Source organism: Nelumbo lutea, chromosome 3 (assembly GCF_056320005.1).
Source record: "Nelumbo lutea isolate HS-2025 chromosome 3, American lotus-T2T, whole genome shotgun sequence".
Classification (NCBI taxonomy): Eukaryota; Viridiplantae; Streptophyta; class Magnoliopsida; order Proteales; family Nelumbonaceae; genus Nelumbo; species Nelumbo lutea.
The window spans coordinates 80,952,241-81,081,716 of NC_142686.1; the positions used below are offsets into that span (position 1 = coordinate 80,952,241).

The following is a 129,476-nucleotide window of genomic DNA, read 5'->3' on the forward strand; positions in this document are numbered from 1 at the left end:
CGGATTTTGTTCAAAGTCAAATTGTTTAACCATAGATTCAAAACAGATGTTCTAACTTCTAGAACTTGCTTCAACCCATAAATGGTTCAATTTACACACCATATGTTCCTAACTCGAGGCAACAAAGCCTTGTAGCTATTGCATATAGATATATTTAGTAAGATCTCCATTCAAGAACGTAGTTTTGACACCCATCTTCCAAATCTAATAATCATAGTATGCTGTTGTAGTTAACAGAATCCTAATTGTTTTGAACATGGCCATAGGCAAAAAGGTTTCCTCCTAATTGACTCCCTTCTAAGTGTACCCTTTCGCTACAAGATGAGGTTTATAGGTCTCAACCTTTCCATCAAGGCCCTTCTTCCTCTTATAAAATTATTTGCAATCAATTGCTTTCACCCTAGGGGCGGGTTTACGAAAGTCTAGACTCTGTTGTTTTCATTTAGTTCATCTTGACTTTCATGGCATCTACCCACTTCAAAGAATCTATATCCAACATAGCTTCCATATAAGTCACGAGATCTTTCTCATTTTTCGTGGTTTTCATCAAGTAAATTTCTTGATCATATCCGTAACGAACTAGAAGTCTAGACACCCGTGTAGATATTCTAAGTTGGGTATTATCTAGAATCAGTGGGACATCTCTCATTATTCTTGAGGTTTCTTCATCAAAAACAAATTCCTGAGATGATCGTTCAAGATGTATTTTTCTTCCAAGAAGTAGGCATTTTAACTAACAAACATATTTTGTTCTCTCAGATTATAGAAAAGGTACCCTACAAAGCCCTTGAAGTAGCCTATAAATAGGCAACGACTGGTCTTGGATTCCAATTTGTTTACACTTGTTCTTTTAACATGTGATAGACAACTCCAAATATTCAAATGTCTCACACTTGGTTTCTTGCCAGTTCATAGCTCATAAGGAGTCTTAGGAACCGATTTGGTTGGAACCCGGTTCAACATGTAAATTGTAGTTTCCAATGCATGCCCCCAAAAGGATATGGGTAGTTCTAAATGGACAATGAGTGATCTAGCCATATCCAATAGAATTTGGTTTCTTCTCTCTGACACGTTATTTAGCTACGGTGTAGCAAGAGGAGATAATTGTGATATAATCCCATTGCCATTTAAGTAGTATCTGAATTCGTCGGAGAGATATTTGCCTCATCGATTTGATCAAAAGGTTTTTATGTGTTTCTCTAACTGTTTCTCGACTTATTGTCTAAACTCCTTGAACTTTTCAAATGATTCAGACTTATGTCTCATTAAATACATGTAACCATACAGAGAATAATCGTTGGTGAAAGTTATGAAATAACAATGTTGGTTGTGTCCAAACATTCATGGGACCACATACATCAGTATGTATCAGGTCAAGTGTGTTTGTAGATCATTCAAGCTTACTTGTAAATGGCCATTTTGTCATCTTACCATTGAGGCAAGGCTCACAAGTTGATAGATCTTCTACAATTAGAAAATATAGAAGACCATCCTTCACCAATTTTGTGATACACTCTAGCCTCTATAAAACCCAGTACCAACTACGCCATAGGCTCTTACAACCTTGTCTACTCATTAACATCTCCCATAACCTATTGTCAAGTAGCCTTTTGGCTCTACCAAAGACATTGACCCATCAATATGTCTTATAATCTCGATTCACCCACTCTGTCACCTCACTCTCGATTCTCTATCTCTCTTTTTTCTCTACTCTTTCACCCACTCTTTCATCTTTTTGTGTTCCAATCATGCTTCTGTTCAAATGTTTATCATCATTACTATTGCTTTATGGATCGAGAAATGTAGGGTGTTAGTTGGAATGGTAGACTATTTATCATGTTATTAATGGCAATTTGGGTTTGTGGGAGTTTCTAGTTATAGGGGAATCATACATGGCCTTCTTGTATTCTTGTTCCTATTCCAGGTGAATGGTAAACTTTGTTCATATAATTTTATCCTTCCTAATTCTTCTTCTTTTGTAGGTGTTGAGTATTGTTCATTTGTTTCTCTACGCAATTCTACAAGTCCTTGTATTCTTGATATTGCCATACAAGACAAGTTGTAGTCTTTGGTAAGTCTGCTTGATTTTGTTTGGTGGTTTGACAAGAATTAATTAAATTGGCACTTTGGGGGTTTTGAAAGTTAAATATAATAAATGGACTGCAAACTCTTAATTATCTTTGATGAGTAAGTATGCAAAATATCTGCATACGATGCTCTCATGTAGATCTCTGCTTCAATAATCCTGTTGCGTATTAAATGAAGTATTACATGCTAATCCATTTACGGTAACTGTTATCCTCTTGCATAGCGCTCTGTCATTTTTCTTTGTCTTTTTAGCAATAACCTATGGGTGAAGAATTTTGGAGGTGAGAATCTTACTGTTGTGTCATCATAGTACTAATGATGAATGTTTATTTTATTGGAAAAAATACACAATTATAGTGGTGAATTCGATTAAGTGACTACCAAAGATAATGATTTTGTCTAATAGTATCTTGTTTTTTACACACTTTACACTTGTTCTGTTATAAATAGATTCGTTTAGCATTAACTTCTTTCTCCTTACTTCGATTGTGCATTCGTCTATTGTGTTAGACAGTATATGCCCTTAACTCCAATCAGATTAATGTATAGATACATTTATTGTAAATGAATAAAAGTACATTATTATTTCATGTTGATATTGGTATGTTTGTATGAAATTACCCTTTCAACTGGACACTTATGAGACTTGTATTAGTTTAGAATGTTCTTAACTGTTTGATAGATTTGGGGAGTTTATCCTATAAAGGCTAACACTGATGTGCTATCAAAGAAGTTGTGGCAACTTTTCTCAACTGTTAAGATTAGACCCAAAGTACATGCAGTGTGTGTTTGGTTGAAACACTAAACCCATATCATTTTCAAGTTATGCCCTAGACCTTAGAGATTGATGGGCAAAACTAGAAAGTTACACATAACCCTATATTTGATTATGGTACTACACTAGGTGTTGGATTGTGTTATCTTTGATATGCCAATCAGTGAGTTCCATTAAGGGTCAAAACTTAGATAAGTTGGGGCAGCTTGAGAAATTCACTTGAATGGGTGATCATAGTAATAGGATCAACCCCTTTGTCGGACAAAGTGAATGATAGGGCTTACACTCTTTCTGATTGAAACCTAAACTAGCAATAGTGGATTTAAACTATGTTTGAGATTTGGTTTTGCAAAATATATTTATATGATATATATTATGTTGTATGAAAAATATTTGCAAAATGTTTTAATTCCCAAGATCCATCCAGGAAAAGAGCATAACAATGCACCTTGCAGCCAGGGGAGAGATCTTTTCTTGTTGGGCAGTGTTTGATCATTATGGGCTAAGAGGTTAAGTATAAGAGACCATTATATGGCTGATTATCTGATGGACTTTATTTTACTTAAGTCCATTATCCTTGGGTCTTCATAGGATGGTTGAATTCAAGAATCATTTAAGTGTAAATATTGGGCCCATTTTGATCCCATAGTGATGTGCTCAGGAATTCATAGTTATGTGCTCAGGAGTTCATTGCGTTTAGCAATGAGTTAAGCCAAACTTTTTCACAAAGGTTGGGCCAAACCTATGTAGACTTATGTGAGGTCATTGTGGGGTCCCACACCATACAAATTAGACCTAAGTTGGCCATGCAACATCATTGGGTTGTGAACCTTATAGCTAATGGCCTAAGGTCCATAATTAATATGATTAATTAATTTGTCACATGACAGTTTAAGTTGTAATGTGACATTGGGCAAATCTGGGTTTGGAAAATGGATATGGAGCATCCATCCTATCAAGAGGATAAGGCTTATCACTTAATAGAGTCCATATCAAAATTAGATTTGAATAATCTCCTAATTTGATTAGGAGAAGTGCTTTATTAAGAGATAAAAGAAAAAGATGTCGAACTAGACTAGAACACCTCTCTATTTTGTTATCTCTTTTTCTTTTTGTCTCCCAAGAAACCCTAATTTGACCACAACTATTTTGAGACTGATAGAGATCGGTTTTATTCTGATTTTTGCAAGAAAAATCTAGAGGAATTTTGTGTTCACCTTCCCCAATTCGATCAAAGCAGCTAAATTGCAGTTTTGCTAAAAACTATGTTGCTGAACCGATTCCAGAAATACATTACGACATTTTCGGTGGAGGTTGATTTTATGATTGATTTGGGCGTGAGCTTCTACCTTACGATCTGTGTTTTTGGTATCCGTATCAAATATACATTTCCCTCTTTGGTATCCTGAAAAATTGCGATTTTTAAAATTTAGGGAATTCAATTCTCAAAAGGATTAGAAAATTTTTGAAATTTCGCTTACCCGTTTAACATGGTTTTGGAACGCTTTCTTTTTCCCTTTACCTGTTTTTTTTTAATTGGATTATTCTATGCTGACTTCTTTATCATGTTCTTATTTCTTGCATAGATTTGGCATTTGAGTGTTGTGGCACTTAATGTTGAGTCCTTGTCTTTAGGTACATTGCATACCTTTGGCGTTCTGATTTATCTTTTAAGGGCATTACTTAAGTAATGTTTCTCTTAATTTATGGCTTTGGACTCGTGTGTCGAACCTTTGTATTGACTTTCAATTCTTTTCTTCCTTCGGTTGTCTTTTTCTCTTCATACTTTTTCCTTATTTCTTGCATTGGTTAGTTATTTGAGTGTTTTGGTACATAGTTGATATTTCTACCATGTTAAAGTTGTTTGTGTCAGTGCTCGGTTTTACAAGAATTAGATTAAATGCCTTGGGGATTGGTCACTGTTTAGTTGTACAAGAATTAAATTAAATGCCTTGGGGAGAAATGTTCACAGTAATAAAGAAAATTGTAGGTAACCTGTCAGCTAACTGTATTCGAAGCAATGTTGGGCAATGAAAGTGGACTTATCTTCTCTATTTTCTTTCAAGCGGTTTCTCTACTGCATTGTACTTTGTGGTTTTGTGACAGGACTGGGCTTCGGTAGCCTTGACTTAAGTTCTTTTATGTTCAAATAGAACATGAAAGTGGACTGTTGCTTCGTTGGCCCCAAGCAACAGTCTAGCTGAGCTCCTTCTTGTTTTGCAATCGAAGTTTGCCTTCCTTTTGGGCTTTCGCACTGGTGCAAGTTGTCCCATTTGCAGAATCCACCCCACATACAGGTGCTTATCCCTTCAATTTTTCTCTACCAGATGCATCATATTGGCTTCTTCTCATACGTTCCAACAATATCTAATCATACGGGTACACGTCCTTTGTACGTGAAAGCAGCAAAGCTTCAAAGTGAGGGAAATTGTCGGATTGTCAAACATTTAGGGGGCGTTCTTTTTCCGGATTTTGAGAGGGGAAAAGTTGGTCAATGGGATTTTGGTTCCCATTGACCAAGAATCTCATATTTTTTTTTCAAATTTATGTAGAGATCAGGGAAAATTTATTTTCTTGGGTATCACTTACCTGAGATCAGCTTCGGTCAGGGCAAGCCCGTGCTCACACCAACCCAACAGCCTCTTGCAATTTTGCATTGGGAATATCTCCTCATGAAATAAAGAACATGAATGGGAGATATTCCTAATGCAAGGCTGTAAAGATTGTTTGAACGGGCGTTGCCCTGACAGAAGTCGAACTTCACTTACTCGGGTAAGTGATATCCATCTCCTAGGTGGGTAAATAATTTTCTTACCTAGGGGGAAAGTTGCCAACACTTAAATGAGATAAAAATGCCCTTTTTAATAATGGATTTTTATGACTAAAATAGTCATTACCTTATTTACATGAGAAATAAAAGAACATGGATAAATACACTTACCCATTGCATTTACGTGAATATGTAACTTATAAAAAACGAACGGAGCCTTAATTTGCCAAAGTTTCTTATGTTAACTCCCTATGTTTTTCTTTTCCTATTTGCTTTGACCAATTGTCCCATATCGTTTAACTATATAACTCACTTTTAACGCACCCTATCAATCACCATGGCACTTACTTTCTATGATAATGCTTAAACTTTTACCAACAGTGCTATTAACTTCTATGTTTCTACTTTGTGGATTTTGTATACACTTTACGTCTCTTGCTTTTATGTTAGCCCCTAATTTAAAGTAATAAATACAGATAAAATAAAATAATAAACTAATAAAAATAATAAAATAATAAATTATTAATAATATATAGTAATGAAATATTTTTAATGTAATAATAAAATAAATCAAAATAATTTATTTCATAAATTAATGATAAATACTAAGATATTAATTATTAAATAATAACATAGCACTAATAAAATAATAATTATATATTCATAAAAAAATAATAAAGTAATAATAAAATAATAAATAGATTAATATGAAATTAAAAATTTTTAATTGATTCCAATTCCAGCTCGCCAAATAGAAACAATCGGAATCTGATTCCGATTTCTGATTAAACCAAGTAGGCATTAGGAATAGATGATTTGATGTATGACTTGGGATAACTCACCCCTAAAACCTAAAAGCTAGCTGTTAGAGGGTGGGAACCCAAGCCCATATATATCACATAGCAGCATCCCATACTACCGAGACATCTCACGTAAGCCTCCCATACTACTAATGCGGGACAAAGGGATCATAACTTGATTCTGTTCCAATTCTAGGGGATTTTGACTCTGATCTTGTCTGCAAATCAAATTGACCCACATTTGAGTGAAGCTACTCAGACTAGCTTATCCTGAACAGGCTTAGATCTGCTACTTACGAGTAGTTTCCACAGAATTTACATCTGCCCCCACACAAAAAAGCACCCCAAAAACGTCCCATAGAACATCTCAACCATGTATTGGGAATATCTCCCAATGACAAATGGGGGAGATGCCCTCAATGCACGTTGAGATATGCATGTGGGGCGTTTTTTGGGGGTGCATTTTGTGGGGGCAGATGCAAACTAATTCCCATATGGCCACATCTCTACCTATGAGAAATTACAAATGTGCATTGAGACTATTGTCATTCATGGGGAGACGTTCCTAATATAGGATAATAGTGCTTAGGGGTGGATTCGAGTCGAGCCAAGCCAAATAGTTCCAGGCTTGAGCTCGGTTCGAGACTATTCTACATGGCTTGAGCTTGACCTCGAGCTCGGCTCGACCCAAAACCTTGAGCTCGAGTTTGGCTCAAATCAAGAGTTCAAAAGCTCGAGCTCAGCTCGTTTTATATTTTATAAGAATAAAAATTATATATAATTTTTTATTTTATATTTAAAAAAATTAAGAATTATAATATTTTTATTATATATATATATTCAAGCTCGGCTGAAACCGAGTCCAGTCGAACTTTTCACAAATCAAATTCGAATAGCTCGTGAAAAGGCCAGCTCGTTGCCACCGGAACAACTTGTGGGGTAGTAGATCGCAAGTAGAGGTGTCAATGGACCGGTTTCGGGTTGGATTCCGTCGATATCGAAAGTATTATGGACGGATTTGGATCCTAAAATTGATATGAACTCGGACCGTCCGAACACAAATCGTCCATTCATAAAATGGATCGAAAATGGACAAACCCCAAAAGTTCGAACAGCCCACTGGTCCGTTAATTTTCGTTTGAAGTTTGAACGGACGTTTCACTTTCTCAAAGTCTAGGGTTCGGCGCTCCATCTCAAAGTCTCGCCGGCGGTATATCCCTCTCTCCGGCGATCTTCCTCTCGCCCTCTCACTTTCTCCAATGACAGCACTCCTTCTCTCAGCGCCTCTCACTTTCTCTACCGAGCAGTGCAACACTCTCTCTTCTCTCAGCGCCCTCTCACTTTCCTCAGCAGCGACAGCAGTCACAGCACTCCCTCTTCAGCGGCGACAGCCTCTCCTCTGACCTCTGCGATTTGTTCATTTAGGTATTTCATCTATCCTCCGTCGTTAGAACCTAGCACAGAAGTCACCATTCTCTCTTTCTTTGCTTGGATTTCAGGATGTTTCCAAAGGAAACGTTATGTGTTAGTTTGTGTTGAACAGATGACTTGTTATTTTATGTTTTAGAAATATAGCTTGGATTTTATCTTCTACATTTGAAATAATTTATTTTTTCTCTTTTTTTGTGTAATTGAGTGATTAAACATTATGATTTGAATATGTTTAAGTTTGAAATCATACTATCATTTTGTTTTTCAAAGTAAAACTATAGAGGGAATGTTTTTTAAATTCTATTTATCAAATTAGTAAGTTGATCCCAACAATGGGCAAGGGGTTATTATTGCTATTGGTTTTCACAACAATGGTAAACTAAGAATTTTGAAACTGAGATTATATTTTTTATAAAATATAAAATTTGGATTGGATTGGTTTTAAAATTTCTATAAATTTAAAATATTTTATAAACTGAGGTTATAAATTTTTTATAAAATATAAAATATTTTATATTTTATAAAATATAAAATATAAAACTAAGAGTTTTTCACAACAATGCTATTGGTTTTTAAAATTTTCTTATATTTTTTTATTAGATATTTGTTTATAAAATTTGGATTGGATTGGATTGGACCTAGTCCATTTGTAATGGTTTATAGTGGTCTAGGTTGGGTTGAAGTTTTGAACCAATATCTAGTCTATTGGTAGAAGATAAGAGTGGGGATGTGAGGCTGTCAATGGACCAGGTTTGAGTTGGACACAATCTGAATTAAAACCAAATTGAACAAGTTGGAAAGTCCAATAGGACAGTGGATTGGATTGGACCAGTCCAATCCGGTCCAGGTTGAACATATTGAACAGTCCAATAAGTCAATGGATTGGATTGAACAAGTCCAATATATATTTTTTCTATTTTGTATTGTTTTGTAACATTATCCACGTACATAATAATTAAAAAAAATTATCCATGCATTTGCAGCTACTGACATGTAATTGGAAAATCTATTCAACCTTGACAAAAACATGCAAGTAGCAACTTTTAGTTTCGTATGGAATTTGGAACTTAAATATACAACTGCAAATTGTCTTCTGCATTGTAATAGAAACTTCTTTCACTAGAGCCTAAGGTTAGAACTTAGAAGTACAAGATGGTGTCACTTTTCTTTTGAAAATAGTCACACCCTTCCATATGTGCTGTGTTCTGTGTTTCATTTAAATCCATCTAATGCTGGCAATGGTTTGACGCTCCCTATATGCTCAATTTATACAAAAAGAATAATATCGAAATTTAATTATCATTTTGATCAAGGACATTACTCTCTTGTTGACTATAGAATATAGATAGTTATGACATTTTCCTATCTACTGCTCTAAGTTTTATCAACTGTGCTAATTTAAGTAGCCATGCAACAAGCTTGTCCTAATCCCTTTCTACCTGATACGACAATGCTAACCATATCTAAGCATCAAGTTTCTTAAAGTTCTTCTTCAAGCACATATTTCCCCTCAAGCTTTTGTTCTTCTTGAAGTTCTCTTAATCTTTTTTTTTCCCTGTGACATGCTCTCTCTGTTCTGAGTTCGTTTCAGTTCAGGTAATTTGACTAATAGAAAGCTTGTGAATTGAATACACAATTAAAGTATAGTTGTTGTACAAGCAATATACATTTGGCCTGGTCTGGGATATTTTTTCAGGTGAAGAGGACCTTGCTTGATCGGATGTTGCTACAAGTAGCAAAGTTTCACTCTAAAATATTGTAATCTGTTGTTCAAATAACATTTGCAAGTGGAAAAAGGATGGGATATGATTTTTAACTTTCTTCTAACCAATTGTGAGCCAAGGATTACTGAAAATAATAAATAAAATTGTGACTTAGGAGATAAGCCTGATCCTAGCTTCCAGTTCTATGGGGCCGGGGGGGGGGATCCTGGGAAAGAGCACAGCTGCTGAAGCAAACACCAGGTAATTTGGTCCAATTTTCTCATACAAGGTTTGGTTCTTCATAAGAGATTTGGGGGCATTTTGATTGAGAGAGGTTAGTTAGGAAGTGGAATCAGTTCAGGTAAAACAGAGGTGTTCAAATCATTGAGGACATTTCTTGTTAAAAAGAGATGGTGGATGTTTCTAGTAATTGAAATGGGATTTCTTGGTTTGCATTTTCATGTAGTTAAGTTCTGTTGTTAGCTTATTTTGTGTTTTCCCAATTGGATTTGTGGGGTAGAATTTGTTAAACCTTGTGTTATCTCTTTTTCTCAGTATGGGGTAACACCAAGCCTTGTAATCTCTCTTTATTTTATGTTTTAATGAAATTTTCATTAGAGATCAGAAATCCAATGCTCTGGTTCTTATCTTGCATATTCAGCTTTTCTTCTTCTCATCTTCACCATTTTTTTACAATATATTCTTCATTACAGTTATCAAACCATCTGTGGATGGAATAGAGTCAGCTCTAGCTCCTACTGTCTTCTTCCAATCATCCTATTTCGTTTTTTGGTTTTTGATGAACACCCTGATTCCAACCATCCTATTTCTAGCTTACATACTTGTCTGAGTATTTTGGGCTAAGCAGGTCTGACCAGACATTCAAACCATGTTTACCTATTAACACACCCGATAGAGATGGTCAAACAAATGGATGCAAGATTCTTGATTCATCTGGGTAAGTAACATATGGTCCAGAAACTTGGGCTATTCAACTGGCCGGACCAGGTTTACTGAGAATGTTCCAAGAACCAACCTTTATGCATCCATGCTGCACCACTTATCTGGTCGTAAAATGTGAACGAGTTGGTCAATATGAAGTCCTAAAGTCAAAAAACATGGCCGACTGAAATGGGAAAGAGTCGTCCTTTCTGGTGTAAGTGTTGCAGAAGACCACAAGTCACAAGTGACGTTAATGGTAGTGACCCACAACTGAATCGACCCAGCAAACAGAACCTTAAAATTTGACCCAACTACTTTCACATGTAAGTGGTCCGGTCCAATTCAGACACTTGCTCTTTGTCGATTGCTTTCAGATCAGATGACGCAGTAAACTGCTTGTGAAATGAAATCATATCCTTTTATTGTTGACTTTTAAGTAGGGAAAACATTTTTTGGGGAAAACATTTAATTTGGACTGGATTGGGTCCAATCCGGTTCATTTGCATTTCAATTGGACTGGACTATATCCGGTTTGTATGGGGTTTGGACCGGATTTGGTCCAGTCCATTTGTAAATGGACCAATGTTGGACTGGACCAAATCCAGTCCAATTGACAGCTCTATCCCCTAGTGATCTGAAACATGCACATTCAACCGAGATGTTCCCAATACACGGTTGGGATATGCTGTGGGGAGCATATATGAATTCCATTCAATCATCGCCGCTTCACTGTGGTGGCTCAATTAGTCGTCACGGGCATCACGGTTCAACCCAAGACCACACTCATTTTCTACTCTTTTAAGGAGTTTTTTTTTTTTTTTTTCAAGGAAAGTTCTTCCCATCCAATAGCACCCTCTCCATTTCCCGCTTCAAGGTATCACCATCTGCTTTTTCCCTGGATTTTGCTTTTAGGGTTTCCAGCATGTATGACCTTTTTTTTTCTTTTCTTTTTCGGTTTGTGCTTCACGGCTGCCCTTTTCTTTGTATCTTCCTTCCTCCTCATTCTCTTCTTTTTCTTCTAAAGACAACAAACAGGGGTTTCGACCCCCTTTTCTTCTTCTTTTGTTGAGGATGTGCAAATCAGCAGCCCTATTCTTGCATTTATTTTTTAGCAAAATCTGTTTATTATGTTCTCAGCTATTTAGTTGCACGTATTAAATAATAAAGTTGATTGTTAGTATTTATTTAGTACGTATAAAATTGTAAAAATTGCTTGCTGTTAATTGTTTTAATTTTTTGTTACTTATTTTGATTGCTTCCATTGTTTAATTTCATTTGAATATGAGATAAGACTGTTATATGTGTTAATGTCATGCAGTTTATGTGAGTTGTGAGTTGTGAATTGTGAATTGTGAATTGCAAGTGATCTACTGATGTTTAATTATACTTGGTTACTTATATAACTGATGCTTCAGTTTTATGTTGAAATGTGATAAATCAAATGACTGATAAGGAGCATGCATATAAAAAAAAAATGAGTGCAGAGGTCGGTAAATGGGCTGGCTGATGCATTGGCTCAACGGGGGTTAGTAGGGATCATTTGTATTGTGCTCAACTATAATCTCTAGCTTGTATACTTGGGGGTGGTAGTAATCTCTACCCTATCCAAGAAATGCTTGTAATTTTGTATGTATTTTTGATAATATTAAAAAAAATTTATACTAAGCTATCAAAAAGAAAGATCTTTACTTTTTTTTTTATTAATTTTGTGAAAAGAATATTGTTTACATGGCAGAAGGTGGAGTATGCTTAAACATCCTATAGGTCAGCAGCCTATTAAGTGTTATTTTTTTTTTACTTCTTATTGCTTCTTGTTTTTTTTTAATATCTTTTAAATATTTCTTATTGTATTCATGCAATGAGTGCTAGGAGGGCTAGCTTTTTTTTTTATAATTTTTTATAACGTGGAGTGGATATTGAAGTCCTTTTTGTGTGTTTTTATTTTCATATTTTTAGTGTTTACCCGCTTTGAAGAATTTACACTGCATTGTGCCTGGGATTTTGGGCCAGACCCTTTCAAATATAAGTAAAGACCTTCAACTGACTAAACTAAATATAGATATGGATATTGGAGTGTTTCTTATAAATGACTAATGACTACTTCCGTGATTTGGAATAGAGTATCTAGTAATATGCTCCATGTAAGATATAAAGTAGCTGCTCCAGCCGGGTACTTATACATTGAGATTTGAATACACTAGAATTCTCAACTTGAGCCAACCGAAATTGCACTCTTAGCTTGAAGGGTCATTAATTCGTGTACTGTATTATTAGTATTTCTTTATGAATTTTTCACATGTTTTAACTAGTATTCCTGTGTTTAGCTGAATGAGATAAATAAGGGCAGCCCTGTGCAAGAGGGTCCCACCAATGTGGGGTCTGGAGAGGGACTGATGTACACAGCCTTACCCCATGTTTAGCTGTATTAGTATTTTTTTTTTTTATGATTTTGTTCACATGTTTTAAATAATATTCCCATGTTTAGCTGTACGGGATAATAATACTAATTTTTTTCTTTTTTTATTCTTTTCTTGTATCAAATGCAGGTTACCACTTGCATTTCTTCTCTTTGTTGCTTCAGAAGTGCCAGCATATTCCTTCTCCAGATATGACCAACCAGTCTTTAGGGGGAATGGAGGTTCCTGTTGTTGGCAGTGATGCTGTGAAGTGGATTGAAATTTCTGTTCCTTCAGCATGGACAACTACTGATTCTGCTGCTGCACATCACTATGCTCCCCTGACAGAGGATGTTGCCTCTTGCCACATCATTGGAGATCCTCCCACTTATCTTATATGGTATTGATTTTCTTTAATCCACTTCCTGGATGCTAAATCCATGTGTTTTTCTTTTTGTTTTTTTAATCAGCAACTCAGAAAATGAATTCATTAAGGAAAATAATGAAGCACAACAAGAAGTTGTGAAGGATAAAAATAGATGCCCTGTGTCTAAACCCCAAGAATTACATCTGAGCCCAAAACATAGACTGTCTTAGAAAGGACCAGATATTCTTCTAATCAAAAAGTCTAAAATGCATGAGGTGGGTTAGAAGTTTTTGCAGTGAAAGAGAAATAAGTTGGAGCTTCCTTCCTTCTTGGGGTGCCTCTGGGGGAATAATAAGTTGGAACTTCACTGTGTTAGTTAAACTAAAAAATGTTTAGGATGGGTTTGAGTGGGTTTTAACAAATGTCTATGGACCCAATTCTTATAGAGAAAGAAACTTGATGTGGGAAGAGTTGGCAAATATTAGGGGTTTATGGTAAGGGACATGGTTTGTTGGTGGTGATTTTAATGTGGTAAGATTTGCAGATGAATTGAATAATACTAGGCGGAGAGCCGGAGAGTAACAACCAGCATGTGGAAATTCAATGATTTTATTGATACCTTTGACTTGAGAGGCATCCTACCGGGGCAATCTAGATTTACTTGGTCCAATCTTCACACTAGTCCAATTTGCTCTAAGTTGAATAGTTTCTTAGGGCCTGACGACCCGTTCTTGTCCTCTTAACCAGTGTTTTAAAAGGCGTGGGAGGTGTACACCTGGAGGCGCGTCCAGGCGAGGTGCTCCCAAAATGCTCTAAGGTGTATGCCTCTTGCGCTTTTTTCATGAGGCGTGCTAGAGGTGTATGCTTCATGCGCCTCATGCACATCTTATATAAAAAGACAGAAAAAAAATAAAAAAGAAAAAAAAAAGAAAGGAAAGGAAAGGAAAAGAAAGGGAAGGGAAAGAAAAAGAAAGAGAAGAAAAAAAGAGAAAAGGAAAGAAAAGAAAAAGGAAAGAAAAGAAAAAGGAAAGGGAAAGAGAAGCTCCAATCTGGGGGGAGAGGTTAATGAAGCTAGTGCCTTAATGAGGAAGACTGAGGGTAATAATAGAAGAAAAAAGAAAAAGAGATCTGAATAGAGACCGACTTCAGATATTGAGGGTGATATTGAATTTAGTGGGAGAGGGGAAAGAAGAAAGACTCTGCTGTAAGGTGGAGTCTTTGAGAAAGGGTTTTTTCGAAAGAAGTGTTTAATGAAGATCATTAGTGGAATGTGAGAGGATTGGGAAGTGAAAGAAAGAGAAGGGCAATTAAAGATTTATTAAGGAGAGAGAAATTGGACATAGTTTTGATGCAGGAAATCAAGCTGGCAGAGTTGGATAGAAGATGGATCAGAAGTGTATGGAGATCAAGAGGAGTTTGTTGGACTTCAGCTCTGTCCTATGGAGCCTCTGGAGGTCTAGTAACTTTATGGAGGGAGGATGCTGTAGAATTAGTGGAGGAGCTAATAGGAAGACTTTTCGTGTCTTTAAAGGTTAGGAATGTGGAGGATGGCTTCACCTGGGTTTTACCAATGTCTATGGGCCAAACTCGTATAGAGAGAGGAATGAGATGTGGGAAGAATTGTATGCCATACGAGGTTTGTGGGAGGGTCCTTGGTATCTTGGGGGGGACTTTAATGTAATTAGGTTTTGTACCAAATCTAATAATCCCCAAAGGACAATTACAATCAGCATGAGAAAGTTCAATGATTTCATTAATAATTGTGGTCTAAAGGAGTTACCCTTCTTACAAGCCAATTTTACATGGTTTAATTTCCAAGAAAACCCCCTTGGCTCGAAATTAGACTGATTCCTCTTTACTGAAGAGTGGGAGAACCATTGGACGAACTTGATGGCTAGAGCCATACCCAGAGTTACCTCTGATTACTGCCCTATCCAACTAAGTCTTGAAACCTTAACTTTTGGTCCTCGGCCTTTTAGATTTGAGAATATGTGGCTCACTCACTTGGATTTTGTGCACTTGATTGGGGATCGGTGGAGAGAAGACTTAAGAGGGGTGAATTGGCAAGGAGTAAGATTCCACAAAAAATTGAAAAGATTGAGGTCCAAAATTAAGGAGTGGAATAGGGAACACTTTGGAAGGATAGAGGAGCAAAAAATTAACTTGCTGTCCAAGATTGAGGAACTTGATTCCAAAGAAGCTCAAAGGATGATGAATGAGCAAGAGCGGGTTTTGAGAGGAAGCCTAAAGAGAGAGGAAATCTTGTGGAGGCAAAAGTCGAGACACAAATGGATTAAGGAAGGAGATGGAAATACTAAATTTTTCCATGCATTGGCTAATGGGAGGAGAAGAAAAAATTTTGTGGCTAAGTTAGAGGTAAATGGGAAGGAAATCACAAATCAAGATGAGATAGCCAGATGTTTTGTGGATCATTTCAAATAAATTTATAGGAAACCGTTGAATAATAGGCCAACCTTGGAAGACTTGGAGTGGACTAGATTGTCTGAAGAACAAGCAAACTGGTTAGAAAGAGACTTTAATGAAGAAGAGATCAGATAGGCGGTGTTTTCAATGTATAGATCCAAAGCACCTGGTCCAGATGTCTTTACAATGGATTTTTATTAGGATTGTTGGGATGCGGTCAAAGAAGACCTTGTTGGGGTGTTTCAGGAATTTGCAGGTAAAAAACAGTGAGCCCTGGAGTCAATGTTACTTTCTTAGCCCTAATCTTGAAAAAGGCAGATGCAAAGAACCCTAAGGACTATAGGCCAATCAGTCTAGTGACAAGCATCTATAAAGTCCTGGCTAAAGTGTTGTCATTGAGAATTCGAGTAGTACTACCCTCCATCATCAGCCAAGAACAAGGTGTTTTCATGTAGGGAAGGCAAATAACGGATCAGATCCTAATAACAAATGAGTGCGTGGAGGACATGAGAAAGTCGGAAACTCAAGGTTTCGTATGTAAGCTAGACTTGGAGAAGGCTTATGATCTTGTGGATTGGAGTTTTCTGCTAGAGGTCCTAGGGTGCTGTGGGTTTGGAGGTAGATGGTGTAATTGGGTAAAGGGCTGTATTAACTCCTGCCACTACTCCATCTTGGTTAATGGGGTGGTGAAAGATTTTTTCCCAGCTTGTAGAGGCCTTAGACAAGGTGACCCTCTCTCCCCTTTTCTTTTCACCCTAGTTGCAGATGTCTTCAGTAGATTAATCTCTAAAGCAGATAGGGGAGAGGAAGTTAGAGGTTGGAGGATTGGAAGGAACATTGTCCGGGTAACCCACCTGCAATTTGCCGATGATGTCATAATATTTTGTGAAGGGGGTGATAGGTGGGAAGTGAGGAATCCCAAAGCATTGTTACAACACTTTGAGAATGTCTCCAATTTGAAGATAAACCTAGATAAGAGTTGTGTGGTAGGGGTTAATTTGAATGAGAGGACTCTTTAGTCTGTAGCAAATTGTTTAGGTTGTCCCATTTTTTCTTGGCCCTTGCAATATCTAGGTTTCCCTCTAGGGGCTAACCCAAAGGAGAGTAGATTTTGGACCCCAATTCTGGAAAAGTTTGAGAAAAGATTAGCTTCTTGGAAAAAGAACTACATTTCCATAGGGAGTAGAGTCACTTTATTGAGAGCTACCCTAGCAAACCTACTGGTCTATTTTCTCTCTATCTTTAGGATTCCTATTCGGGAAGCTAAGAAGTTGGAGAGGATAATGAGATCTTTTCTGTGGGAGCCTTGGGAGGAAAAGAATGATCATTGAATCAATTAGGAAATAGTTTGTAGGAGTAAAGATGAGGGTGGACTAGGATTAGGAAGGTTAGCTCTAAGGAATAAAGCTCTCTTAGGGAAGTGGTTGTGGAGGTGGCCTAGAGAAAGGGAGAGATTGTGGCATGAAGTGATAACTAGTATACATGGTAGTCAGGAAAATGGATGGGGTGTGGGTGTATCATGTCAAGCTACATTGGCATCTCCTTGGGAAGCAATTCAGAGTGTCCTCCCTCAGTTTCTCAACTTGGTCAGGTATGATGTTAATTCTGGTGACTCTGTTTTATTTTGGGAAGATACTTGGGTGGGTACTGTTGCCCTTAAGGATGGATTCCTGGCTCTCTATTCTCTTTCCCTTTACAAGGAAAAAATTGTCTCATTTTCGTCCATCTATTACTTCACCCTCTTCCTTAAGCTGGGACTTTGGTTTTAGGAGAGGTTTGAGCGATGTTGAACTTAGTAGTGCTTCAGAATTGTTGTCTCTTCTTGGCAGTGTCCTTCTGGAACCTCTTCGTTCGGATGTGAGACTATGGTCCCCTCATCCAAAAGGTTTTTTCACTTGTGCTTTCTTTTTTAAGTCCCTTTGCTCCTCCGTGGGACAATTGGGTTTTCCATCTAAGGAGATTTGGTTTAGACCTGTTCCTCCTAAAATTATAATTTTCTGCTGGGAGGTGTTTTATAGAAAGATCAATATTCTGGACTGCTTGCAGAATAAAAGGCCTTTCATGTGCTTGTCTCCTAACTGGTGTGTACTTTACAGGGCTACTGGTGAGGATTGCTCCCACCTATTTGTATATTGTTCCTTTTCTAGTGCTATTTGGAGTTGGATTTTTTCTTTGTTTGGGTGCAGGTGGAATCTGTCCACAGAATTAAGTCAACTGTTCGATCCTTCTTTTTTTGTGTGGCCTACAAAAAAAGGAAAAATGATGTGGAGATGTATTAGAGCAGTAGCCTTGTGGACAATATGGGAAGAAAGGAATGCTAGGGTGTTCAAAGAAAAGGAAAGAAACATACAAACTGTTGAGGATTTTATTCTGACTAGAGCCATTCATTGGCTAAGAACTATGGACTTTTTTCATACCTTTTCCTTTGGTGACATTTGGAGTAACTGGAAGGCAGTAGCCACTAGTCATACGAGGAGGCACAAGGCAATTGCAGTGTGGAAGCGTCCGCCTGAAGTTTGGGCAAAGCTGAATTTTGATGGTAGCAGCCAAGGAAATCCAGGCCCTTTGGGATAGGAGGGGTGCTGAGAGATAAAGAGAGCAATATTTTAGCTTTGTTTTCAGGTCCTGTGGGAATAGGAGACTCAAATAGAGTAGAGATTTTAGCGGCTGTACAAGGCATCCAGATTGTTCAACAGTTAGGAGTTCAGCACTTGATAATTGAAGGAGACTCCAAAACTGTTGTGGGATGGCTGACAGAACCAGCTTCAGCTATGTGGCAGTATAGAGATTTATTGAGGAAAGTCAATTGGTTCACAAGGAATATGACAGTTACCTTTCTTTGGGTGGAAAGATCAGCCAACTCCTTAGCGGATGGACTAGCTAAGCAAGGGCTTTCTAGGGATCATTTGTTTTGTGCTATGTAATTTTATTTCTGTTTATTTCTGTCTATCCTTGTTCTTAATTGATGTAATACTTTGTTAGTATTATAATTTGGCCTGCCCTTGAGTTCAGTTAGTTTGATAACAACCAAGAAGAGAGGAGAAGAAAGAAAGAGAGAAAGGAGAAGAAAAGTCTGGTTCGAATGAGAGAAAAATTACCTCTCCCATTCGGCCATATATGTTTTATATCACTAACATAATGGAAAAGACACATGTGCCCCTACTTAAGTGAGGGACACCAGTTCTAACATAATATCACACATTAACAACCTTAACATAAGTATAAAGACAGAAATAGCCCTATATACTCGACACTAACACTCCCCCTCAACCTGGTGAGTATATATCATATAATCTCAGCTTGTCACATATGTAGTCCAGTCTTCCCCGACTCAACCCTTTAGTAAATAAGTCTGCCCACTGGTTCCTTATGTTAAGATATGCAGTGTCTATCACTCCACTCAGCACCTTCTCTCTCACAAAGTGACAGTCAACCTCTATGTGCTTGGTTCTTTCATGAAACACCGAATTAGAAGAATTATGAACTGTAGCCTGATTGTCATAATAGAGCTTCATTGGAGTGTTAATATTGTATCCCATCTCCTATAGAAGGTTCCTTAGCCACACTAATTCACAAGTAGTATGTGCCATAGCTCTATCTAGCCGAGTAATTGTTAAGTAGTTCAGTTTACCTACAAGTTGCCAGTATCTGCCAAGGTCTTCAAACACTTCACCCATATCATTGGTTAGTTTAGTGTTTGTTTCCATTGGTGTTTCAGCTGGTTTAGCACCTAACAAACTTGTTTCTTCTAGCAAATCAAGTACATATTTCCTTTGACACAAATTAATACCATGCTTAGACCTTGCTACTTATATTCCCAAGAAATATTTCAATTTACCAAGGTCATTTGTCTGAAAATGTTCCTACAGAAAGGTCTTCAACCTGTCAATGCCCATTTTATCATCCCCAATAATAACAATATCATCTACATACACCACCAATAGGATTTTTCCTGCTTGAGAGTCATGACTGAGGACTGAATGATCAACTTGAAGGGATAGGAAATCCATCACATGGACGCCCAAAGATTGCGGAATAAGGGGGCGAATTTCAAAAATTTTTCTCTCCCTTCAACTAGGAATCGAATTCCCTATTTAAAAAATCATATTTTCAAGGATCATTCTTGAACCATAAACTGAACCAGATCTGAACCAAAAGGAGTAAGGAGAGATAATACCTGATACAGAGAAGTAGTATCATCCAATGGAGGTGTTCACGCCCAAGGAAGGATCCAAAATCTGCTCCCACTGAAAATGGCGCAGTGCAGGCTGGAGCAGAATTAGTAGTGTTTTTTTCCAAAAGAACTTGACATTCGTAAGAATCACCTGGACGGCTTGTGAATACAACTCCCACCAATCTTTTCTCCAGAAGGTTGGTATCAAGATCCAATCTTGATATCTCCCAAGAACTGGAGATCGAACTGCTGTAGGCGGCGGCTGCAGGAAGGAGGCGGCAAGAGAGTATTTGCAGGGTGCATATTCTCTCTTCTTGTAATCTCAGCTCTGAAGACAAGAGTGTATAGCTTGCATGTGATAAAGGCTGCCGCCCCCTTTTCCTTTTATAGACTTAAAGGGATCAACTCCTAATCCCATTAGGAGTTGCTAACCCAAATCATATTTGGATTAGAAGTCCCTTTAAGATAAGGGATAACCCTTATCTTATCTGCAGATTAGATCAGCCATCTCTTGATCTAATTAGGAGGTTTCCAGATCTAAATCTCATTTAGATCTTGGACTCTCTAAATGGATAGGGTCTGGGCCCAATCCTATCAGTTGATCCATCTTAGAATTCGCCCCTTAAGTGACTAATCAAATTAGCCCAGTTCGAAATAGGCTTAAGGCCCATTTAAGGTTATGTATTCATTTAGCCTTCCAAACTACTGCCCAGTTGGGCTTCCTTGTATGGCGTGGGACCCAAACATTGATCTACACATCAGCCACATGGGTTCAGCCCTGCCTTTGTTACAAGGCTTGACCGGATACACTGTTATGGACAGTGCACCCCCTGAAACCCATCAGATGGGCTCTATGGGCCCAACACTTACCCTAAGTGGTCCCTGGGCCAAGCCACTTTGTAACACCCAGGGACTCTGGGTAGATGCAAGATTAGCCCATCAGGTATTATCCTCAATGGTCTTACACTTAACCTCTCAGCCCATAATGATCATGCACTACCTGACAAGAGAGGACCTCTCCCTCGGCTGCAAAGAACAATGTTGCACTCTCTTTTGCATGGATCCCGGGAATTAAAACCTTTTGCAAATCATTTCAAAACCATAATATATATACTTTTATATCTCATATAAAATATATTTTGCAAAACAAATCTCAACGATTGAAATCGGCTACCGGCAGTCTTGGTTTCCATTAGTGAGAGTGCGTCCCTGATCATTACCTTTGTCCGACAAAGGGGCTGATCCTATCACTATGATCACCCACTTAGATGAATTCTCAGACTGTCCCAACATACCCAGGTTTTGACCCCCGCTAAGGATCTCACTGATTGGTACATCAAAGATAGTCTAATCCGACACCTAGTGCAGTATCATAATCGAGTCTAGGGGTCGGGTGTAACTTTCCAGTTTTGCCCATCAATCTCCAAGGTCCAGGGCAATACTGGAAATCTGGTCCAGTTCAAAAATTCAATTAATCCTACACTGTATGTGCCTAGGGTCTCACCCTGGTAGCTGAGACAAGCCACCCCAACCGACTTGGTGGCACCACAGTGTCAGTCTTGTCAGGATAAGTCTCCCCAGACCGATCCACTGGCTGTGAACATATCTTGACGGTGGTGGAAGAACGTTAATAGCCATCCAGTCATCTCTCTCTCCTCTCCAGTGGCATTGTCGATTTGACCATCATTCGTTGAAAGTTTTGAAGTCTTTGGTTCCTTCGTTGAGTCAACTTTCTATTTTAGATTGTGAGTCATGTCAATTGGAGAAACATCATCGTGTTCCCTTTAGTCCTAGGGTTGATAACCGTGTGTCGAGTCCCTTTTCTTTGGTTCATTCAGATGTTTGGGGTCCTTATAAAGTGATGTCATACAATGGATATAAATATTTTGTCTATTTTGTCGATGATTATTCAAGGATGATGTGGCTCTATTTAATGAAAGAAATGAGTGAATTGTTTACCATTTTCCAAAAATTTTGTGTTGAGATTCGCAACCAATTTGGTATTCACATTAAAATTTTTCGTTCCGATAATGGTCGTGAATATTTCTCTTCATCATTTCAAGAATACTTGGACCAACATGGCATTATACATCAGACCTCATGTAGTTGCACCCCACAACAAAATGGGGTAGTTGAGAGAGAATCATCATCTTTTGGAAACAGCTCGATCTCTCATGCATTACATGAATGTTCCCAAACCCTTTTGGAATGATGTGGTGCTTACTTCTTGCTTCTTGATTAATCGGATGCCCATGTCTATCCTTGGTGGTCATTCCCCATTCACGACCTTGTTTCCCACCTTGTCTTTGTTTCCTCTTTCTCCTTGGGTTTTCGGGTGTGTCTACTTCATCCATAATCTGGGCCCCGGGAAGGACAAGTTAGATGCACGATCCATCAAATGCATCTTCCTTGGCTATTCTCGGACCCAGAAAGGGTACAAGTGTTATCATCCTAGTTTTCGACGTTCCTTTGTGTGTGTTGATGTTACCTTCTTTGAGCCTACTCCGTTTTTCTTGGGGTCCAATGACGTTTCTTCCACCTCATCACATCCTCTTCCTCTTCCAATTGCGGGTTATGTTCCTCTTGTTCCAGCTGTGACCAAGTCCTTGCCTCCGGTGCCACCACCTGTTGAACGGCCACCTATCCGTCAGGTATATACACATTGCCCACATGTACCAGTTGCTCCTCTTCCAGCTCCATCAACGTCAACAAATCCGGCAGTTGCCCCCACACCAGCCCCAATCCCAATATGTAATCTTGATCTTCCATTGCCTTGCGGAAAGGTAAACACACTTGTACCCTACATCCTATTTCTAATTATGTTTCACTCACTCATCTTTCCACTTCCCATCGCTAGTTTATCTCTTTGTTATCCTCTGTTGTTGTCCCTAATGATGTCCAGGAAGCCCTTGCCTCTCCAGAATGGCGTCGTGCAATGGAAGAAGAACTCTCAGCTCTAACTCATAATCAAACTTGGGACCTCACCACTCTTCCTCCTGGGAAGCAGATTGTTGGTTGTAATTGGGTTTATACTATTAAGTACTTACCTGATGGTAGTGTAGAGCGACTGAAAGCTAGAATAGTTGCAAAAGGGTACTCCCAAACCTATGGTATTGACCACACAGAGACCTTCTCCCCGGTTGCTAAGATAGGTTCGCTTCATGTTGTGATCTCTCTTGCTGTTATGTATGATTGGCCCCTCTATCAGCTTGATATCAAGAATGCTTTCTTGCATGGTGATTTGCTCGAGAAGGTCTATATGAAGCAATTACCAGGGTTTGTTGCTCAGGGGAGGATGGTAAGGTATGCATACTAAAGAAGGCTATTTATGGGTTTAAACAATATCCTCGATCATGGTTTGGTAGGTTCAATGTGCTGGTAAAAAAGTTTGGTATGAAACAGTGCCAATTTGTGTTAGACAGTTTTGTATGCCCTTAGCTTCAATCAAAATGATGTACTTTATGAGTTTATTGTAAATGAATAAAAGTGCATTATTGATTCATGTTCCCTTGGTATGTTTCTGTGTAATACCCTTAAACTTGACAATCCACCAGCTTCATGCCCTCCACCAATCTTCATCCATGTCTTGAGATCCTGAAAAACACACGAAGGGTAAAAAGTAATAGAGCAATTGAGTGACTTGGTCAACTCACTAATAGACATAATGTTAAACAGAAATTTAGGGACATACAAAACTGAGGATAAAGGTAAGGGGGTCATATTAACACTGCCAACACCACAAATGGAGGATGTGGAACCATTGGCAAGGGTAATTGAATGTGATGTTGAGTAATGAGAGAGGGAAGAAAACACACTTAGAGTTCCAGTCATGTGATCAAAGGCTTCAGAGTCAATAATCTAAGGATTGGGTGTGGGTGCTAGACAAGCCATACCTGAGTGTGCGAGAGTAGCCGTGTTCTGCTGAAATGTGGCCTGGACAAACCTCTTATACTCATCACGGGGGACACTCATCATCTCCTTACTGGGAACATCTGTGGATGCAGGAAGCATCTGATCGGCTGAATGACTTTCTTGTCTGAAGTGCCGTCACTAGTCATGGCATGATTGGCCCAAGTTGAGGGTGGACCATGCAAGTCATAGCAATGATTAATGGTATGTCCATCCATACCACAATGAGTACACCTCCTTGGACCCGAACTATGTCCTCTGCCACGGGCTCCTCCTGAATCTATACCTCCAATATGACCACCACCATGGTTATATGTAGGTCCACCACCACCACTCTGGCTAGACTGAGCTCCCCGAGCTCCACCTCTAACACCACGGCCCCTCGATACTACAAAGGCTGATCTATCGAAAACATTAGATTTCTTAGTAGATCCAATGGAAATCCTCCGAAGTCAAGCAAACACCTCTTCTAAGGAAGGGAGAGTTGACCCCCCTAGTATCTGAGCCCGCACTGGTTCATACTCAGATTTCAGCCCCACCAAAAATCGAGTCACATCAAGTTATTCTCTCTGTTATTGCTGAATTTTGACATCAGAAGTGAGGGGGTGATAAACATTCAACTCATTACGAATGTTTCTCATATTAGCATAGTACTCCTCAAGACTCTGATTGCCCTGTTGCAGATTAAAGTATTCCTAATACAACCAAGGATTAAAGTATCGGTATCGAGTATCATATTGGACAACTTGGATACGGATACGAATACGCTTTGGAAACGCATGGATACGGATGAAACATATGAAAAACTTGGATACACTAGGAAAACACATGTAAATTTCATAAATACACTAATAACACCAAATTTATGGTCAAACAACCATAAATAATGTATAAATATATAAGAAAGTATACATAAAAATATCATACATTGCATTAATTAAGAGTGCAAGATGGACTTGTTATATTTATCATAATTATGATATCAATTATTTTCTATTTTATTATTTTTACATTTTGACATTAACAAAAAAGTTAACCAAATATTATATTCTCATTTAATAATTTATAAAAATATATATTTTTAACTTAAAAAATTTCATTATTAAAATTTTTATTTGTATAATTGTTTTTGAAATTAAAGATCAAATTTTCATATAAATGTAGATTAATGGATTTGATAAATTCAATTTAATATTATATTTTTGAATATTTTGCAAACAAATTTTTATTTTTTGTAAATAATAAATATGTTGTCATTTAGTGTAAATTTAAATATTTTCTAATAATTATAATAATATATAAAATTTGTAAGATATATATCATGTGCAAATTTATAAATTTTAAGTAGTAAGGTAATTATTCTACTATTAATATTTTATTTGTATAAATTTCTTGAGATTAAAATAATCTTTTGATAGAAATACTTTTTTTTGTACTTTTAATGTAAATGTAGAATTAATATATTATTTGTTCCATTTGTTTATAAAATATTAATTTTAAATATTATTTTTTTTAATTTTTAATTGAGGTTGTTAAACATAAATATTGATTATTTATTTGGATAGGAATTTTTTTTTTTTTTTGGTCAAATATCACAAAGCATGGCATGGCCAAGTGGTTTGACGAAGTGCTTAAGGCTCTCGTGCAGTCATGCCATGTGCGCAGTGTCCCTTGTTCGAATCACTCTATTAGCTTAGAATTTAAGTTTTTAATCAAAGACACTGCGTATCGGTTGGTATCGGTGCGTATTGACCGATACAATGCGTTACTGGCCGATACGCACTCGTATCGGTCCGATACACGCGATTACAAGATACGTTTCCATTCGTAACGTATCTTGTATCACTCTAATCCGATACCGATATGATATGCCCCGTATCGGACATATCATATCGATATTTAATTCCTTGGATATGGCTGATATACTCTAGTTGTATTGTCTTGGCTAGACTACAACTTCTTAGTATGGTCCCACACATCTTTGGCAGTGTCAAGAAACATGAAATTTACACTAATCTTGGGTTCCATACTGTTCCATAACCACGTGATAATCTGTGTATCCTCTTGTTCCTAGTCATCATACTCATGAGAATCAGTGGAGGGTTTTTCTTCTCTTATGTGTTTCACCTTCTTCTTTGCCTTAAGAAAAACTTTTATAGATATAGTCCAAGGTACATAATTCTCTCCATTTAGTTTAATGGAGGTCATTTGAACATTCGGGTAGTCAGTAGGGACCATTACATTAGACTTGCTATCACTACTGTCTTCCATTGCTGAATTTTGTTATTGCTGAATTCGGCACACTGCACACTAAACCACACCACACACTAATCACACTGGTTTCAACACTTGTTATTGCTGAATATTGCACTCTTTAGACCACAAACCCTACCCGACTACCTGAAATCTCACCACACTATATGCGGACCACTCCCCCTTCGAATCACATTGAAAACAGCATAAACCCTAGCACACTACAGTCTGAAATCCCACAATACAATCTGAAACATACGTATTATTTGATTCACAACAAAAAAATTGCACAAAAATCTCTTACCTTATCACCCAAAAATCAGACTACACAAAAATTAGACCACACAAGACACCCATTGCACCACACAAATCAGCCCTCTTCTCTTCATCGATTAGGGGAAGGCTTCGTAGAAACCACAACAACCGACCACAAACATCAGAACTAGAGGCATAGAAACCTCTAAGCGAAGAGGGCAATCACTCCTTTTTAGCCCTTTCCCTTATCTCCAACCGATGACAAAGAAACCAAGAGAAAACCCTAGACTGGGTGCACAAAAAACATAAATCTGGGCAGATCCGAGTTGCTTGCACAGAAAACAGAAATCTGTGCAGATCCGAGTTGCTTAGTTGAGCTCTGATACCATATTATAATTCGGCTTGCCTTTGAGTTCTGTTAGTCTGATAACAACTAAGAAGAGAGGAGAAGAAAGAAGAAAGAAAGAGAGAGAGAAAGGAGAAGAAAAGTCTTATTCGAATGAGAGAAAAATTACCTCTCCCATTCGGCCAGATATGTTTTATATTACCAACATAATGGAAAAGACACATGTGCCCCTACTTAAGTGAGGGACACTAGTTCTAACATAATATTACACATCAGCAACCTCAACATAAGTGTAAAGACAGAAATATCCCTACATACTCGACACTAACAGTTAGAAGAGGTAACAATTTGTGCCTCTTCATGGGTTTCCTGAATTGCCTTAGTTTCTGGATTAATAAATTATTTTTATTCATAAAAAAAAAGGGAAGAAAAGATAAGGGGAAAGAAAGTGGTTTGCCACTTTGCCCCCTAGACCCCCCGCCCCCTTTTCGATGCAGCCCAATTTTATTAAAAATAAAGAAAAAAATGAGATCCCCCTTCCTCTTCATCTTCATCCTAATCCCTCTCCTCTTAAGGAGGCTTACACCTCTTGCGTTTTGAATTGCGTCTCACACCTCTAGGTATTGGAATGCCTCATGTCACGCCTCCGCGTTTTAAACATTGCTCTTAACTCATATATTGTAGGAGGAATCTTACAACTTTAAGAGGAAAATGGGTGTTCGTTTCCTCTTATCTTTTATTTCTTAAAGATGAATCTTACAACTTTTTGTTTTTCTTTTTAATGAATAGTCTTTCAACTTTTTGTTTTCCAATGATATTCTCAAAACACAAACAAAAATTCTCATATATGGGGTTAAAATGGATATTTGACAATTTTTGGAATTCAAAATTCAGAACACCATTCTCTGCATTTAGAGTTTAGAGGAAAGAAAGGTTCACCAATACCAATATTACCTCTTAATGTAATTATTACACTTTCAGATGTCATATGTCAGAGCAAACGAACAGGCCCTTAGTTTCAGTTGATTGGAGGAACCATGGTTTTTAAAACCGACCCGGTGACTGATCCGGTCAAGGGTCCAGTTACCGGGTCGAGCGGTCCGACTATTCGAATTGAACGCTTGGCCCATTTTGAAAGAAAAATAAAAAAGTAAAAAAATGTCAAAACGGTTCGAATGGTTAACCGCTCGGTTCAGTGGTTCGTTGACCAAAATCAACGGTTTTGGGGGGAATGCGAGTTTTGGGGAAAATGGAACTAGTCACCTGATTGGTTCCTGGTTTTTCCGGTCCAACCGTCTGGTCCGGTCCAGTTTTGAAAAGCATGGGAGGAACATTGGAATGGATTATTAGGGAGAACTTTGTCTAGGATTACCTTTAACCATTGGCTGATCTTAGTTTTTCAACAAGTAGTTGTTGGTGACACTTTAATTTTGCAAACATTTGGTAGCCGATGGATTTTCTTTCTTGCTTGTGGGTGAATAGGTGATTACTTAGCACCTTTCTTGTATTTCCTTTCTCTTTTATTAATAAGTTTTCTTTTTTATTTTATAATAAAAAAACTGGTTTGCATCATGATAAGTTGGGAACAATGAATGCCATGCTTATGCCTTTTTTTTCAATTGATGTTTGTGTTGACACAAGTAAAGCTTGATTTTGCTGTTGCCTATATAGAAGAGTGGGCAAACATCTTATCCTGCTCTTGCTTGGTGAAGAAGATAGTGCCAAAGTTTAAAATATCGGTGTTGGTAGAAATGTCGATCATCCAAATATAAGAAACATGTTGGAAATGTCAGAAATATTGTATGGTAATACTGTAAAAGTTATAAACATGGTGGAAGCATTGTAAAATATGCAAAATATGAATGATAAAAGAAGCAATAGGGACACCTTTTCAAATTATTATCTTGTTCCAAATCATTAAACAAAGCTAAGAAACTAAAGTGATAGACAAAAGAATACGTTCTGAAGTTGCCCAATAAACCTTAAGATTCAAAGCTTCAGATAGTGTATGAGTTAAAGGAAAATTTAATCTCAGAAAATGTAAATGGTTGTAATATTTCAACCAGATAACATTTTACACAATTAAAAGCTAATATTTAACTTCATGTTTGAAATGGATATTGAGCTAGCTCAAAGTGGTAATCACGTATGTTGGGCAGGCAATGACATTGTTACTCCACATATCTACAGTGTTGTCACCAACTTATGTTATAGTGATATCTCTTGTACTCCACATAGTGCTGGTAGTATTCATTGAGGAATATGCTGATTCTGGTAAAATTTCATGTCGCTACCCATGGAAATGGAAATATGTCGTGGAAATATTAGGGAATTTTGGAACATTTTAAATCATAGGTAGTGAACTCTCTTCCCATGGATCGGCTGTAAAGAGACATAATTTATCAGAGTTTTTTGGTAAGTAATAAAAATTTTATTAATAATCAATAAACAACAAAGTGTACACTGGAATCTTCTCAAGGAGAGGCGCATTCCTTCACAAATTTCTTTGTTTGTTAACTTGTAGTTGGTTGACACCCAAATTATGTGCAGCAGTGCCTTGCCTCTAATCTCTTTGTCCACCTTTCAGTATTTAAAACTGACATTAATTCCATGCAACAGGAGAATACACAAGAAGCTGCCCCATGCACTTGAGTTGTTGGAAGTCTCTGCATGCAAAGAATTTCCAAGGATCGGGCTGCGTTTCATGTTCCATGATGCTCTTTGTCCCTTTACTTTTATATGCAAAGATGAGGTTTCTCCAATATATTAGTTGACTTTCCTAAAGCTAATCCTTAATTTTCTTTTTCTTTTTTGACTTTAAGTTGTTTATATTGTATCCATCCCATGAAACTTTTGAGGTTTTGAAGAATTGACCTGTTCATGCAGAAACAAGTTACCACTGGGAGCCCATATCTTCTTTATGCTGTAACGGTTTCAGGAATTGCTTATCTTTTCAAACTGAGAAACCTTCATGCTTATGCATCTTGCTCCCTTTTTCCTCGGAGTGAGCTTATAGAGTTCAACATACGGACCCATCAACAGTCTGAAACAATAACAGCTGTAACAGCAATAATGGGTTGCCTAGTCATTGGGAGAAGTGATGGATCAGTTGGTTGTTTTCAACTTGGCATACTTGACCAAAGTGCCGCAGGTGCCTTCAATGTTCCATTTATATCTTCCTTTTATATACATGTAGCATATCTGATATTTGAGGGGACATTACTTGGTGCAATGGTAAAGTCTTGGGATGAAAGTTTTTTACTTTTTGGAATGTGAGTCTGAGACTGAGCAGCCACTTTGTGCAAAAGATTGCTAAAGGTTAGGTTTTTATCAGGTCCAGCCCTTCCAACGCCCTTTTATAGTAAAGGATAGTTGCATTAAAATAATAAAGAATGAGACAATAGTACACCCTTTAACCCAACTGATGGGTTTAGGTTTTAGATTAAAACCCTATAGGGATTGAGATGAGTTTGGGTTTTAACCTTAGGGTACCTGATGTCTGAACCCAATTATATTTAACATGGTACCCGCCCTTGGTACCCAATTATAAACCTTTATATATATTTTAAATAACTTACATAGTAAAAAGGGTTAAAAGAGGATTCAAACTCTTCCCCTTCTTGAGTGTTGTTTGTTGATAATGAACCTAAGAACTTTTCATGTATTTTAATATTGAACTTGAAGCTTTTTTAATATGTTGAAGCTTGCTATGTACATTGGATGCTGAGTAGTGAGCATTTTTTTTTTTGCTTTTAATGATTTTCTGGCACTCTCCAACCAGACCTGTTTAAACCCACTTGATTAAATGATAGGAGGGTGAGACAGGTCATGTTGGGTTTATCCTCATTATAGGATAATTGAGTGAGGCAGATTATAATGGGATTAACAAGCTTGGGAAATTGGGAGGAACATTTAAGCTGGTATGGGATCATTGGTGATTAGGCGGATTCGAGAATGGGAAAGGGCAGTTTTTGTGGGTACCCTATCCATTGCTATCCCTAACTCTGCATGTATCTTTTTATCAACTTGAATGGCTTTGTCTAATATGATGTCCTCATCAAATTTATCTTGATCCCATTCTCTCTATCCTTCCTTCTCAGACCCACCACCCATATTTTACCAAGAATCATTGTATAATGGCTTGTTTTGAAAGTTTTTGGTTTTATTAGCTTTGCCTCATTCAGCATTTTTTTTCTGGTCTCCCCAGAGCACAAAGTGTTTTCATTATCCTAATCTGTATCTAAGTAAGCCTTGTCATGATCATCATCTCCTTTTCTCTTCATCTTAGTGGAAATGTCCTATGTTCCCTAATTACTAGAGCAGACAACCGTGGTTTAATAAGAGGCTTTAGAATAGGCAGGGAGGGTGGTGGTATCCCACATGCAATTCAGTGATGATACTATTATCCTTTGTGATGATAGTGGGGTAGGGGGGTTCTGAATCTACAACTCCTTGTGAAGTGTTTTGAGGCTATTTTTGGTTTGAGAGTGAAGCCTGGGAAGAGCTGCTTAGCTGGTGTGAATTTGGACAGGATGGAGGTTGATTTGTATGATGATCTGTTAGGATGCCCTTCCTCTAGTTGGTCTTTAAACTAACTTTGAGTTCCCATGAATAGAAACCTAAGATCTAATACCTTTTGGAATTTGAAAACCAATTGTGGATAAGTTCACAAAGAAGTTGGCCTCTTGGAGGAGGAATTACATCACCGTTGGAGACTTGGATGTAGAATTACCTTATAAAATCCACCTTTATAAGCATCCCTTTTTATTTATCAATTTCCAAAATTCTAGTCATGGTAGCGAAAAGGAAGGAAAGTATAATGAAATATATATTTTTTTTGTGGAATTTAGCTGTCCCCCTAAAGGACCTTTTTATCAATTGGGGTAATGTGTGTAAATGCAAATAAGACATTCGCTTGGATCTAGGTAATTTGATCCTCAGGAACTCATCTTTGTTTGGTAAGTCTTTGTGGTGGTTCCTCTTTGATAGACAAACTGTAATATGAGGTACTTAAAAGCACTCACGGTATTTCAGTTAATGGTTGTGATGAGTAACCACCTTGGAGGCCTCTTGGCTGGCCATTTCCTCTATCTCACCTTTGTTCCTACCATAGACAAGAATTGATGCATCATCTAGGGAAAAAGGAAAATTTTGGAGGACCTTTGGGTTGGGAAATCTTTATTTATAGATAAATATTTCACACTTTGTTCTTTGTTCCACAACAAATACAACAAAATTTCTTACTGTGCTACTTTGTCAGTTGTTGGGATCTCTTGGGACTTGGGTTTGAGGTGGGGACTATGAAAATGTCTCATTTGTCTTGGACCATATTTTGTCTCTTGGGGGTTTTTCTTTCGACCATTTTGCTTGTGTGGACCTGGAATCCTAATGACATCTTTTAGTTGCTTCTTTTTCCATCAATCATTAAGATCTCTCTCTACCACTGGGCACCAAAAACTACTCTTCCTAGGGTTTGCTCCTAACGCAAGCCCTAGATAGGTCATGGGTCAGGAAGAAATGGAACACTCTAAGCATCTTGCAATAACCTCCACCTCACTAAGCTCTAAATTTACACCAGCTACACAACTCGTTCCATGATTGATGCTCAAGTTTGACAACCTCTCAAAGCTTCTAACCAATTCCTTAAGATTTCTCACCTTCTCTAGATCACCTCCCTCACAGAAAATTAGTAAATCATCTACAAATTGGGGATGGGTGACTGGAATACCATCTCTGCCTATTCTCCACCCCTTAACTACGTCTTCCCTGTTAGCCTTTGAGATCATTACATCAGCTATTAAAGTGAAGAGGAAGGAAGGTTGATGTTGGGACTGTTGTTGTACAAGAGGGGACTGTGGCAATCAGGAAATGGTTGCTATCTTGCAACGCTTTAGAGATAAATGATAACTGTTTCCGGTTGAACCTGTTGGGCTTGCCTTTCAATCTTTGGTAGAGGAGCATACCTGAGCAGATAGTAACAACGATGGGAGGTACGTTGCTTTCATTTAACAAACATGATCCGAGAACGATATGCCTGAAGATTTATGGAGTCAATCTAGACTGCTAGAGTTGATTCCAAGATCCTTCATGCTACACGCCAGAGGTCTATGGAACAAAGTATGGGTGGCCTCGGAAGTGGAAGCGACACTCTGGTTCGGGAAGACAAAGGAGAATGATGACTTGGTTGGATGGGTTACAAATGGCGAGGCATGGGTGAATGAGTACAATGAAGTGAGCATTGATGTGGAAACAGGAAAGGTTGCACTAGGGATTTCGGATGAGGCATTTCAAGTTCTAGACTTGATTGTAGGAAGAGAAAGGGGAATAAAGGAGGTTAATGAAGAAAAAGATTCGCATGGGGAAAGAGGATCACATGGGGAAGATACATCGAAAGGGGCTAAGTTGATGAGTGGGTGGGGTCCACTGCTTAAAGAGGAGATTTGAAAAGAATTTAGTTGAATTTGGCTGGTCTGCCAATGGTTGAAAAGAGTCACACGTCGGGGTTTAGAAACTCACGTGACCACAATAGTAATCATTTGTTGCTTGGGCCTTTGGTAAACTTGAGCGGTGGGGTCTATTCAAATACATTTGCCATCTCTTGGGTCCTCCCCATGTTTATAAGATAGGACCTACAATGGTTCAATGCATGTGGGGTTAGATGATTCATTTACAGAAACTGTGGGATTGGCTAAGAAGCTTGGCACAGGACCACCATCGACTACCTCTTAACTAGGTTCTCGACTAAAGACCTTGTCATGCCAAAAAGAAATGTTGAAGGAAGATCAAGGTTGCAACGCTGAAGAGATCTGTGGCAGGAAGGAGATTCAGTTTAGGAGAAAGGTAGTTGGTGAGAAAAAGTTTCATGGGCTTACTAAACCAAAGTTTAAAAGGAGTGGAACAATAGGAAGGAGGATTTCAACCAAGGCCAAAGAAAGATGGGTTTGGGTGGTCGCTAGATACGACAAAAATGGTAGGAAGAGGATTGTAGGTGGAACTCAAGGGGTTTGTGGCGAACAAACTCCTCCCATGATTGGTGATGTAGGACATCCTTTTCAGAAATTTAGGGATCTCGAAAGGATTCTTGGTTCTTCCAATCTCGAGGTTATAGTGCTGACACCCCTTGAGGTTGGGTGTGATCTTGGAGAACCAGGCTCGATGGGATTACAAGAAAAAGTCGGTGCCAAGGATCTAATAATTCACTCTGAGAAGGAAATTTTTAAATTTTTTGATGGGATTGAGGAGGGTGATGGAGTGGTAAAAAGAGCTGAAGTGGAAGAAAATTGTGATAAGGAAGGAAATTTATCAAAGAGAAAGGTGCTTTCATGTGGATCCAAGAGCAGGGAGATGATGCTGGTTACGGGGAAGGTAACGAGTGATGGAAAAGCTGAAGGGGCAGACAAAGAAGGAGTGTAGACTTCAATTCTAATCGAAAAGCCGGGGATGGAGCTAGGCAGGAGAAGACTTGTAACCGACCTATGACAAATTAATTCAGAGAACCAAAAGGCAGAGTATGTACGGAAAATGAGAGGTTATAGAACGGACAACTTGTTCATGTAACCAAGGTTTTTCATCGTCTCAAGGAAAGATTGGTCGGGAGTGGTCCTTGTGGCAGATTTAAGAGAATTTACAAAAGGAAAGGACTTAAGGCAAACTCTAGACCTTAGAAATGTCTGATCAAAAGCAATGGTGCATATGGTTTAGAAGGTGATGCAGGTAGTGAAACTCAAGGTACACAACAGAGACCAAAAGAAGAAAACCAAGGAAAAGATGGCGAAGTTTCAAAGACTGGGGACATGAATAGAGAGAGAAAGAGCAGAATAGATTCAAAAGAACCAAGAAGGAAAGGAATTATTACAAAATGGGAAGGTGAATATCAATATTTTGGTGGGGAGGGAGGTCGAGATTGGAAAGTCTCTTGGATTAGTCTTTTGGGGAGGGGAAGGCTTCGTGAAATTAGCATTTCAGAAGTTTGACAAAAAGAAAAGAGAAGAGAAAAAGAATAAGGAAGAATACTTAGAGAAAATCAAGGGGTAGGATGATGAAGGGGGAGAAGAGGGACTGGATGAGATTGAGTGATCTTGGGGTTGGTGGGAAGACAAGGAGAGGGGGAGGAAGTTGAGGTTTCTCGGCTGGATTGTGAGGGGCATGAAAGAAGGAAGGAGGAGGGAGGTGAATGGGTGGAGATTTGAATTTTGATAGCAGGAGCGGGCAATTTGATCAAGTCTCCACAGCTGATTTGGTTGAAAATATATGGAATTTCCTTGATTTACAGCCTTGTAATGCAGAATCCTTTGTGATTGTATTTGGTGTGTCATCTAGACAACCATGGGTGTTAGGATGTAATCTTTTTCTTTTAATGAATTTTTTTCTTGATTCTTCAAAAAAAAAAAAAAGATTGTAGGTGCTGAGCACGTGGAAGTCTTTGAAGAATTTTTTGAAAGGGGCAAGTTCAATTCAGGGGCAAATGCAAACTTTATAGCCTTGATCCCTAAGAAAGTAGATGTAATTCATCCAAGGGATTTTAGACCCATAAGCCTTGTGGGGAGCATGTACAAAATCACGTGTAAGGTTTTGGTTGAGAGGATCAAAAGAGTCCTTCCTTTTGATTTCTCTAAACCAAGGGGCCTTTGTTTTTGGGAGACAAATAATCAATCAAATTCTCATTGATAATGAATGTATAGATTTTAAAAAGAGGAGAAAGGAAAAATGTTTGGTCTGCAAAGGCTTATGACTTGGTGGAATGAGACTTTGTGCTAGAGGTTTTGAGGGTGAAAGGTTTTGGAGCTAAATGGTGTAAGTGGATAAAGGGTTGTATTTGCTCTTGTCATTATTCCATACTAGTCAATGGAGTAGCTAGAAACTTTTTTCCTGATAGAAGGGGCCTTTGTTAAGGAGATCCTCTCTCCCCTTTCCTCTTTAGTCTAGTTGCAGATGTTTTGAGTGTTTTGATCTCAAGGGTTGATGTTACAAATTGGATAAAAGGTTGGAGAATTTGGAAGGAAAGAGGTGGTAGTGACACATTTACCATTTGCAGATGATATTGTTATATTTTGTGAAAGGACAAGGGAAGAACTAACTCAACTACAAAGTCTAGTAACTCACTTTGAAAGGGTTTCTAACTTAGAGGTAAATTGGGGCAAGAACTGCGTAGTGGGATTAAATAGAGACAAAGAGGAAGTAGAAAATCTTGCTAGGTTATTGGGGTGTGAGGCAGGGGATTGGCCGATACTGCACTTGGGACTACCTTTGGGGGGAACCCAAATTCCGATAGCTTTTGGTATCAAGTAGTGGAAAGATTCACAAAAAGGCTGGCAGGGTGGAAAGAAATTACATCTCTTTAGGGGGAAGAAAAACGCTAATAATGTCAACTTTGACTAACCAACCTCCCCTTCTGAGAGCTATTTTCCAAATATCCTTCCCTCTGCCCAAGTTCCTTGAATTCTGTATAAATTAGCGTCCAAATTCTCTCTACGTCCTCTCCCAAAAACTCAAGAAGTCTTGGACCATCCTTCTCACGCTTCTGGTTACCACCCTCAACCCCACCCTTGGATACCACATCTGCCCCTTGGTGCCACGTCCTTGCCCCTGACAGGTTTTGCAATGAATTGGTTACAGTTAAAGTTCCAGTGTCGTCTAATCTAATTACCAAAGGATCTTGTCCCTGTTCCCTCCCTTCTGGTTCTGGCCCACTTCACAGACCACTGGAAAGTCCTGTCTCCTTGTACAAGCCTCATTTCTGAACTGAGAGGTTGTAACAGCTCTCTTGAAGAAGGGGGGTGTAATAACCTCCCCATCAAAGCTTCCTTCTTCTAGAAAAAGTATTTCTGTGTGGAAGCTCTCTTTCTGTAGCACATCCATCTTTTCCTGCAAGTCAACATTCCCAAGCTTACTGTATCGATGGAATCTGAATCATCACTACCCTCTTCACTGGACCACTCACCTTTTAAATGCTCAAGATCTTGACATTTTAAGCACCTGGAGTTTCTTCTCTGATGAGAATAGCTTCACATTCTTGGCTGGAATCCATTGCAAGGAGCTACTTGAGGGCGAACTTGCACCCAGAGCGTGTAACAGAGAGGAGCTCAAAGAGGATGAAGATAGACGGGTCTTACCATCTATTGGAGCTGCCCCCCTTCGACAACATGTGCTCTAAGTGGGTCACTTGTTGTGCCCTTAGAGCCAATATACACGTGACTTTTAGTTGAGTCACAAGTCTCAGATTGGGTCACAATGAATCCTTTAGAACTTGGCCCATGGTTTCTGTCTGTATTGGGCCCATCTTGTCTTAGTGGTCCACTCAAAATCACCTGCATTGGCATGTGATCCTTTAAAGTGTTACACCCGACCTCAATAAGACTGGTTCAGCCCCCCTTTGCTTGGTTCTATATGGTTTAAACATTTCGTCCCCTTCTTTTACTGATTTTGAAAGAGTTCTTACCACCTTTTGCTACTTGAGCTCTAGACCTGTTGCCCTCTAGTCTGATACCATGTTCTCCACGTTTTTGACCTTCCACTTGCCTCAGCTCTTTTGTGTACTCCAGTCTTACTCTTATTACTGAAAGTTCTATCAATGTTTGAATGTAATTCAGTCCCCCCCTCCCCCAGAAAACTCCAACAAGGCTCCCTCCACACAAGTGAGCAATTGATTCAGCAACATTCTGCTTACTCAAGTGAAAAGGCAAGCCTAGAACACATACCATGACCATCACCCCATCTTTAGTAAAAAATTCTTTAGAGTTAGACATTGGACTCCACTTAAAGATTGTAGTCTCATCATTTTCATGAAAATCAGATTGAAGACTGACTGCTGAAAGTTCTAATCGATCTTCAATCAGATCAAGCATAGCTTTAGCTAGGGGTGAGCATTTGGTTTCGGTTAAAAACCAAACCGAGTAATCCGAATTTTCAGAAACCGATATACCTATTTGGGAAACTGAACCGAAACCGAACTTTGCAAAAACCGAACAAACTGAATCGAATTTTTTTTCGGTTACTTCGGTTGATTTGGTTAAAACCGAATCTGCTTGCTACTCTCGATCTTTCCTTTGCATTTGTGCAAGTGCATCTGAAATTTACACCATAAAGTTTAAGCAAAGCACTTAATAACTGAAGAATCCAGTGGCTAAAAATTTCCACAGTCCAGATTCGGTGGCTAACAAAAATACCAGGAAGAACTGAAGATTAAAAGGGAAAAATGGAAAAAATACTTGTACTTTGAGATTCCAATGGCTAAGAAAAAAACGGAGGGAACTAAAAAGAACTGGAAAAATAAAGATTAAAGAAGACTCGCCGGACTCTATCACTTGCTGCTGGAAAAGTTAGTTTGTTGGATGCTGGACCTTGGAGTAGTGGAACTGGAACTCGTAGTTTGTTGCTACTTTGCTCGTCGACCGCTGCAAGGGACTTGGGGCTTTAATCTTACTCTTTAGAGGTTAGAGGAATATGAAGGTCGATGGTCACAGACTATTGGGTTTTGGCCTAAGGCTAATAACCTTTGGGCTTTTCACTACATCTGTATATTTACCAAGTTATCCCTAAAAGTTCAGTTTTTGGGTTTTGACCAATGGCTAATAACCTTTGGGCTTTTCATTATATCTGCATGTTTACCAATTTACTCTCTAAAAGTTTGTTTTTTTTTTTTTTTTCCGGTTAACCAAACTACTAAATCTCACAACCGAAACTGAAAACCGAAGTTTGATAAACCGATTTTTAAAACCAAAACCAAACCGATTTTTCGAAATAACCGAACTGAAAACACCGAAACCGAATTTTCTGTTCGGTTATTCGGTTTCAACCGAATTATGCTCACCCCTAGCTTTAGCAGGTCTGCAATTCTCCTCTAGTCACTTAACAGGATTTTTGGCTTGGATTACATATTTGTTTTCCCATTCTTCTCTCCTGGTGTAGCCAGTCATCCTGCTCTGCCCATTACTTTTCACCATGGCCACAAACTCTTGCTCCAGGTCTTCATCTTTACTGGATTTTTTGTTAAGTTTTTCCGCCTCCTTCGAGGTCTCAACATTTGTTGTTAGCAGGCATTGGGGGAACTCGCTCATCAGTCTGGCAACTTCCTTCCTCCAAGTCCCTGTCTTCCTTCGGGAAAGCAGACTAGCTGTTTTCTGCCTTTCCCGAAGAATTCAAGTAAAGCTAGATAACCTCTTTTGTTGTTCCTCCTAGTCTCCTACATTCTAATACTTACCTCTTTCCGTCTCTAGTACTCAGTTCCTTCCAGTTCCTTTGCTTACCTTTGGAGCTTGCTTCCATCACAAAGTCCCTAAACCATTTGATCACTTTTATACCTTGCAGCAACAATGTATAGCCTTCTTTACTTCCCTGATTTTCAGACTCAGCACTCCCTTGATTCTCAGTTCTTCAAACAGAAAGTCATTGGCTTCAAAATTCAAAGCTCTCCTCCATTGCCCTGCAGCCACAAACCCCTCCATCTCCTGAACTTTCTGAAATCTTACAAGTTAATACTAAGATTTAACTTCGCATTTGAAAAGAATTTCGAGGTTGCTTGTAATCATGTCTAATAGGTGGGCAAGAGCACTACTACACATATCTAAACTATTGTCACCAATTTATGCTATAATCGTATCTCTTGTAGTTCACAATCCACATAGAATCAGTAGCTTTCATTGGGTAATATGTCAATTCCAAATTTCCAATAATATTTCGAGCTGGATCAAAGTGGTAATCATGTCCATTAGGTGGGAAACATCATTGCTACTCCACATCTAAACTACTGTCATCAACTTAAGTTATAATACCATCTCTTGTATCCACATAGCACCGGTAGCTTTCATCGAGGAATCTGTCGATTCCAGTAATATTGCATGTCGATAACCATGGAAATGGAAATATGTTGCAGAAATATTATGGAATTTATGGATATTGTAAACCATGCATTTATTTATTTACTTTTGTATTTTGTATATCATTTCTCATATTGTTGTGATGGTTTTATATTCCATGTATGGCATATGCCATTGGTGTGCAGGTTTCATGCATGAGTTGCGAGATGATGTTGGGATTGGTCGTTTGTGGGGTCTTATGGCTAGGTATTCTTTTTTCTAAATGTAATCTTGTATAAGAAAGTAGTTTAATTTTTGTTCTTTTACAGTAAACACTAAAAGTGTTTGAAAAACTATTGTAAAGGGGAAAAATAGTTTAATGTTCTAAGGTTGAAATTATCAATTTCCTATAATTACGCTTCATATAGAAAAAAAAGATGTGATATAAGAGGTGGTGGTAGTAGGAATTACTTCAAGGCTTTTATCTTATTCATTGATATTTTTTCCAAATATATATGGATTTATTTGATGCAATCTCATGATGAAGTTCCAAAAATTGTAAAGCAATTCTATTGTTCTTACTCAGTTTGATATTTGTATCAGAATATTCCATTTTGATGATGCTAAGGATTATTTTGAGAAGTTTCTCTTCCTATTTTGAAAATTTTGGGGATGTTCATCAAAGCTTATGTACCTATGCTCCACAAAATGGAGTGGTAGAGATGAAAAAACATCATATCGTTGAAGTTGCCAGAAATATTATGTTCGACTCCCATGTCCTTGTAAAGCTTTTGGGGAATACAGTTGTTACAAGCACCTATGTAATCAATTATATGCCATCTAGAGTGTTGGGACTTTAGTCTCTTTCTAGTTTTCTTTTCCCTAATACTAACATTTTTTCTTCCTCTTCTTATCTTTGGTTGCACTCGTTATGTCCATATTCCTAACTCTAAAAGGCACAAGTTTGAACCTAAGGCTTGGAAATGCATCTTCCTTGGTTATGCCTACACACAGAAGGGTTATTGTTGTTATGATCCTGTTAGTGGTACCTGATTTGTTTCAATGGATGTCATTTTTGTAGAGTTAGTTTCTATGGCTTTCCTTCTAAGGTGAGCATTCCATTGAATTGTTTGATCTTGCTTTTCCCATTCATGCCCTTGTTGAATCTGTTGATGAGTCTTCTATTGTTCCTGTTGAGTCTTCTCTTTCTCCTCCTGTTGATTCCTCATTTTCTCCTACCGCTTCTATTCCTGTTCCTCCACTTGTTAATGCTCCTACCTTTATTTCTGCCTCTGTCATACAGTGGTGGTACAAAAGGTATAGGCACAATCATGAGCAAGTTGTTCCCACATCTTCAGTTGAGCTTCTTACACCTCCAGTCAATGAAGCAACATGCCCAAAATTCGTTCTTTAGCACCTATTGCTGAAGTAAAGGTAAAAAGAAAGTGTACTGCTCACTGTATCTTTAAATACCTTTCATATAGTTTGCTTTCATCATCCTATTATTCCCCTAAACACGTTTCTTACGATGACAAATGCAATTTTTATTTTCTTCTGGTGCTGGCTATTTGGTATCTTGGGAGGGGTGGACTGGATTCAGATAAAAGCTTAGTTTGATGATGAGATAAAATCTTTGGTGATGAGATAAACCGTTAAAATTACTACCTTCTTCTTTCAGTAATGCTTCTTATGCTTGAGAGTAATCCATTGAATTGCATCTAACATGTCTTTAGAGTTCATTGTGATATTTATTGTAATCAAGCTTTGGTATTTCTTTAAATTAAAACTAAATATTGTACTTGAGCACTGCACTAATAGTGACAGTAAAAAACATCGCACTAATTGTTGTCACGTTACCACACTGAAAGAAATAGCATGCAATTCCTAGAATTGAATGGAATATAAGGTCAAAGCAATGATCTTTTTAGCTTAATGCAATCAATTACTTTTTGCTATTTATTAAATTGTAGTATTACATGTATTTTGCACAACGTGTAGGGGTAGGACAGTTGGAGCTGTGCTGGATTTAGCAGTACTGGAGGTGCATGGAAACAAATTGATTTTTGTGCTTCATGTTGATGGGAACTTACGAGTGTGGGATCTTCTAAGTTACACTAGGATTCTGAGTTATACATTTAACATTCCAACGGTGACAGGCAACTTCTACCATCCTTGCTTAATTTTTGTTCGGATTTGTGTCTCTCTTTCCCGCTTGCTGATTTAGGGGGATTTTGACAATGCGAGTAGTTTTGCTTTTAAAACGAAACCATTAACATTCTCGAACAATCCCTTAGTTTTTTTTTTTTTTTTTTTTTTTTTCTTTTGGTATAACATGCTGATTTAGATTCCATACTTTTGTTTCCTAACATTTATTTGAAAGTGAATCAATATTGAAGTTATCATGATTATGCTATTTTTTGGGACACTTAACTGTAGGGCCACCTGGTCATGGCTTTTCTTTCCCCATAGGTAACAACCTCTTTTAAAAAGGAAAGAGAAAAATACAGAAGAATGGGGGAAGGATGTAGGGACAAGAAAAAAAGAACCTTCCCTACCTGCACCTATAAAAGGCTAAGAGACCTAATATATACACATTTGATCCATTTTAAATCTCCCTACAAAAGGATAAAAAATTCCTAACATCTCCATACCCTTGGGAAATAGAACAAACCCTCAGATTAGACTCAAAAGAAACTTGTGGGCATAAAAAAACCTTTCAGTCAATTATCAAAAAAAAAAAAAACCCTTTTCAGTCCATGAAATAGGTTCTTTCCTACAAAGAGGCCTTAAAAGCTAACATGGGCCTCCATAGGCCCAATGGCTAGGTTTAAATGGATTTGACCCATGGCCTAAGGATCCGAGTGTACCAATATTACGCCCATATCCTATTGTAATAGTGGGCTCTTTGGCAAAACCACTAACTCTTACATAATGGAGCATGTGCAGGAGTTAAACCTAACTAACATCCAACTTACATGGGATTGGAAAGCAACTGGGTTGAGGTGGTAGCCCTAACTCTAGATTATAACTATTGGTGCCTGAGGAGGACATTAGCAAATTGCTTATGGTTGTGCAACTTGCTTTACACAAAGAGCACATGTGGGGAGAAATACACTAATTAGTTATTCTTTACTGAAGAACCTCACAAGTCACAACCATCAATCTTCAAATGTATTACCTGTTAAGAAGAAACTCTTTAGGACAGTTAGATGATTTTTCTAGTCTCTCCAGTTTCTTAATTTTTATTAGGGCAGCCAGCTCGTAAAGACAAATTAAAAGTTAACAGGCCCATCAAATCAAGGCCCATTAACACAAATACAACTAAAAATAAAAAATTCAAGCAAGAAGATTAAGGCCCACATGGCCCAAATACCCAATCTCTGTGTGTGTGTGTGTGTGTGTGTGTGTGTTTATGTCTGTATGTATGATTGTATTTGCATGTATAGATAGATTGGTTGATTGGTAAAGTAAGGTGGCATTTGATAAATCTGAAATCTGAAAAAGTTAAAATGATAGTGTCTGAAATCTCAAAAGAGGCATAGATGCTTTTCTACTTTTTAGAGGCTCTAAATAGATAAGGTTGTTTGTGTTAGATCAAACCTTTAGCATCTAAAATTCCGTGATTTTACCATTTTACCCCTAAAACAAACTATTTGGTATTTTGGAGTTCAATTTGCATTAGTTCATAAAAAATAATTTATTAAATTCAAAGTAATATTGAAAAATATGAGTAAATTATAAAAAATAAAAAATTATTATATTAAAATAAGAATAAAATTGAAAAATACATATAAATTTATAAATTAAAAATAAATTATTATGAGTTAAAATAATAATGAAAATAGTAATAAAGTCCATGAAGCAATGAAAAAAATTTTTAATAATTATCAATTTAGTATCTTAAAACTATTAAAATATTTAATATTTAATAAAAGTTAAAATAATTAATAATTAATAAAAATAAAAAATGTAGAGAACATTGATGTGAACCCCACTGCTGTGGTCCCCACTGTGTGTATGGCAGCATAGCATATGTTTTTTGTTAGTTGTGTCGGTGTTAGTTGGTAGCTATTTCAGTTTGTTGTTACAGCTTGTTATTTCAGCTTTTTTATTAGTTTATTTGCCATGTAAGAAATAAGGGCAATTCAGCCCTTTTACAATTAGTCAACATATATGACCCTCTCTCTCTTTTCAAAAACCCTTCGTGTACTTCTTTTCTCCTTCTCTTCTTCTTTTCTTTTGAAATCTTTCTTTTTGCTTTCGAATTCAAGACTGATTGTAGTCTTGATCGACTACTTGGTATCAGAGCAAGGATTAGGGTTTCTCATGTGAGTCTATTCCAGCCAACCACATGAGAGTTGCCTAGGGCTGGAAGATAAAGAGGATCCCTTTTTCGGCTGATTCTTGGAGGTTATCAGAGACTGTAGCAGCTGTCCAAAGAGTGGATTGTGTTCTTGATAATTAGGAAGAATCAGCGGAAGATAAAGAGTCCAAGATCAGTTTCTTTATCAAGAACGAAGGTGGCAATCAGAATTTATGTTCAAAACCTAAAACTGGTTGTAGAGAAGGTGGTCTTATGTTAGTCTAATTAGATTGATTACATGAGAATTTCCTAGGTTTAGAAGTTTTTCAACAAAGGAGGATCGACTGATTCTTGGAGGCTACTAGTACTGTGTGGCTACTACTAAGAAGATTGTAGAAGGCTGGGAGAGTTCTAGTAGTCAAGAAGAATTAGAAAAGGCTTTGGATCCCCAAGATTAGGGTTCTGCGTAAGACAGAAGGTGGCGGCCAGAGATTTTCTTTCATAAAGTAAGTTTTTTTTTCTTGAGAATAACCTTGAAAGAATCATCTTGGTCTGTTTTGAGAGGTGCGGTTGGAAAACCTTTTTTTTCTTTCTAGGGTTTTGGGAGAAAACCCTAAAATTCAGAACTGTCATTGGTTTCAAATCAGATTTGAACTGGTTTCATGCAGAATTCTGTTTTTCCTTGTTTTTGGAAGACCTAGGCTGGCTGTTATCAGTTGTTTAGGTGCTGTTTTTTCTATTACAGTAGCTTCAAAAGTTTTTTATTTCTAATTCTTGACCAAGAATGGAGTTCAAGAATCAGGGGGAAGGTGATTTCGGGATTAGCAATTCTGGTAAAATGTCTGAGAATGCCTTTCAGATTACAACTGTGAAGTTTGATGGATCCAACTACTTAGAATGGGCCCAATCGGCCATGATGGCCATTGGGGGTAGAGGAAAACTTAGCTACCTGTTGGGAGATGTGAAAGAACCATCTAAGGAGGACCAAATTTATACCAAATGGGTTTAGGAGAACTATTTGGTTATGACATGTCTGTGCAACTCTATGCAGCCACATATCGGCCGGAACTATTTGTGGGCAAAAACAACCAAGGAAATTTGGGATGTCATGAAAGAGACTTACTCCCAACCCCTTAATGTTGCTAGGGCCTATGAATTGAAGTGTGCAGTTAATAGCCTTAAGCAAGGAGAGAAATCAGTCTCCGTTTACTTCTCTACTTTGAAATCTTTGTGGCATGAAATTGACCACTTAGAAACACTTGAGTGGGAAAGTCAAAAGGATGCGCAAATTCATAGAAAGCAAGTTGAAACTAATAGGGTTTTTGAATTCCTAGCTGGTCTGAATCCTGACTATGATATTGTGAGACAACAAATACTAACAAGGGACAGTGTGACCTTATCTCAAACCTACTCCTTGGTGCATAGTGAAGAGACTAGGAGAAAGGTTATGATGTAGCATCAACCCTTCCCACCAGCCTTGGTAGCAATTAAACCTAAGTCTGGGGGTGATACAAAAAGGGATAAAAAGAAGGAAGATAAGCGGGATCTAGTGTGTGAACATTGCAAGAAACCTAAGCATACTAAAGACACATGTTGGAAGCTGCACCTTCATCTAGTCCCAGTAAATCTGAGGAACAAAAGGGGTAATGCCCATATGGCTGTTAATACTGATTCTGCATCCTCATCGGGCACAAAAGGCACGCCCCTAGACACCTTAGCTGCTGTTTGGGCTGCCCTAATTTAGTTGGAAAAGGAAGTTCGCAATTCAGCTCAATCATCTCAATCATCATCAGCTCCTTCCAAATCAGCCTTTGCTCATTCAGGTACTCGGGCCTCAGCTTACCATGCTTCAGCTCCATGTAACACTGAACATTGTTGGGTAATAGACTCAGGTGCATCTGATCATATGACTAGTTTGCCATCACTGTTCACTACCTATCACTTATCTTCTAATAGAGATAAAGTGTCCATTGCTGATGGTTCCCTTGTTCCCATTTTTGGCAAGGGAGACATCAAGTTGTTTAATACCATTTCTTTTTCTTCAGTTCTACATGTTCCTAAGCTTGATACTAACTTGCTTTCAGTCAGTAGTATTACAAAACATCAGAATTGTTCAGTAACTTTTTTTCCTAACCGATGTATTTTTCAGGACTTGGAGACAAGGAAGGTGATTGAGACTGGCTGTGAGACGAATTGGATCTATCTGCTTGGAGAGAGTTCTCATTGGAAAGATCATGAAGATATGAAGTCTTTTGTTTCTCAGTCTGTTAGTTCGGTTATGCTTTGGCATAATCGGTTAGGTCATTTATCCTTTCGGTCTTTGAAGAGTTTGTTTCCAAATTTGTTTGAGTCTATTCAGATGTCAAATTTGAGATGTGAGAGTTGTGATCTTGCAAAGCATTGTAGAACATCTTATTCCTTGAGTAATAAAAGTAGTAATTCTTTTGATGTTGTGCACACCAATGTTTGGGGCCCGTATCACATCCCTTCTATGGGGGGGGGTACAAATATTTCTTGTTGTTTGTTGATGACTATACCCGTTTTTCTTGGGTTTATCTTATGCATTCTTGAGATGAGGTTCCTGCTCTGACCCAAATCTTTCATCATATGATTTTAACCCAGTTTGGGGTCAAAATCAAAATCTTCAGATCCAATAATGCAAAAATATACTTTACCAAGCCACTGGCCTCTTATCTACTTGATCATGGGATTATTCACCAGAGTACTTGTCCTTATACACCACAGGAGTGGGGTCCACATCAGTGTTCTCTACACTCCCCCTCAAGTTGGGAATAAATATTTGTCATTCCCAACTTGCATAGGTCTGCCTCTAATTTCTTCCTTGGAACAGCCTTGGTGAGAAGATCTGCGAGCTACATGCTGGAGGTGATATACGAGAAACACACTTCTTGAGACGAAACCCTTTCTCTGACAAAATGTCGATCGACTTCGATATGCTTAGTTCTATCATGTTGTACCGGATTATGAGCTATATTAATAGCAGCCTGATTATCATAATACAACATTAATGGCTTCTCATAAGCAATACCCAACTCCTCAAATAATGACTTCAGCCATAGGATTTCAGCCACACCATTAGCCATAGATCTTTATTCAGCTTCAGCACTAGAACGAGAAACAACACTTTGTTTCTTACTCCTCCAGGAGACAAGGTTACCTCCTACAAAGGCACAATATCCAGAGGTAGACATTCTGTCATCAACACTCCCAGCTCAATCAACATCCGTATAGACCTCTATCTTCATGTGATCATTATTCTTGAATAATATACCTCTACCTAGACATCTCTTCAAGTATGCTAATATTCTCTCAACTGCAAGGAGGTGAGTTGTTCTAGGAGAGTGCATATATTGACTAACAACGTTGATTGCATAACTGATGTCTGGTCGTGTGAGACAAAGATAGAGGAGTTTTCTAACCAATCGTTGGAACATAGCTTTGTCTTCGAGAGGCTCTTCACCCTCTGCACTGATCTTGTGATTCTGTTCAATAGGTGTATATACAGGCTTAACACCCAACTTTCCAGTTTCTGCTAATAGATCTAGAACATACTTCCTTTGAGAAATAAAGATCCCATGTTTAGATCTAGCAACCTCAATACCTAACAAGTATCGTAACTCTCCCAGATCTTTCACCTTAAACTCTTGATGGAGTTGTTTAAGAGACTCAATCTCACTGTTATCATTCCCTGTCACTACAATATCATCCACATATACAGCAAGCAAAGTCAAGGAAGAGTCCACTCTTTTAATGAACAATGTATGGTCTGACTGGGCCTGTCTTAATCTTTCAAACCATGAACAAGGAAGAGTCCACTCTTTCAAGGGCTTGTCTGAATCTTTCAAACCAAGCTCTGGGGGACTGCTTTAGTCCATACAAGGCTTTATTCAATCGGCAAACCTTCTTACCTGTTTCTGCATCATAAAATCTAGGAGGTAACTGCATGTAGACTTCTTCCTGTAAGTCTCCATTGAGGAAGGCATTTTTAACATCCATCTGGAACAAGGGCCAAGAATAACTGGCTGCAAGGGATAACAGAACTTGAATAGTGGTCATCTTTGCTACTGGAGCAAAAGTCTCCAAGTAGTCTATACCATAAGTCTGAGTAAATCCCTTTGCAACTAACCGGGCCTTATACCTTTCAACGGAACCATCGGCATTATGTTTCACAGTAAATATCCATTTACATCCAACCGGTTTCTTTCCTTCAGTTTAGTCAACTAGCTCCCAAGTATTATTGCTCAGAAGGGCATCCATTTCAACCTTAATTGCATATTTCCACTCAGGAACTAACAAGGCTTCTTGCACTGTTCTGGGAATAGGATTATCAACAATGGATGTGAGAAAGGACCTGTAAGAGGGGGGCATGCGATCATAGGACAGAAGCTGGGAAATGCAGTGAGTTGTGGATGTGGTGCAATGCCGTTTGCCTTTACGGACTGCAATGGGGAGGTCAAGGTCATCCAAAGAAGGTAAAGTATCAACAGTGGAAGGTATATTAGGGGGACCTGGATCTGGATCCGCAGAAGGAACTGGGTTTGGCCTGGACTGCTGATGACCAAAATCAACCTGCCTCCACCGCCTGTGATACTCTCAAATCCTGACACCTTTGACAACCCTCCCCATTACATCCCTCATCACTCAATGGAACAGGTAAAGGAACTTCTGATGAGTTAACCCCACTCTCACTAACCCCACTCTCACTACTCTCCCCCTGAGGAGAAACCCTAGGGTAATAGGGTACCTCCTCAAAGAAAGTAACATCTGTCGAGACAAATCTCCTCCCAGAAGTAGGTTCATAGCAGCAATAACTCTTTTGAGTTTGTGCATAGTCGAGAAAAAATGCATTTGGAGGCCTTAAGATCAAATTTGGAACGATGAGGTCCAAGAATCTGAACAAAGCAAGTGCAACCAAAGGTTTTTTAAGGGGAACAGTAAATAATTTTTTATCGGGGTATAAAAGGGTAAAGGGAGGCTTCATGTCCAGAACCTGTAAGAATAACATCCCCCCAGAAATGGATAGGCACATTGGAGTTAAACATAATTCATTAACGTAAGAATAAAATTGGAAAGTACATATAAATTTATAAATTAAAAATAAATTATTAAGAATTAAAATAATAATAAAAATAGTAATAAAGTCTATGAAGCAATTAAAAGATATTTAGTGATTAGCAAATTAATATCTTAAAAACTATTAAATTATTTAAATAATCAGTAAAAATTAAAATAATTAATAATTAGTTTTAAATCAGTTCTAACGATGTTCTATTTTACGTTAGTTGCAAAGGCAGAGAATGGGGCGGAGACGATGATGGTGGTTGGGAGTGGAGAAGAGAGAGAGATAGGGAGGGAGGGAGGGAGTCTTGAACTCACATGAGGAGTATTTATCATTCCACTAATCACCTTTTCTCTTACAAAGTGGCAATCAACTTCAATATGCTTTGTTCTCTCGTGAAAGACTAGGTTAGAAGAAGAAATGTGGACTGCAACTTGGTTATCACAATACAACTTCATAGGTCTGTTAACTGAGAATCCCATCTCCTGCGAAAGATTTTTCAGCCACACTAATTCACATGTATTATGAGCCATGGCCCTATATCCAGCTTTATCACTGCTTCTAGCTACCATAGTTTGTTTCTTGCTCTTCCAAGTCATCGGGTTGCCACCAAGGAAGGTACAATACCTTGTAGTGGATCCTTTTGTCAGATAGATCCGGGCCAATCAGCATTTGTGGACCCCTCTATCTCTAAGAGTTCCTCCACTCTTGTATAGTAGTCCATGGCCTAGAGCTCCCTTCAAGTACTTAACATGTATGTGGTGTGTCATCTAGACAACAAAGCATGTTAGGATGTAACTCCTTTTACTTTTAATAAATTTTTTTCTTGATTCTTCAAAAAAAAAAGCATTCCCGGAATCTCTCATGGGGTGCCCAGAATCAATCTAGGGTATGGGAATCACTCACAATAATTAGCATAAGCTCATGAAAACTCACTAAAACTTCATTGATCTTTGTGTAAAACATCTATACATATTTATAGACTCTAAATTCATAATTCAAGGTGACTAGGTGATTCTGGGCAACACTGGGGCGCCTAATTGCCTAGGTGATAGGAGTTTTAAAATATAAAGAACCAACTTTTGGTTAGTTCCCTAGTTCTCCTTTTGGTTGCAGGTGGAACCTTCCTGCCAGTTTGGAAAGGTTGCTTAGCCCTTCTGTTTTTAGGAGCATGGAAATAAGGAGGATTCTGTGGAGATGTACAAGGGCAACAATTATTTGGATAGTGTGGGAAGAAAGAAACTCAAAAATTTTTGGGGAGAGGAAAAGGAGTAAGGTGACAGTGATGGAATTTAACTATGAGAGCTGCACATTGGGTAAAGACCTTGAAACTCTTTTCAGACTTTGAGGTGGAGGATTTCTTCAGGAGTTGGGGGGCGAGAGCAAGCTCTTCCTCTATGAAACAAAAAGCTCCTAGAGGTCTGGTCACCCCTAGTGGGTGGGTGGATGAAACTGAATTTCGATGAAGTAGTGTGGACATTCTAGGCCCCTCAGGAATTGGAGGGGTGATTAGAGACAAGTGTTGTTTTATTTGTGCCTTGTTCTTAGGCCCAATTGAACGAGGTGATTTGGTAAGAGCAGAATTTTTAGCAGTAACTTTTGGGGTTGAGAAAGCTAAAGAGATGGGAATTGGTAGTTTGATCATTGAAGGTGATTCAAAGATGACAGTGGGATGGCTGAAAAAAGGTGAGGAGGTTGTTTGGCAGCTCATAAAGGTTTTCAGACACTTAAAATGGTTGTCTAGAGACATGAATGTTCAAAGAAAATGGGTTAGAAGATCTGCTAACAGCCTGGCTGATGGTTTAGCTAAAGCAGGAGTCCAATAACAGCATATGTATTGGGCACAATTGTAATTCAGTATTCGGTGGCTGTTTATGTAATGGTTTTTCTCTTTCTCACAACTTGTTGCAATCCATTTCTTTTTAAATTTAAGGCCTGTTTGGAATGGGACATTCTGATTCCAACAGTTCGGTTGGATGGAATCGGAATCCCATTCCCATTATTGATGGAATGGCATTCCCCCATTTGCGGGAATGGCCATTCCCTCCCCCTCCCTTGGGAATGAAATATTGAAATCCCATTTCAGCTGATTCCAATTCCCATTCCGATTCCTGTCTGAACCAAACAGACTATGGGAATAGCCCATTCCAATTCTGATTCGAATGGATTTCGATTCCAATTCCAACTGTGAACCAAACAGACCCTTAATGAATGAATATTTTCTTATGTTGCTGATAAAAAAACTGGCAAATCATCATATCTAAAAGATACAAATCTTTTAAATATTTAAATTTCATTATTGTTCAAAAATAATACTATAATAAGTATTTTTTAGAGCAATTTGGCCCGTTTGGTTTCCTGGAATAGGTGCATTGATTTGGAATGGGAATAGCCCATTCTGAGTCTAACTGTTTCTTTGGCAGAAATGTTTTTTCGATTCTCAATCTTGGGGAATGGGATTCCCCTATATGGGGGAATGGCAATTCTAAGCCCCCATCCCATTCTAGAGTCTGTCAAAAAGTAAAGAACTCATGACAAAACCCCCAAACCCTAATATTAATAAAATAATAAAATATTATTAAATTATAGTAAGATAATAATAAAAAGTAATAACATATTAGTAATAGCATAAAAAATAGTAGAATAAATTATTAACAAAAATATTGTAAAATAGTAATAAAATAATAGTACAATAATATAATATTAACAAATTGAAAATAATAAAGTATAAATAAAATATAATTAAAGTAATAATAAAATAATAATACAATATTAATAAACAATTCATGAAATAATAATATCAGATTAGTAATTAGATAATAAAATATTATGAACCTAATAATACAATAATAAAAATATATTAATAAAATAAATTAATAATAAAAACAAATATATTATTTATTAAATAATCATAATAATAATTATGTACAAATAAAATATTAATTTAATATAATTAAAGTAATAATAAAATACTAACTTATTAATTATTAAATAATAATAAATTAGTTTGAAAGTAATAAATAAAAATAAAAGAATACTATTAATATAATAAGAAAAAATAATAAAATAATAAAATTTAATTAAATATTCATAAGTCAATGATAGTACTAAGATATTAGTTAAAATAATAATGATAACAACAAAGTAATAACGAAAACAAAGTTATTATTTATTAAATATAATTAAATATAAATGAAATATTTGTATAATATAATTAAAGTAATAATAATATACTAACATTTTAATTATTAAATACTAATAAATTAATTTTAATATAATAAACAAAAATAATAAAAGAAAATAATAATAAAATAATAAATAATTAATAAAATATAATATTAGAAATATTAATAGTAATAGTAAAACGATAAAATATTAATAAAATATTCATAAAATAATTAAATACTAAAATATTATTTATTAAGTACTAATGAGATACTGATTTTTTTTTTGATGAATTACTAATAAGATAATAATAACAAAGTACTAATACAATAATAGTTATATATTCATAAATTATTAGTAAAGTAATAGTAAAATAATAAATAGACTAATACAAAGTTGAAAAATTTCAGTTGATTCCAATTCCAACTCCAAATGTACCTAACAACAACAATTGGAATCCGATTCCGGTTTTGGACTGAACCAAACAGTCGTTGAGAATAGGGGATTCCGATTCTTTGAGATTCTCTGGTTCCGATTCCGATCCTGTCTACAAACCAAACGAAGTCTTATTATCAATTAGTATCTAAAGAAGGCTAATAAGTGTATATGGTAAATATTCAAGATGGAAAGTTGATATAAGTCAAGGTGTTTGGGTGAGGTGCCCACTCAAAATGAACTACCATTATGTACCCTATTTCAATTTAAAAAAGAGTCAATAACTCTAGGTGCCTAGTCACCTAGAAGGGCAGTAGGGCACCTAGTTGATATAAGTCAAGGTGTTTGGCTGAGGCACCCAGCCAAGGGTGCCTTGTTGCCTAGGCAACACATTGGTGAGCGCCGCCTTGAAAACTATAAAACTGTTACATTCATAATACTCCTAGGTGTCAAACTGTTAGACACTGTTAGGCTGATAAGAATCCTAGTAGGACTCAAACTGAACTACCATTACCTTATTTTAACTTAAAGAAGACTCAATAACTCTAATCCTACTTATGCAATGAGTGTGGTCTGGTTTCTAAAAAGAGATAAGGCTAGAGTTTCAACCTGCAAGTCTATTTACTCATTTTCAACATTAAGTAATGTGGTTGCAGAATACTTCCTACCAAAATGTGAAGTTCATTTATATTTTGTGACTTCTTGCGAGGCCTTCTTTTTAGTGGAAATTTATCCCTGGAAGTTATGTTTTAAAACATATTTTTTTATGACCAGTCTGACAGATCTAAAATTGATTTTACTACTATTACCATGATTTTCCTTTCAGGAACTACAATCTCAAAGTTATCTGTTGGTGAAGTTAACAACGATAAGAGTTTAATTCCTCTAGCTATCTTATACCGTTCCTTGGTATGTTTCAGCTGCAAGAGCAATAATAACGTACTACTTGATTTTTCTATGTGTAAAATATTCCATGATGACATGTTCCCTAATTTGCATTGCATTTTCGTGTTTGTGCTGACAGTCTACTATGATGATTGTTATATGGCTAAAAGAATCTTATTTATTCCCCCACAAATGTTGAATGCTTATGGTAGTGCAATTGAGATCAATTTTGTTACATTGCTTATTATCATCTAAAGCTGTCTTTGTTGGTAATTCATAATATTTTATCATATATTCAAGGTATGGATGGTTTGTATATACTGCTACACTACTGGAGAAAAGAACCTCCAAATCCTCTAATTTGACATGTAGCTGTATTTGGGACATAAAAAAGTGCAACTGCATTTGTGTATGGCTTTGCTGAGTATGAAAAGACACAAGTTCAACTCTATTACCTGCTCCATTTCATTCTGGCCTATGCTTAAACAGAATTTTCATAATTTTGGTGACAATAGGATTTTTTATTAGTATTAAAGAATGATTAATGTACAGGGGCTACGTTCCATACACCTCATTGTTGTCCATCCTGCTTAGCTCCCCCTGTACTTATTTATAAATTGTGTGTTATATTTTTACAATTAGTTTTCCATTGTAACTTTCCACCCGAATAGATGCCTTGGGGCCCCTTGTCTAGCCAAAGCTTCAGCCATACTATTGGCATTTCTCGCTGTCCAAAAAAATGTTGCATTCAGACATTCAATTCAGCTGCCAGCCATTTAACTTCCCTCATCAGATGTCTACTTTTCCATGTTCCGAATTTGTTGTTGATATTGGGTAAACCAGTCAACTAGTACCTTAGAATCTCTTTCAGCCACAATATTATTGTAGTTGATGTTTTGGCGAAATCTTAGTCCTTGTGATGCTGTCAATAATTGTGCCTTGCTGAGTCCTCGCATCCAAGAGGACCTGAATAAAGAGTCATTATAGTGCCATGTCTGCTTTTAAAAACAGAACACCCATCAAAATGAGAGGATGTGTAGGTAGTGTCTGTGGGCTATTTTGCTCATGTTATCATAGTTGAGGAGTCTGCAATTGTTTGCCCTCCTTATGATATAATCATTGGAGAAACAAGCAATGCTAGACATGGTTTCCTCCAATTTTCACCCTTGCCAAAGTAGTCTTTGTCAATGATCCTTAGTCTCGTGGTGATAAAAAGCTGCTTCCTTAGTCTGGTTCTTTTAATTCTTGAATTTCTTTCCTCCCATACTGTCTAAAGATTGGCTGCCGTACTGGTGCTCCACATTAATTTTTTCCCTTGGAGAGAAAAAGGAAGACCAAACGAGGATAGCCACCTTTTTCAGGGGAAGGCACAATCTTTATTAGTTGCACCCTTACTTCAGTAAGATGTTGTAATTGGTTGGATCATTAGTGAAAGATCACTTTTCCTTGCCAACATAGTTGTCAAGGCGCCTAGGCAATTTTGGGCGACACTAGGGCACCTAGGCAACACCTAGGTGATAAGAACTTTATAATATATAATTAATATTTGGCCAGTTCCGTAGTTTTATTTATCAATCAGCATGCATATTAATCGAAAAAATAGCAAATCATCATATCTAAAAGATTAAAATCTTTTAAATATATTAATTTCATTACTTAAATAATGATATGTGATAAAATCTATGCTTATAATTTTGTCAATTTACTATCTCTCTATGTTTAGAATTCCACAGAAAGATGTTGTAGAGAACACTGATGTGGGCCCCACAGCTGTGGTCCCCAATGTGTTCGTAGGACAGTATGTGCAATTATTTGTTTCAGTCATGTTAGTGTTAGTTGGTGGTCAGCTTGTTATTTCAGTTTGTTATTTGCTTTATTTGTCATGTAAGTATTAAGGGCACTTTTGTCCTTTCCTCTATGTACTGAACATAACCTATAAATACTAAGAGAGTGGCGGCGGAAAATTAATGGGAGAATCTGTCCCTCCTTTCAAACCTTTGTGTTCTCTTGTTCTTCTCCTCTCTTTTCTTCTTTTCCTTACTTTTCTTCTACCTTTTCTAATCTGAAATCCATTAGGATTCAAGGCTGATTGTAGTCTTGATCGCCTACTTGGTATCAAAGCCTCTCTAGGGTTCCTCATGTGAGTCTAGTCCAGCCGACCACATGAGAACTATCTAGGGTTGGAAGTTTATAAAGAAGTGTTCATTGGCTGATTCTTGGAGGTTACCAGAAGAGTTTAGTAGCTGTTCGAAGACTTGGCACGACTTGCAGAGTGTTGGTAATCAGGAAGAATTAGAGAAGGCTAGGGTTCAAGCAACATTGGAAGGTAGCAAACATAATTCTCTGGGTAAGTCGTATTTATTTTCTAGAGATTGCTATCAGTCAAGATAGGTTGAACCTATCTAGAAGGAGCGGCCAAACTGTTTTTAGGGTTTTCTCTCAAAGGTGATCTATTCTAGGGTTTGACATTAACCCTGTTGGGCTGAACTCTTTTATCTTCTTGGAAAGTATTCATTTTAAGGGTTTTCTCTCAGAGGTGATCAGTTTTTAGGGTTTCACATTGACCCTACGACAAGACCTAACTGTGAACCCCTTGGAAAGTGCGGCTGAGCACTTATTTCAGAACTATGATTGAAACCCTAATTCTGTTCCAGCATCTCGAATTGCTCTCTAAGCTGGTTTCAGACCTGTCTCTTGGTTCCGAGCTCTTTTAGGGGGTGAAAACTTGTATGGACTGCTTGGTATTGTGATTGCCGATTGGTTTCAGATCAGATTTACACTGGTTTCATGCATATACTGTGATTGCCGATTGGTTTCAGATCAGATCTGCACTAGTTTCATGCATATACCGTGATTGCAGATTGGTTTCAGATCAGACCTGCATTGATTCCATACTGATTTCTGATTGTGATCGACTGTTCAAGTGCTGTTTTCTGTTGTAGTAACCCTAATAGTTCGTAATTACTGATTACAAATCAGGGAGAAGGTACTTTTGGGAACAACAGTTATGGTAGTGTATCTGAAACTGGGTTTCAGATTACAACTGTGGGATTTGACGGGTCAAACTACTTGGAATGGGCCCAATCAGCCATGATGACTATTGGGGGAAGGGGAAAACTAGGTTACCTCTTGGGAGATGTGAAAGAACCTTCCAAGGAGGATCCAATGTATACCAAGTGGGTTCAAGAAAACTACTTGGTTATGACATGGCTGTGTAACTCTATGCAACCACATATCAGCCAAAATTACTTGTGGGCAAAGACAACCAAGGTGATATGGGATGTTATGAAAGAAACCGATTCCCAACCCCTTAACGTTGCTAGAGCTTATGAATTGAAGTGTGAAGTGAATAGTCTTATACAAGGAGAGAAACCAGTTTCTGTCTACTTCTCTACCTTGAAATCCCTATGGCATGAAATTGATCATCTAGAGACTCTTGAGTGGGAAAGTCCCAAAGATGCACAGACTTATAGAAAGCAAGTCGAGACGAATAGGGTATTTGAATTTCTGGCTGGCCTGAATTCATATTATGACATTGTGAGGCAACAGATATTGACCAGAGATAGTGTGACCCTCTCTCAAGCATACTCCCTGGTGCATAGTGAAGAGACCAGGAGGAAAGTTATGATGCAACCTCAACCCTTTTCCCCAGCCCTGGCAGCTGTTAAACCTAAGTCAGGGGGTGATACAGAAAGGGACAAGAAGAAGGAAGACAAACGGGATCTGGTATGTGAGCATTTCAAGAAACCCAAGCATACAAAAGATACTTGTTGGAAGCTGCACCCTCATTTGGTCCCAGCAAAACTGGGAAATAAGAAGGGTAATGCTCATGTAGCTGTGAATACTGATTCAACATCCTCGTCAGGCACAAAAGGCACACCCCTAGAGACCTTAGCCGCGATTCGGGCTGCCCTAATACAGTTGGAAAAGGTAGTTGGGAGTTCAACTTAGCCATCTTAGTCACCATCAGTCCCTGCCACATCTGCATTTGCACATTCAGATACTCGAGCCTAAGCCTACCATGTTTCGGCTCCAGGTAATACTGAACACTATTGAGTAATAGATTCAGGTTCATCCGATCATATGACTAGCTTGCCATCCTTGTTCACTACATGTCACTTATCCTTTGGTAGAGATAAAGTATCCATTGCTGATGGTTCTCTTGTTCCCATTTCTGGCAAGGGTGACATCAAGTTATCTGATACCATCTCTTTATCTTTTGTCTTGCATGTTCCTAAGCTTGATACTAGCCTACTTTCAGTCAGTAGTATTACCAAACATATGAATTGTTCAGTAACCTTTTTCCTTGACCGATGTGTTTTTTAGGACTTGGAGACGAGAAAGGTGATTGGGACTGGCCGTGAGACGAATGGGATCTATCTGCTCGGAGAGAGTTCTCGTTGGGAAGAGCCATTGGATAAGAAGTCCTTTGTTTCTCAGTTTGTGAGTCCGATTATGCTTTGGCATAATCGATTAGGCCATTTATCTTTCCAGTCTTTGAAGAGTTTGTTTCTTGCTTTATTTGAGTCTGTTGAGACGTCGAAGTTGAGATGTGAGAGTTGTGAGCTTGCCAAACATTGTAGAACATCTTATTCTTTGAGTAATAAAAGGAGTAATAATTCTTTTGATATTGTGCATACTGATGTTTGGGGGCCATATCGCATCCCTTTTATGGGTGGGTACAGATATTTTCTGTTGTTTGTTGATGACTATACCCGTTTTTTTTGGGTCTATCTAATGCGTTCTTGAGATGAGGTTCCCGCTCTGACCCAAAACTTTCATCAGATGATTCTAACCCAGTTTGGGGCCAAAATCTAAGTTCTCAGATCCGATAATGCAAAGGAATACTTTGCTAAGCCATTAACTTCTTACCTCCTTAATCATGGGGTTATTCACCAGAGCACTTGTCCTCATACACCACAACAGAATGGGGTTGCCGAAAGGAAGATTAGGCACATCTTGGAGGTGGCTAGAAGCATTATGTTTACCTCCTTATGGGGTGATGCTATCTTCACGGCAGTATATCTCATTAATCGGGTTCCTTCCCGGATCCTTGATATGAAACCCCCTTTTACACTTCTATACCCAGACAAGGAGTTGCTTACTGTTCCTATTAAAACCTTTGGTTGTACCTGCTTCGTTCAACATCTCAGGCCTCATCATTCCAAGTTTGACCCTAAGGCCTCCAAATGCATTTTCCTCGGTTATGCACAAACTCAAAAGGGTTATTGCTGCTATGATCCTGTTTCCGGGAGGAAGTTTGTTTCCATGGATGTCACCTTCTTTGAGGAGACACCCTATTATCCTAGGGTTTCTCCTTAGGGGGAGAGCAGTGAGAGTGGGGATTTGGGTCTTTTTCCTAAGGGGGAGTGTAGTGAGAGTGGGGTTAATACATCTGAGGCTGTTCCTCTACCTATTCCATTGGGTGATGAAGGTTGTAATGGTGAGGGTGGTTAGAGGGATCAAGAGTTGAAAGTCTATCATAGGCGATGCAGGCAGGTTGAACCCGGTCATCGGTAGTCTAGGCTAGCTCCAGTTCCTTATACGGCTCCAGATCCAGGTATTATAGTCCCAGGGCCCATTGAGACACCTTCCACTGTTGCCACTTCCCCTCCTGCGGATGACCTTGACCTCCCTATTGTCGTCCGTAAAGGGAAATGGCATTGAACCACATCTACAACTCCCTGCATTTCCCAGTTTTTATCCTATGATCACCTATCTCCCTTTTACAGGTCCTATCTCACTTTCATTGCCAATGTCCCTATTCCCAGAACAGTGCAAGAAGCCTTATTAGTTCCAGAGTGGAAAGATGCATTGCAAGTTGAAATGGATGCCCTGTTGAAAAATAACACTTGGGAGCTAGTTGACCTACCCAAAGGAAAGAAGCCAGTTGGATGCAGATGGGTATTTATTGTGAAGCATAATGCTGATGGCTCCATTGAAAGGTACAAAGCCCGACTGGCTGCAAAGGGGTTCACTCAGACTTATGGTCTAGGCTACTTGGAGACCTTTGCCCTGGTAGCCAAGATGACCACCATTTGAGTTCTATTATCCCTTGCAGCAAGTTATTCTTGGCCCTTGTTCCAGATGGATGTTAAAAATGTTTTTTCTGAATGGAGACTTACAGGAAGAGGTCTACATGCGGTTGCCTTCTGGATTCAATGATAGAGAGACAGGTAAGAAGGTTTGCCGACTGAATAAGGCATTGTATGGATTAAAGCAGTCACCTAGAGCTTGGTTTAATAGATTTAGACTAGCCCTTGGAAAATTTGGTTATGTATAGGCTCAGTCAGATCATACACTGTTCATTAAATGGTGGACTCCTCTTTGACCCTGCTTGCTGTATATGTGGATGATATTGTAGTGACAGGAAATAATAGTAGTGAGATTGAGTCCCTCAAACAGCTCCTTCATCAAGAGTTTGAGGTGAAAGATCTTGGTGCACTACAGTACTTTTTGGGTATTGAGGTTGCTAGATCTAAACAAGGAATCTTTATCGCTAGATCTAAACAAGGAATCTTTATCGCTCAGAGAAAATATGTTCTAGATCTGTTGGCGGAAATTGGAAGGTTAGGTGTCAAGCCTGCTGATACACCCATTGAACAGAATCACAAGATCAGTGTAGAGGGCGGGGAGCCTCTCGAAGACATAGTTATGTTCCAACGGTTGGATGGAAAGCTCCTATATCTCTGCCTCACTCGGCCAGATATCATTTATGCAGTTAGTGTTGTCAGCCAGTACATGCATTCCCCTAGAACTACTCATCTTCTTGCGGCAGAGAGAATATTAGCATACTTGAAGAGATGCCCGAGTAGGGGTATACTGTTCAAGAACGATAATCACATGAAAGTGGAGGTCTATACAGATGCTGATTGGGTTGGGAGTGCTGATAACAGGAGGTCTACCTCTGGATATTGTGCCCTTGTGGGAGGTAACCTTGTCTCTTGGAGGAGTAAGAAACAAAGTGTTGTTTCCCGCTCTAGTGTCGAAGCTGAATACATGTCAATGGCTAACGGAGTGGCTGAAATCCTATGGTTGAGATCACTACTTGAAGAGTTGGGTATTGATTATGAGAAGCCCTTGATGCTGTATTGTGATAATCAGGTGGCTATTAATATAGCTCACAATCCGGTGCAACATGACAGAACTAAGCATATCGAAGTTGATCGACATTTTGTCCGAGAGAGGGTCTCATCACAGGAAGTGTGTCTCTCGTATATCACATCCAATATGCAGCTCGCAGATATCCTAACCAAGGCTGTACCAAGGAAGAAGTTAGAGGCAGACCTATCCAAGTTGGGAATGATAAATATCTATTCCCAACTTGAGGGGGAGTATAGAGAACACTGATGTGGGCCCCACAGCTGTGGTCTCCACTGTGTTTGTAGGACAGTATGTGCAATTATTTGTTTCAGTCATGTTAGTGTTAGTTGGTGGTCAGCTTGTTATTTCAGTTATTTATTTCAGTTTGTTATTTGCTTTATTTGTCATGTAAGTATTAAGGGCAGTTCTGTCCTTTTCTCTATGTACTGAACATAACCTATAAATACTAAGAGAGTGGCGGCGGCAGATCAATGGGAGAATCTGTCCCTCCTTTCAAACCTTTGTGTTCTCCTGCTCTTCTCCTCTCTTTTCTTCTTTTCCTTACTTTTCTTCTACCTTTTCTAATCTGAAATCCATTAGGATTCAAGGCTGATTGTAATCTTGATTGCCTACTGATGTAAAATAGATAGAGGAAATCATTGAGAGTTATCTCTCTTGTTTTTCCTTTCAAGGAGGTTTTGTGTAGGCTCATTCCTTCCACCCAAAATAGGAGCCTTTTGCTGGGAATATTTACACTTTTGACACCCTACAAAAAAGAAGGCCCTTTCTATGTATTCCCAATCTGTTGCACACTTTGTAAATCTAATGGAGAGAGAGATGTTATCACTCGCTAATCTCTTATCCTTCAATTGCCCAAAGACATGAAGAGGGATAGAAAAAAGTGGAGACTTTGGATAGTGGAGCTGATGAGAAGCCATATACTAGAGAATCCTGCTAAGCATATGGTTGATTAGTATCCTACTATTTTAAGGATTACATCACCCCAAAAATTCTTTATTGTAAACCCTTGGCAACTTCCACCATCTATCTATTGTTCTTCTTTGCTTCACTCGCTAACAGTCATGTACTTCCAATAAAAAGAATTCAACTCAAACTAACACTACCAAGGCCAAGATGGGTATAAATCATCAGAACCTTTCTCGTCTATCTCTGTTCAGCCACTTATCTCCCTATCCCAAACATGACTAGACCTTTACTAGTGTGAGGAACAAAATGCCTGCACTGCTATAGGAGATCCAGAAGACAGTTGCTAGGAGTCTTACCACCACTGTAACTCAGCTTGGAGGAAGGAAAAAGCACAAGTTCTACAATTCTATACACAAACCTGATGGAAAGAAGCAAAATCCTCTTCATTGTCCATTTTCTCTACAGATTTGGCTGCATTTTCTTAAAGCTCTGGGTGCTAACTGGGTTTTGCTGAGATCAGTTAAGGATCACTTGTGTTCCTGGAAGCTGAAAGGAATAGTAGAATCTTTTGTAATAGGTATAAGGATGTTGATCATGTAATTCAGAGAGCTGTGGACAAGTTGATTTCTTGGATTTCCACATCTGGGGAATTCAAAGATCTTAGTATGTCTGTTTTGTTTCAGTCTTGCTCCTGGTGGAGGTTGTAATTTTGGTTGCTTTTCAGACTGCCTTCTTGGGTCTGAATTGCAGCCTTCTTTCGCTTATGATGAATAAACTTACATTACCTTTTTCCAAAATAAAACAAGCAAAATCCATGATCTCCAGATCTCCACCTGCATGGTGCACAGCTCTTGTAAAACAATAACTGTGACCAAACCTTTCAAAACGAAACCTTTTCAAAAAAGAAAAGGAACCTGCTCACATCCTCCAACCACTGTTCAGTTTTGACAAAGAAAAACCACACTTGGTTTTACAACCAAGGACAAAGAATAAGAAGAGAAGAAAGAAATGTGGCTGTGATCTGATGGTCCGTCTTCTTTTGTCAACCCTACGAGTGAAATAGAGCAAACAAAAATAAATAAGAGCATGTGTCAGTGTTCCTCTTCTAGAAAAGAGAGTAAAAGACAAAGGAGACAATAAGAGAATGTTTGAAGTCAGAAAGATGAGTGGGTTAGTGCTCCTCATTTTTATTTATATTAGGATGACTATAAAACATTGTGAAAAGGGCAAAACTGCTCGTATACTGCTAAACCGTGCAATATACTACATAAACAACATATATTAAATAACAGAAAATAACAATTATACCAGTATGCAGGGGGATGCAAACCAGGATGTGATATCAATTTGTGTGTCTAGATGGTTATTTTTGTTGTGCAATGAACAAAACCAGGACCCGAGAATACCATTGGAAAGTAGAGAAAATTAGGAAGAAAGCAAGAATAAAAACAGGGTATTCAAAGCACACACAGAGATTTATGTGGTTCAGCTTATATCCTACGTCCACGGGTGTCAGAGGAGAAGAAATCCACTGTAGAACAGTAGTAGAAATTGTAGCTGCAGTTTACACAGCTTCTCCCCAAGAAACCCTTCTGCCAAATACACTCAAAGTACCCTAGCATTGACTTTTTATTACAGTCTCTCATGCTCTCTCTTTTCTTGCCTCTTAGGATACAAGATAACTTGCTGTGCAAGATACAATAAGATATGTATGGGAACCAAAACCCTAACAAGGTTCATATTCATGTCGGGTCCAATATTGACATGGGTCCATACTCCTCCCCCGCACCACTGGTAGTGGTCAGTGGTGAGCTACTCCGCTTCCACCACAGACTACTATGAAATTTTCCTTTATTTTTTTTTTCTCAACTTTATTTGGAGCAGGTTGCAGCTGGAATTCAAGGCAGCAACACAACAATTTTGATGATGCATTTTTTCTTGATATGCATTTAAAACATTTAATGATCACCTTTGCTTATGGATGATGCCATAACTACCTATGCAAAATAAAAATCCTTTTTGCTTAGATATGGAATGACTACCCTCATGTATTGAATGAAGCTCCTTCTGTCTAATACATTGCTAATTACGAGTATTGGTTGGAAGGGAATTTGCTAGTATTACTTGATAACACTCAAATTGTTGAATGCTGTGATATTGAGGGACTTGTCACTGTCACAAAACCATCTATCAACTTTAGCCTATGACACTATGGTGTGCCTCTTATCTGGTTGGGTGTTTCTGTGAAAATTGAATCCTTCCATTTGAAATAGATGGTCTCTCCTTGTTTCTTTTCTGTTTTCTTCCTTTTCAGCAATATTCGTAGTTTGTACTTAAACTTATTATTCCCCCTTCTCAATATCAAATGAATATGTGGTATTTATTATTTCACAAAGTTAACGTGTATGAAAATGGGGGATATCCATTTGTATCATCAATTGTTTCATGGAATAAACATCTATGGTTGAGCCAAAAGTGGATTTTGATTGTATTCTCCATTAATAATTGAATTCTTCTTGTATTGTGCTTACATGGTTTGTAGTAATACTTGGGTTTTTTCTTTATAAAAACGTGAAGGAAGTGCAAATGGCAATGATTTCTATTTGTAGCCTTCAATTTAGTCTTGGGGACAAAATTACATTGTCATTGGAGCCTTTCATAAAAACAATCCCGTTTGAGGAGGTACACAGTTTCTCATTCTTTGATCTTTTGTTGTTTTGTTATAATTTAAGGAGGGCTCGTTTTCACTGTATCCATTGTACTAATTCATGTTTCCATCAGGGGCGGATTGTTGACTTGATTATTACTTCTAACAAAGTTTGGATTCTTAAAGATGATGTGCTGACGTTGTACAATTTGTTTCACACCGATGATAAGCTGTAAGCATAACAAACTCTATTGAGGCATATATATCACTATGATCATACTTGCGTTTCTTATATTTTTGGCATATATATCAACTTTCTAGCCATGTAATATAAAAGATGACAAGCATGTAACTAATGTTAGTCTTGGTTCATATATCAAGTTTCTACCTTTCTGTATGAACATAGTTTGATCCTTATATTGTGTGGGAGGTCCTAGGACTTATTGGCCTCCCAGAAGTTGTGCACTTTATACCCGATTTGCACGTTGTGCATGGTTGAGTTTTCCTTTAGTTTTTTTTGTTTTTGTTTTGTTTTGTTTAACATGTTTTTTGTTTTTTTTGTTTTATTTTGTAATCTGAAGTGGCTCTAGGCAGCCTTTACTGGCCTAGGCTCCTTTGTACTGTTATTTGATTTAATAAAATACCTTACCTTTAAAAAAAAAAATCAAAACAAAATACATCTAGTTTGTTGTTTCAAGGCCTTGATTTCTAAGATTGAAACCTGGATCACTTATTAGGTGATCTTTATAGCTGGCCGGGTTCATCTTAAAACCTGGAGTTCATTTGCTGCTTTTAAACCTTACATTTATATGATATTTAAAACCATATTTATTTACATCTTGGTTGTGTTTATTACTTCGAGAACCACATATTGGAGTACCACCCATAACATCAGGAATGAGTATCAGAAGACTCATAGTCATAGTTTTTAGGCCGTTTAGGGCTCTAGGCGATTCTGGGCGACATTGTGTGCCTAGTCGCCTAGGCGGTGCTTAAGTAATAAGAACTTTATAACATAAATAACTAACTTTGGCTACTTTCTGTAGAGAACACTAATGTGGGCCCCACTATGGTGGTCCCCACTGTTCGTATGTCAGCAATAAGTTATGATTAGGATTAGTTCTTTATGATAAGATTAGGACTAGTCTTTTATAAGATTAGGATAAGATTAGGATTAGTCTTTTTTCAGCTTTATCTTATCTTATCTTATCTTATCTTGTTATCTTATCTTATCTTGCCATGTAAGCAATTCAGTCCTTTTACAAGTATGATACTATGTATATAAATTTAAGAGGGGGGCGGCTGTTTAAAGACATCAACCCAACTCTCTTTTATCAAAATCTCTCTCTCTCTCTCTCTCTCTCTCTCTTTTTCTTTTCTCCCTCTTCTTTTCTTCTTTTTTCTTCTCCTTTTAAGTGTCTGTTCAATCTTGAGCGACTACTTGGTATCAGAGTATTCGACCTAGGGTTTCTCATGTGGATTAATTCAGCCGACCACATGAGAATTATTTAGGGCTGAGATTTTTCATTCGACTGATTCTTGGAGATTACAAGAAGTCTTCAGCAACTGTCCAAGGATTGGAAAGTGGTCCTTGTAATCAGGAAGAATCAGAGAAGAATTAATTTATCAAGGTTAGGTCTTTGGTCAAGATTGGAGGTGCCAATCAGATTTTTTTGTTTCTCTCATCAAGATTGAAGTTGGTGATCAAGAAGATATTTCTCCGAGATCAGTTCTGTTTCAGAAGTTTCTTGGGTTGATCAGAATCAAGATCAGTTTTGAGCAAACTGAAGTTGGCGATCAGAATTTCCGCAAGAATTTTTTGAATCAAGATCAGTTTTTTTTTTTTTTTCTCAGAAATTACTGGGTAAGGTCTTATTCCTTCTTGAGGGCAGTAACAAGGATAGCTTAATTTGTGAGGTACAACTATGTAGATTTTTTTTTCTTTTTCTCTTATATGGTTTTAAGAGAAAACCCTGAAATCCAGGACTGTTACTGTGTCTGAACAAGAGATTAGACTTGTTTTTAAGTTTGGCTGCTATTAGATTTCTGTTCTTTGATCTTTGTTTTTGGAGTTTTGTACCCAGGCCAACTGCTATTAGTTCTCAGATTTAGTAGGTTGATTGATACAGTGAATTGGATATTTTTTTCTCTTTGAATCTGATTTCTGCTTGTAGACCTACTATCGTTAGTTTTTTCAGACCCAGTAGGCTTATTGTTACAGTAAATATAAGGTGATTTTTGCTTAACCCCTAACCAAGAATGGAGTTAAAGCACCAAGGGGAGGGTGTTTTTGGGACTAGTTCAGTTGGTATGACTGAAAACACCTTCCAGATTACAACTGTAAAGTTTGATGGTTCAAACTACTTAGAGTGGGCCAAATCAGCCATGATGACTATTGGGGAAGAGGAAAACTGAACTATTTGTTGGGAGATGTGAATGAACCAAATAAGGAGGATCCCACTTATGCTAAGTGGATTCAGGAAAATTATTTAGTGATGACATGGCTGTGCAATTCCATGCAACCACGCATCAGCCAAAATGTGAGCACCTTAATGTTGTTAGGGCTTATGAGCTGAAATGTGAGGTTAAAAATCTCAAACAATGTGAGAAACAAGTTTCTGTTTATTTTTCAATCTTGAAATAGTTGGAAAACAGCCCACTTGATGTATGGAACTGTTTGAGATTAGATGCAAACAAGAGAGGAAGAGAAGAGAGAGCTGGCGGCAATGAGTGTTAGAGAGTAAGAGGTTCGAACATAACTTCTCTCTAACACTCTAAACATCTTATTAATAAGTTAATCTTTGACAAATTACAGAGAGGCCCTTGAGTGAGCAGGAAAATACAAAAAACAGAATATTACAGAGTATGGGCCCAGAATAAGGCCCACAACAGAGAGAAACATAACATAACATGAAATGACAGTCTATGGGCCATTCGGCCCATCTTCTCTACACTCCCCCTCAAGCTGAGCATAGATGTTAATCATGCCCAGCTTGCCAGTGTCATGTTGAAGCCTTGCCTTGGAAATGCCCTTGGTGAGAAAATCTGCCAGTTGTCCTTCAGAAGTAATGAATGGAAGACACACTTCACCGAAGGAGACTCTTTCACGAATAAAGTGTCTATCAACCTCAATATGTTTGGTTCTATCATGTTGTACCGGTTTGTGAGCAATGTTGATGGCAGCCTGATTATCACAGTACAACATCATGGGTTTGTCATGATCTACCCCAAGTTCTTCCATTAAGGACCTTAGCCACAATAATTCCGAGACTCCATGTGCCATGGCTCTATATTCTGCTTCTGCGGAGGATCGAGCCACAACTGTTTGTTTCTTACTCCTCCAAGAGACAACATTACCAGCCACCAGACTGCAATACCCTGAAGTAGATCTTCTATCATCAATATTTCCAGCCCAATCAGCATCAGTATAGGCTTCAAGTTTCAGATGACCATGTTTGGCAAATAGAATTCCTTTTCCTGGAGAGCCTTTCAGATAGCACAAAATCCGTTCTGCTGCTGCCATATGGGTATCTCTAGGAGCATGCATGAACTGGCTAATGCAACTGACAGCATACGCGATATCTGGCCTAGTCATGCACAGGTACAAAAGCTTCCCAAGAAGTCTCTGAAAGACCCCTTTGTCTTCCAACAAAGTTCCATCCGAAGCTGAAAGTTTGTGACTCATATCAATAGGAGTTGCAGCTGGTCTTGCACCCAATTTTCTAGTTTCAGACAACAAATCAAGGACATATTTCCTCTGGGAAATAAGAATCCCATCCCTGGATCTGGCAACTTCTATGCCAAGGAAATATCTCAACTCCCCCAGATCCTTAATCTCAAATTCTGTACGGAGGAAAGACTTAAGGCCCAGAATGCCAAAGGCATCATCACCAGTCACTATAATGTCATCAACATACACAATGAGATACACTGCTAGAGACCCACTTTTTTTCACAAAAAGAGTATGATCTGACTGTGTCTGAACATAGCCGAATTTAACAAGTGCAGCTCTAAATCTCTCAAACCAGGCTCTAGGAGATTGTTTGAGGCCATAAAGAGATTTCTTCAGTTTACATACCTTTCCTTGCATATCTTTCCCATACATTCCTGGAGGAAGACACATGTAGACCTCCTCATGTAAGTCACCATTCAGAAATGCATTCTTTACATCTAACTGATAGAGAGGCCAATCAAAGTGAGCTGCCAGAGATAAAAGAACCCTCACAGATGTCATCTTAGCAACAGGGGCAAAAGTCTCCAGATAGTCAATCCCATATGTCTGTGTGTAGCCCTTTGCAACAAGTCTGGCCTTGTACCTCTCAATAGTCCCATCTGCCCTGTATTTAATGGTAAAAACCCACTTGCATCCAACTGGATCCTTCCCTTCAGGCAAATCCACCACCTCCCAAGTACCATTTTCATGTAGAGCATCCATTTCAGCCTGCATGGCATCTCTCCATTCTGGAATCCCAAGAGCTTCTGATACAGACCTAGGAATGGGGTTAGAAGCAACTAAAGAGAGGTAGGCACAATATGAAGGGGAAAGTAGGTCATAAGAAAAGTGTTTGGAAATGCAGTGTGCAGTACACTTCCGCTTTCCTTTCCTAACAGCAATGGGGACATCAAGATCTGGGAAGGGGGATTCCAAGGGAGCTGAAGCAATACCTGTTATCTCATCTATGATTGGGAGGGTATGAGCCTCATCTGTTGTAAGGGAAACCACTTGCTCATTCCTGGATCTCTGCCTTTGATACACTTTGGGATTATGGGTAGGACGAGGAGGTAAAGAAATAGGAGCACTAGGACAAGAGGAATGAAGTGGCTGATCCTCCTTTGATTCATTTTGTGAGGATACAGATTTGTCAAGAGACTGAACTGGGACAGGAAGGGGAAGAGCAAAAACCTGTGACAGACTCTCCCCCTGTTGACAATGTCCTTCCTGAGAGAAACCATAAAAAGGAGAAAGTTCATCAAAGGTAACGTCCATAGAGACATGTCTGGTGCCAGTCTTTGGATCAAAACAACAATAACCCTTTTGTGTGGGGGAGTAACCGAGGAAGATGCATTTGTGGGCTTTTGGTTCAAACTTGTGTCTCTGCACACTTGGAATGTGAACATAACAGGTACAACCAAACACACGAAGAGGAATTGGGAAGAGATCCTTATCTGGATGAAGAAGACTGAAGGGGGATTTAAACCCTAAAACCCTAGATGGCATACGGTTTATGAGATAGGTAGCAGTAAGTACAGCATCACCCCAAAATCTTGTGGGAACATGTGAGGCAAATAAAAGGCTCCTTGCAACTTCAACAATATGTCTATTTTTTCTCTCAGCAACTCCATTTTCTCAAAATACTCTTTTGCATTGTCAGATCTGAAAACCTTAATTCTGATACCAAATTGAGTCAAAACAAGCTCATGAAATTGCCTCACAAGTCTCGGGACTTCGTCTCGGGATTTCATTAAGTATATCCAAGTGAATCTAGAAAAGTCATCAATGAACAGGATAAAGTATTTGTAGCCCCCCATAGAGGATAAGTGATAAGGCCCCCACACATCAGAGTGTACAATATGAAAAAGAAAAGAGGATCTTTTATTGCTCACAGGGTAATTTTTTCTACAATGCTTTGACAACTGACATGACTCACAATTGAGACTGGACACACTGACTCCCTTAAACAGTTTGGGAAGCAAATGACTTAAAGCAGAAAAAGGTAAATGACCTAACCGACAATGACTCAACATAATTTGACTGACTGACTCTGAAGAAGTAGAACCAAAAGCAGCATTCTTGGGATGATCAAAGCATTGGCTAGGGGTGTCGAGCAAGTATATTCCATTCGCTTCATGGCCACTCCCAATCACCTTCCGAGACTTCAGGTCCTGAAACACACAGTGAGAAGGGAAAAAGGTTACACAACAATTCAATGACTTGGTCAAGCTACTTACAGATAACAAGTTGGTATTTAACTTAGGTACATGAAGAGTGGAAGATAAAAGTAAAGAGCCTGTAGGCTTGACAGTTCCCTTGCCAGAAATGGGGGCAAGAGAACCATCAGCTAAGGTGATTTTGTCACGACCAGGAAGCAAATCATATGACACAAACAAAGTGGAAAGGTTGGTCATGTGATCAGAAGCACCTGAGTCAATGATCCAAGGGGTCTTGGGATTACCTGAGGTAGATGCATGGTTAGCAGAAGCCCTTATACCTGAGTGAGCAAATGCAGAGGTGGCTGGACTTCCAGAAGGGTTGGATGATGAAGTTACACCTTCAAGCTGGCTTATCATCCTTCCAAACTTCTCATAATCAGCTTTCATGGCTTCCAATTGTGCACTTGCAGACTCAAACTCTGTATCTGTACATGTGGCTGTATGTGCACTTCCTGTCTTTCTACTGTCATTCTTCTTCTGGAATCGGATAGGGACAAGACTGGGATGCAATTTCCAGCACTTGTCCTTAGTGTGTTTCGGCTTCTTGCAATATTCACACACCACCTCCTTCTTTCCTGTGCCACTGGGGGCTCCTGTAACCCCTTTGGGTTTGATTCCCATATTTGCAAAATGATCATTGATACTGACCCCTTGAACCTGCACTTGCCTCCTGCTTTCTTCACTGCTGACCAAAGCATATGCTTGAGACAATGAAACATCTTCCTTGGACAAGATGTTTTACTTTGTAATGTCATATTCAGAATTCAGCCCTGTTAAGAACTCAAAGACCCTATTCCTTTCAACCAATTTCCTATATGTTTCAGCATCCTTAGGGGTATCCCATGTCACGGCCTCTATCAAATCAATCTCTTGCCATATAGATTTTAGGGCTGAGAAGTATGCTGCAAGTGACTTCTCCCCCTGTCTTAGATTCTTCACATCACTTCTCAGTTTGTAAGCTCTAGCAACATTCAACTTCTGGGAGTAAGTTTCTGCAACACTATCCCAGATTTCTTTAGCCGAGTTCATCCACAAATAATGTTGACTAATCTGTGGCTGCATTGAGTTCACAAGCCACCCAATCACTGTGTAGTTTTCTTGTACCCATCTCTCATAAGATGGATCATCCTCTGGAGGAGCTTTCTTGCTCCCAGAAATAAAACCCCATTTTCCTTTGCTACAAATGTGGATTTTCACTGATTGTGACCAAGCCAAGTAGTTGGTCCCATCAAGCTTAACTGTAGTTACAGTCAGCATAGAATCAGTTGGGGTTCCCAAAATCTGTCCATATTCAGTAGCATTCTTGTTTTCAAGGCTTGAGAAATCCATCATGTAAAGGCTCCAATTAGGATTTTTAATAGGTTTCTCAAGGTACTGGGGTCTTGATGAGTTTAGTTTGAGCTGAATAGGCGACAACAACTAGCTCACAGAATCAGTTCAGACTTGATAACTGTGACAGTCCAGTTCGGTGGTAGTTTTTTCTTTACTGTTTCACCCTTTAAAGGACACCTAACAAACCTCCAATCACAAGGTATTTCAGGTTCTCAACAGCCGTTGTCCCAAAGAGAAGAAAACAGGGCCACAGTCCTTAAGAGACCTTTCGTCGAACACTCAGTGTGTAGTAGTTAACAGCCTACTGTTAACTAGAAGAAACCACTTCAAGGTGTTCAGTATAGGTCCAAGAAGAGGCTGGGATGAAGATGAGACTAGTGCCACTTAGTTTTAGATCAGTTTCAGCAGCTCGGCAGTCCAATAATCAGCCGAATAGCACTTCCAAAACAACCCAGAAAAACAGTCCAGCAACAGTGGGCCGAATGTATGTGGGCTTTGAATGCTTTAATAGTCCTCCCAAACAACAAAAAATAACTCAGCAAAGGACTGAGAAAAGACTTACAGCAAGAGAGTCTCTGGTTTGAACTATAAACCAGGCCGAACACTTGTTCTCTGAGATAACTTCGAAAGTCCTTTTCTCTGATTTCAAATCAGGCCAAACAACTTGCTCTCTGATTCTTCCTGGTCACCGAACCCTTCTCCAAGTGTATAGAAACTTGGGCACCCTCCAATGACCTCCAAGAACCAGGCGGATGACTGTAAACTTTCAGCCCTAGAACCTCCTCATGTAGTTGGCTGAACTAGAACCACATGAGGGACACGCCAAGCAATGGCCCGCTCTGATACCAAGTTGGAAAACAGCCCACTTGATGTATGGAACTGTTTGAGATTAGATGCAAACCAGAAAATGAACAAACAAGAGAGGAAGATAAGAGAGATCTGGCGGCAATGAGTGTTAGAGAGTAAGAGGTTCGAACATAACCTCTCTCTAACACTCTAAACATCTTATTAATAAGTTAATCTTTGACAAATTACAGAGAGGCCCTTGAGTGAGTAGGAAAATACAAAAAACAGAATATTACAGAGTATGGGCCCAGAATAAGGCCCACAACAGAGAGAAACATAACATAACATGAAATGACAGTCTATGGGCCATTCGGCCCATCTTCTCTACAGAAATCCCTATGGCATGAAATTCACCACCTTGAATCAATTGAATGGGAAAGTCAGAAGGATGCACAGATTTATAGAAAGCAGATTGAAAGTAATAGTGTTTGAGTTCTTGGCTAGTCTAAATTCGGAATATGATATTGTGAGGCAGCAACTATTGACAAGAGACAATGTAACTCTGTCCTAGGCCTATTCCTTAGTGCACAACAAAGAGACTAGGAGAAAAGTTATGCTATAGTAATAGCCTTTTGAATCAGCTCTGGCAACAGTTAACCCAAATCTGGGAGTGATAAGGAAAGAGACATGAAGATGGAAGCTAAGAAGGACCTAGTATGTGAGCATTGCAAGAAACCTAAACATACTAAAGAGACCTATTGGAAGTTACATCCACATCTAGTTCCAACAAAACTCAGAAACAAAAAGGAGAATGCAAATATGGCTGTTAACGTTGATAGTACCACCTCATCTAGCACAAGAGGCAATCCTCTAGATACTCTAGCTGTTGTCCGAGCTGCTCTAGTTCAGCTGGAAAATGATGTTGGTAATTCAGCTCCACCTCTTTAGACACCATCAGCACCCCCTACCTCAACTTTTGCTCATTCAGGTAATCGGGCCTCAGCTCACCATGCCTCAGTTATAGGTAATACAGAACATTCATGGATAATAGATTCTAGAGCATCTGATGGCTCCCTCGTTCCTATTTCTCGCAAGGGAGACATCAAGTTGTCTAATGCTATTTCCTTATCTTCGGTTTTGCATGTTCCTAAGCTTAGTAATAACTTGCTTTCAGTTAGTAGCATTACAAAAAACCAGAATTGTTCAGTAACATTTTTTCGGGATTGATGTGTTTTTTAGGATCTGGAGACAAAGAAGGTGATTGGGACTGGCCGTGAAGCAAATGGAGTCTATTTGCTTGGAGGGAGTCCTCATTGGGAAGATAGTGAGACTAAGAGGTCTTGTGTTTCTCAGTCTGTTGATCAGGCTATGCTTTGGCATAATAGGATTGGTCATTTATCTTTTCGGGCTTTGAAGAGTTTGTTTCCTAGTTTATTTGAATCTATCCGGATGTCTAGTTTGAAATGTGAGAGTTGTGAACTTGCAAAACACTGCAGGACAACCTATTCATTAAGTAATAATAGAAGTAATATTCCCTTTGAAATTGTGCATATTGATGTTTGGGGACCATACCATACCACTGCCATGGGGGGGGTTACAGATATTTCCTACTGTTTGTTGATGATTATACTCGTTTTTCGTGGATTTATCTCATGCGTTCTCGAGATGAGGTTTCAACATTAACCCGAATCTTTCGTTAGATGATTTTAACCTAATTTAGGGTCAAAATCAAAATTTTTAGATATGATATTGCGAAAGGATACTTTGCAAACCCATTAGCCTCCTATTTGCTTAAACATGGGATTATCCATCAGAGTACCTGTCCTCATACACAATACCAAAATGGGGTTGTTGAGAGAAAGAATAGACACATATTGGAGGTAGTCAGAAGCATTATGTTTACCTCCAATGTGCCTATACGTTTCTAGGGGATGCTATTCTTACAGTAGCGTATCTCATCAATAGGATTTCTTCACGGGTTCTTGACATGAAATCTCCATTTACCCTCTTATATCCTGATAAAGAGTTATTTACCATTCCCCTTAAAACCTTTGGTTGTACATGCTTTGTTCAAATTCTTGGCCCCTCATCGTTCCAAGTTTGATCCTAAGGCCTCAAAATGTATTTTCCTTGGTTATGCACAAACTCAAAAGGGATATTGCTGCTTTGAACCTACTTCTGGGAAAAGATTTGTCTCAATGGATGTCACTTTCTTTGAAGATGTACCCTATTATCCAAGGGTTTCTCCTCAAGGGGAGAGTAGTAAGATGGGGTTAACTCATTAGGAGTTCCTTTACCTATCCCATTAAGTGAAGAGGGGTGTAATGGGGAGGGCTGTCAGGGATGCAGGGATGTGAGAGTCTATCACATACGATGGAGACAGGTTGATTTCAGACATCAACAGTGCAGGCCAGTCCCAATCTCCTCTGCCGATCCAGATCCCGGTACCATTGTAGCCCCAGTTCCTTCTGCAGAGCCAGATCCATGTACCACAGATACTATAGATGAAAGACATCCCACCATGGAGCCTTCACCTTCATTAGATGATCTTGATCTTCCCATAGCAGTTCGTAAGGGCAAGCGTCGTTGCACCACATCTACTGCTCACAACATTTCTCAGTTCTTGCCCTACGATCATTTGTCTCCCTCCTATAAGTCTTTTGTCGCATCCATTGCCAATGTTCCCATTCCCAGAACAATGCAGGAAACATTGGAAGTACCAGAATGGAAAAATGTAATAAAAGCAGAAATGGATGCCCTCATCAGAAATAATACTTGGGAGATAGTTGATCAGCCTAAAGGTAAGAAACCGGTTGGATGTAGATGGGTATTCACTGTGAAACATAATGCTGTTGGTTCTATTGAAAGGTACAAGGCTCGATTAGTTGCAAAAGGATTTACTCAGACATATGGTATTGACTACTTGGAAACTTTTGCACCATTAGCAAAGATGACCACTATCAGAGTCTTATTATCTTTTGCAGCCAGTTACTCTTGGCCGTTGTATCAGATGGATGTTAAAAATGTCTTACTCAACGGAGACTTGCAAGAAGAGGCTTACATGTAGTTACCTCCTGGATTTTATGGTACAAAGACGAGAAAGAAGGTTTGTCGGTTGAATAATGCCTTGTATGGACTAAAACAGTCCCTTAGAGCTTGGTTTGATAGATTTAGACAAGCCCTTGAAAGACTCGGATATGTATAGGCCCAATTAAACCACACCTTGTTTATTAAGAGAGTGGATTCTTCCTTAACCTTGCTTGTTGTATATGTGGATGATATTGTAGTAACATGAAATGATAATACTGAGATTGAGTCCCTTAAGCAACTCCTTCATCAAGAGTGAGGTAAAAGATTTGGGAGAACTACGACACTTCTTGGGCGTTGAGGTAGCCAAATCCAAGCATGGGATTTTTGTTTCTCAAAGAAAGTATGTTCTTGACCTGTTGGAAGAAACAGGAAAGTTAGGTGTTAAGCCTGTTGACACACCCATTGAACAAAATCACAAGATCAGTGCAGAGGGTGGAGAACCCCTTGAAGATAAAGCTATGTTCCAACGGTTGGTTGGAAAACTTCTCTATCTTTGTCTCACGCAAAACCCAACGTCAGTTATGTAGTCGGTGTGGTTAGTCAATATATGCACTCTCCTAGGACTATTCACCTTCTTGCAGTTGAGAGGATACTAGCATATTTGAAGAGGTGCCCAGGTAGAGGCATTTTATTCAAGATAATGATCACATGAAGATAGAAGATTTCATAGATGCTGATTGGGCTAGGTGTGTTGATGATCGAAGATCTACCTCAGGATATTGTGCTTTTGTAGGAAGTAACCTTGTCTCTTGGAGGAGTAAGAAACAAAATACTGTTTCTCGTTCCAGTGCTGAAATTGAATATAGGTCCATGGAAAATGGTGTAGCTGAGATCCTATGGTTGAGATCATTATTTGAGGAGTTAGGTATTGTTTATGAGAAACCCTTGATGTTGTACTGTGATGATCAAGCTGCCATCAATATAGCTCATAATCCGATACAACACAACAAGACTAAGCATATTGAAGTGGATCGACGTTATATCGGAGAAAGTGTTACATCTCAAGAAGTATGTCTTCCATACATCACCTTTGACGTGCAACTGGCAGACCTTCTCACCAAGGCGGTTTCAAGGAAGAAGTTAGAATCAGATCTATGCAAGTTGGGAATGACAAACATCTATTCCCAACTTGATGGGGAGTGTAGAGAACAGTAATGTAGACCTCACTAAGGTGGTCCCCACTATTCGTATGTCAGCATTAAGTTATGATAAGGTTAGGACTAGTCTTTTATAAGATTAGGATTAGTCTTTTTCAGCTTTATCTTATCTTATCTTATCTTGTTATCCCATCTTATCTTGCCATGTAAGCAATTAAGTCCTTCTACAAGTATGATACTATGTATATAAATTTAAGAGGGGGGCGGCTGTTTAAAGACATCAACCCAACTCTCTTTTATCAAAATCTCTCTCTCTCTTTTTCTTTTCTCCCTCTTCTTTTCTTATTTTTTTTCTTCTCCTTTTAAGTGTTTGTTCAATCTTGAGTGACTAATCTTTTTTAGTTTTATATACCATTTAGCATGTATATTAATTGAAAAAATAGCAATTCTCTTTGTTAAGAACTTTACATTTCTTCTATAAATGTGGCAAATCATCACATCAAAAAGAGAAAAATCGTTTTACATATATTAATTTCAAAAATAGTACTACTATAATAAGCATTTAATAGAACAATTTCATATTAATTAGCGGCTAAAGAAAGTTATTAACTTTATATGATAAATATTCAAGATGGAAAGTAAAATAGAAAAAACAAGGATGGAATTTTTGTTTTATTTAATTGAAGAGAGAGAGAATAGAAAAAATGAACCTCTCTAAACTTCTCTTCTTTCTTTCCTTCTTTATTTTTTTCTTTCTTTTTTTCTCTCCTCAAAACCCTTTGATCTTTTAAATTTCAATTGTAAAACATTAAAACAAAGTATAGGTGATATATATAGTGTGTAATAAAATGTTATAACACACATATTAGTAAGATGCGACAATATTATATAAGTGATCGCCTTGTCATTTTTTTTGCCTAGGTGGGCGTCCAGTTGCCTAGAAGGGCACCTAGTTGCTATAAGCAAGGCGTTTGTGCGGGGCACCCAACCAAGGGCGCCTAGGTGACGCCTTGACAACTACGCTCATAGTTAGGGATGGCAACAAGCCGAGCTTTTCACGAGCTGCTCGATCTCGGTTTGGCTCGATTTTAATCGAGCTCGAGCTCGAGCTCGAGGTCAATTCAGCGGCTTGATTATTAAACGAGCCAAGCTCGAGCCTACTAGAGCTCGGCTCGTGAGGCTCGCGAGCCAGCTCGAATATATATAGATATGTATATATATTTGATATTTAATATATAATAATATATATAATAAAATTATAGAAAATAATATATATATATGTATAATAAAAATATTATAATTATTAATTATTATAATTATTAATTTTTAAATATAAAATAATTTTTTTATATATATTTTTTATTTTTATAAAATATTTTTTCTCAAAATCGAGCTTGAGCCGAGCTGAGCTTGAGCTTAGCTTATGAATTTTTGACTCGATCCAAGCTCGAGCTCAAGGTTCTGGCTTGAATCAAGCTCGAACTCAAGCTCGAGCCTTGTAGAATTGTCTCGAGCCGAGCTCGAGCTTGGTAGTATTTGGCTTGGCTTTGCTCGGATCCACCCCTACTCATAGTTGAATTGGGGCTCTTGTGAAGGAATTTTAGTTGCACTAGGAGTTTAATATTCTAGTTTTAGATGACTTTGGAATGAAAATGGGAAGAGTCCTTGTGGCACTATGATTCCTGGGGAAGTGTTTTTCGGGTTTTTCCTTGATGTGTCTTGATCAAATTGGGACTCTCAAATTCACTCTTGTGGTCTTCTCAGTGTTTTTCTTTGAATGAGTTTTGGAGCAACACAAATATTATATACAATATTTATTTGGGAAATTGTTTTCATACTCGGTTTTTTGTTGGAACTCTTGGCTAAATCCTATGTGCTGGTGACTGGTTTAGACAGTGAGTGTGTGGTTTTCCAATAAGATTTATGTGATAATTTCTAGGGACTTGAGAGCAATTGGAAATGTGATGTTGGAGAGGATAAATGGAGATTCCAACCTCAAGGTGAAGAAAAACTATTCATCTCTTGTTTTGACTTGGGCTCTTAAGTATGGAAAACCCTAATTGGATTTTATACCTTTATAAAAAAATTGGATTTCACACCCCTACACACCTACTACTTTAGATAAGAGTGGTTCGTACAACTCTAGGGTGGAGTTTATCTACGATAGCTGGTGCCCAATAGATCCGGACTTGAGTATTGTAGAGGTAGTAGGATAGGGAGCAGTGTGATTTCTGTTAGAGGACATCTCTAGCCTGCTTGGATCGTATTTGATAGGTGACTCTTTAGATGTAATATTCAGCCTAGAATGTGCAGAAAAGGAAAATCATATTTGATTACTTAAGGAGAAACCCCCCTTACGATACAATATTGTGTACTATTTCACAAAATTTCAGAAGAATACTAATTACAAAACAATGACTTTAGGGTCAAATTGAGAGCTTTAGCCTAAGAAATAATTTTTGAGGTCATGTTTCAGATAACAGTTAGTTTGAATGATCTATTTTCAAAGATTCTTCAAATCCTCTCCTTCCAAATGGCCAATATACAGTAACCGGAATCATTAACCAAATGGCATTTTCATTTCTAGTAAGACTGTCAGCGTGTTAACCCTCTAAAAATTGAGAAGTTGTTTGAGGGAAGACCAGTTCAGCTAGAGACTACAATGGAAATGATCTCTTAACTTAATAATCTTGATTTTCTTGAGAAGACAGGGATGTTGGGGGTGCAAACTTGCTACAACACCAATGGATCCAAACTCTAAATTGTTTTCTATTCAGGGGGAGTTGGTAGATAATCTTGGTCAGTACAGAAGGCTGGATGTCCCTTTTGCTGTTAGAGTTGTTAATCAATTCATGAGCGCTCCTTCTGTTCCCTATCTTGAGGCAATATTTAGGATTTTGCAATATCTAAAAGGGTTTCCAGGCATTGGATTTATCTATAGCGATCATGGACATTTGAATCTATCATGCTTTACAGATGCAGATTGAGTTGGATCACCTACAGAAAGGTCTACCACAGGATATTGTGTCTTTTTGGGTGGAAACCTTTATCTCTTGGAAAAGTAAGAAACAGAGTGTGGTTGCGTAGTCTAGTATTGAGGCTGAACTGAATAAAGAGTTATGAGTCAAGTTATAGGAGAGCTAGTGTGGGTTAAGAGTCTTCTTCAGGTGATAGGGATTCCCATGAAACTTCCTATGCACCTCAATTGCAATAATCAAACAGCTATTCGTATTGCTTGAAATCCTGTTTTCCATGACAGGACAAAGCATATTAAAGTAGATGATTGTTCATTTGTGAAGACAGGAGATAAACCAGCAGAGTTTTGGACTAAAGCTTTACATTGTCCTCGGATTAACTTCATTTTAGCAAGCTGAGCCTATATGGCATGCACACACTGCCAACACTTCTTGGCCGAATAGAGAAAAGTACAAGAATAATCTTAGAGGTGACCCCCACCTCAAAGAGTCTCTTATATATTAAAAGATATGTACAATTACAAGAATGCCCATATAGGGCTGAAAGAGAAAAGAAGAATAAGTTGTAAAAGTAATATACAATAGGGACTATACTAATAAGGTACATCATGTTATAGAGTCTCCACACCCCCCTCAAACTGATGCCTCGACATAAGCATCAAATTGTCTATAAGAAAGAGATGTCGAACTCTAGTCATATCTTTGGTGAAGATATCAGCAATCTGCATGTCTGAGGGTACATGAGGAAGCGATATTGACCCAATAGTGAAGAGATCTCGAATAAAGTGGCAGTCCACCTTGATGTGCTTGGTCCTCTCATGGAAGACAGGGTTAGATGCAAACCGAAGACATGGCCCTATACTCTGCTTCAGTGGAAGGCTTGGAGACTGTTTGTTGTTTTTTACACTTCCAAGAAATGAGTGAATCACCCTTAAAAACAACCACCCAAAAGTGGACCTACGAGTGTTTGGACAACCAGCTCCATCCGCATCAGCATATGCTCTCAACTGAATAGGAGAGGAGGAGAACAGTCCCTGGGAAGTTGTGCTTCTAACATATCGAATGATGTGATGAACAACAATTATATGAGGCTGACGAGGAGCCGAAACAAATTGGCTAACAACCTGGACATCATGAGAAATATCAGGCCGAGTCATAGTATAAATGAGGGACCCCACAAGCTGGCGATATAAGGCAGCATCAAAAAGTAATGGATCTTTAGATTTAGACATCTTAAGATTTAGCTCCATAGGTGTATCAACATGCTTTTCATCATTAAGACCAGCAAGTTTAACAAGGTCAGAGGCATACTTTTGTTGACAAACAAAATACCCTTGATCACTGCGATGTACTTCCAATCCCAAGAAACATGTGAGAGGGCCCAAGTCAATCATGTGAAAGGAATTATGAAGTAATAGTTTCAATTCACGAATGCCTTCAGCACCATTCCCAGTCAACAACATGTCATGAACATATAGTAGGAGAATGGTAATACCCTGAGGTTGTCGCCTAACAAATAAAGAGTGATCAGAAGAACTCTAGCTATATCCAACAACAACTACAACATCGTGAAAGCATTCAAACCATGCCCAAGGAGCTTGTTTTAGACATATGGAGATTTTTTGAGGCGACATACTAAAGAAGGATCATTGCAGTATCTAGGAGGAGGCTTCATGTAGACCGTCTCCTTCAAATGACCATGAAGAAAGGCATTCTTCACATCAAGCTGGCATATGGTCCAAGACTTAGCAGCAGACACTACTAAAAGAACACGGACTATGGTGATCTTTGCAACAGGAGTAAAGGTTTCTTCATAGTCAATACCATACTCTTGACTATATCCTTGGGCAACTAAACGTGCCTTGTATCGATCAAGAGATACATCAAACTTTAGCTTAATGTTGTAAACCCAATGATTCCCAACAATGGATGCATCTGGAGGAGCAAACACATGATACCAAGTGTCATTCTCATGTAAAGCATGAATCTCTGCATCCGTGGCTTCCTTCCAATGAGGGCTACTATTAGCTTCTTGGTAGGAGTGAGGAACATCTATAGAGGATAGGATAGTAGACAAAGAGCTATGATTTGAAGGAAAACCACTTGTGAGAGAAGACAAGAAAGTCCTTCTCAGCAAAAGGAGGTGGAGCATCCTGTGAATCAAGGATTGGCAAAATAGAAAAAGGCGGTGCAGATAGTTTAGCAATTCCAGCAAAAAATGAAATGTGCTTAAGGAAAACAACATTACGTGATATACAAATGCGACAGATAGAGGGATCATAACAAAAAAATCCTTTTTGGTCAGGACTGTAACCCACAAAGGCACACATGACAGACTGTGCAGACAATTTAGAACGTTCACGAGAGGGAAGATGAACAAAGCACAAACATCCAAAGACATGAAGCATAGATAAATTTTGAGAACGACCAAATAACTTCTGAAAGGGAGACATATTACCAAAAGGAAGGAATATAGTTGATAAAAAACACAGTTGTACTGGATGCCTCTACCCAAAAGGAAGGTGGAGTATGGGACTCCTGCAATAATGTCCTCACAACACTAAGGATATGTCCATTCTTGCGCTCGACCACACCATTTTGCTAAGGAGTATCTGGATAAAAAATCCATCATTGTATTCTCCTCCTGAATCTGAATGGAGATTACGCACTTGTGATTGAAACCGAACCCGCACCATAGCATGAAACAACTTAAATGTTGGGAACACCTCAGATTTGTGGCGAAGAAAGTATATCCATGTGTACCTGGTACAATCATCAATGAACGACACAAAATATTTGTATCCAAGCCGAGAAGAGACAAAAGCAGTCTAGACATCACTATGTATAAGCTCGAAGGGAGAGGTAGCATGCTTAGATATGTGAGGAAAGGGTAAGGTACGACTCTTACTTAAGCAATAAGAAAGGAATGAACTTTATTCTTAATAAGGACCGAATCAAACAAAAATTTTAATTTTTCAGAATGTAAATGACCTACACGTTTATGCCATAAGTCCCAAACATTATTTCTATGATTCAGAAAGGAACTAGAAGTGAAGGAACTGAAATAAACTGATGATGCTGCTGTTTGAGGCTTCTCGAACTCCAATGCAAACAAACGGCTCAACCTACGCCCCTTCTCTTTCACCTTCCCAGTGTTCCAGTCCTGAATCAAACACCCATCCTGAGAGAAAATGAGAATGTTACCTTCATCAATTAATTGGCCAACAGAAATCAAGTTTGTAGTGAGATTAGGAACAAGAAGGGTCTTGGTAAGAGGAAAGATGCAGTGGGTGAAAGCTTAAGAGACAGATCACTACTACCAATGATGTTTAACTTTTCACCATTGGTAGTAACAATATGTTTGTGATGGGTTTTAGTAAGGTTACTTGGTTGGTTAGGGTAGGCACCTGTCATGTGGTTGGTAGCTCTAGAGTCAATGATCCAAATATGAGAAGGAGCAGCACAATAACCGGAAAACTCACCAGGTAAGCCAATAGCAGAAAGAGCAGAAGGAATAGCAGATGTTACTAGTTGTCGATTGTTTTGCTCAACCATAGATGCCAGAGAATCACCTTTAACAAAAGAATCACCCGGAGGCCATTTTAGCAAGAAAACAACAGTCTAGGCACAAGGATATCAGAGAACCAAAATCAGCAATCAAGAACTCAAGATGATAGTCCAAAAAAAGGCAAGTTTTTTTTTTGTTTTTTTTTTTAAGACTGTCGAGCCTAAGGCCTTTCAAATATGAATTTGAAGTCTGAATCAAATAAATTGGAGGCAAGAAAACCCTAGGACAACACCAGATCTAGGGTTATAGGTAGATCGAGCCAGCCGATTGAGAGAAATCTGTGATTTACCAACACATCAGACGTCTTCTTCACGAACAAGGAGGTACCTTATGCTGATTGAGGCAGTCCTTAAAAACTCCAAACCAGAAATTGAGTGTAGGGTCAAGGAGAGCTTGAGAGAACCCTTCGATTTGGAGAGAAAAACTTAAATCGCAGGCTGATGTTGAAGGCCTGAAGTCGAAAAACGGTTGCAGTCCAAAAATGGAAACTGTACAGTGCTGCCGCCCCAAGAAGAGGATCATAACTCCTTCGAAAATTTCACCAAATCAGATGCTGTTTGTAGGTGGAATAGATTAGGTCTAGGCGACACCAGATCTGAAGACCAAAGCTGTTGCAGTCCAAAAAAAGGAAACTGTACAGTGTTGCCGCCCCAAGAAGAAGATCAGAACTCCTTCGAAAACTTCACCAAATCAGATACTGTTTGTAGGGAGAATAGGTCAGTCTAGGCGACACCAGATCTGAAGTTTGGCCTCAAACTAATGTCTCCCAAGAGAGATCTAAAGAAATCTTTCCTGCTGGTTGCGCAAAGAAGAAAGAACAGAAAAGGGTTGATCAAGACAGCCCTAATACGACAGGTTTACTGCTTCTAGTAAGGTTCAAGAGAGCGAGAAAATAGATCAGAGAGCAACCTGCTCTGTTACCATGTCAACACTTCTTGGCTGAATAGAGAAAAGAACAAGAATAATCTTAGAGGTGTCAAGAATGAATGACCCCCACCTCAAAGAGTCCCTTACATATTAAAAGATATGTACAATTACAAGAATGCCTATACATCGCTGAAAGAGAAAAGAAGAATAAGATGTAAGAGTAATATACAACAGGGACTATACTAATAAGGTACATCAAGTTATAGAGTTTCCACATACACCAGCTTGAGTGGGAGTGTTTAGAGAGCTATTTAATGTATGTTTTATTAAGTACTTGGACTGTGGGGCAGTTTTGTACTATTGCTTTTATATGTTATGTTCTAATTCTTTCCCAACACAGGTTCGGCGACTCTCTTAGCCCTAATCACTCTTCTTTCTTTCTTTCTTTCTTTCTTCCTTCCTTCCTTCCTTTCTTCCTTCCTTCTTTCTTATTATTTCTGATCTATGTACCATTATGACATCATTATACAAAGCTTTATTTGTGAGGACTGCCAAAGCCTCCTCAATAAGAAAGATGAAGAGAAGTGGGGTGAGTGGGTCCCCTTGTCCCAAATCTTGTTAGATTTTGATCCTTGACTGAACCCTCAAAGATTTCAAAACTTGAACCAATAAGCAAGGGAAGAACTTAAAATTTTGTCTAATCAACACATTCTTCTTCTTCTTCTTCTTCTTCTTCTTCTTTTCTTCTTTTCTTCTTTTCCTATAATAATAGTAGGGTTCAGCCTCTATAGTTTTTGAATTTTCTTTCATTTATTCTTTTTCTTCTCATATGAAAATTATGGGTAATTATTAGTTTTCTAGACTTAAAAATGAAATTTATACTTCTCTTATGAAAATTATGGATAATTGTTAAGGAAAGATGGTTATGGAACCTAGGGAACTACCTAGGATATATGTTTTTACTTAAAAAAGATCCATTGCGTAGGCACCTGCCTAGGTGACTAGGCGCCCCCCTGTTGCCTAGCCTACTTGATGTGTGCTGTTCCCCTGTTTTAGGTACCGGGGAAATGAATGTGTTGTTGAGAGACCTTAGTAGAACCATTCTTGTGGAAATCTGCCAATGCTTTATGAAGATTTTAGTGTCCCAATTGTTTATTTAGAAATTCAAGTGGAAGCCATCATGTCTTGGGGCCTTGTGTCTGTTAAAACTATTGATAGCTTCTCAGACCTCTGTTTTGCTAAACAAGGCTTCAAGTGCGGCTTGTTGGGCTGATGATAATTGTTTGAACTGAAGAGCATCATGGTGGGTGTCCTAAGCCACTTATCCTTGTATAAGCTTTTTCAAAAATGCACCACAATTCATTTACATCCACTGGATCATTAGCAAGATTATTGCCATGTTATGATATTTGTTGTTATTCTAGGATTTCCTAGTTTTTTGTAAGAATGTTTTGTTGTTGTTTCCCTCTTTTAACCAGTTTTTTAAAAGGCATGGGAGTCGTACTCCTGGAGGCACACCTCCAGGTGAGGTGGCCCCAAAATGCTCTAAGGCGTATGCCAGAGGTGTTGATGCCTTTGATGCATTTGCCTTATACGCATTTTGCATAACACATGTTAGAGGCATACACCTCATACATGCCTCATACCACAAGACTAAAAAAAAAAAAGAAAACAGAAAAGCTTGAAAGGAAGGGAAATGGAAGGGAAAGAAAAAAGAAGGAAAGAAGGAAAGAAAAGGAAAAAAAAAAAGGGAAGGGATGGAAAGAGGAGGAAATAAAGTTTGGGCCTGAGGCTCCACCTTTGGACTCCCTTGGCTGGGGCCTTTGCCCCCAGATCCTTCCAACACCTTTTTAATGCAGCCCCAAAACAAGATGAAATCCTTCTTCCTCTTCTTCTTCCTCCCCTCTTTTGAACTATGCCTCATGCCTCCAGGTAGTGGAATGCCTTGTTTTGCACATCCACATTTTAAAACACTGATTTTAACCACTAACCTAATCTTCTTACCTCAGTTTGAAGATGCTAGTAAGCTCTTCTTGTGAACTTGCTCTAGTTAAAATCTCTTCTTGTGAGATGCTAGTATGCTCCTCTTTCCTGTCAATTTCTGAAACTCTCTTTAAGCAAGCTTCTTTCAACTTAGGACTTACAAGTAAGCAAGCGTTTCTCAAAACCTTGATGTTTTCCTTCAAGCTGTGAATCTTCTTTGTAAAAACATGACTATTGCTGCCTTGAGATTTTTAGAAATTCCACCAATATCTAAATTTTTTTTTTGAAGCCCTCTGCTTCTAGACAATGATTTTCAAATAGGAAAGGCCCTAGGGCTTGAAAGAAAGCGCCTTCAATCAAAAGGAGTGGCAAGTGATTAGAAGAAGTTGAGGAAGAACTTCTTGATGAGAAGCTAGAAAGTGGATCTCCAAATTAGTATAAATGAGAAAACAATCCAATTACTTAAGGAGTTAAGGGTTGGATTTGCTTGATTGTCGGTCTGGGTATATCTTGCTCCCCTCAGAGGTAGATACATCAAGTCATGTTGATTTACAAAAGAAGTTAATCCTTACACTCACATGCTGGTAGTTCTCCTTGAGGTTTTCTTCTTCTTCTTCTTCTTTTCTTTTTTTTTTTTTTTCTTTTTTGAGAAAGAAGGTAAAGTATTGTAATATTCAAAAAGCAAAAAAGTCCACTGCAACGAGGAGCCTTTCTTGTTGTCAAATGTTGTCAAAAGTAAATATGATGGTGTTGAAATTTCCCCTTACGTAGCAAGGAAGAGATGACCTAGATTTGATGTTATATACTTCCTCCCAAAGCAAAGGTCTTAGAGCATTTTTATTAGGCCTGCAGGTAATGGTTACTTAATGGAAAAAGCCACCCTCAAGCAATAACTTGATAGATTCAGAAAATTCATCTATCCACTATGACACTTTATAAAGTGTTAAATTGTCCTAGATTATCATGAGGTCCTCAGTTGAACCAGTAGCCTACCTGAAGCACCTATCAAATGTTTTGTCACCTTAAATGCCATCAACATGATAAGGTCTTACATGTTGAAGTCTAATCTTTTGAAGGAGAAGGATATCCAACTTCTAGTTGTGAAGAAATGAACTGATTACCAATCTGTGATGTAAAGAGAGTCCTTAGATATTCAATGAGATTATATGAAGGCTAGTCATGTTCAATTAGCAAAATCAGGTCTTACATCTTTTCCTGCTCCGGTCTTCTCCCTTGAAGCTTCCAGCCTTGTTTTTGAGGCACCTGGTGAGGCAGAGTATCCCCTTGTTCCATCGTTGATCACATTTTTTCGCTTAGTGTTATGCTGGCCTTTTGCAATGCTCTATTTCCATAAGAAATCCTTTTGCATCATCTTCTACCTTTAAATGGCATGCCAGGGTACTCTTCAAATGATAAAACTTTCAATAGCACCGGTTTGATAATTAAGGAGGCCTGTTAGGTCAGCTAATCGAGGTTTGCATAAGGCAAATATCAAAGCGCTAGGGTTGGGGATTACATCCACTGCTAGAAGAGAGGCTTCAAGTGCTTCATCAGTGGAGGCTAGATCTCAAGTCTCAACAAACTGGGATGCATCACTTTCAAGATGTTCAATCATGGTAGGGGTGATGGAGAGAGAAAAATCTTCACGAAGAGGTAGGGTTTTGGAAGAGAGAACCATAGGTTTTTTGCCTTTTTCCTTGGTCAGATCTTGTGCAGACTTGTTGGTGGCCTCTACTCATTCATGGATGGTGATGCCTGATGATAGAAAGGGCGACTTTATGTTGTTATCAGTTGGATTGAGTTGGAGAGCATCTTTGGTTGAGTTGAGATTATTGGGGAGCAACATAGTTGAAGTGCCTAACTTCAGTCATATGGTGATGGTATAGAGGGTTTACTTGACCTTGACCACCACATTTATAGTCTAAGAGAGAGGGTTATGAAAAACTACCTTCATATGGACCCATTCATAGGTAGCAAGCTCCTGTAAGTTATCAGTAGTGCTGATGAAACCACCACGGTGTCTCTAATGGCATGTAAGTCTATTGGACACCAAATGAAGAGAAGAAGGCCAAAATCTCTGATCCAGAAGTCTGTAGGCTTTTTTTTTTTTTCTTCTGCATCATCTTTGTGAAGGTTGTTCCCCACCAGACCAGTTGTAATAGTAAACACTTCATCTTCCATTGCCTACCCGTAAGGATCTTGTTGGCGTTCTTGTGCCAAGATAAATTGAATGGGAATTGTCCTTGTACAAGAGACTTTACATAGACTCCCCCTTTGGATCTCTATGTTGAGGATTCCCATCTACTTAACTCCTCAAGTTGGATTTGCTCAGAGTCAAACTGATTGGCAAGACAGCATATGAAGAATCTCTCTGGCAGAGACACTCTCTTGGTTAGTGCTGCCTAGTATTCATTCTCCTAGTGCTTGGGGGAAGCGACACTAGGCTGTTGTCATCTTGCTGTTACTATTGCCATCATCACCATTACACTAGGCTATTGTCATCTTGCTGTCACTTTGACATTGAGCGGACTGAATGACAGACAAAATAGGATTCATGTAGCTGACCCCATATAGTTGGGACAAGGCTTAGATGTTGATGATGATATAGCCTATGGACAGTGACAGAAATTGTGCTTACTTAATAGAAACTTATTTTCTTCATTTGGGGAATTGTATTCTCTATTCTTGTGTGGCTTGGGCAGTGCTATCAGTAGGGCTGTCAACAGGTCAGGTCTGGGCCGGAATAAGTTGGAGCCAGAACCGACCCAACATGAAATGCTGAGGACGCGGACCCAGACCCGGTGGGGTCTGTAATTTTTGGACCTGGAACCGAACTGATGGTTCTCAGGACAATCGGGTCTGACCCGACAGACCCAATTATAGTAAATAAAAAATAAATATTTATGTTTGATATATTAAATATTCTATATATATCATACATTATTTAATATATATATATATATCGGGTCAGGTCTGAATCGGTTCGGGACTAGGTGGAACCGGTTCCAAACCGATAGTAATCAGGACCCTATTATCAGGACTGGGAACTGACCCGCCGGTTCCAGTTCCCGGAACCAGAACTGGCCCAATCGGTTTGGGTCTGTCGGGTGAGACCCGGCCTCCCATTGACAGCCCTAGCTATGAGGCCTATTATCACTTTTTTTTTGATAATATCTTCTTGATGTTTGATCAATTTTGACTGCTACTACCTTCTTTTTTGGTTTTTATGTTGTTTTCTTTAGATTACAATGTCTGTTGATGGTTAATCACTATATTGGGGTTAACTAGAAAACAGTCTGGTAAATTGTAGAGCAACAATTGCTCAAAATCAGTTGCTACTTTCTCCAAGACATTTTGCATATCCAGTCATTTCTTCTACATCAGCACTTTGTACTTAAGCTCCATTTTGTTTTCTTTGTCAGTGTTTAGCGTGCATTACTTTTCTCTTTTCTCTTACAGTGGTGTAGATATTATTTATTTAACAAGATGTCAGTTTAATAGTCAATGTGAAATTTTATTTTTAGGGGGGAAACACACAGTTATGGCTTGCAGGAATCCTTTGTTGCTGATGAATTATTCCAGGGTCCTGAACACTCTTTAGATGATGTGATTTGGGCCAACCACTCCTTGTTTCCTTCAGTTAAGGTACATGGATTATATACTTTTTTCTATTTATTATTATTTTTTGTGGTATATTACCTTTGAACCTTGAAGGTGGAACTTCTGTTTTCTTTTCTTGTTCACACAACTCCATTCAGACTTAATTTAAGAGGAACTGTATATCCAGTTCCTGTTTATGGTTACATGTTGTTCTTTTCCACATTCTCTTTTTTTTTACAATTTTTCACCTACTAAGGAGATATATTTTAGATGGTTGGGGTGTTCCCTGTTAATGAGGTTTGGGGTAGACCAATTCCTCCTAGGGTTGGTAGTTTTTGCTGAAAAGCCTATCTGGAAAGATTCAGCACTGGTCATCTACTCCAAAAGAAGAGACCCAATACTTGCTTGTCACCTCACTAGTGTGTTCTTTCCAAAGCTGATGGGGAGACTGGTTTTCACCTACTGGTGTCTTGCCAATTTGCAAAGTCAATTTGAGAGTGAGCTTTCTCTCTCTTTGGGTGTAGTTGGAATCTTTCATCAAACTTGCAAAGTCTATTCTCCCCTTCTTTTTTCAGGTGGCGTAGGAAAAGGGGAAGGACTATGTGGAGAGGTTTGAGGGCTGCAGTATGCTCCAGGATTTTCTCAGAAGTAGAGAGAGGTGCTGAAGAACTGAGGGCTCTAATCCATATAAGGGTTGTATAGTGGTTGAAGTCCCTAGAGCTATTCACAGATTATACAGTGGATGACATGTTGAGGAAATGGGTTGAGATTGCAAACTGTACCCAGATCAAAACAGTTGAGTAACTTGGACCCCCCCACCTGCTGGATTCTTAAAACTAAACTTTGATGGGAGTAGTAGGGGGAAGTCTGGACACCAGGGATTGGGGATGTCTTTAGGGATGACAATGGGGTTGTTTCTGCTTTGTTCTCAGGCCCAATTGGTGTGGGTAACTCCCTCATAGCTGAGATCTATGCAGTTATGGAAGGAGTCTAGAAAGCTAGGGAGATGAATATCAGAAAACTCATGATTGAAGGGGACTCGGAGGTGGTGGTAGGGTGGCTGAACAAAGACAACAGTGGCTTATGGAATTACAGCAATGTGAGGAGGAAATTTAAATGGCTGGTGCGAGGGATGGAAGTTAAGATTAGTTGGGTGAAAAGATCAGCTAACTCTTTTGCTGATGGATTAGCTAAACAAGGGGTGGAGAGGGAAACAATGTTTTGGGCTCAGATGTAATTTTATTGTTTCTCCTTTTTCTTTTTTCTTTTCTTGGGGGCTCAAATTGTATTTGGAAGATAAGAAAGTTTGTCTTCCTCTTTGTAATTATTCATATTTTGAATTAATGAATTTGTTATTGATAAGAAAAAAACTGCTAAACATTAAGGGTAGTTTCTTCTTTTAGCATGTAGAGAGTTTTTTTTTTTTTGGTGGCTAGATATTTCAGTATTTATCTTTTTTCTTTGGCTGGGACTACCAGCACTTAATTATAGAAAATAAATGTTTGGTTAAGTTGGACCTTGAGTCTTCAAAATCTTTTGCTTTTATGGACTATAGAGACTGTTGACTACCTAAGAAATACAACTTTAGAGAGAAGGTTTTAATTTTTCTAAAAATACTATAGATTTTTTATTATAAAATAAAAAACTTATTAGAGTTAAAGATTACAGGAATGGAGGTTCAGATAATTCCCCAAAATTCAGCAATTGCGAATAGAAGTATAATAACAAATGCAACAACATAACATTCATCAAGTAGAACACGATGAGTATTTTAGAGCTTCATTCTGGAAGAACTCTTTCTACATCTTCAAACTCTGGATGAGTTGTTTGTCAATCAAGGATGAAGGATCTGATATTAGCGCAAAATCTTCTAAAGTTTTCTTTTACCTTAAAACGTCCTTCATTTTTTCATTTTCAAATACTTCACAGTAGATGGGATGGTGGCAAGGTTCGAAATATTGATACAGTAGATGGGATGATGGCAAGGTTCAAATACCTTACAGTAGGGGTGTATCGGACTGTATCGTGAGTCGATCCCATTTTTTTAGTTTTTTTTTCTTAAACCTGGTTCAGAGGGGTCGGTTTGAGGGCTACCCCCTGAACCAGGTTAGACCTTAAAACACCCCCCTGGAGGGGTGTATTGGGAATCTCCTGATACGGCCCAATACGTACCGAAATTTTGAACCTTGGATGGTGGTGCTGCAGTATTTAGTCTTTTTCGCATCTGACAAATGATGCTTTCATGGAAAAATGTATGGGACTGAGCAGGTCTGTAAACGGCTTCTGAAATTGAGCCGAACACAAAAAGCATAAAGTAAACTGTAAGCCTGTAATTACTGCAAATTGGCTCTTATTTCTTCTTCATTGTTACATGAAGTCATCTGGAAACCTATCTCTTCATGTTGAATACTTTCAATGTAAGGGAGAATATGAATAATGAAAACCGCGTAATTTATTCTCTAAATTCTGTTCAGCCTTGGGTTGGTAGGTGTGACATGTGACTTTGTGGATGATGGTTGATGATCAAATAATCTTTGGTGTACGTCCCAAAGATCAATGCTAGAAAGAAGAATAATAGAACCACAGAAAAGGAAATAATGCTTTATTTCTCAACTAAATCTGTTCCCTATAGTCAGCCTTTGCACATCTGTTACAGATGGCTTGCCTACTAAATTAGAGTCAAAATAGAAAAAGAAGTATAGATATGCACAGAGAATAGAAACTCAGATGATAGAATCTCAAGAATTAGAAATCCAGAAAATATGAAGCCAGAAGAAAGTAAACTAAAAAGTAAGCGCCTCATAAGATATCAGGACTTTTGTATGATCCATTTCTCAGGGAACATGTTCGCCTTTTCAACATCTATCTGCTGCACTACACTAACTTTCTAGAGAGAGCAGTCATGCACAAATCTGCAATTGTAATACAACAGGATTACCTCACACTTGACCTGGGAATTATCATACCTGCTTTTTATCAAAATAATGTAGAAAGACGTAACTGAGAAGCTTTCCTTTCTGTGTTTGCTCCACAATATTGCATCTAGGGCTAAGCGAGAGATCTTTAATTTATCCTTTAATGGCCTTCTAAGGCTATAGAAAACCTGGTCATTATGGTCTTAAGATATTGAATGATAGATGTTTCTAGAGATGATTAGTTACAATCTAGGTTGCGTTTGATGTAGTTTCCCAATGTCACTCTATTCATAATTGCACAACTTATATGACTACTTTGATATGATTTATTTGTTTCTTCAAAATTTGGATGTTTTTTGCATAGTTATACAAGTTATGTGACAAAGCCTCATAGTCAATATCGAAATGAAATTTGTCAAAAGACATATGAAGGGAAGATATTCTTTGTTAATGCATGCTAAGATGTCATGGAGAACCTTGATAACTATTTCTTCATAGAAAATCACATCTTGTTTGCAATTATGACTTGATTTCATTATATCCTATGCTTCTATTTCTTTATATGTTACTTCATGTTCCTATTCATATCCTCTGCAAAGTTTGATCTAGTGTTTTAAAAGGCGTGGGAGGCGTCCATCCAGGCGGGGAGCCCCAAAACGCTCTAAGACGTATGCCAGAGGCACTGACACCTCTGAGGCGTACTGCTCAGGTGAAAGAGGCGTGCGACTCATATGCTTTTCTCATGAGGCATACTCCTCATGCGCCTCATGCACACCTTATGTAAAAAGACATAAAAAAGAAAAAAAAAGAAAGAATAAAAGAAAAAAAGGAAAGGAAAGGAAAAGAAATGGAAGGGAAAGAAGAAGAAAGAAGGATAAAAAAAAAAGTGAAAAAAGAAAGAAAAGAAAAGGAAAGGGACGAGAAGAAAAGATAAGGGAAAGAAAGTGGGTCGGGAGGTAAGCCCCCGAACCCCTTGGCTGGGGGTAGGGGTGAACCAAAAAATCGACGATCGAACTGACCGGTATATATATTTATATTTTACACATATTTATGTATATCATATTTATTATATTTTCTATACATTATAAATTAATAGTTATGCATTATATAGAAATATATATTTATAATATATAATATACTATTTATTATTTAAAATATAATATTTTATATATATCTAGTTTTTTATCATATATTATATATTTTTCTGTAATATATATTGTAAATAATAAAAAACCGAAAAACCGACGGTTAATCGAATTGGTCAACTAGTTAATTGATTGGCTTTCGTTTGGTTTCGCCCAATAACCCCAGTTCGGTTTCAAAAATAAGCCCACGGTTCAGTTAACCGAACCTTGAGCACCCCAGCCCTCCTTTCCAATGGAGCCCAATTTGCTCCGCTCTGGCTCACTTGCCTCTGCTTCGACAAGATCCCCCCTTTTAACTAGTGTTATGCATCTTTATTCTTCTTAATATACAAGATTTTTATTAAAAATAAAGAAAAATGAGATTCTTCTACCTTTTCTTTCTCTTCGTTCTTCCTTCTCATCCCCCGTCCTCTTAAGGAGGCTTATGCCTCCTTGTGTTCCGGATGTTTATGCCTCTTACATTCTGAACTTTGCCTTGCACCTCTAGGTAGTGGAACGTCTCATGTCACGCCTCCATGTTTTAAAACATTGGTTTGATCATTTTTTGAAATTGGATTTATTGTGTTTTAACTGGTAAAGTATTTCTTATATTTGAAGACAGTTGGCTATCTTGCAGGATCAGATTGCCCCATTTTTCTCTTCTATTTTCTTGCGGAGGTTGCTTCGTCCTGGAGTGCAGCAAAGTGTTGCTTTAAATGCAACCATAAATGATTATAACAAGCTACCATCTGATGTTGTGTTACAGTCGTTAACTGTTGACAGTCTGAAAGGGGAAATCATTTCATTAATTGAGAGTGAGGTGCTCTCTCTCTCTCTCTCTCCCTCCCTCTCCTTCTCCCTCTCTCAGATTACTCACTGCTTGCATTTTGATGTTATTCCAGGGAATCACTGAAAATCCAATTTCAGTAGTCCATTCATGGAGAAAATTTTGTAATCGTTATTTCCATTATTGGTGTGAATACAATAAACCATATGGTTTGCTGGTTGATTCATCAACTGGTACAGTTGGTTTGATCAGGAGAAATTCAATATCCTTATTCCGTAATTTAGAGGATATTGAGCTTCTTATCTATGGTATGTTTGATGTCCTTGTTTTTCTATGGATCCTTACCTTTTGTACTTTAGGGTATATATATATATATATTGTAACTTGGGGGATATCCTTACCTTTTGTACTCTAGAGGATATTGTAACTTGGGGGATATGCAGCTTCTTATCTATGATATTTTCATAATTGCCCTCAAAATTTTGCCTTGTTGGCAGGTTGTTTTGATGAATATGGTGATTCTGTAAGTTCTTGGTTAGATTTGCCAGACAATGATCTTGATCGAGAGATTATTTTTGAAGTACTTAGATGTGTTAGCAAAATTAACCAACAATTGGGCAAAGCAGCTGCTTCTGTATTCTACGAGTCACTTGCCGGTGCGCCAATTATCTCATCTGAAGTTATTGTTCCTTGCTTACTTAAGATTCTTGAAACTGGATATAGTTCATCAATAGAGGCAGCCAACATATCATCCCTAGTTGGAGCCGATACTGCCTTTGAAAAGGAATTAGCGGATCACAAAAGGCAGAGGGAATTCTCAGTTGATGTGCTGTTGATGATTCATGCTGTCTATAACAAAGCAACCACATGGGACAGAGTTTTGAATGCCATAGAAAACTACCTAAAATTTCTTGTCCCTCGTAAGAGCTTAGAAAGATTGGATTCTAGTGCAGACTTTAGCATGAATACATCCATATTGGTTCAGGCTGCTTCTCAAGTTGCTAAAATGATGTTTGAATCTGCATTTGGCTTCCTTCTGCTATTGGGCTATCTTGTCAATATCAGTGGCCAGGTCAGTTTTTTTATTTGTTGAAAGGGATATCTGACAAAGTAGACCAAATAAACCAAAATTTGTGTTATTTACTATAATTTGGGTCCTGGCTATAATTACATAATATACTACATAACCTAGTGATTCTAAAGGTAGTACACAACTTGGTTCGTTTAGGTTTCCACTTTCTGACATATGTGTGAATTAAAATTTAATACAATATTAATCTTGTTTTCCTGTTCAGCAGTAGTAATCTGTGAATCAAAATTTAATACAATATTATGTATCTCCTTTATGTTATAACATACTAGGAGAAAATATTTCTAATGAACCTAGATTTACCTGTTTCCGACTAAATCCTGAGGACTCCAAACAGACATACGATCCAATTGCTGTGTCTCTGGTCAAAGTCAAAAGTCCAAAGGGAAGCGCTTTATATTGCAGTTAAATAACAAAAATATGCCCTTCACAATTTTTATTCTTTAGAGATAACTACATATGTATATGCTAACTGTTACCTCCTAGAAAAAAAAAACTAACATCTAATTATGGTTCCTCGTGATTTCAAGCAAAATCAACAGAGTTCATATTGTTTAAATATTAATGAAGTAAATCCTAGTTCTTTGTAAAAGAAATGCTTGTAATTAGTGGAAATTCTATGCACTCCATTTTCTTTAAAATAACCTCTAATATTGTTCCTTTGAATTACCCCATAATGCTGTGAAGAGGGCTTAGATTCAAATGACTAGCAATTTAGTATTTTTGTTAGTGGAGCATCTGCTTCAGAATCCTCCTATCCATCTGAAATATGATAATAAAGAAGCCTCATATCCTTGCAATAATTTTGCAACTGAAGGGTAAAGTGGTTTACATGTTTCATGTTTGTCCATCTCCTTGCATACCACACCTGGATATCTATCCATTGGTTGGTTCCAGGTTTGAAGAGCTTGATGCCCAACTACTTCATAGATTTCTTCCTCATCAGAAGAGTCCCCCAAAGGTTGGTTATAGGTCTCTATTGCTAGCCTGCCCGTATTTCCTCCCCTCGGATACATACCTTTTAGTTGTTGCTGGCTCCTTTGTCTTCCAACATTAGTATTGATAGGCCCTAAATGCCCCGACTGCTCCAAACATGAATAGAGATTGGCAATATGTTATTGCATATAATGTCTAATCTACTGTTTGATCACTTCAAGTTACTTTCTAGTCCAGTGTTTTAAAAGCACAAGGTGCAAAGAAACACAAGGGGCATTTTGCACCCGAGGTGTGAGGTGCATGTAGAGAACACTGATGTGGTACCCACTACTGCACTCGTATGACTATAGTCAGCAATTGGTTGTTAGTTGGTAGTTGGTAGTTATTTTAGTCAAGTCTTTAAGTCAGTTTTTAATTATTAGTCTTTTATTTTTTTCCATGTAAGCAGTAAGGGTATTTCAGCCCTTTTATCTTTATTTAAGAATTAATATAAATAGTAAGAGAGGGGCGGTAGATCTAAGATCCTATCTTTTTCTAATCTCCCCTTCAAACTCTTCTTTTCCTTCTCTCCTCTCTTCTCTTATCCTCTTCTTTCTCAAATTTTCCTTGTTAATTGAACAATAAAACTAGGCCTGATTGTAGTCTCATTCGACTACATGGTATCAGAGCCAACATAGGAGTTCTTGTGGCAGTCTAATATGGCCGACTACATAAGAACTTCCTAGAATTGGAAGCTTTCAGCAAAGCAAGACCATCGGCTGAGTCTTGGAGATTGTTGGCAGTGTGCGGCTAGCATTGGAAGATGTCCAGCAATCAGGAAGAGTCGGACAACAGGAAGAACTTTAAAGATTAGGGTTCAGACTTGATTTTGAAGGTGGTGGCCAGAGTTTCACTGAAGTAAGTTAAGTTTTTGAGATTGATCTATTAAAAGAACACCTTTTCTGGTTATTTTAAGAGGTGCGACTGAGAAATTTCTTTTCTTGGACCGTTCTTTGTGATTGATCTATTAAAAGAATACTTTTTCTGGTTATTTTAAGAGGTGCGGCTGGGAGATCTCACTTTTTCTGGTTATTGATCTAGTTCTTTGCTTGTTTCTTGACCTACGACTGGTTCTAGGTTTAAGACCCTAATTTCTTGACTGTCGCCAATTCTAGGGCAGCAGATAGTTCAGTTTCAGCCTTGCACACTTAAGGTGTTTAGTTCTTTGGAAGATTAGCAGAGCTGTTCTTTTTTTTTTTCTGGGTGGATTGCCGACCTAGAAGGGTAAAGTAGGTTCGGCTGTTAGCAAATTCTGGGTGAGGTTACACAGTCTTAGTGATAAAAGAGGTATCAACATGTTTCTCATTAGTAATGCCAACAAGTTTAATGAGGTCAGAGGCATATTTCTACTAATAAACAAAATACCCCTAATCGCTACGATGAGCTTCTAGATCCAAGAAATAGGTGAGGGGGTGCAAGTCCTTCATGTGAAAGGAATTATGGAGGACTTCAACTCACTTAAACCTTTATCATCATTCCTAGTCAACATATCATCAATATATAGCAGAACAGTAATACCTTGAGGTCATCGCCTAACAAAGAGAGAGTGATTAGAGGAACTCTGGCTATATCCAACAACAATTACAACATCTCGAAAGTGTTCAAACCATGTCTAGGGAGCTTGTTTCAAACCATATAGGGATTTTTTTGAGGTGACATACTAAAGAAGAATCACTATAGTATCTAGAAGGATGCTTCATGTAGATTGTCTCCTTTAACTGACCATGAAGAAAGGCATTTCTCACATCTAACTGGCAAATGGTCCAAGATTGAACAGCAAACAATGCTAAGAGAACACAAATTGTGGTTATCTTAGTAACAAGAGCAAAAGTTTCTTCATAATTAATGCCATACTCTTGACTATATCCTTGGGCAACTAATCGAGCCTTTATCAATGAACGGATCCGTTGGATTTCAGCTTAATGGTGTAAACCCAATGACTCCCAAAAATGGAGGCATTTGGAAGAGCAGTCACAAGGTACCAAGTGTCGTTCTAATGTAAAGCTTGAATCTCTTTTATTTTTTTCTTGATAAATGAAGCATGAATCTCTGCATCCATGGCTTCCTTTTAATGAGTGCTATGGTTTGAAGGAAAACCATAGCGGTTAGGAGGTCTGGGGATACAAGTAGAATGGTGAAGAGGAACAAAGGTAAGAGAATTATCTGAAATGGAAGTAGTAGTAGAAATAGAGGTATCACTTATAGGAATAGTGGTGAGATGATGATCTGAATCGACGTAGGGACTGAAGCACGTATCCGCTTGTGAGAGAAGATGAGAAGGTCCTTCTTAGTAGGAGGTGGAAAATCCCGTGAATCAAAGTTTGGAAAAACAAAAGACAGATGGTGTAAGCAGTTCAGTAATTCCAACAAAAAAGGAAATATGCTCAACAGAGGGATATGAATATGATGAACAGAGGGATCATAAAAATAAACCCTTTGTGGTTAGGATTGTAACTCACAAAGGCTCACATGATAGACTGTGTAGACAATTTAGAATGTTCACAAGGGGGAAGATGAATAAAGCACGGGCATCCAAAAACATAAAGGATAGATAAATCCGAAGGACAACCAAACAACTTTTAAAAGGGTGACATATTACCAATAACAGAGGAAGGAATATAGTTGATCAAAAACATAATTGTGTTGGTTGCCTCTACCCAAAAATAAGTTGGAGCATGGGACTCTTGCATCAATTTCCTCACAACTCTAACTATATGTTCATTCTTGTGCTCGGCCACACCGTTTTGCTAAGGAGTATCTGAACCACTTAATCAAACTTGTATTTCATGATTCTTCAAATAGGATAGGAAGTCTCCATTAGTGTATTCTTCCCCTTAATCTGAACGAAGAATACACACTTTTGATTGAAACTAAACTCATAACATAGCATGGAACAATCTAAATGTTGGAACCCCTCTGACTTGTGGTGAAGAAACTATATCCATGTGTACTATTTTACAATCATCAATGAATGATACAAAGTCTTTGTATCCAAATTTAGAAGTGATGAGTACAGTCCAAACATCACTATGTATAAGCTCAAAGGGAGAGGTAGCATGCTCAGTTATGTGAGGAAAGGGAAAAGTACGATTCTTTCTTAAACAACAGGAAACACAAGATGTATCAAAGGTTTGTAAGAAAAGGACTTTATTCTTAATAAAACGAGACTCGATCAAAAACTTTAATTTCTTAGCAGGTATGTGACCTAAATGTTTATGACATAAGTCCCAAACATTATGATGAGTTTTAATAAGGTTACTTGGTTGGCAATGATGTTTAACATTTTACCATTTGTGATGAGTTTTGGTAAGGTTACTTGGTTGGTTAGGGTAGGCTCTTGTCATATGGTTGGTAGCTCCAGAGTCAATCGTCGAAACATGAGGAGAAAAACTTAGCTATAGAACTAACCAAATAAGTCAATAGCAGAAAAGGCAGAAGAAATAGTAGATGTTACTAGTAGCTGAATGTTTTCCTCAACCATAGATGCCAACGAATCACCTTTAACAGAAGAATCACCACCAGTAGAAGGTACCTTATTTCCATGTGCTGTAAAAGCAGTGTCAGTCCCATAGGTTGATCAGTTGATCCATCAAGTTTCAAAGGAACATAATTAACTCTACCAGAGGCCACTTTAGCAATGAAACAACAATCCAGACTCCAGACACAAAAATATTAGAGTAACCAGATTCAACAATAGTTCACGTTGGTTCATGTGGGATAGAGAAGTATTCCAGCTGTAGAGGAAGTCAAGGAACTCAAAAAATACCAGAATTCAATGTTGACAGTCCAAAAAATGCAAGTTGCAGGTCTGTCAAATCCAAGAAGTGATAAAAAACCCTTAATATCAATCTGAAATCTGAAACAGTTAAATGGGAAGCAAGAAAACCCTAGGGTTATAGCTTGATTGAATCAGATGATTGAGAGAAAACACTGATTTACTAATCGATCAGGCATCTTTTCCAGGAAAAATGGGGTACTTTGTGCTAATCGAAACAGCCCTCAGAAAAACTCCAAAACAAAACCCTATTGTTGGGTTAAAAATTCTTAAGAGAATCCTTCAATCTGGAGAGAAAAGCTTATATCATAGGCTGGTGTAGAAGACCTGAAGTCCAAAGATGTTGGGAGTCCAAAGAAGGAAACTGTACACTATTGACACCCCAAGAAGAAGATTAAAACTCCTTAAAAAACTTCACCAAATCGGATGCTGTTTGTGGGTGAATAGATTAGATGTAGGTGACACTAGATCTGAAATTTGGCCTCGACCCAAGATCTCCCAAGAGAGATCTAATAAAAACTCACTTGCTCGTTGCACAAAGTAGACTAGGCAGTAATTAGAGTTGATCAAAACAGCCCTAATCTCTTTCACAGAAGATAGGGCAGTAAATCCTAATAGAATAATAGGATTACTGCTTTCAGTGAGGATCGAGAGAAGAGAAAATAGATCAGAGAGCAACCCACTCTGATACCATGTCAATACTCTTGGCTGAATAGAGAAGAGAACAAGATTAATCTTTGGAGGTATCCAGAATAGTCAATCCCCACCTCAAAGAGTCTCTTATATATTAAAAGATATGTACAATTACTAGAATGCTCATACAGGGCTGAAAGAGAAAAAAGAATAAAAAGTAACAAGTGATGTAATGCACAACAGGGACTATACTAATAAGATATATATAGTCACAGAATCCCCACACAACCATGGAAATTATCTTCCTTTTGCTACAACTAATAAAAAAGTTAAGAGAGAAAAGAGAGTTTCCATATGTTGTTCATTGATCTACGGAAAGCATATGATAGAATTTCTGCAGAGATAATATGTTGGAGCTGGGAAAACAAAGGGATTCCAAATAGATATATAGACCTAATTAAGGATATGTATAAGGTTGTGGTGGGGTGATTGCAGAACCTGGTATTACAATGAAGTGAAAACAGTCAAGTGGCTGACCAGGAATATATGTGTAAGTATACAGTGGGTGGGGAGATCAGCTAAGGCTGTAGCTGACAGCCTAGCCAAGCAAGGGGAAAATAGGGAACAATTGTATTGGGCACAGTTGTAATTTGTCTTTCTTTTAGTCTCTTGGGAGAGGTTGCAGCTTGTGCCTCTCCCTAAACAGTAGTAACTTTTTTTTTTCTTTTATCTTTGATAAAATCTTCTTATTCATAAAAAAAGAAGTGCAACAACCAATGTTAAAACCTGTAGAAGGGACATCAAATTTCACAGATACAATGGGGCTTCAGCAAGGTTCAACACCTAGCCCCATTGATCATAGATGAATTTAGTAAGCATGTTTAGGAGGAGGACCAATAGTGCATGCTTTTTTCTGATGACATTGTTGTAATTGATGAAAATAATGAAGCATTAAATGTGAAATTAAGCTTATGGACATACCTTAGAAACAAGAGGTTTTAAAAGAAGTAAGATTAAAACAGAATATGTGATTTGTAAATTTAATAATAATAGGAGTTCAAATCAGGGTACACCTATGATTGGAGACCAAGAGAATCTTTTGAGTAATCCAATGTCCTTTTCCGGTTTCTCGCTTTCATAATTGATAACAAGGGAGAGATTGAGGAGGATGTTGCCCAAAGAAATAGAGTAGGGTGGGCAAATGGGCAAAATGGAGTGGTGCATCTGGAATTTTATGTGATAATTGAATACCACTTAGATTGAAAGGAAAATTCTATTAAACAGTTGTAAGGCCAGCTATTTATGAGGTAGAGGGTTAGTCAGTCAAGTAGCAATTTGTCCAAAAAATTAAGTGTGACAGCTGATAAAAAAAATGCGTGTGGCAGAGATGTGTATACTGAGATGGATGAGTGGAAACTAGAAAAGATAGGATCAGTAATAAAGTTATTTGAAGGAAACTTGGAGTATCTCCAATAGGTGATAAAATGAGAGGAAGTAGATCAAGATGGTTTGGTCACGTGCATATAAGACCAGCCACATCACCTGCAAGAATAAGTAATTTTTTCCAAGTTGAAGGACCTAGAAGGGCTAGGGGTAGACCAAAAAGGGCATGGGTAGAACTGTAGTAGTAAGAAATGATTTAAAAGCCAATATGTTAACAATGAGTATGGCATTAAACAGAATGTAATGGTGAAACAGCATTGTTGTGGCCGACCCATATAGTTGGAATAAGTTTTGGATGATGATGATAATGATCAGTAATCTTACGAATTATTATAAATTTCAGTGGGATCCACTGGTCAACGTATTTGCTTTGTCATGGCTAAGCAACCTGCACAAAACCCAAATACCATTTTGGGTTTTAAAGATAAAAAAGAAACCAACAATAAGTAAAACATATAAATACATGCAACTTGAATCATTATTAATTGTGAAATAGATCAAGTTGCAAATATTTTATTTAACCATTGTAAAATGTGAAGCACCCTTTTGCAATATATTTCTATCATTTCCTTGTTATTTTGAGACATTCCGAATTCCATAGATTACAATATTTTACTATAAAGGAACGACTGTTTAATCATTTTTTTCTCAAAAGAAACTGTATTTTTTATTTATGAAGCTCTCCTTTCTTGGTTTTTTATATTTCCTAATTTCAGGTCCTTATGGCACATGAGGATATCTCTAAAATTCAACTTGAGTTGATTCCAATGGTTCAAGAAATTCTTACAGAATGGCTTGTGATCCATTTCCTAGGAACTACTCCATCTGAATCACCGGCCTTGCAGGATTTCAGTTCTCAACTTTCATCACTACATATTGGTGAGCATATGCTATAGGGTTTCTAATGTATTAGTGTTACCAGTGGCTAATGTTTTTTCTGTTTTTTCTTGTTTGTCTTATTGCTGTATTTATATAAAGATGCATGCCACAGTTATAAATTGATCTTCATCCCTTTTAATGGGGATGCCCATAATTCAACATCCCTTTTAACCATATTGTAGATATAAAAAGCTTTGCTGTTTCTGATAATACCATAGAATGAAAAACTTGGTACTTTCAAGTTTTGGCATGATGGTTACCATGTTTTATATTTGTGGTTCTAGACAGCAATAATGATAATATATCATGGAATGAGAAGCTTGGTACTTGCAACTTCACACTGGCTTGCATACTTTTGCCTGATATAAAATGTTCCTCCGATTATCGGGACTACCTTTCTTCAAGATCTTTTCCTAGCCCAAACAACATTATCAGTGCATTACGGAACATAAGCAGCTGGATTATTTGGGGTAAGACAGGGGAAGAATCCTCATCCTTCTTCAGCCGTTCAACTGAAATTGCATTGATCCTGCTTAGGCATGGACAATATGAAGCTGTTGAGGTTAATATCTTCTTACATTTTGTACTAATATTAAGATCTATGTATTATTGAAGCTTTAACTAGAATTTGTTTTTTTTTTTGTTTCTTTAAGAACCTATTTGCTATTGTTGATGGACATTCATGTAAAGAAAGGATACCCCAGAGTGTCCAGGGCTCTGATGGCATATGGTGCATGCACCATCATCTTTTGGGGTGCTGCCTTCTTGCACAAGCGCAATGTGGATTACAAGGAACTTCAAAAGAAAGGAAAGTTCGTGAAGCTGTTCGCTGTTTTTTTAGGTGCTAAGTTTTATGCATTTTTACTTATTTTGAAATGATCCTTGCTAGTTCAGTGGTTAATTATTTGTGTTACTTTTGTTATGTTTCAATTGTGGTGCTGTTGTTTACTTTCTTGTGCATACAAGTGTTTGTGGGGACTAACAGCTTTTCAAAATTTATGTTTTTTTTTTTTTAATCATTAGTTATTGCCTTAATTATAACACCAACAAGTTGATGTGCTCTTAGAAATTTGTATAATAGAAGGGAGCATATCTACATGTGTAATCTTGATTAACTTAATGAATTTTACAGGTTTCTAAGAATGGACTATAAAACATGGGAATGATAACCAGCTTTCCCTGATTTTAAACCTCCGATCTATTGCAATGAATATGCAGTTAAAATCCTTAAAATTCTTTAAAGTTACTTGGTATTTAGGTTTCATTTTGTAAAATGAAACTGAACTCCTAAATCCTAATATTAACTATTTTCTGGAAAGTTAAAATGTTGAATCTTAGTAATTATATGACCTGAAAATTCTCTTTGGTAATTTAACTAAAAAATTCATGATTTGTGGAAATTAACATTTTCCTCGAAACCTAATTGGTAAACATAAATCACTGAAGTCTTGAAATCAACGTTTTGTCATATTTTTCCCATTTTATTTAAAAAATTAAGGACTTTCCTTAAGCAGTAAAAAATGTATGAAAATCTAGTGAATCTCATTGTATAATTGAATAATTAAGTAATTATTGTCGTAAAATCGATTAATTAAATGAATCTATTTGTTGATTATATTTAATAAATCGTGTTTGTCTTGTCCATAACTAAGTCTAACTCAGTGGTATTTGTTGTAATCTGTGTAGTGGCAAACTGGCAATAGATTTGATATTCAGGTAGAGGAAAAAAGAAAGAGAAGAAATAGAGGAGATTTAAGGAGGCAATAGATATAAATACCAGTTTATCCCTAATCTGTATTAATTTAAGAAGAGTACACTGACCATAATAGTATTACCATAATGTATTAGAACATTAAATTGTTACTGTACTTGTAAAGACTTCCCCTCAAGATGGTATCTGGATATCTTACACACACAACCTGGAGTGAACCTCATAAAGTGATGATTTCCCAACAGCCTTGGTCAATACACTATCCAATTGATCCTCTTTTCTTACAAAAGGCAAAGATATCTCCTTTGCTGCTTACCTTTTCTGAAATAATATGCCCAACAACTTAATTATCTTTGGTTCAGTCATGCTGAACAAGATTGTGGGTAGCACTGATCACATCCTTGTCACAGTTGGGATTCATTGGTTGCTTCACCTGGCATCCCATTTCTTGAAGTAGGGTGTTCATCCAAAGCAATTTACATACTCCATAGGTCATTGCCATGTAGTCAGCCTCCACACTTGACTAAACAACAATAGAGTGCTTTTTACATCTACTAAGATTTCAATCTGCATTACCGAATTTTGTCTCTTAGGTTGGAAATGGGTCAACAATAGAGTTTTGGGAAGATGATTGGCTAGGGATTGTAAAATTCTGTGAATTGTGCCCACATTTATATCAGTTCAATTCAAGAGAGGGTGGTGTGGTGCCCAAAATTCAGAAGACATTTGTTGGATTTGGATATTGAAGAGTGTGTGATATGCTTTCTAATTTATAGTCAGTTGAGTTATAGGGTGAAAGGTGGGACTTGAGATTATGGAAGGAATCTAGTAATGGAAAATTTTCTGTGAAGTCTTTCTATTAAGTTCATTTGAGAAACCAGGTAGAAAGATTGGAGGTGAGAGGCATATAGGGAAACCCTATCCCACCTAGGGTGGAAGCTTCTGCACGGATGGTTGTTTTGGATAGTATCTTAATATCGGATCATATTAAAGTAGAGGTTTTCAGTTAGCATAAAGATGCTACTTATGTGAAGGAGTTGAAAGTAATGTCCTACATCTTTGCTTTGATTGCCCTTACTCAAAATTCACATGGGGATTTTTCTATGGTCTGTTTAAGACAAGTGTGGGGGATCCTAGGTCTCTGGCAGACAATTTTGCTTGTTGGCCTTCAATGGTAGGAAATACCAAAGTGAAGATTATTTTGGACTTGGTTACCTTTTTCTATTTTCTAGGATGAAAGGTACAGAAGATTAGTTGCAGGCAAGGCTGGAGGATGGGACCAGATTACTCTATGTTGAAAAAGAACAATGGAAATGTGAAATATGTGAAAATATAGCATGATATTTTATGAAATGATAAAGGAAGTGTAGGACACCTTTTTAATTATTATCTTCATCCAAATCATTAAATAAAGCTGAAAACCTTAAGAGTCAAAACTACATTCTAGAATGAGTTCAAGAAAAAATCAAACTCAGAAAATTTAAATGACTATAGATTAACCAAATAATCTATTAGGAGAAAAATATGTGAATAGAAGAACCACATAGAAAGGCCTACAGCCTCCTAATCAATAAGAGAGTGAGATCAATCAACTAGTTGAATGTCAAAATGAATAACATCATTGAGAGAAAAAATAGTCGTACATTTACTCTGGAATTAACTTGAGAGATCTGATTTCAAGAGTCCAACACTTCACATTCACAGTACAAATGAAACACTAGTAGGTTTCACCTCACCAGTTGATCACAAGCACCAATAGTGATGGTTTGAACCATCAGACCACACTTAATGGAGTAGTCCAACCAGGTCTGATTCTCTGGATTTTGTGAAAAATCAGAGGAACAGAAGTTTGAACCAAGAGGGAAAGGAGTAAACGAATTAGATTACCTAAATCCCTGCTTTGATACTGTGTCAAGAAAGGACAAAAAGGAGAATTCCAACAAGACAAATATAATGTAATAAAGGAGCTGCTCCCTACTCAATGTGTGTCATAAAGGTCCACAATGAGATGCTTCTATACTTTTCCAGTGATCCACAAACATACTGATAAAAGGCCATCCTATCACTTTGCAATCTTGAATGGATCTGCTTCTTTCTGTCATTTAATTTGCATAGTTGGCTGTAAGGTTTTTTTTTTTTTTTTTGTGGCAAACAAGTTGGACATGCAAAAAGCATATGCTGGATTAGAATGGCCATTTATTTTGGCTCTTATGACTGAAATCAGCTTTTGCAATGATTGAATCCATCTGGTTCAGCAATGTATCTCTTCACAGATCTTCAGCTTCTTAATCAATGGAGTGGTGAAAGGTAGAATTCAGCTGGGCCAGGGAGTGCAGCAAGTCGACCCCATTTCCCCATATTCCTAATGGTGGATCAGTGTTTGTCATGCATAATCACAAATGTAGTCTAGGATGGCTATCTTCAGGGGATCAAGCTAAATATACATGGTCAGACCCTTGGTCATCTGTTATTTGTCAATGATACTCTCATTTTCATAAAAACTGATTTCCAGAATTTTGCGACCATCCAACACATTCTTCACAGCTACTTCTCCATGCCTGGTCAACTACTTCTCCATGACTGAGAAGAGTCATTTCATGGATGATGAAGATTCTTAAAGCTAGAAGGGAATCAAGATGCCTTGGTTTGCCCATTGACTTTCGTAGTGAAAAACGAACTTTTTTCTCTGCCATACAGGTTGAGAGACCCTTATCAGGTCGGTTGTAGTTGCCTCTCCTATGTTCACTATGTCCCACTATAACATACCAAAAGGGATTGGTAAAAAGCTAAAGAGGAGTTGTGCTAATTTCCTTTGGGGGTAGAAGTCTTTGGAGGAGGGAATTAAATGTTTGAGTTGGAGGAATTTGGCTAAGCCCAATGGTTGTTGGGGGGGCTTGGGTTTTAAAGATATGATCTTGTTCAACAAAGCCCTTCTTGCTAAAGTTGGAGAACCCTCATATAGGGTAGAGAAACTATAAGGCCTGCCCTTATTTGGCACATAGGAGACAGCTCGAAGATCAAGATTTGGCTGAAATCATAGATTTCATCTTTACTAGTCTTCAAAATGACATCCGCCTCTACTAATGATCTCAGATTCTCGATGGGCATATGTCCCGTCATCTCATCCATGATACCCCCCACCAGTGGAGTGTTGATAGACCAAGGTTTAAAATGTCGATGTTGGTGGAAATGTCGGTCATCCAAATATAAGAAACATGTTGGAAATGTCAGAAATATCGTATGGAAATATTGTAAAGTTATCGACATGGTGGGAACATTGTAAAATATGCAAAATATAGAATTATATCTTATGAAATAATGAAAGAAAGCATATGCACACCTTTTTAAATTATTGTCTTGTTCCAAATCATTAAACAAAGATAAGAAACTAATGTTAAAGACAAAAGAATACATTCTGAAGTTGTCTTGTAAACCTTAAGATTCAGAGCTTCATGATGGAATGAGTTAAGAAAAATTTTAACTCATAGAAAATGTAAATGGTTGTACTAGATCAACTAAATAATCTATTACACAAACAAAAACTAATATTTAACTTCGTGTTTGAAATGAATTTTGAGCTAGCTCCAAGTGGTAATCATGTAAGTTAGGCGGACGATAACATGGTTACTTCACTTATCTACAATATTGTGATCAACTTATGTTATAAACTTATAATACTATCCCTTGGACTCCATGTAGTACTGCTAGTGTCAACTGGGGAATATGTTGATTCTAGTAAAATTTCATGTTGCTACCCATGGAAGTGGAAATGGAAATATGTTGTGGAAACTCTCTTGAACTCCACATAGTGCTGGTAATGTTCATTAGGGAAATATCAATTCTGGTAAAATTTCGTGCCACTACCCATGGAAATGGAAATATGTCGTGGAAAATAGTTACATTTTTAAACCATCTGATAGACTGTGACTTCTATTCACCGGCCACGGGGTCCAAGAAATTATTAAAATCTCTCTATGCTCATCTCTCATGGAGGATAAGGTAATTTGGGCCCCAACCAAAGATGGGTGGTTTTTGGTCAAATCTGCCTATTGGCTATTTTGAAAGGAGGAAGATCAACGGAGACAAGTTGAGACCTTGGTGGTTGTGCAAGGAGGGCTTGCTTTCTGTTCAGATGCCAGGCTGACTGCCTATGTTTTTGTGGGAGTTTTTTTGGGTTTTTTTTTTCTCTGTCTTTGTTCGAAGTTGGTTGGGTGAATCTTAATGTTTGGAAGTTGTATGGTTCTTGGGTTCTATTATGAGGTTATTGAGGTCTGATTGATTGGTCCTTTGGGTGTGCTGCTTCGGGTGATGTCTTATCACCTTTCTCTTGTATTCCTTTTCCTTTTTCTAATGAAATTTTATTTTTTCTCTTCAAAAAAAGCATAGTCACTTGTCAAAAAAAAAAAAAAAAAGCATAGTTTTCAAGGTGCCAAGGTGAACCTATGATAGCTTCATACTTCATAGATTTTTTAGTAATCAGCAGTAATCTTTGACTAATAATTATCATAATCCTCATGAAATAAGTATAAACCTCATGCAAAAGCATAGAAAATCAACTTATTTATGAGAAGAAAAAGAAGCAAGAAAAGAAAATACAGAAATTATATGGGACAGACCCTTCTTTTTATTCGAGGGGGAGAAATACTAATTATTATTTGATATAATATATAATAATAATGATAATTCCTTGATTGATCTTCTGTGCTGATTGAATAAAATCTCCAAGTTCTTCTTTACTTGTCAATATAGGTTTGAAATTATAACGGTTGATGTCTACATCTCTAACTTCTGTGTTGATTGAACCCAAACAAATACAAAATTAATAAAAAATAACTGGTATAATAATTGTAAAAATATTGAAAACCCTCAAAACGAATAATTTAATATACTAGTATGTTTGTGATATTATAAATGTCATCAAATAAAAATTATAAAAATACTATGTAGTGTCTTATACAAAAATATGTAGGTAAGTACGACATTTGGAGATATTGGGGATAGGAAGAAAAAAGTTCATCTAAAATGAAGTTGGTGCAGGAGTACTTAGCGGTGCAAATGGTAATATTGTTGCTATGTTCTTCGGTCCAGTAGATGTGGGGGTTCCATTAGAGCTGAATTCCTTGCTTCTTTACAAGGAGTTCAGATGGGCTACCATCGAATCCTGCTTGCACCTGGGTTGGGGGATGGGCTACCCCCCATTGTGTATCCCTTCAAAAGAAATAAAAAAAGAACCACTTTTTAGCTTAATCTTAAGAAACCAGCAATTACAAAAAATGGTGAATCAGGATTTTTTTCCATAGCTAATAATTATTGGAATTGTTAGAAATAGTAAGTTCAAAAATTACAAAGGAGTAATTGGAATTGTTGGAATTGTTAGAAATAGTAAGTTCAAAATTATTGGAATTCTATGGATTCTCTTCAATCTCATCTCCAACATTTATGTGGTGTTTCCCTAATCAGATGTGTATTACACAGTTCCAGTTTCTTGTTATTAATTACTATAATTTGCTTTCATCTCAGAGCATCATCGGGACAAGGAGCATTACAAGCTTTACAGAGTTTGTCCTTTCAAACAGGACTGCCAAATCTTGATCATAGTGAGTTCAGTGAAAAGAATTATTTTTACTTTCTCTGTGAAACCGGTATTTTGTAATGATTTTTATTTTATTTTAATTTCTCATTTCTCATCTTTTTTCTGCCTTTGCATCAGCCTGGAAGCTTCTTTATTATCAGTGGGCAATGCAGATTTTTGAGCAATATAATATGAGTGAAGGTGCTTGCCAGTTTGCTCTTGCTGCACTTGAGCAAGTAGATGAAGTTCTTGGTCTGAAAGATATCTGTGATGGGGATCCTTTTAATGAACCTGCAACAACTATTAGAGGGCGATTTTGGGCAAATGTCTTCAAGTTTACTCTAGATCTTCACCGCTATTATGATGCATATTGTGCTATAATTTCAAATCCAGATGAAGATAGCAAATACATCTGTCTTAGGCGTTTCATAATTGTTCTTTGTGAGGAGGGCATCAGTAAGGTTATCCATTGTGACATATTTGGAAGTCTTCTGTTATTCTCTATTGTGGTTTGTAATATGCTTTTTGTTCTAGGACAGCTTCCTCTTTGAAGTTTGCCTGAGGTAAATTTGATAGAAATTTAATACATGGCAAATACCCATTGAAACAGATATCATATATTGCTGAGTGACTATATAAGCTTCATCTGCATATAAAACTCAGCCTGCTGCTTGTGCATCTTATCTGATTTTAGTATGATTAGCAAAATTCATGATTCTACATGGTAAATTTACTATTGTCCTCTTATGTCTACATGCCTTTGATTTTGTCAATCACACCAGGATCCACTCATCCAGCTAATCAATATTGGCTGTACCCTTATAAGTGGGCTTGACATTGTCATCTTCTCTATATATTGTATTGATTAGCTATGATAGTGATACTGTGCCTCCTACCATGTAAGGATTTTAAAACACTTTGACATGTCATCTTCCCTAGTATGCTTGTTAAGATAGTGTATTATCATATCTATTTAGTGTGTGGCTGTAAATTCATTTGTCCTGACATGGGTATAGAACCCACACAACATCCTACTTTGACATATAGAATTTTCCATTATTAACTGTTGCAGACACTTTGTGATGGACAACTGCCATTTATTGGGCTAATGGAAAAAGTTGAGCAAGAGCTTGCTTTAAAGGTATGCCCTAGTTGGAGAAACATCATTTTTAAGATGTATTCATTTTGGTGTTTTACCATTATTCTCTTTCTGATTTTTTTCAAGATTGATATCATTTAACTCTTCAGGCAGAGCGGTCAGATGTTGCAGCAAAACCAAATCCATACAAGTTACTTTATTCTTTTGAAATGCATCGGCACAACTGGAGAAGGGCAGCTAGTTATATGTACAGATATACAACTCGCTTGATGAATGAAGCTACCCCGAAGGATGACCAACAACTTTCCATAGTTTTGCATGAGAGGCTGAATGGATTATCTGCAGTTATCAATGCCTTGCATCTTGTTGGTCCCACATATTCTTGGATCGACCCTCACATTGAAGGCTACTCTTGTTTGGATGAGCATTATCCACACAAAAGGGCCCGTACATTTTGCAATGAGAACTGTAGGTTTTTGTATTTCAACATGGAACTACTTTTATTTCATTGTTTTTAAGCGGTTAGTTGCACAACATACAAGAAGGATTTTGATTAGCTGTAATTATTGTGTTGGAAATTCTTTTTCATTCATGTTCGTAATGATTGTTGTCCATTTTTCAGCTGTTACCAGCAATGATGTTCAATCACAGAAGGTACAATATAATATTGATATTGAAAAGCTGGAAAATGAGTTTGTTTTGACATTGGCACAGTATCTACTTTCATGTGCGAATGCAAAATCAACATTTGCAGGTGAGGAGTTAAATGTGGTATTTGCATACATGCATGTGTTAATGAGTGGGTCTATAGAGTTGAAAGGAGATTGACCATAAGGATAAAAAGGGTTGTACATTTCAAGCATCACAACATTTTATTTTTACAAATATAAACTCATTTTCTTTGCTGCATTTCTCTTTTTCTTTTTCAGGAAATCAAAAACTCCCATCAGATATAGTGGACCTGTTGATTCAGACAAATTTATATGATATAGCATTTACAATTCTTCTGAGATTTTGGAAGGGTTCAGGATTGAAGAGGTGCAACTTCGTTGTGCCATTCTGTTACATAAAGTTTTCCCTTTCTTGAAATATAATAATGGTATCTTTTTGTAGTGAATTGGAACGAATCTTTGTTGCTATAGCACTGAAATGTTGTCCAAATGGAGTAATTTCCACATTTAGTGGGTAAGACATGGTTTTCCCTTTTCTGCACCACTCCCATCCCATAAATAAAAGAAAAAAAAAACATAAGAAAGACCCCCCCTCCAAATCCACACATAAATGAGAGAGGTATTTGATGTATGAATTGCTTAATTTGCTTATCTTCCAGGAAAAGTTTCAGGATGCAAGGTCTTGTTCTGACCTCATCAGCCAATGAAACATTTATTCAAGGCACATCTCTATCTCAGCAGTCAAGTGGGAACTTCCAGTGGGAACAACTCATGATTTATCTTGTGCGTTTGTTTTGTCTCAGCTTATTGTTATATCGTTTAATATGACATGTTGCTTTGGTTTACCGTAGAGTTGTGATTTCATTGTGTGAACTGCAATTTGGGTTGTTCTTCCCATCATTCTCCATGAAGTTGATATTTGCTGTTAGCATTTCTACTATAGTGACTATGTCAAGATCCTATATTGAAAATTCATCAATGTGTTGGAGGCAAATTAGAGTGCTGATATTCAGGCTCAGTTTTGGAAGAGTACAAATACAAAACAGTGCAAATGCATACAAAATACAAGGTTTTACACTTGTATTTGTACTCTTTCCAAACTGAGCCTCAGGTACAATAAAGTGGTGATGTTATTCTTTTTTTTTTTTTTTGAGTTACTGTCATAATTTTATGAGAAAAATATGAAAAAAACAGTATGTATAATGATCATCATGTTGCCCTAGTTCCCCTAGCCACTGTATTCTTCTTTTCACTCTCCTTCAGGTGATATAGCCCCAAATACATAGAAATTCTTTTAACTCCTCCTTGTTTGTTTCTTTGTCTTCCAACATTATTATTGTGGATGACAAAGATTCCAATACCCTCTGTTGCTGTATTCCTTTCTCACTTGCCTTTTGTGTATTGTGATTATAGCTTTGGTTGTTCCTACAAGCCATAAATCCAGATATTGTAAGAGTAACAGTATAGTTCACCATATTAACAGTCAGGTATGGAAGAAAACCTTATTACTTGTTAGAACCAGATAAAAAAATAGAAAAAAGCAGTAGAGTAAGATTTACCAGACTGAGCGAATTGTAGAGTTAGAGGGCTTCACTTTGAGAGGGGCCACTGAATTGGCTAATGAGTTAGCTCATTCTTTCCAAAGTAGGCCCAATTAGGATCTGGGTGTGAGGCACTGATTGGTCAACTTGGGGTATTTCTAGAGTTGTTTTTACATTTGATTCTGTTCCTTTCTAGATATTAGCTTTGATTATTTTAACCAGTGTAAATCAGTATATGGTGCAAATTTTCTGCATTATAGACTATTTTCTATGATTATAAGATATCATGCATTTGTGCTATTTCATGTGTCTATGTGTCTCTGATTACTAATTTTATTTGTTTTCCACTTGATTGTACACAAACTTCAGGAAAAATATAAGAAGTTACACCCAAGGTTACCGGTAATTGTTGCAGAAACACTTCTGCATACTGATCCTCAGATTGAATTGCCTCTTTGGCTAGTACACATGTTCAAGGTATTTCTTTTTTCTTATGGATTAACAGTAAACAATTTTAATTTTCAGAACACGAAGATAGCCATAATCATATTCTCGATTGAGTACCCTTAAGATGAAAGATAAGATAGCACTGCAATGGTTTTCTCTCCTTTTCCTTTCTTGAAGCTTGTATTATTGTCCTTGCATGCCTATATACTAAGGTGCTACTTCAAAATGTATAATCCTTCATTTTGCAAATGTCATGTTATGTTTTTTCCTGGATAAATTGTGTATTGCATTTCAAACTATGTGCTTCTTACTATCATTATTTATGAGATTGCTGTGACATCCTACTTTCCTGTTCATTGGATGCAACAGTTTCGTCAAAGGGCTTGGGGGATGACTGGACAAGAAGCAGATCCTGCATCTCTATTTCGACTATATGTTGATTATGGTCGGTATGCAGAAGCTACAAATCTTTTGATCGAGTACATTGAGGAATTTGCATCTCTGGTAATTATTACCTTTTTTGTAAATATAAACAAAAGTCTTATACTCGGTTAAAATTCAAGGTAAGAACGTGTAAACGGAAAGCCTCAAAATTGATAAAAAAGGGAGTGCCCAAATTTTTCTCAATGAGGTAAGGCAATGACTAGTCATTTTGGCCCCTCTACTCGGTGCCTAGGCAGTAACTAGTCAATAGAAGAAAGATACGTTCTAAACTTAAGATATTGATGCAATCTCATAAATTAGTTAATACTTAATATAAATTATAAATATGCAAGAAAAGAATGATATTGAACATATACTTTGTGGTCTAGCGGTAAGTAGCCCTTTCCACGACAGCTCACACTCTGCAGAAGGTATCCCTTTCCCTTTTGTGGCTTTCATTCTGCTCCAGGTAGCCCTCTACATGACGGCTTTCACTCTACTCTAGGTAGCCTTTTCCATGACATCTTTCACTCTGCTCTAGGTAACCCTTTTCCTAGGTATCTCTTTCTGTAGTTTGAAATTGAAATGTGGTGATAAGCTCTGATACTAATTATTACACGCTTGACCAATATGCCAGAAGCCTTTAAAGACTGTTGGGGCACATAAAACCTTTAAAATTGTACATAAATACATTCATAAATTCTTTTAAAGCTAACCAAGCCCAAGCAAACCCAATCCAACCTTAGCCCAGCCCAAGTTATATTGAGTCAGGCTCTTATCAGTCTCTAGTTGGTGAACTTGGATTTGATCTCGGGTTAGGCCAGGCTGAAGCCCAAGGTCTGCATCCTAGGGTTGACCTTCAACCCACCCAACCTGCTCAAGTTGTGCCCCTAGTTTCAAGCATTTGGATTTGGATTCTTTCAACCACATCTTTGCGTCGTATCCAGACAAATAAAAACCAAACAAGAGAAAAAAAACATAGTATGAAATTCAAATTGTATCATGCATTTTAACGAGGAGTATAATGTAGTAGAAAGCTGTCCTTTTTACATTGTTGCCTGCCATTTGTACCTTTGTCACATGCTATGCACGCTAAAGAAAGTTTTCCTTGTTTAATCTTTGTTGCAGAGACCAGCCGACATAGTTAACCGAAAAAAAATGTCTGCCATTTGGTTCCCATACACGTCAATTGAGCGCCTTTGGTGCCAAATTGAGTTGTTGAGAAGTTCAGGGCACATGATTGAGCAATGTGATAAGCTCAAGAAGTTGTTGCATGGAGCTTTGCTGAACCATCTGAAACTAGTATTGCTTGATCCTTTTAATTCTCTTTGGACTTTTTATTTTCTTATGCTGCAATTTTAAGTTTCCGATATTTTCTTCCATGTGTTTACAGGTACAGGTTGACTCGCATGATGCACTGTCTTCTGTGTTCTGATTGTAAATTTCATTAGTAGCTCTCCACTGCACATTTCAGCATCTAGGATTTCACGACCGTTACAGTGCCAAGTAAATGGTGCTACAAGGGGAACACAAATGACAAGTCTTCTGACAGTTTTACTCCTCACAGGGTCCGGGCATTTTTTTGGCTTGCTGGCCTGTCAAACCATCAGGTCCATGCACTAAGTCCTTGCAGTTTTGATTGCTCATAACCAACGTATTAGAACAATTTGGAAGAAAGCTTCATTTCACTGCTTTGCATAGTATCGGTTTCCCGTTACATACTTGTGTTACGGTCAAGTCCCAGTGTAAACCAGCAATATCTTGTAAATTGTAATGACCATCGAGAATATCAGTTTCAATTTGTAAGCTGTTTTCAGACATAAGCAGCAGAGTTTCACCAAATTATAGAAACTAGGGCCTTTCTTTTATTTTTGCCTAAGGCAGTCCGGATTGGCTGGAGACAGAATCATGCACAGCAGGCTGGGCAACCTATCATGAGTGAACACGCTAGTATTCCATATTCATCAGGTTTGGGTTCTATTATGTATGTGAGCCTCATTGTATAGAACACTGGTGCGTTCACTCATGATAGGTCAGGTTGCTCTGTTCACTGTGCATTGATTGTCTCCAGCCCATATTTGAAGAAAGCATTTGATGAGGATCATTTATAAATATACTCGTTATCCCAAACAGGAGTGCATTTGGTGACTTCAATGATAAGGTGGTTTTATTTTGAATGCTGTTGCCCAATCATCACGAGATGAAAGGAGCACTTTTTGAGCATTTTTTGGGAGATTTGTAGGTCCATTTGCTTTCCCTTGTTCAGCTATGCAACCAATCATCGATCCAAATCCAACAATAGGTACCCACCTTCCAAGGTTTGCTTCTTTAGACAGGTCTCAATGGCTATCGAACCATTGTGATCTTGGTTCTAGAGAGATGCATCTAGCTCAGATAAACTTACTGTAAAGTTCACTTTACAGCTTTATAGAAATTGCAAACCTACCTGATTGCAGCCTACTTTTGAAATACATGGGCATGACCTCACATCAAGATATTCTAGTGATTTTTAGGAAGAGAATACCTATCCCCATAACTGAAATCTTTGGACAGTTGTTGACCTCTAAAACCTTCAAACTTTACTAAAATCCCCCACTCCCCAACCCCTAGAAAATCATCTCTCACTTCCTCACAACACCTAATGTCACAGGACTCTAGTTTTCTACTATGTGATAAGATGGAGCTCAAAGAAGTGTCAAAGAGATTCAAACACCAATCCATGTGCAAGTGTTTAGACTATGACAAGAAGTGGCAATCTGTGCACAAGTATTTTTACATAATTTTTAGGGAAAATTCCTGATAGGTATCTTGTACTTTAGGTCGACTGCCAGTTTAGTACCTGAACTTTAAAATGCGACAATCTAGTACCCAAACTTTCAAAATGCGACAATTTAGTACCTGTTGTTAACCAGTCGTTAAGTGCCATAGGAAAAGATACAAATGCCCTTCAAGTGCCATATAATTTTCTTTATCAACCTTTTGTTAATAAAGAAACAACGATCCCAACTTCCCACAAACCAAACACAAAGCCTAAGAATTCAAATATATGAAAGCGAGCCGAGTGGTCATTACTCGGAAGGTAATAGGCTAATAACAGCTCTCCTTCCCTGCAATTACAGTTGCATTCTTCAAGGCTTCTCGCGTGTTAATTTGTCTCATCTTGCATTGTAAATCCCCACTTTTTCTTCTTAATTTATTTGTTAAAGGTTTTTCTTTTTTATTTTTTAGTTTGACCACTTTACCAGACTCTATTTGTCTAAGGATTCAAATATCTTTCATCACTCTCTATACATTTCCTCAATCTTTCTTCCCATCTTTTTCCACTTGCATGTTCGCAGGAAATGACAGGTGTTTCTATTGAAAGAATTCCAGCTCTGGAGATAGCGAATAGAGGTAGCGAGGTAAAATGGAAATCAAGAGAGAGAAGCATTCAAGTGAGGAAATTAAAGCTCTTGAAGCTGAAGAGGACTTTGAGTTTGGTTCATAGGTTGCCTCTCTTTTGACAGAATTGGAAATGTTTGCAGCCGGCGACGTGTTCTTTTAGGGCTAAATCCTACCTTTATGACTCTTAGTTAGCTCTGATAGTGGATTGGCCGAATTCCATCAAGATAGTCAAAATTTTAGCATTGCGGTTTGAGGTCAGAGTCCTTGGAGCATAGTTCTTGTGGTTTCACTAGCGTAACCAACAGAAGTAGTAGTTGCAAAAGCCACAACTCGTTGAGTAGCAGCTCTGTCATTGCCACCAGATACAAGCCAAGAGTGAAGAACCATTTTCATACCCACCTTAGCCAAAACTCCATTGTGGTATTTGAGTGTTACTGCTCGGCTGGGGAATGTAGGTAATCAGGACAGGCGATTGACGATATGGGGACTTTTCCGAGTGGGCGTAGTACGGATGTCGGAGATTGAGTTGGATGACCTAAAGCGTTGGAACAGAAACAAGAGTTGTAATTGATGGTACGTGATTTGAATGCTTCTAGCTGTAGGGAGCTCGGATGCCTGTCATCAAGTAGGTCGCTCGAACTGCAAAGAAGGGGAGGAACCAGAGAACTCAGAATGGCTAACCCGGCGAGGTCGCTTCGATGCTTAAGTCAGCAATAGTAAAAATGAACTGAGAGCTTTGTGAAGTAGGAGAGCTAGAATGCACTTAATCGCGCATACCTGGGTCATGGGGGGGTTGATGCCCTTATATAGTTGAGTTGCTGTGGGTCTCACGAAATGACTCTGGGATCGTTCGTCCGCATAGATGAGATTCGTTTCCGCTTTAGAAGGAGAGTAATGTACCAGTTAATGAAGTCTATCGTTATCGTCCAATCTAGGTGGGGAGAGGATAAGGCCTGCCGTTACGTGGCATGATCTCGGGAGATTTAGAGTCTGTTGAGAAGCTTCTAGAGTTGACTATGTGTCACTTGGGTACTCGGGTGCCGAAGTGGCTTTTGGTGTCGAGGTGGCTTTGTGCCGAGGTCCCGAACACCTAGGCTCCCAAACTGTTGACTAGGCTCCCCTTGCTGAGTTGTCATCCTGCTATTAGGTCATATCCACGTGTCCTTTACTTACTAGGTCGGACCAAATCACCCCTCATCAATTGCTCCCCACTCCTCGTACTAGGGGTCCTGACCCGGTGCGGGGAGTTCATGACGAGCTCAGGTGGATTTGGCATGATGTCTAGGTGGTACGGAGGGTGGACCTTTGGTTGGACCTGTATGATCGCTTGGCTCGACTAGGAAATGACCCAAATCACATATCAGGTACGCACGGATGTCACATCGATTATAAACTACACAACAACCTAGTATACAACATTCCCTTAGGCAGCTTTCCTTGGGATCACGGTCATGACGAGATTGTGGTCTTCGAGGAGCAGCTCGTAGCCATGCTACATTTCCTACTCCATCCCTTCATAGTTGATCGTCAAATTCTTTGACATCACCATAGACCAACTCCATTCGTAACATTGTTGGTACCATCTCTCATCTCCCTTTTCCATGATTATAACCAACCCCTATACCTCGACACCTTTTCCTCGATCCTTTCTATAAAGAAAAATTCAGCCTGTCCCCGAGCACAAGCGAAGCTATTACATGTCTCCTTGCCTTGAGTACAAATTGTTGCACAAGCTCCCAAACAAAATCCCAGCCTATAAGAGGTGTTATTTTGTAGTCTATTAACACTGAGGGTGGCCGTTTCCAACTCACTAAAGGCCTGCCATCCAGGACCCCAGCGTCAAATGGGACCAAAAGACACGGGAGGAAGTCCGATCTTGGGCGAAACTCAGGTTGAAGTTTGAGAACTTCGTCACCGAAGAGAAGCTCATGCAAGCCAGGCTAAGTCCTCCTGGTAGGTTGTCATCAAAACTGCTATACTTGTTTTCCTTGTCTTGTTTTATATTGATCTTGTACTTACTCTATTCATCGCCTTTTGCAGCTGCCATGGCTGACATCCCCGCCGAAGGGGAAGAAGAAGAAGAGGGCCTCCAAGAAGGCTCGTCTCCACGAGAGACCACCACCTCCAACATCGGCACCACCGTCCCCGAGCACCCTCCAGTTGCCGAGCAGCCAGTGATTGACTTAGTCGAAGAGGACCAAGGTAAAGACAACAATGGTATGGGCTTGGAAGTATGAGCTCAATTTCCAAACATCTACTACTAGCACGTACGCTAGCTTCTCAATGTCAGGATATCAGGTTTCCACGTCCTGCAAGACTTACTTACATAGTAGAATGGTCGTTGGACCCGGTCTACTTCTCTGATCAATACCGAGCTAACCACCTCGTCACTCACGGAGAGGTACAACTTCAACTTCTTCCTCAAGTCAGGTTAAAACTAGGGCAGTACTTAGGTACCTTTTTAGCTCATCAAACGCGAACTGGCACTCTTCAGTCCATTCAAAATTTTCACTTTTTTATTGCCTTAAAAAAGGGTAGGCACCGACCCACTGATTTAGACATAAACTGGTTTAGGGCATTGATTTTTTGGGGTAGTTGCATATCTAAAATAGCCTTAATTTTATCCGAATTAGCTTCGATGCCACATCGGTTCACTATGTAATCGAGGAACTTGCCCGATGTGACACCGAAGACATACTTATTTGGGTTTAACTTCATATTGTACTTACTTAAAATTTGAAAAACAATGTTTAAATCATCGATTAAAGATCTAGAAAATTAGGTCTTCACGATCATGTCATCGACATAACACTCCACTTTATTGGCAATCAAAGGCTCAAAAATTTTGTTTACTAGTCGCTAGAAACTTGCTCCAATGTTTTTCAAACCAAAGGGCATGACTTTATAACAGTATAGCTCGAGTTCGGTTACAAAAGCAGTTTTATGCTGGTCGGCTATGTCTATCGTAATCTGGTTGTAGCCGGAGTAGGTGTCCATGAAAGTCAACAACTCATGCCCTGAGGTCGCGTCTACTAGGCGATTTATTTTGGATAGGGGGAAGCAATACTTCTGGCAGGCTCTATTCGGGTTGGTGTAGTCAATGCACATGCGACACTTGTCGTTGGCCTTCTTCACCAGCACGGGGTAATGGACCTCCTTGACGAAGTTTGCAGCGAGGAGAATCTTGTCCTCCTCATCGACTACCCACCACCGCTCCAGGGCAAGGTTGTGTTGTCTTTGTCTAACTGGCCTAACTAAAAGGTCCACATTAAATTTATGAGTTATCACACTAGGGTCGATTCCGAGCATTTCTATCATGGACCAGGCAAAAGCATGTAAGTTATTGAGTAAGAAACTTACTAGTTGTGTTCGAAGCGGTTCACTTATCAAGGCACCGATTTAGAAACTTGGTCGGCTCGGTCTCGAAAACCGATATGTGGATTGTCTCTTCCATCGGGGCAGCTCGCTCCTCAGTGTAGTCCATTGGTTGCTCCAGTTCGACATCATCCGCCAACTTTGCTTTTCCCTTGAGGGCAGCCACGTAGCACTTACGAGATTTGATCTGATCTTCTCGTATGACCCTTATCCCATAATATGTTGGAAACTTCATCTCAAGATAGTGAGTTGATACTATTGCACGTAAAGCATGCATGATGGGTCGACCTATGATCACGTTGTAAGGGGATGGGGTTGCGACCACCAGGAAGGTATGTTCGAACCGCATGATGTTCGGCCATGTGCCCACCTCCACTAGTATAGTGACCCGACCGATTAGCCTGACTTCTTCTCCGCTTAACCCTATTAGGGGAGTATCCACCAGTTTCAAATCACTTTGCTGCAATTGTAACTTGTCAAAGGTTCCTTAGAAGAGGATACCAGCCGAACTGCCTGAGTCCACCAAGATCCACTTTACCTCAAAGTCATTGATGATTAGCTTTATGATGAGAGCATCGTCATGAGGGTACTGAATCCCATGAGCATCGTCCTCAGTGAAATAAATGGGTACTTCTATCCGAGGTCACTTTGGTGGGTACTTTGCCTCATGCTTCAGTTCTCGGACTGAAGTCTTCCCTGTTGCTGCTATACATCCCGCTATAATGGATCCACCAGTGATCATATTGATCACCCCGCAAATCGGTCTTTCTTCTGGTAGCGGGCGAGGTGGCTTCTCATTCTACCTACTAGTTTTTGGGGCATCTTTCTTCTGATCTCCCTATTGGTCACCCTGCCCTTTTTCCTCACGCAAAATGTAGTTTTTCAAATACCCGCGGCGGATGAGTTCCTCGATCTCGTCATGGAGGTTTCTACAATTCTCCATGAGTTCCTCGATCTGGTCGCTAGATCTCCCCATAGCCTGGGTGGCCATCTGAAAATGGAGGAGTCCTTAATGGCCATTAAGATCTCTCCTTGCTTCGTGTTAAGGGGAGTGCAGTCGGTTCTCTCCACTAGCAGGGTCCTGGATCGCCAACCTGACCTGTAACTTCGGGAGGGGGACTTGCTCCTCGAGCGCGGCGATTTGCTTCTTCTCCTTGGGGACTTGCTCTTTTTGATTTTCTATTTATTGTTGCTCGTTCCTTCCACTTCTCTCTTTCTCTTTTCACCTTGTTGGTTTTCTGTCTTCTAGTTAATATCCTCTTTTGTGTTGATGAACTGATCGGCCAGCCTGAGGAACTCAGTGATGTTCTTTGGATTGTTTGCTACGACATGCCACTTGAATTCCTTGTGAGTAATTCCCTTCTGAGCTTCGATAAGGCATATTGCTAGATCAAGGTCTAGTATCTGCAAACAGGTATCGTTGAAGTGCTTGATGTAGCTCCGAATTGATTTTCCTTCCCTCGGCACCATGTTTAGAAGGCTCTCCTGCAATTTTGGGTACTTCTTACTTGTGATGAAGTGGGTCGTAAACATGTCTATGAAATGCGCCTAGCTTCTAATAGAACTCGACACAAGGTTCCTATACCAAGTCCGAACTACGCCCTTAAATGTGGTGGAGAAAGCCATGCACATACAAGCCTCATTGGCACTAGCAAGATGCATTTGGGGCTAGAAGGCATCTACATGATCATTGGGGTCAAAAGACCCATCATACTTGTTCAGAGGTGGTACTTCGAAATCTTTCAGCATTGGGGCCTCTAGGAGCTCGGGTGACAAGGGGGATGACCGGCTCAACGGAGCAGGTGCCATTCTCGTGGCCACCAGACTTACCTCTTCTCTTTCTCTACTTCGCTTTACCAAGTGGCTTGGCTTTGCTGGTGGGCTATTCTTGGCTAAGGAACGGCGAGTCTTGCGTCGTCGCCATTGCTGTTTCTTTGTTGGTGTTGCGTTTGTGTTGCCAGCCTTAGTGTTGTCAGGTATCTCGATTTTCCTCCGAATGATGGGGCGAGGTGGATTGGGGGTCCTTCTCGCCACTTCTTCTTCACCGCGTAACTGGTGCTGGCTGTCATGGGTAATGAGGGGTCTCCTCTCAAGCCCCCACCTCAGGCCCCGAGCTGACAATCTACGTTCTCCTGCTGTAGAAGCTGTCGACTATGCCTCTTGGGCTGGTTGAGTTCGGGCCTGTCCTTCGAGTTCCCCCTTTGTGAGACTAGGGGAGTACGTCGTTCATCTACTCTACCCCATGGTGGGGTTCGTCCTGAGAGAGGGACTGGTACCTGTGAAGTTCTCTCACTGCGGGGAGGAGATTGGAGGATGCTCTGATGGGCCCGATGCTAGTTCTGGTTCTGAGTCTATCCTTGATGTTGACTTCTTGGCTGGTTCGGCTACAGTGGTGGAAACTGCTGCTGGTACTATTGGTAGAAGTAACATTGATGAAACTGCTAGAACTGGTGAATCTGTTGCAGGCTTTGAATGATGTCATTAAACTGGGAATGCCTGACCCCAGGGGGAATCATAGAGGGCTCTGAGAACGTGGTGTTCACTTAGGGGAGCGGTACATTCACCTGTTGGGTGGTGTGTAGTACGGACATTGATGGAACCCCCGAGATTGTCAAGGGAATAGTGAACTGGCTAATGGTCATCGAGGGACCTCGGGGAATGGTCGCTTGTTGCTCTTGCCCCCCCATGACATTCATGTCGAGACTCTTTCGGTATTGCTGGAGGATGCCATTGAGAGTGAGATTGAGACTAGGATTAAGATGACCTCTCAATCGCTTCCCATAGATGGCGCGAATTAATGGTGTGCGATTTAGATGCTCCTAGCTATAGGGCAGCTCGGACGCCTATCGCCAAGTAGGTCACTCGAACTACAAAGAAGGGGTGGAATCAGAGAACCCAGGGTGGCTAACCTGGTGAGGTCGCTTCGATGCTTAAGTTAGTAATAATAATTATGAGCTGAGAGCTTTGAGAAGGAGAGCTAGAATGAACTTAATTGCACGCACCTGGGTCCTGGGGGGTTGATGCCCTTATATAGTTGAGCTGCCATGGGTCTCACGAAATGACTCTGAGATCCTCAGTCCACGTAGATGAGATCTGTTTCCGCTTTAGAGGGAGAGTAACATACCAGTCAATGAAGTCTATCATTACCATCTGATCCGGGCGGGGAGAGGATAAGGTCTGCCATTACACGGCGTGATCCCGAGAGATTCGGAGTCTGTTGAGAAGCTTCTAGAGTTGATTATGTGTCACTTTGGTGCTTGAGTGCCGAAGTGGCTTTGGTGCCGAGGTGGCTCTGTGCCAAGGTGCCCGAACACCCGGGCTCCCGAACTACTGACTAGGCTCCCCTTGCTAAGTTGTCATCTTGCTGGTAGGTCGTGCCCATGTGTCCTTTACTTACTAGGTCAGGCCAAATCACCCCTCACCAGTAACAGTAGTCGCAGTCATAATACCAGGAATGGTACTTGTGGTGGCAGAAACATTCTTGATGAGGCTCAAATAGAGAAAAAAAAAACAACACAAAAACAAAGTTCTCTCGACAAGAGTGGTTTGAGTAGTTGTAAGTGTTTAGTTAGTGCAATTGAAACAATTTCTTCGAGGGTACTTGTTACTAAGGCCAAAAGTAACAGAAGAAACTCAAGTGTGAGTGAAAATGATCTTCATGAAACATCTCTCATGAAACAACAACAACAGCAGCATGATGAGGGAAAGCAAGCCATGTCTCATCATCGCACATTTGAGTGGTTAAAGGAGCTCTCAATTATAGATGTGCCACGGGAAGCTCAATAACAAGTCTCTCTCGTGTTTATTACACTTTTGTCTTTTTAGGGTTAATGTCAGAATGATGGAAAACAAGAAAAACGACGATGAAACGAGCACCCTTTTTTCTCTCTCCTCTTCCATAGTTCCTATTCAGCCTTTGCCATAGTTCTCTTTCTCTCTCTTGATTAGGAGCATCAAGCATGGGCCATGGTGGCAGCTACGATGGCGTACTAAGAACACCACCCCTCCCAGTAGCCATGGTGGCGGCTAGCGGCGAGCCCTAGATCTTGTGTTTTCATCATGAAATGATGGTTTGGACTGTTGAGAGCTTAGCTTGGGATTTGTTTCATTTTCTTAAGAAAGAGGATGATGAACAATGTATTTTATTTTCAAGGGTAATTTTGGCATTTTCAAAAGGCTTAAATGGCACATGAGGTCACATGATATACATAATTGACGGTCCATTAACTAGGTACTAGGTTGTCACATTTCAAAAGTTCAGGTACTAAATGTCACGTTTTAAAGTTCAAATACTAAATTGGCACTCGGTCTAAAGTACAGTGTATCTATCGGGAATTTTCCCTATTTTTTAACATTTTAAATATGAATGTTTTGTATTTAACTTGATAAAAAAGTCGTATATTAACCCCTTTATTATCATTTTGGATATGTGAATGCACATGGGTCCACAGGTACAATATATGTAAGTGGGCCCCACATTTGAACATTTGTACATGTGAATGCATGTGAACCCACATTTGAATATTTGTATGAGTGAATGCATGAATACGTCCAACAAGTTATTTATGTGCAAGCTCATGAGTGAGGCCCACATTAAATTTTTGTGTAGATGAATGCATAGTGAGGCCAACTTTAATGTTTTGTACATGTGAATGTATGAATGGGGTCAACAGATAATATATGTGCTAGCACAAAATGAGAGTGGGGCTCACATTGTTTTATTTGTATAGGAGAATGCATGAGTAGGTCCCAGTTCAATATTTTGTATAGGTAAACACATGAGTGGGTCAAGCAGGTGATGTATGTGTAAGCCAAAGATGGGAGTGGGGCCTACATTGATTTTTTTTTTGTTATGGTGAATGCATTAATGGGCCCACTTTAATATTTTGTGTAAGTAACTGTATAAGTGGGACCCAAGAGTACTATTTGCATATTTGAATGTTATAGGCTCACACTTGATATTTCACATGTGTATTATGCACATGTTTATTCATCACTGTTATGGACTTTGCCAAACGATCTTCATGTCTTTCCTAATTTTCTATAAGATCTGTTACAATTACTGCAACCAAATGATCTTCGTACTTCCTAGATCTACCTATTGTGGTCTTCTAGGTCTTTAGCAACTAGAAGATCTTTTGAAAGACTTGCTAAACGCTCCCTTAATAGTCAATGTGACTTTATTAAGGAGAATGGGGCAAATGCATATAATGTGGATGTTGAGTTGTTGGGATGACACATTGTTTTTATTCTTTATAGTTATGGTTTTAGCAAATGGGTTGGAGAGAACCACAATCTAGGGGTGAAATGGATCTTTGAAATCCGATCCTATTTCATAGGGTTCAGATAACTTCGTTTCGGATTTTCGAATCACCCCTATCCGATCTGATATATATATATATATATAAAGAAAGGGTTAGGATCCATCATATGGATAGCCAAAGCATGCTAGATGGTTGGGCGAAATTTCAAAAATTTCTGAATCTTTCTGGGAATCGAATTCCCTAAGTTTTGAGAAACTGCATTTTTCTTGATCGGTCTTGCATTGAATCAGACCAGATTTGAAACCAACCAAAGAAGGAGATGTATACCTGATATGGATACCATAAACACAAATCGTAAGGTTGAAGTTCACGCCCAAATCAGTCCTAAAACTAGCCTCCACTGAATATGACACAGTGTATTCTTGAAGCCGGTTCAACAACACTATTTTTAGTAAAACTATAATCCAAGTGCTTGGATCGAACTAGGGAAGGTGATCATGAAATTACTCTAGATTTTTCTTGCAAAAATCAGAAGAAAACTGATCACTATTAGTCCCAAAATAGCTGTGGTCAAATTAGGGTTTCTTGGTAGACAAAAAGAAGAAGAGAGAACAAAATAGATAGAGGTGTTCTAATTTAGTTTGCCTTCTTCTTTTATCTCTTTATGGAGCATTTCTCCTAATCAAATTTGGAGATGATCAAAATCTATTTTGGATTTAGACCCTTTTAAGAGGTAAACCTTATCCTCTTAAGAGGATGGGTGCTCCATACCCAATTCCAAACCCAAATTCGCCCAATGCCACATGAACTACAAGGATATTAATTATGGGCCTTAGGCCCATCAACTACAAGGATCACGACCCAAGGGTGTTGCATGGCTAACTTAGGCCTGATTTATATGGCGTGGGACCCCATAATGACCTCATATAAGTCTACATGGGTTCAGGCCAGCCTCTGTGAAAAGGCTTGGCCGAATTCACTACTAAACGCAATGAACCTCTAAGCACATCACTATGGGCTCAAAATGGCCCAATACTTAAATTATCATTGAATTCAACCATCCTATGAAGACTCAAGGATAATGGACTTTAGTAAGATAAATCCCATAAGGTAATCAAACCTGTAATGGTCTCTTACACTTAATCTCTCTGTCCATACTGATAAAACACTGCCCGTCAAGGAAGGACTTCTCCCCTAGCTGCAAGGTACAATTTCACACTCTCTGCTCAGATAGATCCGGGAATTATTAATACCTTTCACAAACATTTTTCATATATATATATATATATATATCATATAAATATACTTTGCAAAACCAAATTTGAAACACAACTGAAATCCACTACCAGCAGTTTAGGTTTCCATCAGAGAGAGTGTAAGCCCTATTATTCACTTTGTTTGACAAAGGGGCTGATCCTATCACTGTGATTATCCACTCAAGTGAATTCTCAAACTGCCTCAACATACTTAGGTTTTAACCTTCAATGGATCTCATTGATTTGCATATCAAAGACAACTTAATTCGACACCTTAGTGTAGTACTATAATCAAGTCTAGGGGTTATGTGTAACTTTCTAATTTTGCCCATCAATCTCCAAGGTCCAGGGCATAACTGGAAAATGGTCTGGGTTTAGTGTTTCAACCAAACACACTGCATGTGCTTTGGGTCTAACCCTAGAAGCTGAAACAAGCTACACCAACTTCTTTGGCAGCACATTAGTGTCGGCCTTTGCAGGATAAACTCCCCAAGTCTATCCAATGGTTAAAAACATTCTAAACTAACACGAGTCTCATAAGTATCAGGTATAATGGGTAATTTCATAGAAGCATACCAATATCAACATAAAACAATAATGTACTTTTATTCATTTACAATAAATGTATATGCACATCAATCTGATTGGAGCTAAGGGCATACACTATCTAACACGCACACACACACACACACATATATAATTGCATTTTTGTAAATTTTTATATTATTTATTTTTTATAAAAAACATGTATAGATATGATGAAAATAGTTGAAAAATTATTGTTATTTTTTTTGTTTTTATTTATTTAAACTATTATGTTTTCTTTTTCTTTTAATAATTTATTACTGTTTCAAATTAAGTCGGATAGGATAAGATTTGGATATCCGCCACCCTTTTCAGATTCAATTCCGAATCAATATTTGTGATATCCAACTAGATCAGATCGGATCGGACTTGCAATTCATCGGATCGGATTTGGATATACCCTTATTTGAATCTGATCCGATCCATTTGCATCCCTACCATGATCAACTTTTTCTCCTAACCCTTTAGTTCCACCATTTTCCTCTACGTTTCTTAACCTAATATCTTCTACTTCATCTTTTATACTTTCACACACTTAAAATACTCTTTTCTTTTCTTTATTTTTTTTTTATCTTAGTATTAGGGTAGGAGTTGTTTTTGTCTTCTTTTTTTCTCCTAAATCCATACACACATCAATCCCTAGTCTATGGAGAGAAGAGGTGTTCACTATATCTCTCATTGCTACCTAGTTGAAAGAGGATTTTGAGATTTTTGTTGTTTTTCTGGATGCCTAGAAATTAACTAGGGTGGTTGAGCCTGGTGCTTTGGGCATTGTAGGTGCTATTTGAACTAATATTGAGAGTTGAGACCAATCGACTTTGGGGAAGGTTATGGAAAGCCTACCAGGAGTGGCTTCAATTCTCTCCTTTCTCTTAGGTTATAAGGTTGGTGCAACACTAATTTTTGGGAGAAGAATTGACTATAGGTTGATGTTTTAGGGGTTGTTCTACCTTTATTTTGTTTTTAGTCATTCTTTTGGTGGGAAATCACATTGATGGAACAATTTGGGGATGATTTGAAATAGTACATGGAGTATGGGGCATGTTTGGTTGGGGTTATTTCCAACTTATTGAACATTGTGACTACTATAAAACTATATGGAACAAATTACTTGGTTTGGTCTTAGTCAATTCATATACATGTTTACAATAGGAGCAAATTGGGATATCTTACATGGAGTAAGAAAAGACCATATGAAAAGAACCCTACTAATGAGAAGTGGATGTAGGAAAATTAAATAGTTATTGGGTGCCTTGTAAATTCAATGTTGTCACATATTAGTCAACATTATCTTTGGACGAATTCATCCAAGGAGATGTGGGATAATGTGGCTAAAACACATACTT

At 38.3% G+C, this 129,476-nt stretch overlaps 1 protein-coding gene across 2 annotated transcripts; it reads left to right on the forward strand.

The window, feature by feature from the left end:
• Positions 1–7,562: 7,562 nt before the first annotated feature.
• SAR1 (SUPPRESSOR OF AUXIN RESISTANCE1) lies at positions 7,563–116,134 on the forward strand. Of its 2 annotated transcripts, XM_088980273.1 has the most exons (28): positions 7,563–7,858; positions 13,056–13,305; positions 29,253–29,385; positions 29,520–29,784; positions 39,634–39,694; positions 41,426–41,583; positions 53,237–53,319; positions 63,883–63,987; positions 64,087–64,184; positions 89,106–89,226; positions 93,858–94,040; positions 94,123–94,315; positions 94,505–95,079; positions 102,640–102,802; positions 103,087–103,364; positions 103,456–103,643; positions 110,034–110,110; positions 110,224–110,546; positions 111,158–111,226; positions 111,334–111,652; positions 111,807–111,938; positions 112,114–112,222; positions 112,298–112,369; positions 112,515–112,638; positions 113,766–113,873; positions 114,213–114,347; positions 115,395–115,568; positions 115,660–116,134. In XM_088980273.1, the coding sequence occupies exons 2-28, from the start codon at positions 13,118–13,120 to the stop codon at positions 115,699–115,701; spliced, it is 4,476 nt and encodes a 1,491-aa protein (XP_088836399.1). In that variant the 5' UTR covers positions 7,563–7,858; positions 13,056–13,117; the 3' UTR covers positions 115,702–116,134. The 2 variants fall into 2 exon arrangements, with proteins under 2 accessions (XP_088836399.1, XP_088836397.1); XM_088980271.1 differs by lacking the exons at positions 7,563–7,858; positions 13,056–13,305; positions 29,253–29,385; ... (1 more) ...; positions 39,634–39,694; positions 41,426–41,583 and having other exon boundaries at positions 53,195–53,319; positions 93,843–94,040.
• The last annotated feature ends 13,342 nt before the right edge of the window (positions 116,135–129,476 follow it).

Excerpts from the sequence above, each read along its gene's own strand:
- SAR1 (XM_088980273.1), top strand. The coding sequence starts at position 13,118 with ATGACCAACCAGTCTTTAGGGGGAATGGAGGTTCCTGTTGTTGGCAGT. Across the intron at positions 41,584-53,236 it reads TAACATTCCAACGGTGACAG|GAACTACAATCTCAAAGTTA; the intron begins GCAACTTCTACC and ends TTTTCCTTTCAG. Across the intron at positions 53,320-63,882 it reads CTATCTTATACCGTTCCTTG|GAAGTGCAAATGGCAATGAT; the intron begins GTATGTTTCAGC and ends AAAAACGTGAAG.